Raw genomic sequence first — 144,179 nt, 5'->3', positions numbered from 1 at the left:
GTAAAAAATAAAATAAAACTTAGTATGGATTTCGTCGCTGCTTTCCCGTCATAAGCGTGGATGTTCACTTAGAAAATATAATAAGCACCTGAACACAGCCCACCGACCGGAAAAATAATATTTTTTACGTTGTACCAGATTAAATTCGCAATATCTCAGCAAAAAGAAATACGACTCAGGTGTGGCATTACCCTCTCCCAGAGTATCTCTGCACATTCCGGGACATTTCGGGACATTCCGGGACGCCCCGGCTCTGGAGTCCCGAGCAAATGATAAATTAATTTCGTTGTGACTGTTGGACTTTGAAATATGAAATGTAACGGCGACAGGTGGAGGTTTTTTCGGGATGTGTATTTGCTTTTTTTATTTAGGTAAATTGAAAAAGAAGATTTATGACATGCCGTGTAAAAATAGGGCTACTAACTGTACCAATAAAATACAAATTATGTTTTTCGGGTTCCGTACCTCAAAAGGAAAAAGGAACCCTTATAGTATGTCTGTCTGTCTGTATAGGGTACTTCTCGTGTACCTAGAATCATGAAATTTGGCAGGTAGGTAGGCCTTATAACACACGTAAGTGGAAAAACAGTGTAGTACGGAACCCTCGGTGCGCGAGTCTGACCCGCACTTGGAGCGCGAACTTTTTTTATTATAATATTGGTCTGTCTTTCAATCACGCCGCAACGATCCTTATTTATGGTAACTAAAAAGTCATAATAAACCAAGTAATAAATATGATCAACCCATCGCCGGTTCACTACTGATCACGGATATCATCTCAGAACGAGAAGGGTTTAGGCCATAGTCTACCTCGTTGGCCCAGTACGGATTGGCACACTTTGCACATCTTTGAGAACATTATGGAGAACTCTTAGGCTTACGGGTTTCCTCACGATGTTTTCCTTCACTGTTAAAACAAGTAATATTTAATTGCTTAAACCGCACACAGCTCCAAAAATTTAGAGGTGCTAGGCCAGGATCAAACCTTCGATCCTCTGAATAGGAGGCCGACATCTAAACTACTACGCTATCATCGCTATATAATTAAAAAGTAGTGTTGTATAAATGTTCTGTGTCACAATAAATCACTCGTTATTTTGGCTCGGAAACGGAACAACAAAACCTTATCGAAACGATAACGCCAAAAAATTTAATGCTCGCAAAAAATCCTGACGTCATTTTAACGATATCTACGTGCCTTCCGTCCTAAGCACCTGGTTTTTTTTTTTTTTCAAAAATTCTTCGAATTTAAGTAATATGTGTTATTATATCATTATAACTAACTTATACCTGTGACTTCATCCACGTGGACTGCATAAATAAACCCCTATTTTACTTCCGTAGCGGTTAAATTTTTAACCGACTTCCAAAAAAGGAGGAGGTTCTCAATTCGTCGGAATCTTTTTTGTTTTTCAAAAAAAATTTTAGCGGATAGACATCATAATAGCTATCTGCATGCCAAACTTCAGCCCAAACTGTCCAGTAGTTTGAGCTGTGCGTTGATAGATTAGTCAGCCCGTCAGTCAGTCAGTCAGCTTTTCCTTTCATATAAGTACCTATTTAGATTAAACCCTCTTGATTTATAAAAACCTTAATCCACACGTATAAAGTCGTGGATCGCCTAGCATTTTAATAAAATTCAACATGGATTTCGTCTGTCATCCCCAAAATATGCAGAGCTGCACTTTCATATTTTTCTTATCAATTATTTACTCTTTCATTTTTGTATACGGAACTGGGTAAGCAACTTTTTTGTGACCTCACTACGGAGTGTATTTTTGGCACGAGTTCATTTCTACAGTTGACCTTTCATATTTTCACGTGCACTGTATTCAGTTACAAAATGTTTATACGTTTTTTTTTTTTTTTTAAATTATATAGACTAGCACATGGCTGCAATCAGACCTGCTAGCAAGTGATGATGCAGCCTAAGATGGAGCGCGCTTGCCTAGAAGTTGCCTATTCACTCTTGACTTGAAGGTACCCATATTATAGGTGGAAGGGAAAACTGACGCCGGAAGGGCGTTCCATATCCTAGCGGTTCGAATTAGGAAAGAGGAAGCAAATACGTGTGACTTATTTCCTACTAGAGGATGCCCACGACTTCGTCCGCGTGGATTTAGATTTTTATAGATCCCGTGGGAACTGTTTGGTTTTTCAGGATAAAACGTTGCCTACTTCGATTACAGGGACGCAAGCTACTTCGGTACCAAATTTCATACAAATCGGTTAAGTAGACGGGTCTTTAGGAATTCCGCGGGAACTCTTTGATTTCCCGGGATAAAAAGTAGCCTATGTCCGTTCCCGGGATATAAGCTATCCGTGTACCAAATTTCATCGGAATCGGTTAATTTGTTGGGCCGTGAAAAGGTAGCAGACAGACAGACACACTTTCGCATTTATAATATTAGTATGGATTCAGTAATTCGTATACCTACGAGTACGTGGGTACATGATGCGTTACATAGAGAAGCCTTTTTAAAAAGAAGATTTCAACACATTGAAAAGTTTTTCAGAGACTTTCCGTATAGGTTAAATTTTTCTTTGATCATACTTTTGAATCGTCAAAAAAACTACCACTGGTTCGGAATGCCGTTCCTACCGAGAAGAACCAGCAAGAAACTCGGCAGTTGCTCTTTTCAAGTACATATTCAATTTACAATATTACGCTCTTTTATCGATTACATAATCTTCCATTATATGATTATACGAAGTATATTGCATAATCTTCGATTGAAGTGAAGAAATGAACAGTGACATAGGCTACTTTTTATCCTGGAAAATCGGAGTTCCCACAGAATTTTTTAAAACTTAAATCCACGCGGACGAAGTCGCGGGCATCAGTTAGTTCTATCTATGATTATACTCAGTCAAGGACTTTTTTGAGGCGGAGCGCAGGAGTCGCAAGCTTATAACGGTTCCAAGAAAATTTTGTGTTACAAAAATTAAACATGCCTTCTTATAGTTTTTAACCCCCGACCCAAAAAGCGGGGTGTTATAAGTTTGACGTGTGTATCTGTGTATCTGTCTGTGGCATCGTAGCGCCTAAACGAATGAACCGATTTTAATTTAGTTTTTTTTGTTTGAAAGGTGGCTTGATCGAGAGTGTTCTTAGCTATCTATCATCCAAGAAAATCAGTTCAGCCGTTTGAAAATTATCAGCTTTTTTCTAGTTACTGTAACCTTCACTTGTCGGGGGTGTTATAAATTTTTAATTTACACTTATAGTGACATAACCTGCAATATTTTTAGTGCATGCCATGATTATAATAAAATACTACCACGTATATCAATCAGCAAATTCGTGACCCGTATGGAAAAATCTGATATGAAAATCCAATGATGCATATATAAAATCAGTTATATCTGTCTGTAAAATTCAAAATCAAGTTGTGCAGCTGTTGATTTGATTGAAAATGTAGAAAATATTAAAATATGCAACGCCTATTTGACCTATATTTAGTGCTCAGCCTACGCTCTGTACCTAGGGTTACCTAACACCAAATGATGTAAACAATGCAATACCAAAAATATTATGTATATATCCTTTTTCCAGATTTATAAAATGTTTATAAATAATAAATTAAAGTAAGATTGTAATGAAACTATAGGTAACTAATTATATCAATATTATTATTATTAATTGCAATCCAATGGGATTATCTAAAATACACTAGTCAAAAATAGGTAAGTCCTAGAACCTAAAATTTTTAATAACAATAATATGCGTGTGCATATATACTATTTCCTGAGTGAGACGTGCAATTTTAATGTAAGTAGATTACATTTATTAAACTCAAAAAAATGAAATGCCGAAAAATAAATAAAAAGAGGAAAAATTTGGGATTTTTTGAGTTTAATTTATTGTAATGTGTTTTTCTGGTAAGGGACAACCCTAAGTACGTCATTCATAGTTCCCGCGGCGGTCGTTTGTTGGAGTTATGAAAAATGAGGTTTGTAATATTAACATATCACGGGCTAACGTGTATAATAAAAAGTTAACAAAGAAAATAATGTCGTTTTTCCAGTGCCCATCATAATTGTAGTGTTTCATAGTGTGTCATAATAAACAGATTTTGTTTATCTGAGACTGAATCGTCGTCCCAACACTTTTTCATTTTAATTTAGCTTTTTTTTTGTTTGAAAGGAGCCTTGATCGAGAGTGTTCTTAGCTATTATAATCCAAGAAAATCGGTTCAGCCGTTTGAAAGTTATCAGCTCTTTTCTAGTTACTGTAACCTTCACTTGTCGGCGGTGTTATAAATTTTTAATTTACACTTGTTTCATCTTTCCTTAGATAAGACTGAAAGCAATCTTATCTACCTCAATAAATACATGCATATAGTCAAATACGCAAAACATTTAATTAAAATTTAAATTACAACGCTTTTCTCAGTCAAAACATACACGAAAGTAAACAATTGCCTCGCTAATTACCGACTTGAGAAGTTCAATGTATGTTTGTTGTTATTTTCATGCCAAAGCGTTGAGTTTCAGTATCATTTCAAATAAAGTTAAAGTAAAAAACTTTTTTATCTACTCTCATATCTTAAAATTCCGATTATGAAACCAAAATGTGTCACATATTTGCATACATTATTCACGGCTTATATATACAAAAAATTCATTGAAGCACTGTTTTGTTATAGAGAGAGAGCCCGCAAGGGCCGGACCTTCGTTATTTTATAAAAGCTGAAAGTTTCTCTGCGTATTGTCCCGACACAGGGAGGAACGATCAGCGACTATGAAGTTTGGATCATGGTGGTTTTGGAACAGGTAACAAAGACGTATAAAATCTCATGTCAAAGTAGATAGTCTAATATTTTTATATTTTCTTCAGATTGCTAGATCTAATCTTCATAGTCACTGATCGTTCCTTCCTGTGTAGGGGACAATACGAAGAGAAACTTTCAGCTTTTATAAAATAACGAAGGTCTGGCTCTCACAGGCTCTATCTCTATTACAAAAGTCCTAGCCATTAGAAAGACATAAAAAAGTCTGCCAAATCGGTCGAGTTGTTCTCAAGTGATAACCTTTTAAACATGCGACAATTTATTTTTATTTTTATGGTTAGTAGGTACTTACTTCTTCATTTTCTTTTCTAACAAAACATAGTTTCTTTGGAGAAACAGTAATCCATGTTTTTTTTGTGACAAAGTCTCGTATCTTTTTCCCCCAAACAATAAAACATTTCTTTTTCGAAGTAAAATAGAACGCAGTAATAACAACAGAACACTAACTATTGTACATAGCCTAGTGTAACGAAACTATTTTTGTAATGGGTCGACCAATTACTGCGGCTTAGGCCACATTAACTCGAAGGCTCTTGCGACAATTATTTCGAAGGTTTTCTTACACAAAATATTATAATATAACATAGCTACTGCCCTACCTACTAGTTCACTTGATTTCATTAATGGATGTGATCCAATGTCAAAACGTTATTAGTCGGTAATATAAAATGTTTTGAAAGTGAAATATTTCGAAAGTGCAGGTCGAAATGGAGATGGGCAGGGCATGTCTGTAGGACTACGGATGGCCGATGGACTCGTTAGCTGCTGGAATTGAGGCCACGTACTGGAAAGAGTAACGTTAGAAGACAACCATCCCGTTGGTCCGACGACATTACCACGCTTTCGGGAAAAACTTGGAGGAGGCTCGCCCAACACCGAGAAGAATGGCATGCAAGTGAGAAGGCCTATGTCCAACAATGGATTAATAAGGGAAGCAAAGAAGAAGACGAAGAAGAATATAAAATCTAAAAGAGAAAAGTTTCTGCATTCTGAAACTGGATGCACATTGGCAACTACTTATCGTCTGTGCTAGTGGTGAAAGCATAAAACTCACATGAAATGGTAACTTTTAGTTAAGTTTTAGTTATATAAAGCTAATTTCAGATTGGTTAGGTTTTACCAATTTAGTATGTGTTTATTTCAGTCTGGCCCACTAACACACCTCAAATATAAATGGCACAGAAAATTCAGTCTGACACCTCTGAAAAGCCTATTCTGAATAATTCTGTGAAGTCCAGTGACGCACTAACATAATTTCCTGCTAGGTTATTCAGTCAGAGGTGACAAAATTTGTTGGCAGCCAGAATTGAATTGACGACCGGCCGACCCTGAGAGCCGCTTCACTAACGCGATTATAAGGATTTGCTTGTGGTCTGTGGTATAGGTGCCAGCGGGTGTATGATGTTGTATAAACGCATATAATTCCGAAAAGTTAGACGTGCGCACCCGGGATTGATCCCCGACTTTCCAAATAGGAAGCGGACGTTTTACAGCTCGTTCACACAGGCTGCGTAAGCGTGGCTTAGCGTAGACGTAGCGCGTACAATTGCATTGTAATGTATGGAACTGTATGAGACATGGCATACCGCTTGCGTGGCGTGAACGTTCGCGTAGACGTAATGCGTTCAGTTATGTCTACGCATTCACTACACACGTCTACGCACTAGTGCGTCACTACGCATGTGTCACGTGTACGTGCTGCATACGCAATTGGTGTGAATCGGCCTTTAACCACGCTATCGTGGATGCCTTAAGGTCATAGCCCACTTATACTGACACCATTGCAACACAGATCCTGCACAACACCACATGTACAGCTAGCAGTGTGCTGTCTGCTATTTTGTGTTGTTAATGTAAAGTGCATCTCTAGAACACGATATTAAGTCCATATTTGGATGCTCATACTTTGGTTGGATGGGAGCGGAGTCATGTAAATCGGCTACGACTTTTATACACAAAGACGTATTCTGTATTGCGTTCTTCTACCAGACAAACCCCGTAGACAAACAAGATTTCCCTTGGTACTTGAAACTGGTGACTTAAATACCTAAATATATTTTCTAAATCACCTTAGTTCTAGTCTGGTGATCAGACATGAGACAATTTAGAAATTATATTTTACTCCTGAGAATTCACGGGATGAAACTTTATGTTTATAATCCACAAAGTAATAATCTAATGGATCAAATCGGTTTGACCAATTTCTTGTGCCAAATAAAGGCCCTCCTTGTGGCACAGGGCTAAAAGACAAGTCTCTAAGTTAATAAACTTGATCTCTTGGGAAAGCCTGGCTTAACCGATGTCAATTCGATTAGATTGGGGCTTTAAAATACTTACTCGTACATTAAAATTGGTTGGAAGACATCAATACATATAACTGTTGTAAGCAAGTACCTACCGAATCACACTTAATATTATAAAGGAGAAAGTTTGTATGTGTGTGTGTGTGTGTGTGTGTGTGTGCGTGTGTGTGTGTATGTTTGTTACTCCTTCACGCAAAAACTACTGGATGGATTGGGCTGAAATTTGGAATGGAGATAGATTATACCCTTCCCATTCCCACGGGGATTTTAAAAAACCTACATGCACGCGAACGAAGTCGCGGGTATCAGCTAGTTGTAAATAAGAACCGAATGGGTCGATTTTGGACATCTGTGCAGTTTTTGGTTAAAAATTAACAAATACGTATTTTACGATTTTTGTAAATTGCAACCCCAGAAGGGGTTTGGGAGGGGATGAAAGTTTATATGAAAGTCGGTCTTTTTCAAGTTATCTGAATGAAAATTGACGTTTGGGCTTTCGGTCGAAAATAAAACAGTAAATACGTAATTTCAGGATTTTGAAAGTTCCAAATATCCTTACCGATTATTAAAAATTCCACTCAAGCAAAGCCAGGGTGGGTCAGTTAGTTTCATAATATAATAAACAGCGAGAATAAGAAAGAAGGTCCCTCGATGCTAAGCAGTTGGGTAACCTAATAAGAAATAAGAAAATCTTCATTTCACACTTAAAAATAATATTGCATAGGTTTAAACGAAATGCAGTATATTGCAGTTTTACTTACATAGGTACCTACCTACTTCAAAATACTTTGAAAATACTTTACTAAATTCAACGTATGTTTAGCAAAATCGAAGATCTATTACTGCAATGCAGTGAGCTATAAAAAGGAAAGCTCAAACTCAGATTACGCCGACAAAAGAATCGCTTGAAAATTCATTTCACAGGCATTCTGTGAAAAGGTTATACTAGGTATTTTCCCACATGATACATCAATGGGTTATACCGTATGTGAAAGATTGGCAAATATTTGTATGCACCTACCTATAGCACTATTCCATACAGAGTATTTTTACTACTTGGAATCGTTGGATAAGTTTTAGAATGCATGTAACGGGAAAAATATTCACATAGGTAGGTATTTATTTAGTTCATTTTTAACCCCCGACCCAAAAAGAGGCGTGTTATAAGTTTGATGTTTGTATCTGTGAATCTGTCTGTGGCATCGCAGCTCCTAAAGTAATGAACCGATTTTAATTTAGTTTTTTTTTTTGTTTGAAAGGTGACCCGATCGAGAGTGTTCATTAGCTATAATCCAAGAAAATTGGTTCGGCCGTTCTAAAGTTATCAGCTCTTTTCTAGTTACTGTAACCTTCACTTGTCGGGGGTGTTATAAATTTTTAATTTACACTTGTAGCACATATTAGGGAAGATACCTACTTATATCACATTATTATATCGATAGCTATCTATATTCCTAATTATTATAACTGCGAAAGTGTGATTGTTTGTTGGTTTGTGATTTTTCGCATGGATATAATATCTAGTTAAATATTTGAAAGTGACAAACTTTCATCCCGTAAAATCAAACAGGCCCCATGGGATTTTCAAAAATCTAAATCAATGTAGACGAAGTAGTGGGCATCATCTAGTGTTCAATGATATAATCTTCTATCACAATCACCATAATCATCGTGATCAATCCATCGGCGGTCTACTACTGAGCACAGGTCTCTTCTCGGAATGACCCTTCCATCATAAAGTACCGGTACCGCTCAGTACGGTACCTCTGGGCATGGGCAGCGGTAATCACGGTGACCCGCCTGCTCATTTGCTCGCTATTTCTATTTAAAAAAATATAGTTGGCTAAATAATAATAATCAGTAACTACCTACAAAGTTTTCATAATGGAAACAGAAGAATCACATTTTATTCCATTAAATATGTTTTTCTATGAACTAGGTAAGTACAGGAAGAGATTCGTTTCATTGTAATCCTAATATCCCAATCCTAATTTAATATTATAAAAGTGAAAGTTTGGATGTTTGTTACTCAATCAAGCAAAAACTACTGGACGAAATTGGTTGTTTGTAATGGAGATAGATTATACCCTGGATTAACACATAGGCTACTTTTTATCCCGGGAAATCAAAGAGTTTCCGTGGGATTTGAAAAACGTAAATCCACGCGGACGAAATCGCGGGCATCAGCTAGTGAATTTATATTTGCAAAGTTGTTATCCCTCTATAAGCAGAATTACGAATAATAAATATTTTAAGGGGAAATCTTCTAGTAGATGTTATTGCAAAGCTGGTACGCCAACATTTGAATAACAATTAAATATTTCGATTCGATTGCAAATTCCGACGCCAGCGATTATAATATGAGAAAATTGAGGCGAAAGCTTGTTAAGCGCCTGTTTGAAGATGGGGAGTGGTGGTACTGTAACCTGACTGCCCATATATTATTATTTTTTCAAAATGTAATAAGCACAGGTTGGGACTTCGTCTGTGATGGCGTTTGCTGGCGCGCGTGCTGTGCTTGTTTGGAGTGTTTTTTTTTGTTAAGAGTGGCTGGTTTTTGTGTTAGTTGGTGTTTTTTGGTGGTGGAACTGACTTGGAAGCGCTCTAAAGGGGCGCCGCGCGTATGTCGGCGGGCGCCGGCGCAGACGGAGTCCATACTTGTATAAATTCAATAACTTGAAAATATCACAAACTTGACATTGGCTAATCAGAGTAAAGCCAGATTTAAAGAAAAAAAAAAGCACAGGTTGCTAGGTCTCACAACACAAGTAAAGGAATAAATCCGAAAACCGTGAATTTGAGGTTACATCACAAAAAAAACAAAATGTGTTACAATTTTTAAAGTAAGATAACTATACCAATTGGGGTATATGAAAGGGCTTTACTTATACATTCTAAAACAGATAGTAATTTATTTTTAAGCAAAATAGTTTTTGATTTATCGTGCAAAATGTTGGAAAAAATACCCGAGTACGGAACCCTCAGCCCTCAGTGCGCGAGTCTGACTCGCACTTGGCCGGTTTTTAGTATTGTAGCACACGCTGGGTATCCGTTAGTACGTTATAATAATAGAAATAAACGTAGCACGCTATAATTCGCACCGCACCTCAATATTCCAACACGATACACCGAAACGGAAAGTGAATGTTTATTTAACAATTTCGAATGCAAATTCGCCTTTGAAGCAACTGAATAATCATATTTTTGGTGTAAGTAATAACACTCAGCAATCTAGTTAATCTAAACAACCTGAAGCTATGTTTAATGGGCAAAGCGGTAAATACAGCTTGGCAGAACAACGGATCAACTGAGGAACAAATAAGCTATAGTGAAGGGGAAGTTTTTAATAAGGGATTTGTTGGAAATAAGCCAACTTTGTACGCCAACCAAACGCAAGCATATACGTATTATTAGAAACTAAACCTGACTGAGGGAATTTTTTCTGACGTTCCTTCTGATTTTCTCCTTCCAAAAGCTTACCGTTTGTTGGAGATAAATTAAATTAATTGTATTTTAAGCTATGTACAGTAAGTAAAAGTAAAAATTTGATTAAGTAAGTTAAGTAAAATTTGTTTTAACCCCCGACCCTAAAAGAAGTTTGACGTATGTATCTGTGTATCTATCTGTGGCATCGCAGCTCCTAAACGAATGAACCGATTTTAATTTAGTTTTTTGTTTGAAAGGTGGCTTGATCGAGAGTGTTCTTAGCTATAATCCAAGAAAATCGGTTCAACCGTTTGAAAGTTATCAGCTCTTTTCTAGTTACTGTAACCTTCAATTGTCGGGGGGTTTAACTTTTAAAAAATACACGTTTTTTTTTTGATTTGTTTATGGTATCTTATCATTAATCATCAGTACTATCACTTGTATTCATTTTTGCGAGCGTTCTGTTTACGCCCTGTATTATATGGAAAAAAAATAAACAAGTTGTTATGAACACGGAGACATATCTCTGTATATTGTATCCCTTTGATCGTTAAAACAACAACAAAGTAAAAATATTGTCTATTCTAAATCACAGGAGAGTTAGCGTCGAGAAAGCAAAAAGTAAATCCCTTGGTTCATACCAGTGTATGGTGATAGAGGTCGAGGGAGCGGAAAACTATTTTTTATTCACTATAGGTACAAGTTAGCCCTTGACTACAATCTCTCATGGAAGCGGGCTAACCTGGAAAGGCGCGGCAGTTTGAGGGGTCTCTCCGTCACTCGCTCCATACAAACGTAGTTCCAATTTCATTTGAATATTAGGCAACCAAAGTCCATGAAATGCAGACATATTCTAGAAACTAATATCTGTGTCTGTGGTGTTTTAGATTTTTCTAAAAATATGTAGTTTTAAAATTACAGGGACTCAAAGATTTGTATATAAATTTTTAAGACCGCGTAACTTTGAAACCGAATATTTTAACAGAAATCTGGAAAACCACAGACATAGATATTAGTTTCTGGAATATGTCTGCAAAATTTCATGGACTTTGGTTGCTTAATATTCAAATGAAATTGGAACTACGTTTGTATGAAGCGAGTGACGGAGAGACTCCTCTTAAACCCATACCACTTTGGCTTCTACACAGCATCGTACCGGAACGCTGAATCGCTTGGCGGTACGGCTTTGCTGGTAGGACGGTAACTAGCCACGGCCGAAGCCTCCCACCAGACTAGACTAGACTAGAGGAAATTCAGAAATTATAAAATTCCAAATTTCCCCGGCCAGGAATCGAACCCGGGATCACCCACTGATAAGACTACAGCGCTCACACTACGCCAGGGAGGTCGTCCAGCTATTCGACATAATATACTAATTTTTTTTTATTGAAAATTTTAAAATAAAACCTTTTCTAATTTCTGTATAAATCATAATGAAATGCAAATCATTCAATTAACTTCCAATTAATGTTGGTTTAAATTCAATGTGATGGAGTCCTTTTATTCCTTTGTTGAATTTAGGATTGCAGTTGTTTTCCATGTCTCCCTATATTTGACTGCTGCTTTGACATGGTTCCACGAGAGTCCCACTCTTTTAATGTTTGCTAATCAATTTAATATTAGTAATAATATATGGCGAGAATCAAGTTGCTTCAAAACAGGTTGCATCGCAGGTCTAGCATGTATTAATAGAGGTCAGTGGTTAAATTTTTATGTTACAAAACGCTCCTGCATCCGCTTCAGCTTCTATTTAACAAACTCCGCGTTTTAGTTTCACCACCGAGAGACCTCAAGGATTTATTACAACAAATAGCTGGATAGCTTCTTTTTATCTCGGCTTCTAAGAGTGCTTTGAATAACCAAGTTAGGGTCCTGCTTAAAAAGCCATTTTCCTATAATTTTATTCCTTGATTGTAGGCTCAAAATTCCAAGCTATCTTTAGTCAAACCCTCCAGGGTGATTATAATAAAAGAAAAACGTTCTGACTGCATCTAAAACCTTGATTTGTATGTATCCCTTATAACGTAGACGTCTACTAAGAAAGAAATTTAAGAAATTCCAATATTACCTAATATCTATAATACTCCAATCAATAATAATTAATATTCCAATTAATATTCCAATATTAATAATATTCAATATCCATGCGGATAAAGTCGCAGGTAAACTAAGCTGTTACACATAATATTTACGAAAATAGGGATGAAATTTGTTCAATCCAATAAACTTTAAATACACGCTTAGAATAACAACCCGGAATAAACATTTTAAGTAAATAATACTGGAAAAGAGGATCAAAGCAATTAGAGTATGTTGTAGAAATATACTTACAGGAGTAAATGATGTTTGAAAAAGATATACAATTGAAGGCTGTAGCTAGAAGTGCTAAATTGCAGTGCATTTGGTAAACTCATCTATTTATTTACAAAAGAAGTTATGTATTCTCTAGTTATTACTGTCCTGTCTTGTATTGTAATCCCATTTGTATTCTAAAATGTAAAATTATATTAGCTGTAACGCTGTTGATTACAAATAAATGAATAAAATAAAATAAAAAATTACAAAAGAAGAAGAAAATCTTTTAGATCTTTTAGATTAAAGTTTTTATAGAAATATAAAATAAAAATCGTTTAAGTAGAAGAATATTTCGTGACAAAACATTCATAACAATTACTATTTTTTAGAAATGCATAAAATAAACTAGTCATTTAAAGAGTTTTTAAAATACCCGACTGCGATTTGCACTGCACCTGTTTCATATATCTAATTTTTCGTGTTCATAAAATAAAGAATAATTAAAGATTTTTTTTTGTAAATTGCGCCATGTTTATTTTTTAAAATAATAGCCAGTGTCACTCGGGCCATCTTAGACTGCATCATCACTTACCACCAAGTGAGATTGCTCTCAAGGGCTAACTTTTATCCCAATAAAGAAAATCTATTTATTACTTAAGGGGTTACTTCTATGCTTATGATATCTTTGGACGTCGAACAAATTGATCTTCGATTCCGATCGTCTCTTTGTAGTACGCCTTCTTCAGTTTATTTCTGAGCAAATTAGTCCTTGATGAAAAACCTCAGAGTTCTTGATGAAAAAAAAGTTGGATATACAAGATGTGACTAGAACGCTAGCAAAAAGGTGTTTAAAATCTTTCGTCAAAGTATAACGTGTAATTTTTTTTATGTTTTATTCTTAACTAAAGGATGCCCGCGACTTCGTTTGCGTGGATGTAGGTTTTAAAGATTCCGTGGGAAATGTTTGATTTTCCCGGATAAAAGTTGCTTTATCAATTACAGGGACGCAAGTTACCTCTACCAAACTTTATACAAATCGGTTAAGCAGATCGGTTTTTAGCTAACTCTGTACCAAATTTCGTCAGAATAGGCTAAATTGTTGGACCGTGAAAAGGTAGCAGACAGACAGACACTTTCGCATTTATAATATTAGTATGGATAGTATTAGAAATCATGTCGTGCATTATTAGACACTTAATATCGTCGCAACCTCTTGCCAGACACCTATAAACTTCAACAGATTAGTAAAGTTAAAGGTTTTCTAGCAGAAACCCTAAAAATCAGAGAGTCAATATAAATATAAGTTAAAAAAACTAGATTTATCTCAACTAAAATAGAAATCATTTATTGGATTCAATAAAACTACAACAGCTCTCCTAAAACTATTGAATGCCCGATTTAACGCCACAATTTCAATTTCATTCGCTACAGATTTCACACTTCACACCCCTCGATTGGAACAATAAACTTTGCTTGAATGGAACACAAATAAATTCACGGTATTGACCTTTATCTAAGTATATAAGGTTCACGACCTTTACTTTCTTTTACTTTGGAATCAGAGGCTCAGAAGTGAGGTTGACGTTTCTTTTCGCGCCTATAAAGACATAGATATAAGTATAATGTGCGGCGGCAACGTATTTCTATGTAAAAATAATTCAGGAAGTACCCTAAATATTTTGACTAGAGGTTTGGGACAGCGAGGGACGAAATCGACGTATTTCAGGTATCAATAAATCTGAAACCATAAAAGCTAGATAATTTGATACTTGGTATGTTTATTGCTAATGACTATCGCCCCTACGACAAATTCAAATTCAAATTCAAAATGTTTTTATTCAATTAAACTTTTACAAGTGCTTTTGAATCGTCAAAAAAATCTACCACTGGTTCGGAGTGCCGACAGTTAATATGGCCTGCCATATAACTTATGCTAACATAGACACAGTAAGAAAAAAATATTTGGATTAACAGAGGTTTCAGGAAGCGACATTTTATTGTCATAAACATCAGAAACTAAGCACGAACTTACTTCATAACAGGAAAAAATGTTTATCATTTTGTTTTATAGGAAAACTTAATACTACAAGAAATAAACTTAGAACAGTAAAGTAGAGAAGAGAAGTAAACCTTATTAAAAGTTTCGCTGTTAGGATTGATAAGATGAAGTGCTTACATTGGAAAAACCTTTGAAAGAAAGATATAAAACTTACATGGAAATCCCCTTGTGAGAACACGGCTTAAGAACTATGTATGGGTGTATGAATATATTTATGTAAGTACGTATGTGTGTATGTATGAATGGCACCGTTTTTAAACCAGTAGGGTGAATAAAATAAAGTTCAAACTTAATTTTGTTTTGGTATGCGAATAAAATGTACAAGTGTAAATTAAAAATTTATAACACCCCCGACAAGTGAAGGTTACAGTAACTAGAAGAAAGCTGATAACTTTCAAACGGCTGAACCGATTTTCTTGGATGATAGCTAAGAACACTCTCGATCAAGCCACCTTTCAAACAAAAAAAAACTAAATTAAAATCGGTTCATTCGTTTAGGCGCTACGATGCCACAGACAGATACACAGATACACACGTCAAACTTATAACCCCCCTCTTTTTGGGTCGGGGGTTAAAAATCCCAGTAAACACTCAAATCATATCTAGACAACTGCATCTATTGAACGATAATAATTCATTTCCAAGCCTGCATTCCCTAAGGGCCTTTTCACATATATACGTTTGCCTTCTAAACAGTTCACATGATAGGTGTTATTTTGCGGAAGTACATGATATTTAAGGAACCAAAAGCTTAATTTGCTATAATCCGCTGAAACAGACAAATTTGTATGGTGCAACATGCAGCATGTGATATGCACCGCCCGCCCTCTCACTGCTAAACATACAGGAAAAGCCAGCCACCAAACAAGCAATACGTACCACCACCACGTAGCATCACACAAATCCCAAAACCACTCGACGCACGTTTCACCCCGACACTGGACCATCCTCAGAAGATGTAGACCTTATAGTGGAATTTAAAGATGGTTCCCGCGTTGAAACCGTGTTTGTAAGTAGTTGATGAGGACGGGCACCACACGGGCGCGCACAGTCGCCGTGTGAAAGCTGTCATAATAGAAACTCATAGATTACTATTTTACACTATGCATATAAATTATGTTTATTTACTTTATTTTATTAGTACACCCCTTCCACTTTCTTTAATTTTTATTATCTCCTCACCCTAAGGTTGCCTGGAAGAGATCGCTATTTTAGCGATAAGGCCGCCTTCTGTACATAAATCTATAATGTTATTTATATATTACTATGGCTTGTTGGTGTACAATAAAGAATATTTTACTTTACTTTACTTTACTATGCGCATGGGAAAAGGGCCTAACAATCCCCTTGATTGAACTGCAGATAAGAATGTACTTTTATCTTCTATCATCTTTCAAACGAAAATAAACTCTAGAACATATTTTCTATTGCGGGAACTAAGTCTACATCTAGGGCATCTAGACATAGCCTTTGAATCTATTTGCACGATACGTCGTCTGGGAATATACATGTGGGCTGAGGCTGTGGAACTAAGTGCATTTTTAGATTTGTCTAAAGAATTAAACTAGAATATTCCATGTGTTATACGATATTTTAGATCTAAGTTTATTGTTAGGCCTTGTGGAGATGAAAATAAATACCTACGCTTAATATATTATATACTAGCTGACGCTCGTGACTTCGTCCGCATGGATTTAGGTTTTTCAAAATCCCGTGGGAACTCTTTGATGTTCTGGGATAAAAAGTAGCCTATATGCTAATCCAGGATATTATCTATCTCCATTCTAAATTTCAGCCAAATCCGTCCAGTGATTTTTGCCTGAAGGAGTAACAAACATGTACACACACATACAAACTTTCACCTTTATAATATTAGTGTGAAGTACTAGCTGATGCCCGCGACTTCGCCCGCGTGGATTTAGGTTCTTCGAAATCCCGTGGGAACTATTTGATTTTCCGGGATAAAAAGTAGCCTATGTGCTAATCCAGGATATTATCTATCTCCATTCCAAATTTCAGCCAAATCCGTCTGGTAGTTTTTGCGTGAAGGAGTAACAAACATACACACACACACACACACACACACACACACACATACAAACTTTCGGCTTTATAATATTAGTGTGATGAAGTATGATGTGGTTAGAAAAAAGAGTGAAAGAGGTTGTTACGTACAAAAAAGTTATTGAAACAGAAACACAAAATCTTTTGATTCCAACAAATTTTTACAATGCACATACAAAGCAGCGCAGCCGCAGCGCTGTTGCAGCGATGCCTGCGCGCGGCACTTCGTGGCAAAGAATGCACACTAATAATCTCACTCAAAGTAATCAAGTATCAAATCACGAGGCACTCAATGGTAGATTAAAAAGTGTATATTAGGTATCTACTATCTACAAAATCTCAAAGTCTTTGCGCCAAGTTAAAGTATTTGAACAAGGACGAGGATGAAGCAATGAAAAGCAATATAAATGCTAATTCACTGCAAAAAAGACGTTACTTTATGTTGAACGAACTTTATCTTGTTTCTATCTTAGACTGCAATGATTTAGATACGTTTTTAACTCCCGACCCAAGAAGAGGGGTGTTATAAGTTTGACATGTGTATCTGTGTTTCTGTGTATCTGTGTAATTGAAAGGTGGCTTGATCGAGAGCGTTCTTAGCTATAATCCAAAAAAATCGGTTCAGCCGTTTGAAAGTTATCAGCTCTTTTCTAGTTACTGTAACCTTCACTTGTCGGGGGTGTTATAAATTTTTAATTTACACTTGTGAATATTTAAAAGTAGCGAGGAAAAAGCGCTAGCGCAAAGCCATGCTCTGGGGATCGCCTTAATACCTAAGATGTAAATAAGACATCACTCCAAAAAGTTCGAATTAAACTTGACTGCGTCTTCCGAGCTGAGATTGCACCATCCAAGTTTTCATACAACTATTAAACAGCTTTCTTAGCTTTCCTGGTTGTTGGAATTAGTTCCATACTTTATTACCTTACTTTAAATTTAAAGCAACGGTCGAATAGAGAAACGTCTTCAGGGGCCCGTATGCAAAATTTTGTGACTATTGCAAGATTTTCATTTGAAAACTATAAATTCATAACTTTAATGTTTCAATTTATATGCTTTTCTAAATTCCTCGGTTCTGTTAAACGGATGGACCTTTAAGAATCCCGTGGGAACCATTCGATTTTCCAGGATAAAAAATAGCATATTATGTCCGCCCCCGGAATGTATAATAATTTTGTACCAAATTTTATCAAAATCGATTAAACTGTTGGGCCATGAACAGCTAGCAGACAGACAGACAAATACAGTTTCGCATTTATAATATTAAGTATGGATTTAGAGATAGGACATTGTAGGAAGAAATTTTAGCATAAGCTATACTAAAGTTATTATAATAGGTACCATGCAACAAAAAGCCACAAGTAGATAAAAAGGGAAGGTAAAATGCCACAACATATAAACATTCTGGCTTAAATTCATTACAGGGGTGCTGTGGAGCGTGTAATTAGATGTAGCGTCTGCAAAAAAAGCTTTTAAAACACATTTACTAATTTAAGCCTCGTAGGTATATTTTTAAAATGGTCTCTTAAGAAAAATTTGGCTTATTTTTTTAATAACTAGCTCATGATCCAGATTTGTATGGGTCATCTTACACCATTTTTAGAATTCCGTACCTTAAAAGGAAAAAAGGAACCCTTATAGGATCACTTCGTAGTCTGTTTGTCAAGAAACCTATCCGTTCAACTGATTTTGACGTTTGGTACAGAGGTTTGAATCCTGGAACTTATGCCATTTTGGTTCAGGAAAATCAAAAATTCCCACGGGATTTTAAAAAACTTTATTCCACGTGGAAGAAGTTTGGCCATCGGACATCTACCATAATGTATATAGGCTACTTTTTAGGCTGGAAAATCGAAGAGTTCCTTTGAGATTAAAAAAACATCATCAGACATCAACATCAACAGAGCATCATCTGGTCATTACTTATAATCATCATAGTAGTAACAATATGATAGTAATTACTTACAGTCAAAATTAATATTTTGTACTAATGTACAATATTCATGAATACAAATATTTAATTGTACCTACCATAGAAAATTAATTTGCAGCGAGTACTCTCAATGTCATCATAACGAACACCGCATATCATATTATGTACGCGCCATATCACTCATGACTTAGTTCAAGAAAATCATAGTAAAGTTCCAACATATAAGTTGGTAAGGTTGGCAAAAAAATGCAATTTAAATATATTTTATTTATTTATTTATTTTCAACACTTACATCTAGCATTATAGGTGTTCCTAATTCGTTAGTCATAACAAATAGACCACATTGCAATTCTTGTGAGTTCACTCGGAGTGCAACAAAACAGGTCGATCCAAAGGAGAAGAACAGATTGAGGAGGAGATATTATTTATTTTGCTAAAATTTGCTGTGTACACATAAAGTGTTGGGTGTTCGAATTGTGACATTATATCATTATCGTCATCGTCAGTCGACAGACGTCCGTTGCTGGACAATGGACTTAGTTCTAATTGTAGGGGCTTCCACATGCCATTCACCTGGCTTAATAAACTGATTTTTATACTTATCTTATCTTATCAAACTGAGTGACAGCCTAACCTATCAACGCACGGTTCAAACTACGGGATAGCTATTATGACGTAGACATCCACTAGGAAAGGATTTTGAAAATTCAACCCCTAATATAATAGGAGTTTCAAATTTGTGCAGTCCACGCGGACAAAGTCGAGATTATAGAATAGTTTTAATATTGATAATTAGTAAATCGTAAGATGGCACCGTTTTAACTTATTATGTAACTTTTTACTAAATTTGGATACATTTTTTTTAAATCGTGAGCATTTTATTTATAACAAGGGTGATAAAAAGCCGCCGAGTTCGTCCCTCGTTTAGTACCAACCGGGGGATACGTGGAGGGAGGCAGAAGGTAGTTCCTCCGACGATTTAGATAATTAATTTGATCGAATACCAAAAACATACTTGACAAATTTAAAGAAATACTTGTAATTTTTTTTGCGGACGCTACCTCCTCGTCACATTACATACCACAACCGCATAAAATGTACGCGACACATCGCGGTTCCTCTCTACCTTATCAAGTTACTTTATTGATCAATATCATTTACATAACATACTATGTATTCACTATGAACATGTATATTTCAACTATTTTTTTCTCTCTCGTCTGGCTTTACAAAGATTAGCCAATGTCAAGTTTGTAGTTATTTACAAGTTAGGGAAACTATATAAGTATGGACTTCGTCTGTGTCGGCGCTCGCCGACCACGCGCGGCACCCCTTTAGTGCGCTTTCCAGTCAGTTCCACTCTAGTTTGTTACTCCTTCACACAAAAACTACTAAACGGATTTGGCTGTTTGGAATGGAGATAGATAATATCCTGGATTAGCACATAGGCTACTTTTTACCCCGGAAAATCAAAGAGTTCCCACGGGATTTTGAAAAACCTAAATCCACGCGGGCGAAGTCGCGGGCATCGGCTAGTAAAACATTAAAAAAAAAATTATACACAGAGAATACCTAACACATACCTACCCCTTCGTCAACGGAAACGGAGGGGTTATTTGGGGCTTGCACCCTGTGCTTGATCCTCGACAGAATGGCGATTGCGCGGGTCCTACCACTTACTAGTACTAGTACCGCTACCGCGCTCAAGTAAGGGTATCTGGATGGAGAATTAAATCAAAATATCGATAAAAATACGAAATTAATTTCATGCTCCTTGAGATTTACTACACTATATCGTAACAATATAATATCGTACCTGCGCTGATCATATTACCTGTCAAGGAATTTGCAATTCAAAATATACAATGTTCCTGTTCAGAATTGAAAATAATGTAGACATAAGACCTTTCAAAACAATCCATCACCTTGTTTGGGTTACCAAACACGGTCTTTCCTCATCCACCCGCTTCCTGTCACCTTCTTTAGGTCATCGGACCAACGAGCTGGAGGTCATTTCACACAACAGCTAAGTGGTCTTCATGCCAGAATACGTCTGCTCCATCAGCCGTAGGTCCTACCACATACATGGTCCACTGCCAGTTCAGCTTGCAAATCCATAAGTACCTAGTAGTAATATTGTTTAATTTGCAAACATTTTGATGTAGGTATTGATTGATGAATATCAGATTTTAAACCTCTAAACATAATGTACAGTGTACATATCTAATAATATTATACACTTTAAACCATCTAAACCTACTACTTTAAGTAAAAGTATACAGAAAAAAATGTATTTCTCCAGAGAATAATGATCATAGTAATAGATGTAGGTACAGTCAGCAACAAAGCCAGGTTTCCACTTTACACCCGCCAGTACTTAAGCGACTATGGGTGAGTGTAAACCTAGCTTTGTTGCTGACTGTACCTAATTAACAATCCTTTACTTAATATCTACTAGATTTAGATAACACAGCGCGAGTATTCAACTGAGTAGGATCAAATTATCATGATTGTGACTAAAAAATCATTGTTTTAAGCAATTGATGACTTTTTGCCATAAATATTGACCCTGAAACACTTTAGAAGCTGCGACATAATAGTGGCAAGTCTGTTCTCCACAATAGCCCTGGGGTTGTCTTTAATTTGCATCTAAATAACCATAACCTGATCTTCAGACCTTACACAAACATAACTCAAGGTAAAGATAGATGATAATAAACAAGGGCGCTTGAACCTTAAAATTTGCTTAAAACATTTTGTTAATAAAAATATGAACGAAATTAATTTTATTATGATAGTAAAACACTGCTACCACAGTCTGCTGTTACTAAAGGTACGCTTCTTGGATGAGTATTTAATTCATCCCAGAAATGCAAGCTGTCTCTGTATCAACCATCAGAATCGACTTAACAGGGCTTTCTCCGTCACTTACTCCATACAATCGTAGTCCCAATTTCATTTGAATATTAAGCGACCAAAGTCCATGAAATTTTGCAGACATATTCTAGAAACTAATATCTGTGCCTGTGGTGTTTTAGATTTTTCTAAAAATATGTAGTTTTAAAATTACAGGGGCTCAAAAATTTGTATGGGAATTTTTAAGACCGCGCAACTTTGAAACCGAATATATCAACGGAAATCTGGAAAACCACAGGCATAGATCCCGGAACGTTTCTATAAAATTCCATTGAATATGATTGGTTACTATTCAAATGAGAGACGAACTACGTTTGTATAGAGCGAGTGACGGAGAGACCCCTCTTAACGGGTGGGACGAAAAAATCAACAGACATACAAACTAGAGACAGACATACTTTCGCATTTATAATCTAATACTTCTATTGTATGAATTTTAAGTAAAACACTTTTCATAAGTGCATTTTCATTTAAATTGCATTTTCCCTTCCAATATAGCAAAGTGATCTCCTTATTTCCTTGCTTGAAATTCTCGCTCTTAATTTAATAATACTCTAACATTGCTTGCTACGTCGTAGCATCTCGTAGTTACCTGAGTGCTACGTGAATATCTACGAAAGTGCTACGAAACTTAATCTCAGTTTCACTTTACGTGACTATCACCTGATAGTTAAAGAGCTAGTAGGTTTATGAGAAAGAACTCCTCAATCATAAGAACACTAGTGTAAATTAAAAATTTATAACACCACTGACAAATGAAGGTTACAGTAACTAGAAAAGAGCTGATAACTTTCAAACAGCTGAACCGATTTTCTTGGATTATAACTAAGAACACTCTTAATCAAGCCACCTTTCAAACAAAAAAAAAACTAAATTAAAATCGGCTCATTAGTTTAGGAGCTACGGTGCCACAGACAGATACACAGATACATACGTCAAACTTATAATACCCCTCTTTTTGGATCGGGGGTTGTAAATATATCTTCTAAACCATACACCAGCTCTTAAGCTATGAATACTGAGTTTTGTAAAGCAACTCAATGGACTTAAAGGAGCTTTTGACGTCATTTAGCTGTAATTTTGCTATTGATATAATGCATATTCCAGTTAGTGGCATTTCAAAGGATAATCTTCCTTACACCAGCATTAAACAAGAAGTCCGTCTTTGCATGTATTATGTAAAATTTCATTTCTTTTTGTTTTATCTGTTTTGTGTGCAATAATGACTTTCTATCTCTCGGTCTATCCACTTACGTTACACTGAAAACATCTTGTTACTTGATAAAAACCGGCCAAGTGCGAGCCAAAAAAAAACAAAAAGACTCGCGCACTGAGGGTTCCGTACTCGGGTAATTTTCCAACATTTTGCACGATAATTCAAAAACTATTATACATAAAAATAAATAAAAATCTGTTTTAGAATGTATACGTAAAGCCCTTGATACCCCACTTGGTATAGTTATCTTACTTTCAAAATCGAAACACATTTTAATTTTTTTTTAATGATGTAACCACAAATACGCGATTTTCAGATTTATTCCTGTACTTTTGCTATAAGGTCAAATTTCATGATTCTAGGTCAACGGGAAGTACCCTATAGGTTTCTTGACAGACACGACGACGAATGGACGGACGGACGGAAAGACATACAACAAAGTGATCCTATAAGGGTTCCGTTATTCCTTTTGAGGAACCCTAAAAAGTGCTATGGAAAAAGTAAACTCACAAACTAAAACTGTTGAGGTCATAATTACATCATAATCCTATACCTGAAGACGGTTCTTTCTTTCCAAAAAGTAACGCACGCAGTTTTCTAAACTCTGTTGTACATTTCCTGTTATTAAACCCTTGTTCCTTTGATAAGGATCGAAGCATTTTTACCTTTAGGCTATCATAACTTTTGACGTGACAACGTCTTATAATTCGATAGAGCCGGCTGCACGCACGAAAAAACATGACTCATGCGGCGTTACCTCGCTCTGAGGCGTTCCATGTAAGGCTTGAAGTGCAAGCGAGAGCGCGGAACGAGCGACAAAGAAGCACAATCGGCCTTTGTTGTCACGTTCAACTATCGTCAGTAAACCGACTTTACAGACAACCAATTGTTTTCTTTACCTCTTTAGTACCATAACATAATTATTTACTGCAATTTCCTTACAAGGCAAAGTATTTTCAGGTAGACTGCATCTTCACTTCACATACCGCAAAGTGATTCTCTTATAACATTACCTATACTAATTGAGTAACCGTAGCGTGTCGTAGCTCTACGGCATAGAATTTCGTAGCATAAATATCCGCAGGGCCACCAACGTTGTTCTAAAAGCGACAAATTACAGCTTCTATTTATAAAAGCGAATCTCGTCATATTCAAGAGGAACCCTTAAAAAATTAATTTACAATTTTGAGTACACTCCCTTCTAAAGTAACCTATTTAACGTATCTTAGCTTTACATATATTTTGGTTTCTGCATTAAATGACTGTTACAGATAGACAAACAAATACTGAGGTATATCCATGCTCTATTTTTTTTCACATTTGAAATTCACAAATTTTAAAACTACATACTTTTAGAAAAATCTAAAACACCACAGGCACAGATATTAGTTTCTAGAATATATGTCTGCAAAATTTCATGGACTTTGGTTGCTTAGTATTCAAATGAAATTGGAACTACGATTGTACGGAGTAAGTGACGGAGAGAGCCCTGCTTCCTTCTATTAGCTTTTGAGAGTCTTCAAAGCTATTTAATTGGTGTTTACTCTCTTTGATCAAATAAACTTTTACTCTTACCATGCTATTTCTAGCAAGGGTATATATTCTGAACCATTATTAAACTTGAAGCCTTCTAAAAGCCGTTTGAAATAAGTCATGACTAGCCATTGCACTGACCTCTATTAATATGAGTAAGTACGCTAGACTTGCGATTGTGATCCGTTTTTGAAGCAACATGATTTTTGCCATTTTGAAGTCCTCCTTTTTTTTAAGTCGGTTAAAAATGTAGGACCATAATAACGAATCACTTGACACCTCATTAATCAAAATCGGCCCAGTAGTTTATTCGCTACCGTGGAACACACACATACCTACCTAGTGTGTGTACCTACCTACTAAGTGATACCTACTTTTCAAAGAGTAAATCGAGTTTCTACTAGCCCATTTGGTCAAATAGAATGAATGTAACAGATATACCACCTCCCCATTGATGCCTGGCCGTGTCGCTTCTTGCTTAGCATGATGGAGTCCGTAATGGGCTAATGCTTTTAGTGTAAAGTTGGAAAATAATGTAGAAATTTTATATTTTTCAATTTAATATACTACTTAAATTGTTTTCATTTTTGTTTTGTCTGTCCTTTTTGATTTTCGGTTTTCTAATAAAGGTAACAAAGTTTTTCTGTAGCGATTTTACAGAACCTATACGTACTGGAAGGGAGTTTCATATTCCTATTTCCTAGTGTGTCTAAATAGAAACAAGACAGTAAATCGCTTCGTACGTGTTCGTGGAATTTCGACTACGTTGGCTATTCGGCAGTTTGTAACCCCCGACCCAGAAAGAGGGATCTTATAAGTTTGACGTGTGTATCTGTGTATCTGTCTGTGGCATCGTAGCTCCTAAACTAATGAACCAATTTTAATTTAGTTTTTTTTGTTTGAAAGGTGGCTTGTTCGAGAGTGTTCTTAGCTATAATCTAAGAAAATCGGTTCAGCCGTTTGAAAGTTATCAGCTCTTTTCTAGTTACTGTAACCTTCACTTGTCGGGGGTGTTATAAATTTTTAATTTACACTTGTGCTCGGTCATGACTCAAGACCTTTGTGTCCCTCAAAAGATACTTTGTTAAAAGTGGATTCGTATAATAAATATTATGTAAATTTTCAATTTCAGTGACAAAGGCCCGCTAACAAGCAACAGCGGGCGTTTGTTTTAAATTCAGCGCTTATAATTTCGGAGGCCGTTGGTATTAAAAGTGGCAAATTCATGTGTCTCTTGACTCGGTGAATTAATCTTTTAATTTTGGTAAGTTCTTCTTATAATTCCTACTAAACGGATTTGTATTAATTATAATTATAACATTGTATTGTAGCTTTCGCACACAAATATGACTCCATAAAGAACATACCGAATTCAGAATAATTGTAGTAGAGTTAAGGGAGCGTGAAATCGCGCAAATGGGCAGTGACCCATCAGTGTATGAAAATGTAAAAGTGGACTTATTTACATAGCGTTACAGTTGAATTTTCGTTGCTTTATATGCGCGAGACATATTCTTGCGAATTGCTTGTACGAGTGAATTGGTCAAGTTCTACGATATTCTTCCCAGTATAAAAAAATATATAATTATTAACCAAATACATACAATTTTACCTACATACATTACAATTACATACATACGAAAATATACAATTTTTTTGTGTCTAGATAATTCTGTATCGTGGGTACCTAATTCACATAAAATATAACAGTTACCATTTCTATGAAGAGAACTTGAATTCTGTGGTCTTATACATAATGAAACATCAATCAATACCACTTGCGATAGAAGCAGTATGGTTCAAAATTCATGAGGCCTCGGAGTGTCGTTCAAAGACCAATCAATATCCATTATAAATTACATAGTAGGAAGGCAGAGGAGAGAATGGCACTACTGCTTGAAATAACGCAAAATGTCTTACTTGAAAATAGCTACAAAGAAAATTAAAATACACAGACTGATAAAAAATTATCAGACTACACTATGACTACACAATTTTACAGATAATCTGACAAACCACAGATACCTAGATTTGTTTTTAAAACGTGTTTACAAAATTTAATTGAGTTTGATTGGCAGATATTCAAATGAAAACCAAACTACGCTCTATACTTAGTAAGAGTTGGGGAGCGCGCTAGGTATTTCCTTAAAAAATCAGTCAAGTGCAAGTCTCACTCGCACGCAAAGGGTTCCGTACCCTCAAATAAGAAATTTTTATAATTTTTTGTTGTCATGTAACCGTAACCGTAAGTCATTGCTGCCAAATTTCATTATTCCAAGTCGACGGGATGTACCCTACAGCTTTTGAATCCCTCAAGTGGACATACAGACAGACAGGCAAAAAAGTGATCCTAAAAGGGTTAATACTTTTTCTCTGGAGATAGGGAATCCTACAAACCATCTAAGATACTCATCTCACCTATCCTTATATTTCTTCAAACGGAATCAATAATTTCCTCAAGAAAACCTATAAAGATAGCTCAAACGAAAATATAACGATCCATATTTTCCGCATCCGCAAAGTTGGCGGCAAAGGGAAATGGAAGCCGCAATGCATCCGGGAGTTGAAAGAAACATTCACTTCTTAGAGGCTTGGTTTTACTTCCTCTTTTTAATAACTTGGTCCTTTACGAAGTTCTAACTCAGGTGAGGTTCATATAAAGCTATACTATGCCCGCGATTTCGACCGCGAACACTTAGATTTTTTAAAAATCACGTGGGATTTGACTTTCCACGTGTCTGTGTGTGTGTCTCTTCGTTTGTCTGTTTTCACAACTTAACCGATTTTGATGAAATGTGGTAAGAGATAACTTACATTCCGAAGACGGATATTAACTACTTTTTATCCCGGAAAATCGAAGCTTTCTCTCGGGGTTTATATAAAACTAAATCCACACGGACCAGGGCGCGAGTATCATATAGTTTATTTATAAACTAACTAATTTCCGCGACTTTGTTCGCGTCGACTACATACATTTCCAACTCCTATTTTACCCCCTAGGTGTTGAAATTTCAAAATCCTGTCTTAGCGAATGCTTACGTCACATTAGCTATCTGCATGCCCAGTCCGATCCGTCCACTTGTTTGACCCGTACGTTGATAGATCTGTCAGTCAGTCAGTTTTTCCTCTTATATAAGTAATCAGAAAAGTAAAAAAATACAATCAAAATGTGATCAACAAAACCATGGATAGGTACTACTTGTTAGAATAACAGCGTGAATAGAATCCAAAAGGTTAAGTATTAGGTCGATACCTCTGGCTTTGCTCATAGAAAAATCATATGATCTAAGAAACATCAAACGTACGTTTCTTTACGACACGGGGACGGTTCGATTACGACAAAAATTTATTTATTTGGAAAACTTTATTGCACACACAAACATATATACAGAAAAAATACATACAGAAGAAATTATACCAGATGGTGCAAAGGTGGTCTAATTGCTATAGCAATCTCTTACAGGCGACCTTTGGTATACGGATTTAGTGACCAGAGCATGGGATGGTTATCTGGCAATCCACGTTCCACACACATAGATCTACTCACTAGACAGTAATTTCTAGAACGTGTCTTCAAAATTTCATTGAGTCTATTCGCTTATTCCGTTTATCCACCCCTAAAACAGCCTCCCCCAGGGATACTCGGATATATGTGTCCATCTATCAACCCCTAGTCAGAGTTCACGACATAGTTAGGGTACTTGGAACAACCCTGTGATAACTAGAAGCCGATTTTCAGTGACGTTCTGTGGGCTATAACACATTTCACTCTGCCCGGACGTACAAAGTACCTACTTGTATTTTTTTTTAGTCCAGGGTGGACGGACGGACACACATTTCCAAGTTTACACCCTAGGGTGGCTGTTTTAGAGTGGGTAAACGGAATAAGAACTAGCAGACAGACACACTTTCGCATTAATTATAATATTAGTGTTAATATAACATAAATTAATCTATACTAATATTATAAAGAGGTACATTTTGTAAGTTTGTTTGTATGGGGTAATCTCTGGAACTATTGAACCGATTTTAAAATTCTTTCACTAGTAGAAAGCTACAGTATTCCTGAGTGACATAGGCCTTGTTTTCAAGCACGTGTGCGAAGCCAAGGTAGCTAGTATGACATAAATACATAAATAGTATGAGGACTAATATTTTGACAGTTGAAGATATCGTATCGCTCCTGCCCCTCATGAAAAGCAGACCGGCTTATTCTGTCGAGTAATTTTTCATCCTACATAACACAGGTTGACCAACAATTTATTCAATCATAATGTACCTTATTCTAGGGGGTTAGAGTTCATTTCAATTTAATTAGAGATCAGGTTAAGATGGCTGTGGGCATAGGTGATCAATGTTTGAGAAGCTCTCACTTACGGCTTATATGAAGATTGACAGTGTTAAGGGTGATTTACACAACGCCTAACGTGGTATTTGCAAAGTGTGAAATAGGGAAATAGGTATGTTTTCGTCCTTCTTTTTACTACCTAGCTGTTAAGTAGTAGTTTAATAAATATATTTTTTATAAGTAGGTATATATATATATGTTAGCTTAGAGTGCACTGTTGCATTAGGGGTTATTGTAAGGACAGTTTACATTATGAACAAATAAACAAATAGACTAACAAAATTATTTACAAAATATTATGTTACTTACCTATACCTACGTCTAAAAGCCTCCAAAAGCTACACTTAGCTTTAGCCGACTACAACTAAGTGCGGTCGGAAGAGTAACCTATATTATATTCATCCCTAAAATTATGTATAACTGATTACATATAGCCAAAAAGCATTTGACTGCTATTTGGCCAAATATTTGTATATTATTTGTAGATTGGGCCAAGAAAGGAATCTGATTGCCCCTACACCGCGCAGTCTTGTCTGTCCTACCCCTAGAATGTTTTTGCAGAGCGTGCAGGCAGAACTTTGGGTAGGAACTCTTAAATGAGCGCGAGGGGAGAGCGAAGAGGGGAGGTGGCGAATAAATTAAGCCTCCGACATCTATAGCAAAACGAAGATCAAGTAGGTGAAGCTGAATGAAGGGATGACGATGTGAGTCTTCTAGCGTAGCTCATTTTAGTCTAATGCAACCAATACACCTAAGTTTAACTATCTGCTAAGCCGGTCATAGTTAGTTATAGTTGGCTAAAAATTTGTGTAACTAGGTGTTCCTAAGGGATTTTTAAAAAACCTTAATCCACGAGAACGAAGTCACGGGCATCATCTAGTACATAAAATTGAAATCGTGCAGAGCAGCCTTAACACTACGTGCTGCATATGGGCACTTCAGATTTCCCACCTAAGAGGCTCGGAGGCTGATGCGCAGAACCTCACTAGATCGCCTATCAGAAGTAGGTTATCATGTAACTGTTGACTAGGCAGTTCTTAACAACCATGTAAGCTTATTAGATAAATTGGAGAGGCCATATAGAGGCAACCCTCCACCTCCCATGGACCCACCAACCTTTCGGTTGTATGCGCCCAATCACGGTAGGGTAGTTAGTTATTTACCCGGTAGCTACTTGCTTTTAGCGAGTTTTTTTAATTCCATTAGATTCGATTGAATTAGATTGATTATCCGGTGGTAGATGCTTTTGACGATTCAAAAGAACTTGTAAAAGTCTAATTGGATAAAAATATTTTGAACCAGCCGATGCCCGCGACTTCGCCCGCGTGGATTTAGGTTTTTCGAAATCCTGTGGGAACTCTTTGATTTTCCGGGATAAAAAGTAGCCTATGTGCTAATCCAAGATATTATCTATCTGCATTCCAAATTTCAGCCAAATCCGTCCAGTAGTTTTTGCGTGAAGGAGTAACAAACATACACACACACACACACACACACACACACACACACACACACATACAAACTTTCGCCTTTATAATATTAGTGTGATGTGATGTGATTTGAATTTGAATTTGAATTAGCCCTTGTTCGCACCACAGTCACGCAGCACGACATAAATCCCAAAACCACTCGACGCACGTTTCGACCCGACGCCGGAGCATCTTCAGGAGATGTAGACCTTACAATGTCTAATTGCAAAGAAATTGAAAGAATTGGTGGTGTGTATTGCTTGCTTGGTGGCTGGCTTTTTCTGCACAGTTAACAGTGGGAGGGCGGGCGGTGCATATCGCATGCTGCATGTTGCACTATATTTGTCTGGTTTAGCGGATTATTGCAAATTAAGCTTTGGATTCCTTGTATAGGTATGTAGACGCAAACCAATTTATTATGAATCCATTTCCCTAAAGGTCGGCAAGCACGCAGCTGCTCTATATTTTCTTATAAACTAGGTATCCCTAAAACTTTACGAGTTAAGTTGAGAATTATGCGCCTTCCACACCGCTTTGATAAATCACGTAATATTCTAAGCTATTCTCAAGGGCACTGTTATAACACCGAATGGCTTTCGTATAGCTTTCTTGATGTATTGTGTATCTTCTTTATAATATAACTTGCAAGTTTTCGTTTTTAACCCCCGACCCAAAAAGAGGGGTGTTATAAGTTTGACGTGTGTATCTGTGTATCTGTGTATCTGTCTGTGGCATCGTAGCGCCTAAACGAATGGACCGATTTTAATTTACTTTTTTTTGTTTGAAAGGTGGCTCCGATCGAGAGTGTTCTTAGCTATAATCCAAAAAAATTGGTTCAGCCGTTTAAGAGTTATCAGCTCTTTTCTAGTTTTCTTGTAGAAAAGAAGGTTAGATAACCGTTAGGTTCTTAATATTATGTCAATTGACAAATTTATGTCAAGCTGTCAAGATGCCTTCACTTATCGGGAGTGTTATAAATTTTTAATTTACACTTGTATAACCAGAATATTGTAATTTTCATGCAGACTGTGGAACCAATTCGTCGCAGATTCCTACTTGATTATAACATGGGGTTATTCAAGGGTTTGACCAACAAATTCTTGAAAGGTCGGCAACGCTTAAGCGGTTTTTCTGGTGCTGCAATGCTGCTTCATGGGCGGTGGTAATCACTTAACATCAGGTGACCAGCCTGCTCATTTGCTTGCTATTTTTAATTAAAAAAGAGGGCTGGTGCGCTGCACTTTAAGCTCCATAATCTCTTACCATCACATAATATGGTGAAATCCAATTCCTTTAGAAATAGTTCGGCAATCGCAATTCCAGCGTACTTGTATTACTAAAGGTCAGTGCCTACCACCGTCTAAAAGCCTATTTCCGTCGTAGAGTCCGGTTTTCGATCGAAACGTGTTACGAATTTATAAGTTTAGACCGAGGGTATAAAATTAGTCAAGACTCGAGACTAAATAATGGATCTAAATATATTTCCACTCGTCTACAAAATAAGATACAAGTTCTCTAAGGTATTAAATACACGAGGAATCAGAGGCGTAGCGTGGACTAAATATAGATGTAGGCGAAGTCGTATATACAAGGCCCCTTTTGTTTGGTTCCCAAGATCTATTACTTATTGTGTTCTTTTTCATGTTTTGAAATAAAAAAGACAGAATAAAAAAACTGTAAAAACAAAAAAAAAAAGAATTTAAAAAATAGTCAGGAATCTCTACAAAAAAAAATCAAAAACCCAGTAAAAAAAAAAACTATGAATTAGACCACTAGTTTAAGGTTATTTGTTGATAATTTTGTCCAAATATTCAATAAACGCCGAGCGGTCACTTAGCCCTGAGACACATTGTTTATCGATCTATCTATCTATCTATCCAATTTAGATCTATCCTACCAAAAATGCCTTGGCCCGACATATATTATCTAATAATAAAAAAAATGCGTGGTGGGAGAGTATTGAAAGCATAAAGAAGGTTTCATTTAGTTACTTGCGTGATTTAATTATTTACAAAATTGTAATCGGTTAAACGGATGGGCCGTTGGGAGTATTTATTCATCCAAGGCCGTTGGATGATCTGATGTAAGAAAACTAGCAGACAGACAGATAGACACATTTTCACTAATACGAGAATAGATAGGTGGGTAAATAGGTTTCCATGACAAAAGTAATATTTCCTCAACAGCCTATTTCCTGAACAGAATTTGTATACTGAACGAAACCGTGTATCGAGTGTATCAAATTGGATGCCACTGCCAAGGAGATGTTATTCTTATTACTAGAACGTGGACGGTTCCACAGAATGGAGTCAATGAGCTGATTGGTGACAACTGGCAAGAGTCACAAAAAGTGCTTTTTGTCATTGGCGCTGTATGGACATCACTTTTTTAGGGTTCCGTACCTCAAAAGGAAAAATGGAACCCTTAGAGGATCACTTTGTTGTCGGTCTGTCTGTCTGTCCTCGTGACTGTCAAGAAACCTATAGGGTACTTCCCGTTGACCTAGAATCATGAAATTCGGTAGGTAGGTCTTATAGCACAAGTACAGGAATAAATCTGAAAACCGCGAATTTGTGGTCACATCATTAAAAAAAAATTAAAACATGTTTCAATTTTCAAAGTAAGATAACTATACCAAGTGGGGAATCATATGAAAGGGCTTTACCTGTACATTTTAAAACAGATTTTTATTTATTTTTATGCATAATAGTTTTTGATTTATCGGGCAAAATGTTGGAAAAAATACCCGAGTACGGAACCCTCGGTGCGCGAGTCTGACTCGCACTTGACCAGTTTTTTGAATTTTGGTGACAACTGGCAAGAGCCCCAAAACGTGCTTTTTCTCATTTAATAAAATTGGCGCTGTATGTACATAACTTTTTTTTGGCAGGGCACATAGTTCCAAAATCCGATAGACATTGGGGTCCCAAGGTGCTGGAATTGGCGACCTGGCACCGGAAAGCTCAGCGTTGGAGGACCCCCCACTAGGTCGACGGACGACATCAGGCGAGTTGCAGGGAGCTGCTGGATTCAGGCGTTGTAAGACTGTGGCATGTGAAAGTCTCTACACGAGACCTATGCCCAGCAAGGACATCTATTGATTGTAGGTGATGACGATGATCATCATTAACCTTTTTATACGGTGCTATTTTGTATGTATTCGTCATTAAAGTTTTTGACCACGAATTCGTTCGTGTAGAAGACTTTTTAATCACTAGAAGATGCCCGCGGCTTCGCCCGCGTGGATTTCGGTTTTTTAGAATCCCGTAGGAACTCTTCGATTTTTCGGGATAAAAAGTAGCCTATGTGCTAATCCAGGATATTACCTATCTCCATTCCAAATTTCAGCCAAATCCATTCAGTAGTTACTGCATGAAAGAGTAACAAACATACACACACACACACACACACAAACTTTCGCCTTTATAATATTAGTGTGATGATATGGGAACTCTCTATTGGCCTAAGATAAAAAGTACTGTAGTTATATATCTCTGTGTTAAATAGTTTTGACAACTGTTTTGATGTCTAAAGGCGGAAAGAAATTATTATCGGACGCGGCTGGCGGACGTGGCCAACCTCTGCGATTTACAGGTATCTGGACATTAAAATGTACACCGAACTTTGCAAACTATCGGACGTAACGGACGTAATCTCGAGCGCTCGGACGTCCGATAGATATCTCACAAGCCACGTCTCAAACGACTGTTTACACATATCTATCACAGCTGTCAGCCTTGGCTTACGGACACGTCCGATAGTTCGTTTTTGCCGTCATGCTCGCCCGCTACTCCACAGTTATCATCTCTCAGGGCACTAACAACACACTCGATACTAGATACCTATTATCCGACAGCACTTTCAAGACTGAATAATGGATTCAATATGTTAGGATGTTCCCCACGAATCATGACACTATATTTTTTTTACTAAAGGTTGAAAAGGATTTATTTGCAAAATCGCCTATTTTTTGTACCAAGAAAGAAACAACGTTATTTAAAATAAGTGTTAGGTATCCTACATAATAATATTACAATAATGTGAGAATTCGTATGTTTGTCATTTCTTCACGCCACAATGACTATAAACTATGCTATAAACTGATTTGGTTGAAAGAAATGGAAATAGCTTAGGACCCTGAATTAACTTTTATCCCGGAAAATCAAAGACTCCCGCGAGAATTTAAATATCTATATCAACTCGGACAAAGTCACGGGCATCACTAGTTGTTTGCGGATTGCTCACACACGTCTTGTGCACTGTAATATCTCCAGCGCAGTTTTTATTTCAGCGCGCTTTGACCGAAATTCGTTCGGAGGGCATTTAGTATAATTATTTTAAAGACCTCCCTGGCGCTATGGTCTGATAAGTGAGAGGTCCCGGATTCGATTCCTGGCAGGAATAATTTGGGAATTTATGATTTCTACATTGTCTCTGGTCTGATCTGTCGGTAGGCTACGGCTGTGGCTAGTTACAACCGACAAAGCCATGCCTCCAAGCGATATAGCGTTCTATTACGATGCCATGCAGAAAAGATGAGGGGTACCTATCGGTTTGATAAAACTTCCATACCCCTTTCAAGTTAGCCCGCTTTCAACTTAGACTGCATCATAATTTACCACCAGGTGAGATTGCTGTCAAGGACTAACTTGTAATAAGTACGAAAAAAAACCGGCCAAGTGCGAGTCAGACTCGCGCATTGAGGGTTCTGTTCCATTCGTGGTTTTCAGATTTATTCCTGAACTTGTGCTAGAAGACCTCTTGGATAGTTGTGCTATAAGACCTACCTACCTGCCAAATTTCATGAGTCTAAGTCAACGGGAAGTACCCTATAGGTTTCTTGACAGACACGACGGACAGACAGACAGACAGACACCAAAGTGATCCTATAAGGGTATCGTTTTTCTTTTTGAGGTACGGAACCCTAAAAAATAGATGATTTGCTCCAGCTTTATTCAACTAAACAACAGTGAAGCTAAAATAAGACTACTTTTTGAAAATACCATGCTAATAAAAGCTCTCTATCTAGCCAGCATGAAGTTCGAAAGTTCAGTGCAACAGCCAACATGTCGCAATATTTCCTCTAAAAGCCTATTTCCGTAGTTCCGGTGCATCCGGCATCTGAGCGGAACCGTACATCGAGTTTGCAAGTTTAAAAATTACTAACGAAGCAGTAAGTATGATTGATTTAATATAGACTCTAAGGTCCGGTATGCGTATTCACCAAAAGGGAGATGGGTGGAGAATGGAGATGAACCTATATTATACCAAATACCAAAATTTCGAGTTTGTAACCCATTTCGTCTACGAGCTAGAGACATTTGACGGACAGACAGACAGACAGACAAACAGACAGACAGACAGACAGAACCCTAAAAATAAAGCTCGCGTGATTTTTTCACCACAGCTATCACCGCTTTTTCCAAATTATTATTACAATTTTGGAAAGACGAGTCAATTGAATGGTTACTATAAAAATTTTAAAATTAAAACGGCTTTTAATTAGGTTGGTACTTACTATCATAAAATAGCAAATAGGTAGGTACATGAAAGATTTATGGTTTTGAATGTGCAATCGATTTTTTTTTTTATTATATAGACTAGCGCTTTGCTGCAATCAGACCTGCTAGCAAGTGATGATGCAGCAGATGGAGCGCGCTTGCCTAGAAGATGCCTATTCACTCTTGACTTGACTTTTAACTTTTTTTTAACTTTAATAAATTTCAAAGAGGTTGTGTGAGTTATAAACTGTGTGGGAACACAATACTTACGCTAGGAATTTATTGCTATTTTATTTATATACTTAAGTATTTTAGGAAAGGCGAATATTTTAAACTAACTAAGTATATAGAAGTATCCTACTAGTGTGTACCGAAATCTGACTAAGCTGTTTTTTTTTTGGTAATTAAAAATTAGTGTTGTATATGTAGGTAGATAAAGAGATTTAAATAATGTTGACCTAAATAAATTCCACTCCACCAAACTGCTTTAAACAAAAGTCTAAAATTACATGGTTGACCTCGCCGCCCGCCGTCCCTTTAAGTTTCCCCTAATCTATTATATCTGTTAAGTCTATTGTAATATAAAGTTTACTGGCGCTCTACAAAAATGTTGTGGACGCTAGTTATTGATATACATATCGGTCATGTAATAGTATGTAAGTAGTATATAAAATGTTAAATATGTATATTGTTAGCGTCCCTTAAAAAATAAATAAATAAAAGGAGTAATAAGAGACTTGGAAACAATCTCAACTTTTGCTGTGTTTAAAGTTATTTATTATCTAGATTCTAGAGCTTTCATTCATTAAGCTAAGTAAAACATTATGAGAATGTAAGTATAAGTTCACATTTTTAACCCCCGACCCAAAAAGAGGGGTGTTATAAGTTTGATGTGTGTATCTGTGTATCTGTCTGTAGCATCGTAGCTCCTAAAGTAATGAACCGATTTTAATTTAGTTTTTTTTTGTTTGAAAGGTGATTGAGAGTGTTCTTAGCTATAATTCAAGAAAATCGGTTCAGCCGTTTGAAAGTTATCAGCTCTTTTCTAGTTACTGTAACTTTCACTTGTCGGGGATGTTATAAATTTTTAATTTACACTTGTACATCAAGACATTCCATCTGTAAAAGATTATACAGATAAAGTTTCCAGGCCCTGGGAATTATACACCTTTGTACAATTTTCATGTATTTTCTACTTTCCAGTCAGAGCTTTTTACGATACAGTACACATTTATATTTCGGATTTCGGTTGTCAACGCCAATTTTCCCTTTCCACAGCCCCAGGGTTGTGAGATGTGAATGACATTATCTATCTGTACAAGATAGGTGACCCGACCCGAATAATATTATCTGTCAACCCTAGATGTCAACTGGTACTTTTATCTGCTCAAAGTTCGGTTCCAATTTCACCGGTAACCAGGCTATAGGTACGAAGGTTATAAGGTATGTTTTATATTATGTAAAGTAAAACCTTAATAAAGATCTTAACCGATAAGGAGTTTAATTAAAATTGCCATACCCCTTCCAACTTCACCCGCTTCCATCATAGATTGAATCATCACTTACCATCAGGTGAGATCACAATCAAGGGCTAACTTTACAAGTTAAAAAAAATGTGTTTCAATTTTCAAAATAAGATAACTATACCAAGTGGGGTATCATATGAAAGGGCTTTACCTGTACATCCTAAAACAGATTTTTATTTATTTTTATGCATAATAGTTTTTGATTTATCGTGCAAAATATTGGAAAAAATACCCGAGTACGGAACCCTCAGTGCGCGAGTCTGACTCGCACTTGGCCGGTTTTTTTTCCCCCAAATTGTGATCATGTTTTTGATCAACAAATTCCTAAAAGACCGGCAATAGATTAGCAGTTCAGTATGGTGTTTCAAATAATCATGGGCGGCCGCGGCGGTAATCACTTAACATCAGATAGTATAATAATATTTTATATGTTGTATATAGGTACAAGGAACCAAAAGCACATACTTTGTCTGGTTTAGCTGATTATAACAATTAAACTTTTGGTTCCTTCTATGTATTTTATAAACGTTGTTATGGCAGCCAGTTTATCTTTAGAGTAGATTAAAGCGAAAGGAAAACTGTAGACCCTTTTATCCCGGTTAGTTTACTTTCCTCAGTTCTTGGAACTTTAATTATAAACTATATAAAATTAACTAAACTTGTGTACTTGGACACCGTTTTCTTGTTTGTTGTTTGATCTTGAGTCTCGGAGGAATTTGTGGAGTTATTTAATTATCGCTTAGTTGGGAACTTAGCTAAGTGCACGTCTACGAGCCTCGCTGTGGTGATGTTCCATTAAGTATAGGTACATAGACTAAGAATTTGATCATCATCATTCATCATCATCATGATTAAAACCCATCACCGGCTCACTACAGAGCACTGGTCTCCTCTAGGAATGAGAAGGGTTATTGGCCATAGTCTACTACGGCCAAAAACCCTTCTCATTCTAGGTAGGTACCTGCCAAATTTCATGATTCTGGGTCAATGGGAAAGTACCCTATAGGTTTTCTTGACAGACACGACAGACAGAAGGACAGACGGACAGACACACAGACAACAAAGTAATCCTATAAGGATTCCTTTTCCTTTGAGGATGGGACCCTAAAAAAGTAATACAGATTATTAAAATTTTCAATGTATTTCATATTTTTAACTTCACACCTACACACAACACGAAAATTATCAAAGTAACGTATAGCGTGACAGAAAGGTATTCAAGCCCAAAATACCCACTTAGGTAAATTGGGTACTTACACCCTCGCGCACCGTGCTCAAACGGCAATGGATTGGAAAATTATTTCAGAGTTTTTGACAATAATATGTTCATCCATACTTAATATTATAAAAGCGAAAGTGTGTCTGTCTGTCTCTCTCTCTCTCTCTCTCTCTCTGTCTGTCTGTCTGTCTGTCTCTCTCTCTCTGTCTGTCTGTCTGGCCGTCCGTCCGTCCGTCGTGTCAAAAAAACCTATAGGGTACTTCCCGTTGACCTAGAATCTTGGAATTTGGCAGGTAGGTAGGTCTTATAGCACAAGTAAAGGAATAAATCTGAAAACCCTGAATTTGTGGTTTCATCATTAAAAAATTTTTTAAATGTGTATCGATTTTCAAAGTAAGATTACTAAACTATACCAAGTAGCACATGGGGTCATATGAAACGGCTTTACCTGTACATTCTAAAACGGATTTTTATTTATTTTTATTAACCCCCGACCCAAAAAGAGGGGTGTTATAAGTTTGACGTGTGTATCTGTGTATCTGTCTGTGGCATCGTAGCGCCTAAACGAATGAACCGATTTTAATTTAGTTTTTTTTGTTTGAAAGGTGGCTTGATCGAGAGTGTTCTTAGCTATAATCTAAAAAAATTGGTTCAGCCGTTTAAGAGTTATCAGCTCTTTTCTAGTTTTCTTGTAGAAAAGAAGGTTAGATATCCGTTAGGTTCATAATATTATGTCAATTGACAAATGTCAAGCTGTCAAGATGGACGTTGCCTAAATACATAATTATTTATTTGAAAATGATGTTTTGGAAAACTCAGATACTTTGGATCGTCGGGGGTGTTATAAATTTTTAATTTACACTTGTGCATAATGGTTTTTGATTCATCGTGCAAAATGTCGGAAAATATACCCGAACCGGCCAAGTGCGAATCTCACTCGCACTTGGCCGGTTTTTTTCGTATAAAATATAGCCTGTATTACCCGGACCTTTACAACGAATCAATTGCCACCTCATTCATCAAAATCGGCCTATTAGTTTAGGTACTACGGTGGAACACACAGAATCTGGATACAAACATGCATACATACATACATACATAGACTGCTAAAATCATAACCCTTCCTTTTGGCTTTGTCCCAGTCGGGTAAAAATGAGCATGTCACTGACGCAACTTTGAAATTTTTACCTATTTTTACCTATCCTAAACTACCCCAACGCGCCTTCAAAACAGGACGTATTTTTAACCCCCGACCCAAAAAGAGGGGTGTTATAAGTTTGACGTGTGTATCTGTAGGTATATCTGTGTATTTGTGTATCTGTCTATGGCATCGTAGCTTCTAAACGAATGAACCGATTTTAATTTAGTTTTATGTTTCAAAGGTGGTTTAATCGGGTGTGTTCTTAGGTATAATCGAAGAAAATCGGTTCAGCCGTTTGAAAGTTATCAGCTCTTTTCTAGTTTTCTTATAGAGGTTTTTTATGTCGGGGGTTTATTAAATTTTTATTTGCAAGGTTCTACTTACCTTTAGTTACTATCCTATATTCCAAATGCTTTTTTTTTCTCTCGTCTGGCTTTACAAAGATTAGCCAATGTCAAGTTTGTAGTAATTTGTAACAAGTTAATTAAACTATAGTATGTATGGACCCCGTCTATGCCGGCGCTCGTCGACATACGCACGCACGGCCACCCCTTAGAGCGCTTTCCAGTCAGTTTTAACAAAAAAAACACACCAAAAAGGCAGAGCACGCCTGCCAGCTAACACCAACACTGACGAAGTCCCATTCCAAATGCTACTCTGTAGACATGGAAATATACATTAACTGTTGTATTCTACCTGTACCGCAGCCAGGTAAAAAAGGTACCGTGATGAGACGCGAATAAGCTTTGATGAGGTCTATTTTTATAAATAATCACGCCGTTTCTGTACAAGAGCCTCGTAACGCGTTTCAATGGGACGGAAAATTGTTCCGAAGGCCTTAGCGATATGTAGATATGGCACGTTATTTTGGAGGTAAATAAAAACAAACAATGTGATATTTTCTGACTCTTTGGCATGGCCTTGCGTCAGATGATTTCCTTTATTGCCAAAAAGAAAGAAAGGAAACATGTAGGTATATAGTACAAGGGTAAATTAAAAATTTATAACACCCCCTACAAGTGAAGGTTACAGTAACTAGGAAAGAGCTGATAACTTTCAAACGGCTGAACCGATTTTCTTGGATTATAGCGAAAAACACTCTCCATCAAGCCACCTTTCAAACAAAAAACTAAATTAAAATCGGTTCATTAGTATAGGAGCTACGATGCCACAGACAGATACACAGCTACACACATCTACTAACTTATGACACCCCTCTTTTTAGGTTGGGGGTTAAAAAAGAAAAGTCCCGAATCCCCTGGTGGTTTTCTTTATTAATGTAGACAAGGAATAAGGCTGGATTTGATGAATTCCCACGGGATAGGAAATAGAGAGATTTATATTTTTGCCGAGTGAAGACGCAGGCGGTCGCTAGTTCTTGATAAACTCAAACTAAACTTTATTTACTTTTGCGTATAGCGGAATTAACATTACGACGTTAGTGTCATGAGGTTACGCATACGTCCACGCTTTACGCAAGCGGTGTGCCATATTTCATACAGTTCCATACATTACAACGCAATGGTACGCGCTACGGTACGCTTACGCAGCCTGTGTGAACGAGATGTAAACGTCTACGTTTACACATAAAATTGATACTGAAATTAATGTCCTGACACTAATTTCGTACCACTAACGTCATAATGTAAATTCCCCGGCGCGCGGTCCGCCCGAGCGCGCACAAGCTTGCCGGGCGTCCTGTCAGTATGCTAATATTTTTTTTTAATTATTTTCACACTGACCTTTATTACATAATATACGCTGGACTTGCGGTTGCCGACTTGTGTTTGAAGCAATTCTACGATGTATGGCTAGATCATACGGCACATGATCGTAGAGTCTCTACTCTAAGTAATTGGAGCAAAAGCTTTGATTGAGTTTGTATAAAGCTTTGATGAATCCTGTCACAATGGTAGGTATTTTGATTTCCCTTTTCGGTATTATTCGAGCTAAATAATATTATCTCTGTCAAGATGTTTCCCAAAGCCGGATTAAGTAAATACCCCTGAAAATCAAGATTTTCGTGATTATTCTCGTCTTAAGGCCGTATTCACACACATTACTATGAGGTCTCACAGTGCGCTCGAACGCATAGTGTAGGTTCCACCAATCAAATTATTGTAAATTGACGTGACACAGTCATCTGATTGGTGGAACCTACACTGTGCGTTCGAGCGCACTGTGAGACCGCATAGTAACGTTTGTGAATACGGGTGTTAGTATGTTACTCGTTTGACAATCTCCGTGGCGCAGTGATGATATGGTCTTATAAATGGAAGGTCGCGGGTTCGATTCCCGGCAGGAACAATTTGAGAATTTATAAATTCTAAATTGTTTCTGGTCTGGCCCGGTGGGAGGCTTCTGCCGTGGCTAGTTACCAGTTACCACCCTACCGTCAAAGCCATGCCAGAACATAGATAAGGGGATTAATAAAACTGCCATTCCCCTTTCAAGTTAACCCGCATCCCATTTGCTTAACCGATTGTGACGAAATTCGGTACAGAGTTAGCTTGTATTTGCATCCCGGACAAGGGCCAAGGACATAGACTACTTTTGTCCCGGAAAATCAAAGAGTTCCAATGGGATTTTTAAAAATTGCGAAGTCGTGTGCAAACACACTTTCACATTTAAATATAACAAGCCGATGCCCGCGACTTCGCCCGCGTGGATTGAGGTTTTTCGAAATCCCATGGAAACTCTTTGATTTTTCGGGATAAAAAGTAGCCTATGTGCATTAACACAGGATCTATCTCCATTCCAAATTCCAGCCAAATTCGTCTAGTAGTTTTTACGTGAAGGAGTAACAAACATACACACACACACACACATACATACACAATTTCGCCTTTATATTTATAGATATAATATGGGTATTGACATAAGCAGACCAAGAAACAAAACTGACCCACGTGAAATATACTCGTAGATATACATATAATTCTGTTGCTATATTTTTATCGGAAAATTGTTCTTGTACATCGAAAAACTATTCAATCGTAGACATCGCGACTCGCAAGGAATAAAAATTTAATAAGAGTTCCAGACAAAGCATCCCATAACAAAAGCCTACCTGCTTTACAGGGGTTCTGTGAGAGAAAAGATTGGATTTAGATTTAACAGTAGATGTCTATCAATGCTGCATGTGCCAACATAATATCACCACTCATATTAAAAATGTAAAAAAGTATTTGTTTTATATTTAGATCCCGTTATCTTAATACTCACATCCATACTAATATTATAAATGCGAAAGTGTGTCTGTCTGTTTGTCTGTGTGCTACCTTTTCACGGCCCAACTGTTTAACCGATTCTGACGAAATTTGGTACAGCTTACATCCCGGAGACGGACATACTAGGCTACTTTTTATCCCGCAAAATCAAAGAGTTCCCACGGGATTTCTAAAGACCCATCCGCTTAACCGATTTGTATGAAATTTGGTACCGATGTAGCTTACGTCCCTGTAATTGACATAGGCATTTTATCCCAGAAAATCAAACAGTTCCCACAGGATCTTTAAAAACCTAAATCCACGCGGACAAAGTCGCGGGCATCCTCTAGTACTTAATAATTTTTTGTTTTCAGCTGCCGATATTTCGGCTCAGTTGCATGAGTCGTAGTCACGACGGGACTGCAGTGCTGCGAGAGATAAGGTCGAGGTGTCATGGGCAGTACCGATCTACTCGCTTTGATATTCTTTTCGCTGGAACTTCACGAGCTGTCCAGCAAAATACACTCACAACTCACTTATTTTGGATGTACGATGCTGTCTTGCATAATTCTATCACTGGATGCCACATAATATTCGCTAGCTTAAAGCCTTCCTCTCGGTTGAAATTCTGGTGTATGCGAATCTCAATTACTTTGTCTAATATTTATTATGCATTCTTCAAATTTGTTTTTCCTATATTTATATTTAAAATAATTATTCTCATATAAGTGAACATTGTTCTTCTGAGAAATAAACTCTTTAAACCTAAACCTATTCTGTGTCTAAGCCACAAAAATTTACGACTGTCTTGTCTTAAATCTGCTCGTATAAAGAGACGAATATCAAATCTGTAAATCCTTCAAAGCACCCGCTATAATATCGCTCTATTTCACATTTTCCGATCTAATGAATCGAAGTAAATGTCTTTAGGCTTCAATTTGAATTATCTGAACCCCTTGTTTCTTCGTCAATCAGTTCGCAACGGAGCATCGGATTGACGTGATTTTTTTCCATGGGTAATGGGTATAGCTGTTAAGAGGGGTCTCTCCGTCACTCGCTCCATACAAACCTAGTTCGTCTTTCATTTGAATACTAACCAATCATACTCAATGGAATTTTGTAGAAACGTTCCGGGAACTAATATCTATGCGTGCGGTTTTCCAGATTTCCGTTAAAATATTCGGTTTTTAAAGTTACGGGGTCTTAAAAATTCACATACAAATCTTTGAGCCCCTGTAATTAGAGAAAAGAACTACATATTTTTTGAAAAATCTAAAACACCACAGGTACAGATATTAGTTTCTAGAATATGTCTGCAAAATTTCATGGACTTTGGTAGCTTAATACCTATTCAAAAGAAATTGGGACTACGATTGTATGGAGTAAGTGATGGAGAGAGCCCTGTTAAAGACCTGGAAAGTGACATACGCTACTCTTTATGCCGGAAAATCAAAGAGTTCCTATGGGATTTTTAAAAACCTGAATAGGCTAGTCATAAAATATAAAGTTACACTAAAGCGGTAGGTATTACTCTGATATTATAAAGGCGACAGTTTGTGTGTATGTGTGTGTGTGTGTCATATGTTTGTTACTCCTTCACACAAAAACTACTGGACGGATTTGACTGAAATTCAGAATGGAGATAAGTAATATCTTGGAGTAGCACATAGACTACTTTTTATCCCGGAAAATCAAAGAGTTCCCACGGGATTTCAAAAACCTAAATCCACGTGGACGAAGTCGCAGGCATCCGCTAGTATAGGTACTATTTATTATACTAGGTAAAATGTGGTAGAAGGTAGGAGGTATTTGTAGTGATACACCTATACAAACAAATCTTAATTATACTGAATTAATAGCGGTCTGACCGTGTCACGTAGACTACTTCCGAATTTAGACCTTAGGGTTCTTGTGCACCGCAACCAACTCGCTTTCGAGTTTTTTTAGAAACGATCTGAACCACTCGCAGCTACCAAAACTTACTACCTAATAGGTACTGTTTGACGGAATTTTTGATAATCTCTACACGGCTTTACACTCTCTGACTTTTTAGGAATTTGGTCCACTCTTGAGCACTCTCTGGTTAGATATATACCTAAGAAAACATGGCGATACCTGTAAAATATATGAAAAGTTAATTAAAAGTCGGTAAGTAGTAATTACATATTATTAAAGTCGTTTAACATGAGTTTAACTTTAATTAAACTATTTGGAAATTGAAATAATATGTAGGTATTCGTACAGTTGCAGAAAAGCCGAAAAAAATAAAATAAAGTGTGGTGAAATCTCGTTACTCTTGCTCTTCATTATGTTATCAAAAAACCAACCTATATTTTATTCCATATATGTTTACAAGAATCTGGGCCAATATTATGTCGGATCGAATTTTTGAGTCGGATAGGCCGTAGTGTCTAAACGCCCTTATGGCCCCTTATGGGATAGCACACGTAACCCTAATTAAGTTTTCTCTGACTAAACATAATTTAAAATAATTAAAGTAAATAACTTATTCCATGTTTAATTAATAAAAGCAGGATGATAAATGTAAAAAAATCATATCTCCTAATTTACCTTTTCATGGCTTAACCACAGAACTGATTTTGAAAAAAATTGGCACGAATGCTTGTATCCTAGAGGATATTTTTTTTATTACTAGTAAGTAAATCGAATAGTTCTTACGGAAACCTAAATCTACGCGGATGAAGTCGCGGGCATCAGCTAGTACTTTGACAATACCAAATATTAGGTACAATGTAAGTGCTAGTCTTTCACAAAAGCCTTCCTGAGTCCCCATTCCTCAACTAAAGTATTTTATAAATAAGAAAAGTACCCTACAGTAAAGAATTGAGACAAAGAAAAAACTCTTTCACTTGAGAACATCTATTCACGTTAAAAAACCTAGACTTTAAAAGCACTTCTGGGACAATAAGCGACATGATAAAACACCCAACCTTGTTCCAATATACATAGTCGGTCTAAGGGATGATTTATGCTAGACCGTGCCGGGCCCGAGCCGTGCCACGTCCGAGACGCACGGATCGGAAAACGCATAAGGTCACATTAGACCGTGCCGTGTGTGAGTCTTCCGAGCCTCGTCCGTGTTACGTATCTTCATACAAAATTTCAACCCGTGGATCGTCTACGCGTCGAACGTGCACTGAACGTGGCACGGCTCAGTCTCGGCACGGTCTAGCATAAATCATCCCTTACTCTACTATATATTTCTACCTATACCTTTCTCTATCACTCAGCGGATATATTATTGTAGCAGCTCCCATATCCCTAGATGTAGCTTGAGTTTAGAACAATGTGACATCATCAGCCTCCACGGTCATCATTATGAGAAGAAATAGAAGGATATTAATTAGGAATGTACGATACTGAGACGATTGACTATTAGAACTTTTTAGTTTTTTCCTAGATAAGTAACGAACTAACTGAAATCTTTGTTTTAACCAATACTGGCAACTATCTAAGTAATAATAAGTGTTTTGTTACTAACCCCCGAAACAAAAGAGGGGTGTTATAAGTTCGACGTGTGTATCTGTGTATCTGTGTGTTTGTGTATCTGTCTGTGACATCGTAGCTCTTAAACGAATGAACCGATTTTAATTTAGTTTTTTGTGTTTGAAAGGTGGCTTGATCGAGAGTGTTTTTTTTTAGCTATAATTCTAGAAAATGGGTTCAGCCGTTCGAAAGTTATTCTTTTCTTATTAGACCGGTTATTACTATCCGATCAATACAAATTAATCCAACCAAATTCTAATAAAAATGTGTCGGGGGTTTTTTAAATTTTTATTTGTATATTTTAGTTATCACGTAGTTACAATAGTTGAGATAAAATGTTCGAATGTGGCACCAGCTAACTAAACGCCCAGTTAGCCGTATTCATGCTGCACTTTGAAAATGGAACAACAAGTTGTACAAATGAAGTTGTGGTGTAATTGCTCACTATGAATAAAAATGTACGGAACCTGAACGACGCGTAACGAACTAGATCTGCAATGTGATTCTCTAGTGTAAAATAATATTTACATCGGTTGCACTTAGGATGTTTTCTTCGATGTAGCACATTTATTCTTAAAATTCTTTATTTATTTGCATTCATGTTTTACATCATAATAGAAAATAATTATAATATTACAACATGAAGCCCCGTCAGGGCGCTGCAAAGTGATTACATATAAATAAAATGTCACGTATATAAAAATTAAAAAATTAAAATTAAAAAAATTAAAATTAAAAATTAAAAATTAAAAAATTAAACTTAAAATTAAAATTTTAAAATTAAAAAATGTTATGGCATTTGCTATTCTAATAGCCTTTCCGACATTAGCACTTCACATGCGAGTGTGGCGAATGTAGGAAACGCATTTTTGACATTTATGTATGAAATTTGCTATTTTAATTGGTCGCCTTCGACTACATCGTACGCCCTTGCCTTCGATTTTATCTGTCAAACTGAAAAGCGTCTCCTTAGTTGTAGCTTTTTCCTACGATGCACCGATTGATGCATGAGTAAAATTTTGTTGTTAACATAAAAATACTTAAAAAGGTGAAAATGTGAGTTTTTTTCTGTTATTTACCGTAGTAAGTATAATTTGATGGTAAAAAAATATCAAGAAGAGAAGCGCGTAAAACGTTGCGGTGTGCCTGTGGCGACGATAGCCTAGTGATAATTGTTCTGAGTTATATGCATCAAGCAATTAAATATTGATTGCTTTAATGGTGAAGGAAAACATGATGAGGAAACCTGCATGTCTGAGAGTTCTCGATTATATTATGTTCTCAAAGGTGTGTGAAGTCTGCCAATCCGCACTGGGCCAGCGTAGCAACTCAATTCTGAGAGGAGATCCGTTCTCAGTAGTGGGCCGGCGATCATAATAATGAAAATGCGGTGCGCCTATCCTTTCGTGGCGCGACTGAATGGCATCTAAAACAATTTATTCACAGCTAAACGGATAGACATTTAGAACGTGTGCTTTACATACACTTTGCAGGTAAATAAGGTCCCTTATAAATAAATTTCCTTAAATCGACAAAGATTGATTGTATTGTGAATAATTTATACTCCCGAATTCGAGCGTACGGGTACGATTTGCTATTTTATATTAGGTAGGTAAAGGGGTATACGTGAGGTGAAAATGGGATAAGTATTTGAGAATTTTTGGACCTCTTTTCGAGAAAATAGTTTAATATTTGATAACAGCTAACTAACTACCCTTAAAACATAACAGTTAACTGGAATAATAATTGAAAAAACAAAAACTTTTACAAGTGCTTTTTGTTATGTGAATCTATCACTAGTTCGGAAATCGGAATGGCCGCTGTTACGTGATAAACCAGCAAGAAACACGGCGGTTGCTCTTTTCAAAACTTCAATTTACAATATGTTTTATGCCAGGTAGATAGTAGGTAATATTAACTTTCGCTAGATGGCGCTACCAAGTCATTAAGTACTTTGCAGTCCTACGCATTGCTAGAGCGAATCAAACCTGTGCCTTTACTGTGCTATTACCATACCTAATTACAAGTGTAAATTAAAAATTTATAACACCCCCGACAAGTGAAGGTTACAGTAACCAGAAAAGAGCTAATAACTTTCAAACGGCTGAACCGATTTTCTTGGATTATAGCCAAGAACACTCTCGATCAAGCCGCCTTTCAAACAAAAAAAAAAACTAAATTAAAATTGGTTCATTAGTTTGGGAGCTACGATGCCACAGACAGATACACAGATACACACGTCAAACTTATAACACCCCTCTTTTTGGGTCGGGGGTTAATTACCTGCCTATCGTCGCGGTCCGTTGGCCAATATGAAGAAGTCCATCCTACAGGTACCTACTGAACAGTGCTACCTCCTAGTGAAGTCTAGAAATTTCTAGGAAATTTGGCAACCTAGACACGTAGTCTCGATATTTGAATCGTTTTTCGTAACATCGATTCGTTATATCTATTCAAGGTGGAATGTCTTTTATCGCCTAGTTTTATAACTCTCTTGGGCATGTTTCGATAGGATTAGGTAGGGATTTGAGTAGGTTGTTTTACCTATAAACGAATATCTTGGAGACGACTAAAACATTATTCAAACAATGTATTTATGTAGAGTAGGTACACAATTACTACGTAGTATTTTTAACCGACCGACTTCAAAATGGAGGAGGTTCTCAATTCGGCGTCCCCGATTACTTGAAGACGCCTGGACCGATTTGTAAATGTTTTCTTTAATTTGAAAGGATTATACTTCCCAGGTGGATCCATATTTTGGTGAAGATCTGATGAATATCTTCGGAGATGGAGAGCAGAACTCCTCAATAAATAAGAGTCAATTGCACGCGATCAGTGTAATAGCCTAGTAAACAGTAGGTTTTTAACTAGGCATAGCATATTTTATTACAGTAGAGCCACTAAAAATTATGAAATAAAAAAAATTCCAAAGAACTCTGGACCTCCTAAAGAGGGGGCCGAAATCTTAACTAATAGAATAGAATCTAATAGAATTTCATCACAATCATCTCAAAATCACTCCTAGGCACATTACGCTCGTAGCTAAAGGGAGTAAACAGCGATAGGTTCCGGACCCAATGGGGCTTATCCCTTGTTTGAACGACTACTGAATGTCAATTGAGTCGTTATATATGCCTCTTATTCCATCGACATTCTTAGATGCCAACAAACTATACTCTATCTGCGAAAAGAGTTACTATAGCGCTCTCTCTGTGTAATCTTATACATATGATAGAGACAAAAAATATATCAGTGGGCGTTAACCATTTTTATGTCACCATCCAATCATAAAATGTTTTCAATAACATTCGAAATTCAATTCGAAAACGTTTCAAAATATTTTTATTCAATTAAACTTTTACAAGTGCTTTTGAATCGTCAAAATAATCTACCACTGGTTCGGAATGCTGTTCCTACCGAGAAGCACCAGCAAGAAACTCGGCGGTTGCTCTTTTCAAGTATTCAATTTTCAATAATATGCCATATTGGTACTATACAAGTATTGCTGGAGCGAGTCAAATCCAAGCTTTTTTGTCATTTACATAATCATAATTTTTCAGGAGCATACTTTTAATAGATTTTTTAAACTTGTGTTTCTAAATACATTCGAAATTCAATTAGAAAATATAGTAACTACATATTTCGATTTCTGAAATCTATCTACGATGTCGAGATATGCGTACTCTTACTAAGTCCGGTCAAAAGTTATCTAAAGTACGCGACAGGCTGAGATGGCAATCAGGGTATGAGGCTCGCCGCTCACCCGCAGCGGGTGTGCTGGGCGTCCCCATCCCGGTTGCCATCTCAATCTGTCGCGCACTATACCTCCCTGGGACAGGTATTGAAAAATAACACAAAAGTTCAATCAAATTAGTATTTATTCCAATATTTTAAAGTCAATACAAAGAAATACAATATAAATATTAGTTACAAGGAAAAAAATAATTACAAAAGACTAAACCTAATGGCACTAACAATTAAAATGCAAAATTAAAAATACTTATATTGGACGGATTAATTTTTTTCTACACTTACATAACATTATCTGAAAAAAAAAACAAATAAACATTCCTGAATATTAGATAAATGCAAAAAATCGGAAAAAGAAATACAAGGACACAAAAAAAGTGAGGTAATGACAGAAATACTTAATATAAAAATGGTACTAATATGTCTGTACAGAAATCTCTAACCCACACTGAATGACAGATCTAAAATTAACGCTATCCTTTTCCGCGTCATACATTATGAAAAGGATAGAACTACGTCTTTTAGAAGTATCGGTTTAGTTTAGAGATATGAGGACATCCGAATAAACGTCAATGTGGCTAATTATCTTGTACAAATCTCTAAACTAAATTGACAGGTTTAAATCTATTGCCATCCCTTTCCGCGGGGGAGCATTATGAAAGAGATAGCAATATTTTTACAACAAAAATTAGCCACAATGTTTAATGATGTATTTTAATTTGAACTTGTTGGATTTTAGAAGTTTTAATAAGAGTGTTAGTTAGTGAAACGTTTTTAATTACCCAAATATATTAATCTTAAAAGTAGTTAGGTATACATATTATTAACTTAATGGAAAAACTATAAAGAAAATACTGACAGTTTTATGTACGAAACACTATTCGAAAATCGACTATTAACTACATTTCAAGTTCATTATTATACTTAATGAGATTCTAATAAATACATTAAGTTGTGCTATTTTATTATACAGGGTTTTTAACTCAAAGAAAAACACCATTTATTAATATTACCACAGAATTTTTCAAAGTTTTAGAGTTTAGGTGATAATCACAGATATGAACATATTTTACAGGTACGCTAGATAAGGAGAGCTATACAAAAGCGTCTGATTAAGGTGGATGCGACGGGTCTGCCCGCGAAATTCAAATTTAATTTGGTTTTTCACAATTTGTAAACTAATACGACAAAGTAGGCTTATGGCACTTTAATTGCGCCAATGCAAATGGTAGTATCATCCTTACAGGTTTATATAAAAATCTTTACTTGAAAGGGTCCAGTTTAAGAAATTAGCTCTAGTATCGACAGTAACTCACAAATTAGTCGATACTAGAGCTAATTTCTTAAACTGGACCTTATCAAGTAAAGATTTTTATATAAACACGTGGAAATGATACTGCCATTGTCGCAACTAGAATGCCATAAGCCTACTTTGTCGTATTAGTTAAGAAATTGCGAAAATCCAAATAAAATTTGAATTTCGCGGGCAGACCCGTCGCTTGCCCCTTAAAAACGTGTCGGCATTATAGTCGTCAATAGCAAGTCCAGCGTATTAGTAGAGGTTAGTGGTGAAAATAGTTTGGTGACCAGTAAAACTCCCTTCATAATATAAGATTTCATATAAAATACATACAACAGTCCTGTATAATAAAATCAAATGGACGGATTTTAAAGACACATTATTTTCTAGAGATTCAAACAACCATTAACAGCTAACATTCAGCCTTATTATATTTAAACAAAACTTAAGTACTAGAAGACATGTACGTGTATCGTTTGAGCCTTTATCAAATCTACCTATTCAAAGCAGTCGAATCAGCCTATACCCTATCCACGGAGAGAAGTTAGTATAGGGCTCTCTCTGTTACGCAAACCCATACACATGACAAAGAGAAAAACTCAGCGGCCGTTAACCCTTTTTGTGACTATCCAATATGTGTCTGTAATCACAAACGAAACTATCCACGGAAACAAGTTAACAGGGCTGTCTCCGTCACTCACTTCATACAATCGTAGTTCCAATTTCATTTATATACTAAGCAACCAAAGTCCATGAAATTTTGCAGACATATTCTAGAAACTAATATCTGTGTCTGTGGTGTTTTAGATTTTTCTAAAAATATGTAGTTTTAAAATTACAGGGGCTCAAAGATTTGTATGTAAATTTTTAAGACCGCGTAACTTTGAAACCGAATATTTTAACAGAAATCTGGAAAACCGCAGTCATATATATTAGTTTCTAGAATATGTCTGCAAAATTTCATGGACTTTGGTTGCTTAATATTCAAATGAAATTGGAACTACGTTTTTATGAAGCGAGTGACGGAGAGAGCCCTCTTAATAAAAAAACATTATACACGTAGTTTGCCGCATACTCTTAATGTTTTGCCAGATACAATTTTTTTTATTTAGGTTATCCTGGCATTGCCGAAGTTGTGCATTGGTTTTTTTTAAACTATATAGGCTTGCGCTTGACATGCATTGTTTGATTATGCAGTCTAAGGTGGAGCGCGCCTGCCTAGAAGGTGCCTATTCCCCTACATGTCAGAAATACTCTAACACCCGTATTCACAATCGTTACTATGAGGTCTCATAGTGCGCTCGAACGCACAGAGTGGGTTCCACCAATCAGATGACTGTGTCACGTCAATTTACAATGATCTGATTGGTGGAACCTACACTATGCGTTCAAGCGCACTGTGAGACCCCATAGTAATGATTGTGAATACGGCCGTAAACATCCCCTGGCCACGGGTCGTGTGAATAAAGTCATAAGTGATAATGTCAGATCATGGTCTGGCACTCCCGGGCATTGCTCGTTACCGCTAAAATACTTGACAGTAGCTTCAATACAACATAATAGCCCCGTTGACTTTCTCCTCAAGCGCGGGCGCGATGGTGTCCGCGTCGCGACCGTCCGTCATCGCTATGAGGACACACACGTTGTTTATAAAGGCTGCTATACACGCTGTCACCACCAACCTGAAAAGCAATAAAGTATGATTTTAGTACACTGGGAGACATTGAAACCTCCAGCATGGTGGACCGCTGACCTGAAGAAGGAGGCGGGGAGCGGGTGGATGAGGAAGGCGGAGGGCTGTGTTTGGTGATGTGCTCTTGGAAAGGCCTATGACCAGCAATGGACGCATACAGGCTGATGGAATGGAATGGGAGTTTCCTGACGTTCCTTCTGGCTTTCTTCTTCGGCGACATTCATGCATTTTAAATGTTGTATAGAATCAGGCGTTACTTTGCGGAAGTCCATGATATAATACAGGAAACCAAAGCTTACTTTGCTAAAATCCGCTCAAACAGATAAACCTTGAAAGAAGAAAAGAAGATTTGCCTGTTTCAGTGGATTATAGCAAATTAAGCTTTTGGTTCCTTGACAATCATGCAAAAAAGGAAAAGACGACTGCCTAACTGATCTATCAACGCACAACTCAAACTGCTAGACGGATCGGGCTGTTTGGCATACAGATAGCAATTATAACGTAAACATCCACTAAAAACGATTTTTGAAAATTCAACTCCTAAGGTGGTAAAATAAGGGTTTGAAATTTGTGTAGTCCACACGGAATAAGTCGCGGAGATAAGCTAGTGCATTATAAAAAGCAATGACGACGTTGGAGCGCGTTTAGTTAGAAGATACCTATACATATATATCCACTATCGCCTTGCAGGTAGGTGGCTAGATACACTGAGGCTGGAAGAGCAGGTTCAAAGATATTTTTTACCAGGAGCTTATTGCAAAAGAATAAAGAAGCGTTTTTACCAGAAAGACAGCCCAAGATCAGCAGTGGAGTCTGACGACCAGGTATTGGCTAAGTCTTCATCGGACATGACGTTGTGTTGCAGTCGAAGGAAGAACTCCGTCAGCCACACTGACATTGCGCCCATTGTGAATAGTACTGGAAAAAATAAACGCACAGATAAATAAAACGGTAGATAAATAAATGGTTTTGATTTGTTCACAAAATGTTGTTTGTGCTTGCAAAAGTGAGTAAATACAAGTGTAAATTAAAAATTTATAACACCCCTGACAAGTGAAAGTTACAGTGACTAGAAAAGAGCTGGTAACTTACAAACGGCTGAACCGCTTTCTTGGATTATAGCTAAGAACACTCTCGATCGAGCCACCTTTCAAAAATAAAACTAAATTAAAATCGGTTCATTCGTTTAAGAGCTACGATGCCACAGACATATAAACAGATACAACACGTCAAACTTATAACATCCCTCTTTTTGGGTCGGGGGTTAAAAAATGAGATAAATCAATAAAGTTGCTTCAAGTTGCAATTTTTTTTTACAGTCGTACTCCTCATTGCTGAAGGTTGTGACTCCTTGCCATTACTCCTATTATGGTAGGAGTTCTCTTCGGATAATAATGCGGTGGGTTCCCATATGCTTTCGCATACAACTTGACAGAGTACATACGAGTTTTTAATTCTTAGGTTAATTTACAGTTATTATCAGATATTAGTGATGATAACTGGGACCGACGGCTTATCGTACTCTCCGAGACATGGAAGAAACAAAGAGGCCAAATTAGGACCTTCAAAGTCGGTCACCCATCCAGTTACCGACTTGAGTCAACGTTGCTTAAAAATCACAATCGATGGATATGCGTTGTCACAGCTAGGCCACACGTCCCACGTTTGGACTATAGAAAGCTAAATATACTTACTAGTAACACAGTTGCATATGAGCAAGGGTTTCGGCGAGCATCGGTTCCGGGCGGCCGAGCCGAGCGCGGCCAGCACGCACGCGCCGCCGGACGCTGCCAACGCCACTGCCAACTGAGCAGCCGTACCACACCATGACCATCTTCGGGCAGGGTGCGTACCAGCTTTTACTGGAATTAAAAGAAATACAGGAATTAGCTTACTGCAGTACCTAAGGGCAAAAGCGCTTCGATCGACCGACGCGGAGGACTTGAATGCCGGAAATCTTATGGCGCGCATGCTGTCGAGCGAAGACGCCTGGCTAAGATATAGCCAAATGCTGAGGGCTACCATGATGCGAAGGGAGGACAAAGAAAAAGAAGAAAAGAAGAAGATAGAGATTCAGGAGGTCAGCATGATGTAATGCCACGCAGTTCCGTGCTCACCTTGGCAGACATGGGGAGGTTATTTTAGTCCGTGCAAGTCGGACACACCCTGCCAGCAGACAGATGTCCGTAGGGATTTTTTCCTCCCCCGAAGAAAAAAAAAAAAAAAGCTTACTGCAGTGGCAGTTGCAGGGTGGACACTAAGGACGGGTCTCCTTTTAGAATAACAAGGGTTTAGGACATTGATAGTTAACCACGCTGACCAAGTGCAGATAGGCAGACTTCACACACCTTTGAAAATTATGGCAAACTCTCAGGCATGCAGACTTCCTGACTTCTCACGATATTTTCCTTCGCCGTCGGCCGTTCTTCTCTCTGGGCTGGTTTCTGCACTTATACGTGTCCGTCTGTTGTGTGTTCCTTCACCGTTAAAAGAAGTTCCAAAATGTTCCGTGTTCGACATGTCGAAAAAAGCCTTTGAGTTTTTAAAAGGCACTGGATGACTAGTATTTTTTCTAGGAAATATTTTTCGTAGGCAAGATGGCAACTTATTGGGATGACGTATAGTTATTACTTAATAAGGCAAGGGCAATTTTACATAACTAGCCTTTATCGGTCGATGAGGTCTGAGGCCTCTGACTAATAAGATTTCTTTATAAGATAAATTAATACTTACTACTTAAATCATAATGCCTCCATCCATATCCAAAATTTAGCTCCTTATGGCCTTCGAACAGCCCAAAACTTATTCGACCTTCGGATTCTGTGGGATTAGATAGCCTCCTCGCCCTTGCATCAACCCAATGGGTAGTTCCCAACGACGCCACAATCAGCGCGATACATAAACACGACCCGAAGAAAGTCGCGAATATCATCGACCGTTTGAACAAATTGAGCTTCATTTTTCTTTTCACCACTTTCGATCTAATACCAGCTGTCACCGATAGATGGCGTTACGTCACATTTCACACGCGCTAGAGTTTTTGTCGCGTTTTCTAGTCGCATTTACGTGGAATCCATTGTTGCTTTCCATAACAGTGTTTTCTTTCCCATGGTTAACAAAGAAAATCTGAAACAAGAAGAAAACGATGTTGTTTACGATTGCCATAAATGCCAAGGTGTATCATTACATATTATGATTAGTACGTAGTATTTGTTAAAAAAACATGTAAGACTTGGAATGCAACCAGTATTCTTAGCACCATTCTACGTGCTAAGTGCACCATACAAGATCAACCCATTTCCGCCTCACTACTGAGTACGGGTCTCTTCTTAGAATGAGAAGGGTTTAGGCCATAGTCTGCCACGCTGGCCCAATGCGGATTGGCAGACTTCACACACCTTTGAGAACATGGAGAACTCTCAGGCATGCAGGTTTCCTCACGATGTTTTTCTTCACCGTTAAACCAAGTGATATTTAATTGCTTAGAACGCACATAACTGAAAAGTGGTGCGTGCCCGGGATCGAACCCCCGACCTCCGATTAGGAGGCGGACGTTCTAACCACTAGGCTATCACAGCTAAGTGCACCATACTATGTGTATATTATAATTCTTTAAGTTTTATAGTAACAAAAACAAAAAAAAAATTGTTTGTCCAGTTCGATACAATTGTACATACGTTATCAAAAAAAATGTACGTCTTTTCACACTCTCCACAGCTACCTATTTGCACTTTTATGATTGCCTAGTATTACTCTACTACAAGGTCTACAATCTACATGGACTCTAACGTCTAAGTAGTAAAGTCATGGACTCTAGGAGCTAAACTATAGGTAGGACCTACCTAGGTGTTAGATATTGATGCGATCTTAGGGTGAGATCTATAGAGCGCGCTCTGCCTTTGCTTAGACTTAAGACAGAGTTAAAACGAGACAGAGCTATATCTCTCACATAAATCTGTCTCGTTTTAACTCAATCTTAAGTCAGAGCAAAGTCAAAGTGCGCTTTATAGATTTCAGCCTTAGATGTAAGAAGATAATTGGTAGACTGGAAAGGAACCAAGATAAGGGAGTATATTTCATACAAAACCAAAGCGCTGCCCCATCACATTCTCGTGTGAATAGAGCATAAGTTGTCACTTCCTTAAAGAGTATTTAACCCACTTTTATTTACCAAAACAAATAGACATTCGTTTAAGGAAACTTGTATTTAAACGTCAGGAAATAGAAACGAGATAAACCAGCTGCCCATGTAGGGCTTACGCAAGTTTTTCTGATGTAAGTAGTACAGGTCTTTGACATCTTATTAAACGTGTTTTTAACCCCCGACCCAAAAAGAGGGGTGTTATAAGTTTGACGTGTGTATCTGTGTATCTGTGTGTCTGTGTATCTGTGTATCTGTGTATCTGTGTATCTGTGTATCTGTCTGTGGCATCGTAGCGCCTAAACAAGTGAACCGATTCTAATTTACTTTTTTTTGTTTGAAAGGTGGCTTGATCGAGAGTGTTCTTAGCTATAATCTAAAAAAATCGGTTCAGCCGTTTAAGAGTTATCAGCTCTTTTCTAGTTTTCTTGTAGAAAAGAAGGTTAGATAACCGTTAGGTTCATAATATTATGTCAATAGACAAATGTCAAGCTGTCAAGATGGACGTTGCCTAAATACATAATTATTTATTTGAAAATGATGTTTTGGAAAACTCAAATACTTTGGATCGTCGGGGGTGTTATAAATTTTTAATTTACACTTGTTATTGCCATAAATATATGCCATGGGATTAGGAAGTACCTACCTACTTAGTCCTATGTGCTAATATTGATTTCAAAATTTTTTGTGCTAAGTAGAGGCTTATTTTTAACCCCCGACCCAAAAAGAGGGGTGCAGTTATAAGTTTGATGTGTGTATCTGTGTATCTGTCTGTGGCATCGTAGCTCCTAAATGAATGAACCGATTTTAATTTAGTTTCTTTTTGTTTGAAAGGTGGCTTGATCGAGAGTGTTTTTAGCTATAATTCAAGAAAATCGGTTCAGCCGTTTGAAAGTTATCAGCTCTTTTCTAGTTACTGTAACCTTCACTTGTCGGGGGTGTTATAAATTTTTAATTTACACTTGTTGACTGTTTTTTTTACGCTTCTTCACTGTTAACTAAAAATACACGTTTGCCGCAAGAATATCCTAAATCCACCAAACTTCTGCATGACATATTTACCTTGACAAATTCAAACACTATCTTCATCAATGATCCGTTGACATAACAATTAACAAAAGGCATGACCTCCAAGAAATTCATGCGCGACTCGATAAAATGGGAAAAAAACCCGGCCAAGTGCGAGTCAGACTCGCGCACTGAGGGTTCCGTGCTCGGGTATTTTTTCCAACATTTTGCACGATAAATCAAAAACTATTATACATAAAAAAAATAAAAATCTGTTTTAGAATGTACAGGTAAAGCCCTTTCGGGTATCATACGATAGTTGGTCTAGTTATCTTACTTTGAAAATTAAAACACATTTTAATTTTTTTTTTAATGATGTGTACCCACAAATTCGCGGTTTTCAGATTTATTCCTTTACGTGTGAAATACCTACCTATCTGCCAAATTTCATGATTCTAGGTCAACGGGATTACCCTATAGGTTTTCTTGACAGACACGACGGACGAAGTGATCCTATAAGAGTTCCGTTTTTCTTTTTGAGGTACGGAACCCTAAAAAAATAGTTGTCATTCATAGTCGTTAAAATCCGTGACATAGTTCGCGCGGTAGACCATCCTGGACTAGAAATAAAATAATTCGAATTTCGATGAAACCAAACTAGAATCTATAATTTTTTATTCATTAGCACACAGACTATGAAAGCAAGATTTTGCTCGATTGCATAATTTAGCAATTCTACCATGCATTATGCATACCTAATGTAAATGAATAGTCCCAAAGATATATACATACATATGTAGTTTGCCAAGGTCAAGCTCTCAATCAAATAGCATTTTAACTGACTTCTAACCTTCACTCTTGTAACAGTTTCCTTGATGTTCTTACTTAATCATCACCTGCACAAGTCATCCTTTCAGTGCAGTTTATTTTTTCCTTCCTGTTTTTATTAAAATAAAAATAGTTAGCAAACGATCATGCGGGACACCTGATGTTAAGTGATTACGACGGCATATTGTAATCTAATGGAAACACCGCAGCGTAGCAGAGCAGGGAGTTGATCCCACAGTTTTCATGTGTGTAGGTATGTTTGAGTCAATCTTTCATTTCAATACTCAACCACTAATTTATCTTTTTAGACTCCTGATCAATGAGGCTGAACTGTGACATTCGTAACTATTAAATATTTTCGATTTCATCGTCTAAGTAGGTACCTAGTTGATGACTGAAATAAAATCTAGGATTTTGATCGGTCTTATTATTTGTCTTTTATTATAAGTAAACCAATAGCCTTAATATTGATACAAATAGGTCTCAAAGATATCAATTGCAAGGTTGCATTTGAAAGCGCAAGTATTAAATAATAGCTGATGCCCGCGACTTCGTTCACGTGGATATAGGTTTTTGAAAATCCCGTGGGAACTCAAGTAGCCTATGTGTTAATTCAGGATATAACCTATCTCCATTCCAAATTTCAGCCTAATACGTCCAGTAGTTAATGCGTGAAAGAGTAGGTAACAAACATACACACATACACACAAACTTTATTAGTGTGATTATTATCATTATCATAAAGTTTATACATGATCGTTTTGCGCTTGGCTGCGATGTCATCGGATGTTCATTTTAAAACCTACTTGATGTTCAATGTACCTAAGTAGAACTTTTTATGCCATTAGCAAGTAAGAATTTCTCGGCGCCTTGTAGAGTCTCGACATAACTTCATGGAAAAGGTAAACGGGTAGGAAGTGAATTCCACAAATGCAATAGCTAAATACCATGCATTTAAACTATGTGAATGAGATACAGAGAACGCGTGATATTTTTTGCGCAAGAACTTGCATTAAAATGGAAATGTATGCATTGTCATTAGCAGTAACGAAATGGATTCCTGTATCGGTCGACAGTTTTAGTCCACGACTTTAATTTCAAATTATATTAAAAAAAAATGCAGGAAATTCTGAGGTATTCTGTTCTCTTCTATTAGGCTCTTCAATTTTGTCTTGAGTGAGTTTCGGTTCTTGCGGTTACTGGGAAACGCTCATTGAGCGAAAAAAACGCTCACAACGCGTTGTGACTTGTGACAATCGCAGAAACACCACGAACGTAACATACATAATTTTTAGGGTTTCGTACCTCAAAAGGAAAAACGGAACCCTTATAGGATCACTTTGTTGCCTGTCTGTCTGTCTGTCCGTCGTGTCTGTCAAGAAACCTATAGGGTACTTCCCGTTGACCTATACAGGGAGGCCCTACTAAAATACAAATTACTCCTTTCTACAAACTTAGCTTTTAGCATGATTTTTATGTTTCTTTTTTGCCATTACTGTGCGACGCCAGTCGGGGTATTTCGAGGAAATACCTATTTGAAGTCCAATGATTACTTACTTGACTAGTTTGAATATTGCGTGAATTCTTTAATTAGCCTTGTAAAAGTTCACAAAATGTCCCCCACGTAACGGTCAGTTTACGGCGCGTTACGCCCGGCCTCACACACCGACCGTCATGTGTGAGGTATGATGTATGCATAATTACACGCTTTTGAGTTTTGGTAAGTTCATAGTCGTTGTTCAAGGCAGCGGTTAATAAAGTAGATACAATTGAACTAGCATCATAGGCCCAGAATCCCAGGAGCGAAGATGGATGGGGATGTGTTTAACAGACCAATCACGTTACTGATAGATGACGCAAAAAAAAATGGCACGTCATTTAACGATAATCTGATTGGTATATATCTCTTACACATCGATGCCCCATCTCCACACTGTTGTATACAGAGTCTTAAACGATGGACGTCCAGTCTAGTCCTCTACTGACATAGCTCTGTTGAAGAGATTCCCACGTTTTACAACACACGGGCCATTGCCATTTGTGTCTAAAGGCCGAGCACAAAATTAAAAAAAAAAAACATGTGTGTCTCATGCTACGTCTAGAACTATACCACAGGTTTGGAAAGCAGATTATTCTAAGGTCCGTAATTCACTTGTGCTCGCTTGCCCACCTGGCGAGGGGTCTACCTATGCTTTATCTTCCATATAGTCGCCATTCCAGAACCTTACAGTCCAACGTCCATCGCTCCTCCGTGCTGTGCCCCGCCTATTGCCACATCAGCTTCACTAATCATTAAGTTATGTCGGTGATTCATATTATTCTATACATCTTTTAATTTTTGATCACCGCAGCGGGTTGATCTCATCTAACACTGAATGATAGCCACTGAACTCATTTTTTAATCCATTGAAGGTTTTCTACGAAAAATATTTAAATGTAACGCAGTAAAGCAGCAATGTAGAACCAACCAAACTCGATGGCTTCATTCAGCATTAGACACTGAGTTAGATCACGTTGAGATATTCCGATGATGGGTTAGTATCTGCATAATCCACTGAGTGATTTTGAGCTTTCTTATCTGACCAAATACTTAGTTTAATATACTTCTAAGATTGCCAACCTCTGATTGAAGATAGCAATAGTTAATAGAATTCGCGCAGTAATCACTGCTATAGAGAGAAGAGACATGACAAGCATACGCATTACGCATAATTTATATTTAAGTACTTAGATACTAGCTGACGCCCGCGACTTCGTCCGCGTGGATTTAGATTTTTTAAAATCGCGTTGGAACTCTTTGATTTTTCGGGATAAAAAGTAGCGTATGTGTTAATCCGGGGTATAAACTATCTCCGTTCCGAATTTCAGCCAAATCCGTTCAGTAGTTTTTGCGTGAAAGAGTAACAAACATACACACAAACTTTCGCCTTTATAATATTAGTGTGAAGTGTGATTTCATACACATTTGTGCAGTGTGCACTCATATATTCACATCAGCGAATTCTAATTAAATGATTCACACTACATCATACCTACTGGCATTCGTTTCGAAGAATGTAAAGGCGTCTAACCGCTCAGAAAATTAAAGAGTCATCACAACACATATTATAAATGCGAAAATATTTGTTTGCTGGTTTATCCTTCAACCACGTTGCAATAGAGCAACCGATCGTTGTAATTTTTTAACCCCCGACCCAAAAAGAGGGGTGTTATAACTTTGACGTGTGTATCTGTGTATCTGTCTGTGGCATCGTAGCTCCTAAACTAATGAACCGATTTTAATTTAGTTTTTTTTGTTTGAAAGGTGGCTTCATCGAGAGTGTTCTTAGCTATAATCCAAGAAAATCGGTTCAGACGTTTGAAAGTTATCAGCCCTTTTCTAGTTACTGTAACATTCACTTGTCGGGGGTGTTATAAATTTTTAATTTACACTTGTATGGAGTGACAGTAAAGAGTAGGGTTAGAGTAGAGTGACACAGGCTACTTTCATCTCGGAAAATCAAAGAGTTTCCACGAGATTTTTAAAAACCTGAATCCACGCAGACGAAGTCGGCATTAATTAGTTAGTTATAAAGTTTCTTGCAGACGCCTTCGGTAATTACAAAATTATTGGATTGGCAGTAATTTGTTATCAACAGATGAAATTGACGATTCAATAGTGCACGTACCTGGCCTGAATAGAATAGTTAGGTATTTCAGTTTTATTGCAACGTCACATTGTTGTTTGCGGAATGTCGAGATCTTATTTAAATAAGTAATCTCATTTATTTACGCTAGCTTTAGACTGTAGAGCGTAATATCCGGACAAACACACATTTAGATTACAAACACATTACCCGCTATATCGCAATCGAGTACATAATGTTTACAAAATACGAACTAATACGTAGCATCCCAGTACCCACGTAACAACCATGGAACGTGCACGGTTGAGCGCACACTACCACATGACACGTAGATACCTACTTAGTTACAAACATATTCACGTATGTGTGAAGGTCAGATATGTATTCAGAAATGTTTGATGTACTGGAAAATGTGGAAAACTGTACACCAAGACTTTAAAGAATATGTTAAAAAACGTTATGAACTTATGATGACATTTTAATTTGTGCTAAAGACGAACAAACCCATGATGAAACTTTATGTAAAGTTCTGGAAAGAGCTAAACAGTTTAATTTGAAGTTTAATCCAAATAAAATACAGTTAAAATGTCTAGAAGTAAAATATCTAGGATACATTATGTCTGAAAATGGTATGAGACCAGATCCAGAATTAATTGATACAATTCAATCGATAAAAGAGCCTAACAAGTGTAAATAAAAAAATTATAACACCCCCGACAAGTGAAGGTTACAGTAAGAACTAGAAAAGAGCTGATAACTTTCAAACGGCTGAACCGATTTTCTTGGATTATAGCTAAGAACACTCTCGATCAAGCCACTTTTCAAACAAAAAAAAAAAACGAAATTAAAATCGGTTCATTAGTTTAGGAGCTACGATGCCACAGACAGATACACAGATACACACGTCAAACTTATAACACCCCTCTTTTTGGGTCGGGGGTTAAAAATAAAGTTGAATTACAGCGTATATTAGGCATGGTCGAGTTTTTGCCAATTTATTCCCAATATATCAGAAATAACTTCTTTTTTAAGAAAACTGATATATGATCCGTACTACTGAGAAGTTATTTGTTTAGACTTTCTCTAGCCCACGGATTTGACCGCATACTTACGAGTACTTAGTTATTATTAATGGCAAAGAGGTAAGGCATCTGAGAGATCTAGTATACTCTTTACTGTCACTCCATACAAGTGTAAATAAAAAAATTATAACACCCCCGACAAGTGAAGGTTACAGTAAGAACTAGAAAAGAGCTGATAACTTTCAAACGGCTGAACCGATTTTCTTGGATTATAGCTAAGAACACTCTCGATCAAGCCACTTTTCAAACAAAAAAAAAAAAAACGAAATTAAAATCGGTTCATTAGTTTAGGAGCTACGATGCCACAGACAGATACACAGATACACACGTCAAACTTATAACACCCCTCTTTTTGGGTCGGGGGTTAAAAATAAAGTTGAATTACAGCGTATATTAGGCATGGTCGAGTTTTTGCCAATTTATTCCCAATATATCAGAAATAACTTCTTTTTTAAGAAAACTGATATATGATCCGTACTACTGAGAAGTTATTTGTTTAGACTTTCTCTAGCCCACGGATTTGACCGCATACTTACGAGTACTTAGTTATTATTAATGGCAAAGAGGTAAGGCATCTGAGAGATCTAGTATACTTAGGTCGAGATTCGAGTGTAATAACTCCTACATAATGTACAGTACTACCATACTGGTGACGCAGTGAGAGCAAAACTGAAAGTGTTGTGGGAAATCAGAGAAATTTTGAAAGATCAGAGAAGCAGTTTTAACTAACTTAACCTGTAACCATGAAAATTTGTGGGCATTATTAGACGATAGGTTCTGCATCAATCATGAAAGGTGAAAGATAGGCCCTAATTAACCCCTAAGGGTGGAAAGTTAAAACTAATGTTTCTACAAAATAACGCTACATGGGACCAAGGTTTTAAATTTTTTTTCGTTTTTAGTTTGGTCTTTTGGTGGTTATTTTATTACAAATATCCGTTTTTGAAAATTCAAAATTTTTTGGCGATAACTCAAAAACGACATCTGCAGTAATAGGAAGGAGGTTTTTAACCGACTTCCAAAAAAGAAGGAGGTTCTCAATTCGTCGGAATCTTTTTTTTTTAATGCATGTTTTAGAAATAGGATGGCAGTACGGCGATGGTACTGTTATGCCGTTTGCGATATGTTAAACTAAAACAACGTAGAAAAATATATGCAAAATAGTACAATAGGAAACCATCAATAAAGATTCTGTAAACTGTTAAAAATTATATGTGCCAACAAAAGCAAACGCAACACCAGGTTAATGCTAACAATAACCGTTAACTCGCATCGTAAAACATTATGGCTTGGAGAAGCATTACATTCAGTTATTACTGGCAATATTCACCTAAACGTTCTTACGGACATTTACCGGGTAATTGCGCAATATAATCGCAATCATAATACTACCAAATGATGCGATCAATTCGATAATCACAATCTTTGAGAGACTGATTCTGAACAAAATTGGTTGGTAAACTACTTTGTACTAGTAAGTAAACAAGTGTAAATTAAAAATTTGACAAGTGAAGGTTACAGTAACTAGAAAAGAGCTGATAACTTTCAAACGATTATAGCTAAGAACACTCTCGATCAAGCCATCTTTCAAACAAAAAAAAAACCTAAATTAAAATCGGCTCATTAGTTTAGGAGCTACGGTGTCACAGACAGATACACACGTCAAACTTATAACACCCCTCCCTTTGGGTCGGGGGTTAAAAAAAGAAATACCACAAGGCAACAATGTATTACCTAAGTAAGTTGTTACTTGTTACTTACATTCAGAGTCTATAAATCACTACGTTTTACTACGTACAAGTACACGGCCACGGCCATTGATTTAGTGATTTACTTCATATGTAGGTAACGGAGCTAAGCAGAAACAAACGAACGGTGTAAAATTGAACAGTACCGATAATTGCTAACTGTTACCTAACCGTAAACCTATGGATCATAATTGTAATTGATGGCAGAATGCGGTGATCATGGAAGATGTCTACCTATACCTAAAAAACCATTTATTTATTCATGGTCCTGAGGTCATGGGACGTTTTAGAGTTTGTTGTGGGCTTCTCCTTAGATCTAACTCTTAGTGGGGTGATCTAACTCAATGATTAACACTGAATGACAGCGACCAAGCTCATTTGACATAAGTTGGTTCTACATTGCTACTTCACTGAGTGATATTAAAAACATTTTTTGTAGAAAACTTTAAGGGACGAAAAATAAATGTATAATGGGCTCGGTGACTATCACTCAGCGTATCACCCAGCTGGACACTTTTGGGTCTTTAGAACCCAACGAATTACAACCAACTGAAGAACTACAATAATTTTTTTATGAACGATTCGCTTATTTTTGGTCAACGCAAAGGTATCTATACAACCTTCTTCTTATTTTGTGTAATGGCTTATAGTGCCACACCAGCACAATGCACTTCGCCAATGTCACGTAGAATGTGAGAGCCACAGATGGAGGGGACAGTTTAAAAATGGCGATACAAGATTCAAGATTACATTTTGCAATAAAAGGATTTTAGTCATCTTCAAATGCATTGCATAAAGGTTGAATATGACTTAAGTCGTTTGAATCGTCGTCTAAAGAAGCCTCTATCTTGATTATGAAGTCCAATATAAGTAAGTGTACCTACAGCTTATTAAGACAGCTCAAAAAACGGTGCGGGTTTTGCTTAGATTAAAGGTGTTTAGGGTTGTAGGTGGGTGACAGCAACTTTGAATTCCTTGATGTTTAGGTCAACTGTTACTTTCCCACCCTTTTCCAACCACCCACACCCTCACCCACAAGTGACTATTACCTACTTATATTTATTATTCAACAATTTCTATGTCATCATAACCAAAAGTAGCTATCATATTATTATTTATCTATCAATGACATTCATCTTTTACAATCACAATTTTGTAATAGTTGTTCAGAGTTCAGACATCTCGAAACAAACTGGTTTGATTTAAATATTGCAAATGACTAAGTAGATTTTTTTAATACTCGATAGAATTGTCTCATCCATTAGTATACCTATAGTTCACGACAGGTTGAGACGGCAATCGGGGTATGAGGCGGGGGGGACGCCCTGCACACCCACACATGCTGGCTGTGCGGGTGTTTGGGGCGTCCCCACCCTGATTACCATGTCGACCTGCCGCGTGCTATGCCAATGTCAAAGCCATGAGTTGGCATTGACTGACATTTTAACACTTCAGAACATGTTCTTTTTCCATAACCCTACAGGTTCTGAAAACTGAAACGCAGACATATATAGAAAGCAAAAACCCTTTTCTGAATAAAACAGTCCTATTTGTAGACATCCCTCCAGAGTCGAGACCAATGGCGAAAGATGTTCTTCTTTTTCTTCATAAGAAAAACGTTTCCTGGGGAAACTAATAGGACTTCGGAAAGAAAATAACTATGCAATCATTTACGGATAGTCGTAAATTCCCACAAGACTTAATTAATTTTCAATTAGAAATGGCTCAGAACCTTCTGATACGAGAGTCTCTTGAGAATCCGAAATCGAATCGGACGACAACGTTAAACTAGACATAGCAATTAATTATATGTAAAACAGTTGCAAAGTCCCATTAGATTTTACAGAAAAGGCTAAGGACTCGACTTAAGGTCTTCTGGGAAATTGAACAGGACTGCGGGAAAGTGAAATCATACAAGCACATCTGTTACCAATAAATATGCACAAGGCATGCCAATGGCTCCAGCCATTGTATTCTGTCGTACATCGCGCAAAAAATATAAATCGCAAAGTCACATAAGATTTAAGAGAAAGGGCTCAGAATCTTCCTACACGAGAATCGCTTGGGAATCCAAGCTGAAACCCCGGACGATAAATTATATCATTAGACATTGGTTAGATGGTCAGTTGATGGGTAGTTGGTATTTAAATACTCGCAAAGTGCCATTAGACTTTACAGAAAAGGCTAAGGATCGACTTAAAGTTTCCTGGGAAGTTGAACAAGAGTGCGGGAAAGTGAAGTTATGTACAAGCATCGTTACCAATTAATATGCATAAGGCATGCCATGCCTCCAGCCATTGTATTCTATCGTACATCGCGCAAAAGAAATCATAATATAAATTGCGACGGGCGAAAATTGGACTTTCGAATCTAATAGAAGCGTGGCGATCACTACAATTGCCCGAAACGCCAAAACGTCGAAATTAACTTCGAGTTTTCTCCTCACGTAATTTCCATGAGATTGCTGAGGTCAGAGTGGTTAAGAGGGGTCTCTCCGTCACTCGGTCCATACAAACGTAGTTCGTCTCTCATTGGAATACTAACCAATCATACTCAATGGAATTTTGCAGAAACGTTCCAGGAACTAATATCTATGCCTGTGGTTTTCCAGATTTCCGTTAAAATATTCGGTTTCAAAGTTACGCGATCTTAAAAATTCACATACAAATCTTTGAGCCACTGTAATTTTAAAACTACATATATTTTTAGAAAAATCTAAAACACCACAGGCACAGACATTAGTTTCTAAAATATGTCTGCAAAATTTTATGGACTTTGGTTGCTTAATATTCAAATGAAATCGGGACTACGATTGTATGGAGTAGGTAAGTGACGGAGAGAGCCCTGTTAACGAGGTGATTTAGTAATTTTCACTTCTAACTGCGGCAGTTGCATTTGTAGCTATTTGAAAAATGTTTTAGTATTACGTCATGTTTAGCTAATATGCCGTAGTTTTATAGACTACTAATATTATAAATGCGAAAGTGTGTCTGTCTGTCTGTCTCCTACCTTTTCACGGCCCAACAGCTTAACCGATTCTGACGAAATTTGGCACAGAGTTAGCTTATATCCCGGGGACGGAGAGATAGGCAACTTATTATTCCGGAAAACCAAAGAGTTCCCACGGGATTTCTAAAGACTCATCTGCTCAAACGATTTGTACGAAATTTGGTACCGAGGTAGCTTGAGTCCATGTTATTGACATAGGCAACTTTTTGTCCCGGAAAACCAAACAGTTCCCACGCGATCTTCAAGAACCTACATCCACGCGGACGAAGTCGCGGGCATCCTTTAGTTCCCTATAAGTAAATGTTTGGGATCGCTAATAATCTTCCTGTGATATTTGCGAAAACTTTGACAAGGGATCAACTATTTATCAAGAAAGATATACAAATAGAATATGTAGATATAATCAATGGCAGATTCAACCAATCAATCGATTAAGTACTTAGGTCTATGGAAAGTAGGTAAATGCTTTACTGGCTTCAAAACCTTTCTATGTGTTAGAAAATATTTGGAACGAAATGTTACAAATGTGGTCACGGCTTAAAGAATCCAAGATGTTTAACAACCAGTTTATAAATAAAGACACTTTCGAGGAGCGTGAAGAAACAAGTTATGCACGGCGATAAGCCGAGGCGAACCATTGTTATGGTGACTTTGGGTCAGTATTCTACTTAGCAATTTTATAAGACGCTATAGAAATTTTCCTATGGCTTATAGCGTTTCTAACACAAACAATTTTGAAGTTACAGAGATTGAAACTGATTTCTTCTCAAATAATCAGCCTACTGATTCGCTAACTCAATGTCTCTTACACTAAAATATAGCCTAGATACACTAGATAGTCATAGAGCTCATTTGACATTTATTTTTAATCCATTGAAGGTTTTCTACGAAAAATTAGTTTGGTAGTCACACAGTGAAGCAGCAATAGAGACCCAACCAATGTCTTAACGAATCATCTGGCAGGTCAGGAATAATTATTATTATAATTGTCTCCCCTACAGATAACTATACCAGGGTATCATATGAAAGGGCTTTACCTGTACATTCCACAACTCAAAATTTAAAAAAACCCCCATACAAAAACCTCCATAAGAAAATTAGAAAAGAGCTGATAACTTTCAAACGGCTGAACCGATTTTCTTTAATTATAGCTAAGAACACTCTCGATCAAGCAACCTTTCAAACACAAAAAACTAAATTATAATCGGTGCATTCGTTTAGGAGCTACGATGCCACAGACAGATACACAGATACACACGTCAAACTTATACCACCCCTCTTTTTGGGTCGGGGATTAAAAACAGATTTTTATTTATTTTTATGCATAATAGTTTTTGATTTATCGTGCAAATTGTCGGAAAAAAATACCCGAGTACGAAACCCTCGGTGCGCGAGTCCGACTCGCACTTGACCGGTTTTTAACTACATGAAACGATAGTTGTTAATGAATCATACAACTATACTTCCGTGATATAATGAGGGAACTTTGTCCAAAACTACTGAACTGATATAACTAACAATGCAGCGTAGAACAAAGACTGTAAGGCTATTATGAAACTGAATTCAATGAAACACGAGTTTTGGATAATAAAAACCGATGGTTTGATCTTGAATGGTGTAATGGTATTGAAATAGTGTTTGTAAGAATTTCGTATAACGTTTTGGCAATCGAGACTAATCTTTCATGCAAGTGTTTGTACATATCAGTTCCTAGAATAAGTTTGTAAGTCTTTGTAACTTTGTCATCATCATCACTGACTTTATTTATTAACAGATTTTATTTATTTTTACGTATAATAGTTTTAATTTATCGTGCAAAATGTCGGAAAAATTACCCGAGTACGGAACCCTCGGTGCGCGAGTCTGACTCGCACTTGGCCGGTTTTTTACAATACAGGTAACTATTATACTAATTGTGTTCACCAGCGCACTGCGATTTACTTGATGTCTCCTGCCCATTACAATAAAATTGGGGTTCCTCATTCCAGCAGTTGAGGACCCTAATGTTCATTAGTCTTTCAAGCTATGTGCCCAGCCTATTCCCACTTCAGCTTGTTCAGACTAGTTGTCTAGTAGCCAGGGTTTTCTGTGTATCTTATTACGTCTGCATCCGATTTGATCTACATAGTATAAAAAAGTCGCGGATTTTAATGCTGTTTTCATCAATAGTTAGTTAGCATCACAAACAAAGAGCTCTGACCTTGAATTAGCACAATTGAAGATTTAACAATAATTTATTTGATGGTACAAAGTGAGCCATGACAGTGGCAATATCAATGCTGCCACGCGATTTTTTCATCAGTCATTCTGGCATCTATTCATTACTAGCCGATTGCCCGCGACTTCGTTCGCGTGGACGTAGTTTTCTAAAAATCACGTGGGAACTCTTTAATTTTCCGGGATAAAAAGTAGGCTATGTGCTAATCCAGAGTATAATCTATCTCCGTTCTTTTCAGCCCAATCCGTCCAGTAGTTTTAGCGTGAAGGAGTAACAAACATACACACACACACACACATACTTTCGCCTTTATAATATTAGTGTGAAGTGTGATTTATATTTTATCGGAACATAAAATTGTTGGTATGCTAGTCAATGGTCAGGTGAATATTAGGTATAGGTACATACATAGTTGTTATGGTTATGGATCTCAGAACATAATGAGTACAATCAAGCAATTAATTTGAGATGATAATTTTAAACATGTTTTATTTAAAACTCGCTCAAGAGCAATTTCACTCATCACTTTCTAAGATTAGGTGACTAATTTTAATAAACAAACACTGCTTAAATATATAAGTAATTAGTTACATGAACTAGCAAATGCCATCCTCAGTTTAATATTATAATATAAGCCTCAATAGCTCAACGGTTATAGGAGCGGACTGAAATCCGAAAGGTAGGTGGTTCAAACCCCACCCGTTGCACTATTGTCGTACCCACTCCTAGCACAAGCTTAACGCTTAGTTGGAGGGGAAAGGGGAATGTTAGTCACGATTAAAAATGGCTAATATTCATTTAAAAAAAAAAAAAATATTAAGTGAGTAGGTAAATCTACAACTTAATAAGTCACCAAATAAGTAAAAGTCGCTCAGCGCTCTATTGGGTATCTTTTTGGATATTTATTCTTGGTTGGGTATCTCTTCGCTTAGCAAGCTGAAGTGGCAGTGGGTAGATCATGTCTGTCGCAAGACCGACGGTGGATGGGGCATAGGTGTTCTGGAGTAGAGAGCACATACCAGTTAAGGCAGTTAAGTTGACTGCTTTAACTGGTATGTTAAGGCAGTCAACCTAACTGCTTTAGGAAGACCTCAAGCCCACTGACATGTAGAAGGCGGCAGAAAGTGGGTGGATGAGGATGGTGGAGGATTGTTTGGTAGCATTTTTCAGATTCTTCAAAAGGCCTATCGTCAGTGAAGTTCTAACAGCCCGTAAGTCATTTTTGAGAGGTTTTAACATTCGCCATTCGATGAAGATAGTTCACCAGCTTTCATTTGAGCAATCAGACTCATATTAATGTCTTTTATTTCATAATAACTTCATTAAATTTTTTTTTTTTCAAATTATAACATCAAGGGTTATTAATGAGTATTTTATGGTTTTATTACTGTCCTGTACAGTAGACTTTTTTGACTTACACAGTGTTAGAACTTCACTGATGCTATGTCCCAAAAAGAACCCTTACAGGTTTGATGCATTACATTGGATTGAATTGGAACTTAAATGAATGTAAACAAAGTTGTGGGCAAAATCTAGTAAGTAAATTATAGTTCTTTTAATACCTACTACATAATTATTTTCCTAATTGGTCTATATTTGTACCATAATGTTATCTTTTTAATGGGCAGTTGCGAGTAGAGACTTGTGAGAGAGTGCACCAATGGAGCAATAAAGACATTGTCTCGCTTTGAGAGATTTACACACGAGATTTTTCTATTTTGTAAATAAAGCTGCATTTAAATGATTGAATTGTGAATAATCATCAAGTAGCTAACACATAATATTATTATGAAAGGGGATCACGTGCGCATTCTCAATCGGCTTTATTTTATATGCTGTGTAGATTTGTCTTAAATCATCAAAAATATATGAAAAAATAGAAAAAATACCTACCATTCTCCCCCTTATTAAAATCTAAAATATTTATACGATTGACAGAGGTTTAGGTATGGTTAGGTACTTAAATATTATTATAGAAAAATAAAATGATCCAATTTTGTCAAAATCAGCGTAAGTTCCTTGCAAACAAACTTATTTAATACAGTACCAAATAACAGGTTTTTTCTTAAGGTAATCCAATAATTTTAGCAAACAACTAAGTAATTATATAAATCTTTTAAGTACGGAACCTGCGGTACGCAAGTTTCTCTCACTTCAATGATACGCGGCACTACAACCTAACTTTTGTTTGAGTTGAGATTGATGTAAAATCCATTTATTTACAAAACAAGTGGCAAAAAGTAGATAACCTTCCTACTCACCTGTTAATTTAAGCTCCGATTTAAGTTAAAAGTGAGGTGACACGGCCTTGTTTTAAACTTCGAACAGGATGTAGAAAACTTATTTTCTTTTCATTCACTCCACTGTCTTCAATTTACATCGATTAATTGAAAAACATGAACGGTTTCGGTTTTGTAATTAAATATTTTTCATGTAAAATACTAACACAATTTCGCTCAATTTATTAAATTCACAAATCACAACTTTCGTGGCGAACACAACGCAACGCACGCGATCACAGACATCACAGAAAAAAAAAACACAATTCATCTGTCACTGTCAGTGACGTTTCCCTGCCAGTGTGACCATAGTGAAAATACAGAATTTGCCATAAGTACATCGGCTGAAAATCTACCGGAATCTGTCAACCTTGTTTAGAAGTAAAACCTAATTCAAATCAGTTCAGTACTAATTCTATTCTACAGTTAGTATTTATTGGGATAGAAAAATATTTTGTGAAACACCATGGCTTATAATCTATTTCAATGTTTTTAATAATAAATAATATTATACATCCTTTAACATCATCATTGATACAATCATTGTTTGTATTACTAATGCTTCTTCAGTGGTCTGGCTCCAAAGATTTTAGAACCCACTCGAACAGTTGTAGCTCCTAATTCAATCTAAAACCAAAACACTGAATTTTAGTAATTTTTTCAAAGCTGTGAATTAAAAAATAGGTTGCAATGAATTTATTACAGCATTAAGTATTTAATTTATATTAAAGGAAGAAGCAACTTACAGCATGTTCAAAATCTGTTGACATTCCCATAGATAATTCGACATTATTTATATCCAAGTTTAGCTTCTCGCAAACTTCCTGTCTACACTTGGCGAGTGATAGAAAGTCAGGATTTGGGCCGAGAGATGTGTCATAATCATACTGGCCAATCGTCATCAAACCTTGGAAGTTGAGGTTGGGACACTGTTTAATCACATATTCCACAAGGTTTGTGGCTTGTGAAGGCTCGATTCCATTTTTAGCTGTCCAGAAATAAAAGAAATATTACATGAATGAGAAGTTATCCAATAATTAGGGATAGTTTAATATTGGCACTTAAAAGTATAAAATAAAACATCAAAGCAACAAATAAAATAATAATTTTCCCATAATTTCAGGAGATCTCATTTTATGAGCACACTAAGTAATAAAAAGCCATAAATTCAGAGCCATCAATAAAAATATCTCTATAGTATACACTATACTATACTCACTCAATAAGTTAATACTCATCATCAGCTCAAGTCATTTGAGCTGGAATCTTGAAAAGAATAATGGGGAAAAAAGGAACTCTTTTTAGGGTCCTGTGACCTGTGTTAATAATAATACATAAACCATAATAGGTAGAGTTGAAATTTTCACAGAATATTATGAATTTCTATTGCTGCTATAATAAATAATAAAGAATTCAAAGATTGCCATAAAAATTAAAAAAAAAAGTTATTTCTTATATCCTACCCTTTGTGTGGAGTCTGACTACACTTAACCGTTTTTTTTAACATCTGGCATTTTAAACTTACTGTAGCTCTTGGAGGTAATAGTAACTACTAACTAGGCAAATAAATCTATGCAAAGAAGAAACTAATAAGTAGGTACCTTCTTCCCCACTAGTATTGACCTGCACCATGACATTCAACTTTTCATCCTCCTTCCTAAATTTCACCCATTGCTTATTTAGATTATAAGCCAATTTCTCTGATTCCACTGTTTCCACAACATACAACCCTGGTGCACCAAGACACTTATTAACTTTATTACTTTGCAAGTGTCCAATAAAGTGCCATTTTATTTCTTTACACTTCTCCAAAATCTGTGGATCATGTGCTTTTTCAACCAATTCGTTTACATAATTCTCTCCAAAGTGCCGCTGTCCAGCTTCGTATGCTTGTATTATTAATGGCACAGGTTTGATTTTTGATACAGCTACTAATTTTGGTGAGATTTGCGGGAGATCCTAGAAAATAGTTGATGCTTGTTTAAATAATATTACTTATTTTACATGTTAATAGACGTAATAAAAATGTTCATATTATCATTGCTTGGTTATAGTAAACAGTGTAAGTAATTACAGATTTAGTTACCTAATTAATTGCTGTATTTTAGTAAAACTCGTAAGTAGGTAGTTACTTAATAGTAATTCTTATTTGTGCTTGAAGATCTTACAGTCTTATACAGGGTATTCTCCCGAAAAGGGAATACCTGGAGGTTACCAAAAACGGTTCAACTAATTTAGGTAACTTACCTTACTTCTTCTGGCTACAGCGCCTTCGATTTGTGCTAGAACTGTTTTTAATCCGTACATAACGTCCACTTCGTCAGTTTTATCATCGGACATTGTGATTCGTGCCTATTTATTTTTAATCTTTGTGCTATTTATTTTTGTTGAACTGAGATAAACTTGATCACAACAAAATTACGTCTGACATTGACATAGTTATCAGATAACAGCTGGGCGATTACGAAAAAGTTGTGCTCACAGACCAATAACATAATATGGTTGTTCTTATAGTATTCTTGATGCGGCAATAGATTTTCCCCAATAGCGAAAGAGTATCAGCCAATAAAGCCAATCAGCAGAGGTGTTTGCGATCCCTAGTTCACACTGGATTTTATTACCGCTGGGTTCACACCACTAGTTAATAGTTAATCTGTGGTTCACATATCACACTTTAGGCTAAGCGTTAGCTTTACAAAAATTAATGCTATTATAAATTAATTTTCATGCGGCATTAATTTTTGCTTTGTACTCTTTTTTTACTGTTATTGTTTTTGCTAACAAATACAATCATAATGAAAACGACATTACATAAGTTGTAATCTAAACGCCACTTAACGCAAGTTAAATGTTGCCACATTATTTATTTTCCCTGCAGTTCGATTGCAAAAGTTGTACTGTTGTAAACTTGTTGTACTTTATAATTAAAAAAGGATCTAGTAAGTAATTTTCAACAAAAAAAATTTTCATTTTATTTATTAATTACAGCAATTCATTCAAAATATTCAAAGCTTATTTACAAAAAATATATATTTTTCACCTAAAATATTAAAATTCGCCTTATTTCGGGGACTTTGTAATTTTACTGGTATCACAAAACGGAACCGTCAATTTGACGTCACGTCAACAAATGTTTGAGTGATTGATTTTCCAAATTGTTTATTGCGATTTTCCGCAGTGGAAATTCCGATTGTTTGCTTACTAATCTTCGTAAATATGAGCATACCGACTTTTCCGTACCTTGGCTGAAAATAAGCAGCCATGAACGTGTTGGAGAAGGCTGAGAAAGCGTTAGAGTACTTGAGAAACAGTGAAGGGTTAGCTAAGTGAGTGATTACGTTTAGAAGGTGGTCGGTGGTGGTGTTTTTATGGTTCTTTTTGCGAGTAAAGTGTTTTTGCAGAGGTCATGAGCTCCAAGCTGCGGCTGGGACGTTGGGTCGGTGTTTGGGAGCGCTGGGCAGCCGGCAAAACTGTGCAAGACATTATGCAAATTTACTACACTCTGCCATACCAACTTTATTGACTTTGGCCAGCAATGAAAGTGTAAGTAATTTTGTAACTGTACGATATAAAGGCGGCTGCACATGTGCAGTTATAGCTGATGACCGCTTTAACCGTTCAGCAAGCTAATGATAAATAATTTTATTAGGTGTAAAGTTGTCAGTTTAACTGTTCAACGTTGTTACGGTTTTAACATTAACAATTTGACGGTTTAGTTCTAACTTAGTTCTTAGTTCTGTTCTATGGACGTACTCATTATCATGTTCCATTGGTGGAAAGTATGGGATAAAATGGCACACCTTGGAATTTGTTGTTTGGAATAATTTTTTAATATTACTTGGTGCTGCAAATTAGTTCTACTTGCTGCAATATTACACTAGCCTACCATACCTAATATAATATTATATACTTATATATAGTATAGGAAACCTTTTCGGATGTGGCAGTGATTTGCTCGGTGGTTTAGACCTTTTAGAGTTAGGTTTTTCACTAAATCATAGTCACTTTCACTAGGTCATAATTTTATTGTCGGTTTGTGGTAACAAGGTCCTATAAAGCGTACATAGTTCAGCCTCTTACACATTCCAGCAAGAATCTACTTGTTTATCTATTAAATCAGTTAAGGAAAAATTGTTTGTATTATTTCAGGCTGAGGTGCGCTTGCTCGGAGATGAGGCACTGAACAGAGCTGTTGCAGGAGGCTTTGCCTTCCACTCCTACAAAACTAATATAATTCTGCAGAACCAGATTGATGTTAACAAAAATGCCAGGTTAATCATTTTTTATTTTATTTGATTAGCATTAGTAGGGTTGCTATTTTTGAGGGAATAAAATAAATAATTGAATCTGAATTGAAGTGGTGCATAGAAATAAAGCTTTGTTGCAACACCTTACCCAACTGTGAAAAGCCTAATAGGAGGGTTATGTGTTTGAGCTGTATGTATATAGATCCATTCCTAGGTCAGCTCGTAACTACTCAAGCGGCTCAACTGATTTTAATAAATGATACCTATGTCATTAGATTCGTCTTTATGGTGCAAAGGTCACTGGGCAATATTCTTAAAAATCATAATGGCAAATTTATTAGCCTTGTCCATCTGGCCTTGAGGCTCTCTGACCTTGAATCGCGTCGACCTTGAGCTCCTCTGACCTTGAGTCTCTTCTACCTTGAGACTCTCTGACCTTGAGACCCTTCGACTCTACACCAAGGTCAGAGGGACTCGCACTTGACCGGTTTATTTATTTATTTAGATGGATCAGGGCTGCGCTGTCTCGCATTTGTATTGGAGACTGCTGGCTTCGACCGGGGGTTGGCAAAATCCGTTCCCAGGCACAAACATTGTTTCCAAAGCTCAGTCAAATTGTACGACATATGAATGAAATTGAACTTATTGTGGAAGCATTAGATCACAATTTGCCTCGACTGCTGACAGCTTTGGCTGAGTATACAACTGATGAAGAGATATCCGGTATGTATTTCTAATTGACAATTATTTGAGTGCTAGATGCCCACCACTTTATTTTTCACTTTGTTTGTCAAAATTCCTGTAGGGATTCATTGATTTTCCGGGATAAAATAGAATAGAATAGATTTTTATTCAAATAATCTTTTACAAGTGCTTTTGAATCGCCAAAATAATCTACCACTAGTTCGGAATGTAAACAATGTAAAAGTACTACTTTTACGTAAATAATGTAAAAACGTAAAAGTAGCCTATGTCACTCTCCAGGTCTCTAACTATATCTATGAAAATCACGTTGCTCCGTTGCGACGCGATTGAAGGACAAACCAATTCATATTTATAATGTGGGTTGTAAAGTATGGATAGATTTTGACGTGACAACGTCTTATAATTCGATAGAGCCGGCTGCACGCAGGAAAAAACATGACTCATGCGGCGTTACCTCGCTCTGAGGCGTTCCATGTAAGGCTTGAAGTGCAAGCGAGAGCGCGGAACGAGCGACAAAGAAGCACAATCGGCCTTTGTTGTCACGTTCAACTATCGTCAGTAAACCGACTTTACAGACAACCAAATTTTTAACCATCTTCACTCAAAAGGAGAATTTAATTTAATTTTTGTGATCTTACTCTATTTTATTTATCTGTATCGTTATTTGCAGACTTATCAAAAGCTCTCTTAGGGCACGTGGAATGTGCAGAACCAGCAGTGAGAAGGGGTATCGCGAATTGTGTGGCACATTTATGTTCCCACAGGGAACCTTTACTGACTAATGTTTTAGCTAGAGTTTATGGTAAGTTGAATACTTCTATTTTCTTCTTTAATATACTACAAAGACTGTGACTGAATGGCGTGGCCCAGTTGGGAAACGAAAGAGAGGTAGACCTGTCGAAAGCTGGGAAAACGAAATCAAAGAAACAGGAGGCATAAATTGGAAAAAAAAGGCCCTAGACAGGAAGACCTGGAGAAATCTGGAGGAGGCCTTTACTCAATGAGAGGTCCTTAATATTAAAATGAAAATTATTTTTTTGTCAACCAATTCTTTGTTTAGAAATTTATTAAGGATAAATATAAGGCTTTTTTATTTTTATTTTATTTTATTTATACTACTAATAAAGACCTTCCTGATGCATTAATAAGCTTTTTGGGTTCCGTACCTCAAAAGGAAAAACAGAACCCTTATAGGATCACTTTGTTGTCTGTCTGTCTGTTGTGTCTGTCAAGAAACCTATAGGGTACTTCCCGTTGGCCTAGAATTTTGATAGGTATTTGGTAGGTAGGTAGGTCTTATAGCACAAGTAGAGGAATAAATCTGAAAACAGCGAATTTGTGGTTACATCATTAAAAAAAAATTTAAATGTGTTTCAATTTTCAAAAAAGATTACTATGCCAAGTGGGGTATCATATGAAAGGGCTTTACCTGTACATCCTAAAACAGTTTTTTATTTATTTTTATATATTATAATAGTTTTTGATTTATCGTGCAAAATGTTGGGAAAATACCCAAATACGGAACCCTCAGTGCGCGAGTCTGACTGGCACTTGGCCGTTTTTATATAAAAAAAACTAATTGCCTATAACAAATTTTTCATCAGAGAAGCTATGGCCGTCAGCGCAAGAGGACAATGCGGTAATCGGATGGTTTTGCGTTATCAAAGCCATATTCCAGATCAACAATATATCAAAGTTCAAAGAAAACGATCTTTTCAGCGCGCAGGATTATTTGGAGGTAAATCATAAGTCAAAGTCAGAGTCAATTTGGAGGTAAATTTAAAGTCAAAGTCAAAACATTTATTCAAGTAGTAACTATTTTGGTGGGTAGATAATTAATCACGTAAATATGTACTGATTTACGGCCAAAATAATCTATCTGTAATCTGTCAATAGGTTACCTAGCAAGAATGTTATTCGTCGAAAGAAACCATACATTTTTGACAATCAATAACAATGTTGCTAAGTAACTTATCGAAAAATTATAGATTGGATTGAATATTGATTTTGGCCTTATATAATCCAAAATGATCGATTTGTTATCAATCAATCAATGGATCGACTAATGGTTAGTATGGATGGCATATAGTTTGAAGAACTGATAGACCAAAGGTGCTCGAATAGCGACCTCACACTGGAAATGATCTCCGTCTGTTTGTGTTGACCCTAATAATGAATAAAAATGTCTAAACCACGCCGGTCTTTCTCGGAAATTTCAGCTGCTTGATTAGCTTTTGAGTCAAATAAAAAAATGAATGCTGTACGATGTATTATGTTAATTTTTTCCAGCTCTATCAACTCTGTATTCACTATATAGAACAAACGACAACAGAGCACAACGTACAAAACACGGTGATGGAATGTCTATCCGTGTTGCTATCACAAGCGAAAGATGAATATAAGAGAGCATTGTTAGAAAAAACCCCAAGGACTGTTTGCCTTGATGAAAGACGGAGTGAGAAAGGGCATCGTAGGAATATAAGTAAGTATATCCATAGTAATATTATAAATGCGAAAGTGTGTCTGTCTGTCTGCTAGCTTTTACATGGTCCAACAGTTTAGCCGATTTTGATGAAATTTGGTACAGAGTTAGTTTAATGAAATTTGGTACAGAGTTAGTTTAACAGGGAAATGGACATAGGCTACTTTTTATCCCCTAAATCCTTATTACCTAAATCTACACGAACGAAGTCGTAGGCATCACTTAGTGACAGGATAAAGCAAGGTCTCTGAGGGTGAGATCTATAGAGCGCGCTCTGCCTTTGCTTAGACTTAAGACAGAGTTAAAACGAGACAGAGCTATATCTCTCACATAAATCTGTCTCGTTTTAACTCAATCTTAAGTCAGAGCAAAGTCAAAGTGCGCTTTATAGGTTTCAGCCTTAGTCTACTTAGATGAATTTTCACTTCAGACAGACAGACTTGTACATAAGAAATTGCATTCCCGCACATTATTAAAGCAAGTCATTTTTCAATTCAAGTCAGTTTCATTTCATTTCACAAGTCAAAAAGAGGAGTGTCATAAGTTTGACGTGTGTATCTGTCTATCTGTCTGTGGCATCGTAGCTCCTAAACTAATGAACCGATTTTAATTTAATTTTTTTTTTGTATGAAAGATGGCTTGATCGAGAGTGTTCTTAGCTAGCTTAGCGATTTACTTAGATAATCCAAGAAAATCGGTTCAGCCGTTTGAAAGTTATCAGCTCTTTTCTAGTTACTGCAAGCTTCACTTGTCGGGGCTGTTAATTAACACTTGTATATGCTTTTTTTTAGTGAAAAAAGTAAAGGTTTTCCATAACACTTCTTTCTGTTTATTTTTCACTTTTAGGTTATACAAGTGCTGTATCATCACGGACAGTAGCCAGTGTTCCCCTTGACGTTAAAGATACGGAAATAACATTTAGCGGCGCTTTACAGCTGGGGAGCTTACTTCAGTTGAACTCGGAGTGTGGTAGCACTGATGAATTGACTATACAGGTAAAAAAAGGTCTTTCTTTCACAACAGTTCATTGACGATCGCCCTGGTGCAGTGGTGAAAGCTATGGTCTTATTAGTGGGAGGTCCCGGGTTCGATTCCCGGCAGTGTGCAATTTTATAATTCCTAAATTTTGGCCTGGTCTAGTGGGTGGCTTCGGCCGTGACTAGCCATCCTATCGGCAAAGCCATGCCGCCAAGCGATTAAGATGCCTTGTAGAAACCAAAGGGGTATGGGTTTAATAAAAACTGCCACACACCTTCCAGGTTAGCATGCTTCATCTTAAACTGTATCATCACTTAACACCAGTTGAAATTGCAGTTTAGGGCTATAACGTGTATCTGAATTAAAAAAAATAGCCCAGTAGTTTATTTTACTTTTTACCTCATATTTTCTCGAATTTCAATCTTATTTAAGATTTCCCAAATTTAAAAAAAATATTATATAGATAACTAGCTGATGCCCGCGACTTCGTTCGCGTGAATATAAGTTTTTTTTAAATCCCGTGGAAACTCTGATTTTCCGGGATAAAAAGTAGCCTATGTGCTAATCCAGCTGCTAAAATTTATTTCCATTCCAAATTTCAGTCAAATCCGTCCAGTAATTTTTGCGTGAAGGAGTAACAAACATACACACATACATACACACAAATTTTCACCTAAATAATATTATTGTGATAATAAAGGTCATCTTTCTACTTTTTCTAAAGACCCCAGATTCACCAGAAAGCGATTCTGAAGTCCACATGACGGATGCCGATCAAATGTCCAGGGAATTGTCGGAGAAGTTGCAGGAATACGAAGACGATGGCACGGACGATGATGGGGTAGTCACGTGCGAGGGCGGACTGAAGGTAAAAATATCTCTTGTTCATATTAAACGCAAAACTGACTGACTGACTGACATTCTTCATTTATTTGCATAGATTGAGGAGTACAATAGATAGATAGATAGATAGATAGATAGATAGATAGATAGATAGATAGAAACACTTTATTGCACACAAAAACACATGTAAAAAATCATAACACAGAATGAAGAAAACAGAAAAATCAATTGTGCGCAAAGGCGGCCTTATTGCTATGTATAGATGTTATGCTTATGGGTGAGTAACTACAATCTGCCACAGAGTGGCATGCAAAATAACTTCTTATTCTTATTTTACAAAATTAAAATTTTTCAATTAACAAAATAAAAGTACCTGATTAACCCAGTCATATCAACATACAGTTCGAACCATTGGACCTATAATTCACCAAGGTTGAGATGGCGATTGGGGTATGAGGTGAGTCTTGTTAAAAAAAACTATATCAGATCAACCAATCTCTAATCATGGTTTGGAATAGTGGAAAAAGCCTCAAAAACTTTTTTTTTTTAAATATTCTCATAGGCATAGAATTAACTTATTTTATGTATATTTACAGATAAATATTGGAACCTCAGCAGATGACGATGTGCGGCTCAAGTATTGCGCGAGATTGCTGGTTTCTAAGTTTCTTTTGACCGGTAATAAAGGAGGAATCATCTCAGATAGGTTAGTATTTCAGCTAGGTTATATTAAAAATATCCTATTAATATATTGATGCACAGATACCTAGATAGATGTAAAAAAAATCTAGGAATTTCGTCACAAACCATATTGAGAATGCTGTGCTGAAATATATCTCTGATCTGATAAGTAAAGCCTATTATAACATCAATAACTAGCGACCGGCCCCGGCTTCGCAAGGGTAGCTTATTATAATTTACAGAGGGATCTCTAATTTTTTGAAAATAAAATATAGCCTATGTTACTCAGGCATAATGCAGCTTTCTATTGGTGAAAAAATTTTCAAAATTGATTATGTAGTTCAAGAGATAACCCCCTACAAACAAACTTACAAACTTTACTTCTTTATAATATTATTAGTATAGACAACTCTAACGTTTGATGCAGCAGCGTCTCCCTACCAACCCGAAAACTGCTGTGCCCCAATGGGTTTCAATATTGAAATCACACTAATCACTAATATTATAAAGGCGAACGTTTGTGTGTATGTGTGTGTGTGTATGTTCGTTACTCCTTCACGCAAAAATTACTGGACGGATTTGGCTGAAATTTGGAATGTAGATAGATAATATCCTGGATTAGCACATAGGCTACTTTTTATCCCGGAAAATCAAAGGGTTCCCACGGGATTTCGAAAAACCTAAATCCACGCGGGCGAAGTCGCGGGCATCGGCTAGTGATAATATAATACTTAATTGTAATTTGTTGATGTCTGGAATTCATCCCAGAAAGAAGCCACTCTTCCTCATTATAGCGTAAACTTTGTAATAACAGCCAATATAGAGATGGTCCATTTTTATTTTTTTTCCTTTTTTAGGAGTGTCAGGGTGTCAGTGAAGTCTTCAGCTTTATCGTGTATATCTGTCATAATGCAGTTATATCCTCAAGCAGCTACTTTGTATGTGGACAAGGATGCTGATTTGAAATTCCAAAATTATTCAGGTATGTGTGACAAAAAAAAACTGATAGACTTATTTCAATTGACACCTTTCATAATATCTTCTTTATTCATGTATAACCCCGATATTAAGTCAAAAAATCAAACCAAAAATACTATTGATAGGAGCAATGACTTATCAGGCTATCAACAAAACAATATTAGTTAGGAGGGCTACCGCCTTGGTTTGGCAAAGTGACGATCGTATGTGGCTCTGATTGGCTGATACTCTCTCACTATTGGATGAAATAAATTGTCGCAGGACGAATACCATAAATTCTGCCAATCACAACAATTGAGATTGTTGCAAGCCTGATACACTAAACTTTAATATTATTTCAGGATCATCAGAAGGCACCGATTCAAACCCCGATCACATAAACGAATTCATAATCGAAAGAAACGTTTGCTACCAAGACTCCATAACAGAGTCTCTCAGCCAAGAACTGTTAAATCGTAGCACAGACAGCCAGTCACAGCCATTCAACAAAAAGGATAGCAAATCTTTAGAGAAATCCACTGACAGTGAACAAAAAAATTCGAGTTCCAAAGATATACAAAGCAATATTTTAGATAGCAAAGCTTTCACCAAAGACTTAGTAGCTAGCGGATTAAGTGCAGATAGTACAAACCCTAATATGACGAATAGTAACTTCACATCAAACTCTAATATGACGGGCAGTATAGACCATAATTCGACTGGGTATCCAATGTCTAGTAGTGGGGATATTCTTTCATCTAGCATAGATTTAGATATGAAATTTGATCATTTTGGTGAATCAACAATCAATTTGGATACCAATGCAGACAATATGGACTCATCTAAAGACGAGAAAATTACTCGGAAAGAGTTAAAACGTATGGAAGAAGTTGTTTATGATAGTAAAGATGTTCCAGATGATACGAAAGTTCAAACTGTGGAATGTAATGAAGATAAAAATGATGATTTTGAATACCAGCATATGTCGGATCTATTTGTATTGTTAGAGGGTCACAACGACCCTCAGATTAGGGGGTTGGTTCGGGTTTGTATTGGCAATTATTTGGTTGCTGCGTTAGATTTGGCACATGGTGATTATAATCGATGGAGGAATTATAGTTTGTTACCAAAGGAAGTTAGTGTTCATTTTAGTATTGAGAAGTTAATGGAGATTGTGTTGAAGGTAAGAATCCTTCTTCGAACTTCGTCTGTGGTGGCGTTTGCTGGCGCGCGTGTTGTGACTTTTCGGAGTGTTTTTTTGTTAGAAGTGGCCGGTTTTTGTGTTCTGCTGGTGTTTATTGGTGGTGGAACTGACTGGGAAGCGCTCTAAAGGGGCGCCGCGTGTTTGTCGGCGGGCGCCGCCACAGACGAAGTCCATACTTATACATATAGTTTCCCTAACTTGTAAATAACTACAAACTTGACATTGACTAATCAGTGTAAAGCCAGACGAGAGAAGAAAAAAAAAAGAGTCCTTCTTCTTTCTTTCTGGGCTGGTTTTCGCACTTAAACGTTTCCTTCTGTTGTGCGTAGTAAGAGTAAGAGAAGTAAGAGTCCTTTAAGCCCTCTCTACACTCGTGCCGCGAAAGTTCAAGAACGTCCCGAAACAAGATTTTTGGATGGATTCGCGGCTTCATCATTCGATGTCCATTTTGTTGTCTGGACGACTGCGAAAAGTTTTGAAACTTTGCGAATGTTGAAGAACATAATTTATTTAACGCGCAGATACGAGCGTTCAAATCGCGGGCAAAATTCACTGCCGCGAGTGAAGTGCGGGTTTAAAGCCTTAGGCCTCATTTACAAGAGAGCTTTTTTAACGCCTGTTAAAAAAGCTTTTAAATAAAACAAATTTATTCCCGAGTATCTGTTCACACGTAATTTCGTACTATTTGGACGTTTTTTTAACGGACGTTTAAAAGGTCTCGTGTGAATGAGGCCTTAAGTCGTTTTTACATGAGAAATTTTGTTTTCAATTCCGATTTGCAGTTTTGGCTTTTGCGTTGTGTGAATACCGCCAATAAACCACCAAAGCAATTAGGATATGCTTATTTTTGTTTTCATGTATTTATAATATATTTTTTAACTTAAGCTGTACTAATTCCTTCACAGGGTTTATCAGACGAGATTCACTCATCAGTTAATCACACGTTAACATCACTGATAACACTGTCAGTCGCACTGTGCAACAGTGTCCACTGGTGGCTTATGAATGACGCGTTAAACTCACTGATCAGTGTGATGAACAATAGCTACTGGCTGGTTAGGGTGAATCTAGCCAGACTGTACGAGTCTTTGCCGTATTCGAAGTAAGTAATTTCAGAGCATATTTTTCGTGTGTATCTGTTTGTGGCATCGTTGCTTCTAAACTAATGAACCGATTTTAATTTAGTTTTTTTTGTTTGAAAAGTTGCTTGTTCGAGTGTTCTTAGCTATAATCCGAGAAAATCGGTTCAGCCGTTTGAAAGTTATCAGCTCTTTTCTAGTTACTGTAACCTTCACTTGTCGGGGGTGTTATAAATTTTTAATTTATACTTGTTACCTTTATGATAAAGAAAGCTACTAGTCTGTATATGCACAGAGAAATCTGAGATATTACAGACCAACTTAAATTCTTAATGCAATTTTCACTAACAAGTAATTTTGTTTATATTAAAATTTAAGGTTTTGGCCTGATAAAGTTACTACTTTATGAATTCTATACTTTATATGGTTGAGATTCATCAATCAAATAACCGTCAGTATTATAAGTTGATATAATATAATAAGGATCATCTTCTTCCAGACTTTTCACATTACATCCAGAATATTACGCCCAAAGTAAATTGATAATGGATGCGTTGCTACATTTATTAGGAGACCAGGATCAAAAGGTTCGAACGGCGGCCGCTCAAGCAATTTCAAGGTACGTATCCTAATAGCAGTTTAAAGTTCCCTTAAAAGTTCAGGATTTAAAAAAAAAAACTGATTGGTACCTCAATTGGTAATCCTTCGCAGTATCTTATTTATAAATATGGGAATATATTCCAAAAATAACTCAATGAAAAAACACATGATTCACAACATATTTTTGTATTATTTAAGAAACAAAGATTTCTTAGATTTAATATTAAAATATGTAGGTGATTCATATTATTTGATCCGAAGGTGTTGATTTAATTTACCTATTACAAAATAAAATGGTTTAACAAACAACAATGGTTTATTACAAATGGCAAATTTATTCAGATTCACCATTGTTCAGATTCGATTCGAGCAACTTTGAGTTTGTGTTTGTAAATGTATGGCTTATCTTATGAGTTAGCGAGTTTATTATAAAGATTTTCAGGATTACAATATTTCAAAACTATCCGCCCCAACGAGCAAAATGATGTGTGCAACTTACCCCTAGAGTTAGTGAGACTTATCTTAAGAGTAAGTGTTAAGAGTGCCTTGTAATAAAGATTTTCATTATTACAATATTTTAGCATTGTACCAAATATCTATCCACCCCGACGCACTACGCCGATTTCAATGATGACAAACTTATCAAAGGAACACACACAAAAGTTCACGTTCGATTCGCACAACTTATCATTAGAGTTAGTGAGAGAGATCTATTTCTACAACGATCTGCCTGACCAATTGAAGAATGGGTCGATATTGGAATGTAAGGACAGTCTTATGACGATAGTCGGTGATTTAGTTGGGAGACTAATGGCTTCAAATTGCAAGTTTTATTCGGTAAGTAATTTTTGGGGTTAAACTTCTTTAGGCGCGATATGAGAATTACTGTCTTTTTCCAAAATGGCCGCCAAATAGAACAGCTGTTTTGATGCCGCCATCTTAACTTATGTTTATTAATCGGTAGTAATTTTTGAAGTAATTTATATGCTAGTTGATAGTGATTCTGATCTTTTCCAAAATGGCCGCCAAAACAGCAAAAACAGAACAGTTGTTCTGCTTGGTGATCATGTTACCATCTTAACGAGAATTCCAATTCCGATATCACGTTTATTTTATTGAATATTGTACTGCAGCGGGCTCTGGCAAGTCCCATTGTAGAATCCACGCATTATAGAGTCTGGTCTGTAAATTTATTTGTGCAACGTCACGTAAGTCAAGCTCAAATCAGACAAATTGAGAGAAGTAAACCGTATGATTTTTTTTAGCAAGGTCTCCTAGAGGCACTAAGACTGATATGCCGTCGCTGGTCGCCATGGAAGCACATACAAGCATACACCGAGCAGGGCATTTTGAGCTATTGCCTGGATAACCTGGACTATTGCAACGGTGTTGTTAGCGTACGGACCATGCTTCTGGATATATGCCGATTGGTTTATCCAGGTATGTGTTGTGTATTAGAGATATTTCTCCTAGGAAGCGTGGATCATTGACCATTGATGAGTTGGTGCTCATTTAGTGCTCATGCAATAATTGGGTTCAATTTTAGGGTCCCGTACCCGCAGGTTTCCAAAGGGGCCTATTAATAAGCCTCCGCTGTCCGTTCGTCCGTCTGTCTGTCTGTCTGTCATTTTCACAGAATGTGTATTTCTATTGTTGCTATAACAGCAAACAACACTATACTTATAGCTTATCACAAGATAATATGTAGTAAAATAAAGATTTTTCATTAAATTAAAGTGGAAATCCACAACATAATGCGCCACAGAACAACCAATCGAGACATCTTCGAGCGGGACACCCAAGAGTTGAAAGAAAAATGGCAACACTTGGAAAATCAGAAGGTTGCCAACCTAGCGGAGAAATTCTTGCAAGTGACGTTGAAAATGTTGAATGTCTTGGTGCATTTGATAGAGGATGTTAACCCCAATGTGCACTTAAATAGGAGTGGTATTGCTTTGCCGGGAAGTCCTGTTCGAAGGAAAACGCAAGGTAAGCCGTACCTTTAAAAATTATGTTTTATCTATATTTATATTTAGAATTATTCTCATATAAGTGAACATTGTTCTTCTGAGAAATAAACCTAACCTAAGCCAAATCTTATTACTGAGTTACTTTACGCCACTTTCATGATAAAATAGGGAAAGTAAGCGAAAATGAGAAATAAAGTAGATAATTTTGAAATGGTTTTATATGTTTTTCTTTTCTTTGGTTGAGTAAGCAGTGCCTTTTTGTTTGCATGAGTCGAGCAGAGTCGAACCCGACAAAGTAATGAAATATAAATTAATTATACAAACTATAACCGAAAACCTATAATTTATTTCAAAATCTTTATTCCACACAAAAGCCTAAAAATAGAACTTCACTACATGCAAAGGCGGTTAATAGCGATCTCTCCCAAACTACCTTTGGAGAAAGGATATTTATTTAAAGCTCACAGATTCAAAAATACTTTCAGATCAGACTCAGTAGATCAGACAAGTGTAAATTTTTAATTTACACTTGTCTATTACTTAATATCTCCTATCTCCCTAGAAAAGAGTTGATAACTTTCAAACGGTTGAACCGATTTTCTTGGATTATAGCTAAGAACACTCGATCAAGCCACCTTTCAAACAAAAAAACTAAATTAAAATCGGTTCATTAGTTTAGGAGCTACGATGCCACAGACAGATACACGGATACACACGTCAAACTTATAACACACCTCTTTTTGGGTCGGGGGTTAATAATTGGACTGTTCTTAGAATAGATTGAGTTGGCCAGTAAAAGGAAGTGTTATGTTAAGTTTAAATGCAAAAATAATAATCATTTGGTAACTATTTTAACACACAATTTTGCACGCATATGTACAGTTCAAAATCAAAACGATATTTGTCCAGATTCGGTTCAAAGAAAAGGCAGCATTACTTCAGAGTCTGACGACAAAGGCTCTCTACGTAAACGAACGCCCATACCCGCAACCAGTCTGAAAGCTAACTTTGCGGGACATTTCTTCAATGAACCCTTTTATATGAAGCTATATGAAAATTTGCGGGCCACATATTCGAATCACAAAGTAAGTATTCAGTATATAGCAAATAAGTTTTTTTATTGTGTGACTAGCTGATGCCCGCAGCTTCGCCCGCGTGGATTGGTCAGATCCCCTGCAGCATCAGGATTGAGGAGTTGGACTCCAAATTTTTTATGAAACAATGTCGCAAAGTTCCTCTATCGATTAAAAAAGAAATGACGCAAATCGGTTCAGAAATCTCGGAGATTTCGGTGTACATAGGTAGAAAAACACAACTCCCTTTTTGAAAGTCGGTTAAAAAAGTAGCCTATTTTACTCCCTGGTCAATTCTCTACTTGTCTGTGAAAACCCCGTCAAAATCGGTCCAGCCGTTCCGAAGATTAGCCTTTTCAAACAGACAGACAGACAGACAGACAGACAGACAGACAGACAGACAGACAGACAGACAGACAGACAGACAGACAGACAGACAGACAGACAGACAGACAAAAATTTTAAAAACGCGTGATTCAGTGTTGGTATCGTTCAAATAACCATATGAGCTTAATATGAGGTAGTTATTTCGAAATTACAGACAGACACTCCAATTTTATTTATTAGTAAGTATAGATAGGCTTGCGCTAGATGACAAACATGCCTGAAAAACAGAGCAATTATGAAATCTAGGTTGGATCGCGCTTACCTAGAAGATGCTTATTCACTCTTTCTTAGCTTGAAGGTATACAAGTTATACTTGGCAGGAAACACGCCTGTACGCCTGACGTACATTCTACACCTTAGCGGTTCGTAAAAAGTAAATTTATACTTTTTAAGAGGGTTTTTGTTTAAAATTTTTGATTAATTTTACAGTGATAAGATAAAATGTTTTATCATGCCATAATTTCAAATAAAATTTTGTTTCAGTAATCGAAACAAGATCAGAATATTCGGATTTCAGACTAACTTATTCTCGTACCAGTTTACTGACACTTAAACTTTATTTCAGATAAATCTGGACCCAAAAACGAGCATTTTCCACGAATTCCTCTCAACAACGCTCAACTGTTTGGCCATCCAACTCGAATTGGCTACCGAAAGAGAATTCGGGCCTGTCACAGAAGAGATTCTTTTCTACCTCAAAGTTATGATGCCTCTATCTCCCGACCTAACTGTTTATTGCGTTACCCAACTTCTAAAATGCCTTTTCGGGACCAATATGATTAACCAATACACCGATTTCATGAGCATAGCTGATAAGAAACCAGATTTCGACCCTTCAAGTTTCTTCCAAGATGTCATGCTAGTGAATTCTTTAAAAAACATTGAGGATGATAAAAGTAGCATTAGTTCGAGTTCCAGTCAAAAATTGTCTTTGGATTCGAAAAATCCACGGATGATGGACGAGAGACATTTGCTGATGGCGATGGAGAATTTTTCGAAAAATCGTACGGATAGGAAGTGGAGTACCAATAAGAAGGAATTGGAGCGGTATATACGGCTGTTTGAACCTGTTGTTATACAATCTTTGAAGGTAAGTATTTTCAAACGGACTGCACAAAAAATATGTTAAATTCTGCCAAGATGTCTTCTTTAAATTGGTTTTAAGGAAGACATCTTGACAGAATTTATTCAGATTTCCTATAACATTGCATGCATTTTTTTTAAAGGAGTTTTTAACTTAGTAATTTAGTTTTTAATCATACGCCGCTGTCCTCCAGAGGCTCCATTAAGCTCATTTGATGTTGTCTGTCCAACTAGCCAACCACTGAGGGTCTGTCTTTGCTGCGTTTTACGATGCGAGGTTGCCACAGCATTTTGGGACCCCAACGTTTATCGGTTCTTCGAACTATGTATTTCAGTTTCTTTTAAGAGCAGGCGGGTCACCTGATGTTAAGTGATTACCACCGCAGATGGGAGTCGTATCTTCTCTTATGAAAGGTCTAAAACTTTTTCAAAGCTTTTTTTTTATTATTTTAGAGCTACACAATGCAAAATGACATACCGCTTCAGTGTTCAGTATTACGCCTTCTCAACCAGTTGCTCGCCCTACGAGTGAACTATTGTATGTTGGACAGCGACCAAGTGTTCATAGGCTTCCTTATGCGGCAATTGGAATTAATAGAGCAGCACGAGATACCGTGAGTAATGTTACATCATATATATTTTTTCGTCTCACTAGTTTGGAAATATTTGTTTATTGTTTGAAATCCACACGCAAAAGTCTATTTTATCCGTTAGTGTGGAAAAGTTATTCGAAATTTGAACATGACACGGTGTACCTAATTTTTTTTATCATGACGTCATAACTGCAGTCAAGTCTTAATATACAATTCTCCATAATGTAGGTAGGCTTAATGCTTTCGGTATGATTGAATGCTGGTAAATTTTACATTTCAATTGTTTTTGTTGCATCTTATCCTTTTGAAGTGGTTTACAAAAGCATAAAAGCTCTGCTTACCTATAGAAACTTAATGCTTATACTAAATAATTATGACCTGTCAGTAAATAGGTTCGTACATAAATACCTTCCCTGGCTGCAAGCCATGTGCATGCCACTTTTGAATCTCTCTCTATGCTCAGGATTCTATTTTTGAACCACTCGCTTCGTTAGTGGTTCAACCTTAGAATCTGTATTTGATACAAGTACTCGCGTCAATTATGAACTTTACGGCTTTTCATAGCAAATAACTATTTCAGTTCCTGTTTGATTGCAGTTAATATCTATACTGATTGTTAGTGGTTTTATTTCAGAAACTGTTGCGACCTTGTCAATAGTATCCTGCTGTTTTTGGTACAGCTCTCTTCTTCCAAACATCATACGAAGACAATTATTGAGATCCCAAAGGTCGGTACTGTTTTAAATAATAAAGGTATTTTATAACTCCTCTAAGGTTGACATATATAGAACGCATTTTGGCTTTGCTTAGACTTAAGACACTGTTAAAACGAGACAGCGCTATTATACTGCTGACATAAAACTGTCTCCTTTTAACAGAAACTTAAGTCTGAGCAAAGTGTGTTTCCTACCAATTACAATCCGGGTATCTTTAAAACAAGAGTGAATAGGCACCTTCTAGGTAAACGCGTCCCATCTTAGACCACATCATCACTTCCCATCAGGTGTGATTGTGGTCAAGCGCTTGCCTATAGTGAATAAAAAAATATAAAAAAAAGTCAAAGTACGCTCTTTAGATCTCAGCCTAAGTTAAATGAGTTTTAACTAAGTTTTATAAATTCACTTAAATGTGCATGTTGTAGGTACGCATTAAAAACCTCTATTAGTCCCACGGTTTATGGGTTGGAATTGGAAAAAAAACTGAAAATCATGCAAACATTATGTCAGGTCTATTTTTGTATTGATTACAGCTCATCCAATTATGTGACGGTTTGATGGCATCAGGGGCACAAGACGAATGTATCGCTGGCTTAGAGCCTGTCGCTGTGAAAGTTTTCAGTAATATGGGAGGTAAGGTGAAGATTGTATATACAAGTAAACTTGTGTAGCTAACACATACACAGACGCACGCACGGACGCAGGCATGCAAGCACTTACGTACGCACATACACACGCACGCACGCACTCACACACATTTTCTTCTATGTTGTAAAAGCGCAAACAACATATTTTTTGTGTTTCAAATAATATCCAGTCAAATCAACTTATTAAATGAATACTTTTATATTTAGATACCAATTAGAAAGTGTATTTTGGAGACAAACACACATTTTCTTATACGTTATAAATAATAAAAGATGATCAAACGAACTTCTTGAAGTGAAGTTCAATCATATAATCATTCTAAGATATAATCATTATTTGCAAAATGTTCTGCTGAAAGTGAAAATTTGTTTATTTATTTAAAGGTGGCAGTGTTCTGGGCCGAGCCCAACAACAAGAAATGCAGGCCACTAGAGAAGTTCTTTTCTACATGCTACAGAAAACTATGCATCAGCCTAAAGTACGTAAAATTATGGATCAACAAGAGGATGCCCGCGACTTCGTCCGCGTGGATTTAGGTTTTTAAAGTTCCCGTGGGAACTGTTTTATTTTCCGGGATAAAAAGTTGCCTATGTCAATTACAGGGACGCAAGCTACGTCGGTACCAAATTCCATACAAATCGATTGAGCGGATGGGTTTTTGGGAATCCCGTGGGAACTCTTTGATTTTCTGGGATAAAAAATGTCTCTGCCCGTCCCCGGGATATAAGCTAACGCTGTACCAAATTTCGTCAAAATCGGTTAAACTGTTGGGCCGTGAAAAGGTAGCAGACAGAGACAGACACACTTTCGCATTTATAATATTAGTATGGATAACTGTACAATAGTACAATATTAATAGATTATACTTAAAATGCAAGAATGTCAGAATAATCACACAATAGTTCACAAATAGATAAAAACCCCATATAAGTTAAAAATTCTATCAATAATAAATTATGGAAATAATTTTTTCTCCATTTAGGTTTTAGAGTTAGTATCATGCGTACTATCTCTTTCTCAAGAGCACCCGGAAAGCTACTATCGCTGGTCAGAGTTAGCGAGTGATACTTTGTTAAACTTACTCAGTGAGAGAAGTATAGAATGTGACTCCATACAAGCGGTTGAATCGCTAGAAAGATTACTACAATCTCTATATAGAGATGTCTTGCTAGAACAGACGAGAGTCGAAATACTTTTGAAGATATTGTTTAAAGCACCACCTGATCAGGTAAGTCTTCATACTAAGCAATACTTTGTAAACTTACTCAGCAGGAGAAGTATATAATGCGACTCCATTCAAATGGTTGTGTCACTAAAGAGATTACTCCAGTATAGAGACGTGTCGTTAGGACAGACAAGGGTCGAAATACTTTGAAGATATTGTTCAAAACACTGCATGATCGGGTAAGTTTAATGTAGCGACCTTTGTAAACTTGCTCAGCAGGAGAAGTAAAGACGAAAAAAATGACTCAATAGCTAAAAAATCTGAAGACAAACCTGGAAATTTTCCAAAACATTTTTAAATATCATTTAAGCCGTATTGGGATTTTCTGATCCTAAAGCAAGGTGACGACCTTTGCTTGCATACATTGTGGCTAATTCTTTTGTAAGTGTACATCAATCAATAATCTCTAAACTGAAACTTGGGCGCGTTTTGAACCCTAGTTTTTAAGTAACGTAATTAATTATCACCACTGTATCGTACAAGTTTAACAATTTCGACCATCAAAAGGAGTACGTACAATTGTTCCTACTTTGAATAAATGATTTCGACTTTGACTTTGACTTTGAAATGACATACCATATAAAATTTATTGCTATCCATTCCACAATGCGCCGTGAGGACAATAATTATAGGACTACATATTCATAAACCTGTCGATTTAGTTCAGGAATTAGCTACAATAGGATATTATTGACAAATACTTTACAGTTAAAACAGGTAAACACATTCAAACATTTTATTACAGGATACCACACCCAGAAAGCTAAAACTCCGTTATTTGACAATCGTAATGGTACTCCTGCGTAAAGTACTCGTATTAATCCCAGAAACCGAGGTTCTATTATCGATTAACTACCTCAAATCTACGTGCATTGCCCCACAATCGATATTCTTCAACGTCAAACCAAACGTAGATCCTTTGAACGTTCAAAATGTCAACGAGAACTGCGCGAATCTCTCACCAGATGTCATCCTAGTCAGATTTTTATTCAAGACATTGACGTATGTTATTATGGAGATGGATGATTTTCAAGCGAATGTCGATACTATTGACGATGAAGATAAGGACCAGAATCGCTTGCTGTATGCAGTTTGTGTTAATATTATTGTCCAGGCGAAGCATATGCTGCATTTGACTAGTAAGTTTTTATTGATTTTTTAGGGTTCCGTACCTCAAAAAAAACGGGTCCCTTATCACTTTGTTGTCTGTCTGTCTGTTAGTCCGTCCACCTAACGTATCTGTGAAGAAAATCTATAGGGTATTTCCCGTTGACCTAGGATCATGAAAGGCAGGTAGGTAGCACAGGTATAGCACAAGTAAAGAAAAAAATTCGAAAACCGTGAATTTGTGATTAAATCGCAAAAAAATTTATTATTATATTCAAAGTAAGATAACTATACCAAGTGGGGTATCATATTATGCAAGAGCTTTACCTGTACATGCTAAAACAGATTTTATTTATTTTTATGCATAATAGTTTTTTGATTTATCGTGCAAAACGTTGGATAAATACCCGAGTACGTAACCTAACCGGTGTGCGAGTCTGACTCGCACTTGGACGGTTTTTTAATCACACTAATATTATAAAGGCGAAAGTTTGTATGTGTGTGTGTGTGTGTTTGTTACTCCTTCACGCAAAAACTACTGGACGGATTGGGCTGAAATTTAGAATGGAGATAGATTATACTCTGGATTAGCACATAGGCTAATTTTTATCCCGGAAAATCAAAGAGTTCCCACGGGATTTTTAAAAGACTACATCCACGCGAACGAAGTCGCGGGCATCAGCTAGTAATTCATGAAAGAAATCCAGTAAGGGTAATGTTTGATTAATACTCCTTTTTCGTCTCTTTTACAGATGGCTGCCTCTTTCCCCTAACAGCCAAAATGGCTCAAACAATCTTGCACAATGAGCAAAGTGGACTCAACACTGGGTTATACAGTCCTGAAGAGAATATACCCCTGGACACCCTGAATCTAATCTGTTTGAGGGTTGCTCATAGATTACCTACGTTAACCGTACATTGGTCGCATTTGCTGATCAGGTATGTCTAATTTTTAATTATTTAGTACTAGCCTGTGAGTTGTTCCTTTTTTTACTATATAGGTTTGCGCTTGACTGCAATTATACTAAATAAGATGATGCAGCCTTCACTTTTGGAAGTCGCCTGCCCAGAAGTTACCTATTCACCGCGTGGATTTCTCAGTAAAAAAACACGTGAGAATTATTTGATTTTCCAGGACAAAGTAGTCTATGTTCGTTGTCGTTAGTTCGTCGTCTAAATTGGTTAGATAAATGAATGTGCAGTGAAAAGGTAACAGACAGACAGACACACTTTCGATTTTTATAATATGATTCACTTTAATTATTACAGGCAATAGCCTGTGATTTCGTTAAATTTAGGTTTTTAGTAGTAAAGACTAAGACGTAGTATACTAATTACTAAGTTATACTTATAAGTGACACAAGTTGTCCTACATATCTAACTAATCTCTAATATTATAAATCTGAAATTGTATCTGTTTGTCTGTTACCCTTACCTGTTACCTGTATTTGATGAAATTCACGGTTTCCGGACGAAAAGTACCGTACAGGTTTTTATTCCCTTGACGGGTCTTGAGTTTTGACGGACAGACAGACAACGAAGTGATCCTATAAAGATTACTTTCTTCTCTGGAGAGACAGAATCCTAAAAACAGTAAAACCTTTGTTTTAGGTTAAACTTCCTTTCGCACAAATACTGGCACAAACTGATAGGATTCGCCCGTAACCTGCCATTGAGTGCAGACAGTGGAGACACTACACTTTTGAGGGTAGACCTCTTACAGACTGCGTGTGTTATGGCGTACTGCGAGTATTTTGTGAGTATACTGTACCGTGCCCTTTATTTACTTTCTTATCGATTGCTTTATTTTATTATTATTATTTTATTTTAAAACAAATGTACATTTTAAATATTACAATTGTTCGAAGACTATTCTGGTTTATCATAAACCAGCCCGCCGATTGTGTAAGAAAAACGTATCATGGTCAAACGTATCATTTGATTGGTTCATTCGCTGTTTACCTTTTTGCACAGCCAATCAAAGGGCAGAATTTCTTGACGATAACAATAACCATGAATACGTTTTTCTTACACAACGGGGGACTGGTCGGGTTTATCCGTGCACCAGCATTCCTTGTATTCGCTCTTTATTTTATACTAGCTGATGCCCGCAGCTTCGCCCGCATGGATTGGTCAGATCCCCTGCAGCATCAGGATTGAGGAGTTGGAATCCAATTTTTTTATAAAACAATGTCGCAAAGTTCCTCTATCGATTAAAAAAGAAACGACGCAAATCGGTTTAGAAATCTCGGAGTTTTCGGTGTACATAGGTAGAAAAACACAACTACCTTTTTGAAAGTCGGTTAAAAAAGTAGCCTATTTTACACCCTGATCAATCCTCTACTTGTCTGTGAAAATCCCGTCAAAATCGGTTCAGCCGTTCCAAAGATTAGCCTTTTCAAACAGACAGACAGACAAAAATTTTAAAAACGTGTGATTCAGTGTTGGTATCGTTCAAATAACCATATGAGCTTAATATGAGGTAGTTATTTCGAAATTACAGACAGACACTCCAATTTTATTTATTAGTATAGAAGTATAGATACATTTACTACATTTACACTAACATTGTTTGTGACTAATAACCCTAAGATCCCTAAGTCTAATCTTTGTTAGATTTTGCTGCATTTTTGAACAAAAATCATGTTATCCTTTATTTTTGGATATCCAAATAGGTTATTATTTTCACAATTATTTAAAAGCTAGGAAAAGTGTAAAAAAAAGCGAAAAGGCTAGAGAAAGAGAGTATAAAAAATGATTGCGATAACATAGTCAAACAGTACTATAAGAGTTTTTTCAGGTCTGTACGTCTCAGTCATTTTTCTTCCACAGGTAGACAACGGTCTATCAGAGGCGGTGCACCTAACATGGCTGCTAGTGAACAGAGTCCACGTTCTAGTTTCGCAGTTTAGCGAGGAAATCATCAGGAATCTTATAGATAGAGTTCAGCAGGCCGCGGGGGCTTCGGGGCTATTGCTACAAGCCATCGCTGCGAGGTGTCAGAGCTGTTTGAAGGTACAACTTTAGTATGACGACTCCTTAGAGAAAGAATATTAGTGTAAGATTTTTGACGCCTTAATTGGTGTTTTAGATACTTCTAGAATAATATTTCGTTAATCATTTACAATTAATCGTCTATCAAATCCAAGTAATGAAAAAAAGTTGTATTTTAAATTATACAATGAACCAAAAGCTTAATTTGCTATAATCCGCTAAACCAGACAAATCTATATGGTGCAACATGCAGCATGCGATATGCACTGCCCGCCCTTCACCGCTAAACATGCAGGCAAAACCAGCCACCAAGCAAGCAATACGCACCACCAGCACGCAGCACCACACAAATTCCCAAAACCAATAACCAGGTAACATCTGAGGATGCTCCGGTGTCGGGGCGAAACGTGCGTCGAGTGGTTTTAGGATTTGTGTGGTGCCGTGTAGTGGTGGTGCGTATTGCTTGCTTGGTCGCTGGCATTTACTGCACGTTTAGCAGTGGGAGGGTGGGCGGTGCATATCGCATGCTGCATGTTGCACCACATACATTTGTCTGCTTTCGCGGATTATATCAAATTAAGCTTTTGGTTCCTTGTATATCATGGAATTCCACAAAGTAACGCCTCCTGCTATACAGTATTTTTTATGTCACATTATTTAATGTTTCGTTTTAGGATGAATTTGCTCTAAATACATACAAAATTCTTTCTCTATGCCACGAGAGTCAGTCGGGTGCGTTGGTGTTTTTAATTTGTCGTATCATCGGAAAATTGGAACCGGCCATCGCCACAAGGTATGTTCCATTATTATTTTGCATATAATCTCTTCTATAGGATTTGTTTATTAACTCCCGACCCAAAAAGAGGGGTGTTATAAGTTTGACGTGTGTATCTGTGTACCCGTGTATCTGGTATCTGTCTGTGGCATCGTAGCTCCTAAACGAATGAACCGATTTTAATTTAGTTTTTTTGTTTGAAAGGTGGCTTGATCGAGAGTGTTCTGAGCTATAATCAAAGAAAATCGGTTCAGCCATTTGAAAGTTATCAGCTCTTTTCTAGTTTTTTTACAGAGGTTTTTGTGTCGGGGGTTATTAAATTTTGAAATCCAAAAACCAAGTTTTTCGTTACATCAATTTTTGGTTTCGTTATAGATTCGCGAAATTAGCCATTGACAGATGTCGAATGCTAAAGGATATGTCCTCCGAAGTTGTAAACAGTCAGCTGTCTAAAGAGGACGTTCAAGTGGCCTTGGAATTATTGCAACGGGATAAGGTTCATATTCGGTAAGTATTTTTCATATATTCAAAATGTAGTTTATGCTTTTTTGGTATCCAAGCAAAGAAATATTTTAATTAATTTTCTTTAGTTCCGTCCATAATTTTAATATTTTTTTCTGATGCAGTATCCAAGCTGCTTCATTATTTTTATTTTTTTTTATTTTTTAAACCATCTTTCATAAACATAGACATCTTTCAGATACAAAAACTTTCATTTTTGTTATCACTAATACAATACTCGGCAGGAAAAATTACACGTCGAATTTTAGAAAGAGATAATCGGCAGCTTTGATTTCGTAGAGCGTTGTCTCTGTCATTGAGATTGACAAGTCAGTGAAAACGTCACATAGGTACGATAGTGACAGAAACAGCTATACTCTGTGCAGTCGTAGTTGCCGATCTCTTACTAACGTTTGATATGTATCTTTTTACCCAACTACGGCAAAGCCAAAAGGAAGGGTTGTGATTTTAGCAGTCTATGTATGTATGTATGTTTGTATCAGATTCTGTGTATTCCACCGTAGCGCCTAAATAACTGGGCCGATTTTGATGAATGAGGTGTCAATAAACTTGTTATTATGGTCCGGGTAACATAGGCTACATTTTGTACGAAGAAAGTTGACCTGTTGTTAAATCAAAAAAGAGTTACTCCAAAAATGTTTTGCTCTTATAAAGTTTAGGTGTTTCAATATTTTTCTGAATATGTACGATGTATGAGTTTCATTCTATTGATGCAGATTATTAAATCTCAGTTTTTTTTTTAGATATTCGAACTTGGTTGTGGAGTTAAACGCATTAGCATCAACTATATTTGACCTGTCTCCTCTGGACCTGTCGCAAGAGAGAGCGATCAACACACATTATATTGTCACTACTGATGTCGATAGTAATTGGTTACTTAATCAGATCAAAAGCAGGTAAATTAAATTAATGTTGTACAAAAGGCATTCCGAACCAATGGTAGATGCTTTTGACAAGTACTTGTAAAAGTAATTGAATAAAAAAAAAATTACGCACTAGATTGGCCATTCCAAACAAGAATTTTTTGATGCAAGTTGCATCCTTTGCTTATAACATGATGGCCAGTGCCATGTTTTATTTGACAGGCGTGTAGAATTGTTGGGAATAGCCGTTCCAACATTTAATTCAAGGGTGCTTATTAAAATAGTATTTTAATACTCAATTTTAGTACTCATTTATTTAGTATGATAATATAAATAGCTTTTGATTTGTATTGATCTATTAAAATGCAGAGATCTTATTGGTGGTTTTCACTCATATTCTTTGCTTTGCACCCTCATACATCCCTGAAGGAAAAGTTGCCTAAATGTTATGATAGTTAAGTTAAATTGTAAAGTATATTCTTATCGACAGATGCTGTCAAGCAGATTGTACTATGCCAAAAGTATCAAAACATACCGATCTCGCTCATTTACTATCAAGCGTATCTTTTGAGGATCTTACAACTATAATGAATTGCTCGGAGTTCTACAGAAAAATCTTAAGCGCTTGCTTTAGAGTCGCATGCGAAAGCTTCACGAGAGATCTGTTCAATATTGTATCTGTATACGAACTAAGGGAGACAGAAATAGAGGCGATAAGAGAACAGAGAGAGATGGCAAAAGCCCAAGACGAGATGACGTCATCTTTTGATAGCAATAAGCTGAACGTAGTGAATTCATTATACGTTTTCAAAAAGAGTGACAATAAAGAATCGAAATCACAGTTTTTCATTCCAATAATGGAAAATGACGTCAGAGAAAAGTTCGGAAACCTAAAAATTTCGGATGAAGATTCCGACATCATGGTACCAGAATTACCAAAGTTGTATCTAGCTGCCGTTGCAACTTTAGACAAGTCTCTGGCAGATGTCCTAAGATTATTTCCCAAACAGAATAGACCGTTAAGTCAATCGGAAAATTTTAGCTTGAACGTGGAACAAACTATTGATAGATACACCAGAAGATGCCACCAAGTTTTCCAAGATAAATTGTTCTACCAAGAATTTGTAACCATTCAAACGATTTTGACCGGTTTTCTAGATGCTGTTGACAAAGTTTTGACGGTTATAGACGAAACTGACTGTGATTTGGTAGATAAATGTGTGGAAAATATAATTCCGAACACATTAGCACGAAACATTGCTGTATTTTCTGTAGTGTCCTTGCAATACTTGTCGTTTTTGATCAAAAATAAGAAAATTGTTGAAACTCCCGTACATGCTGACGTTTCTTTTCGAGTGACAAATGCGTCCACAGATAATGTATGCGTGGATCACATAATGGTGGTCACCATAGATAATGTTGCGAAGGCGTTGAGTTTCAATGAAATCTGGTCGGAATTGAATGTTGAGAGTAACTTTAATAGAACACAGTCGGCTATTAGCTGTCTGTACGCGATTGTAAAGTATCTGGTGAAGGTAATATGCTTTCATTTTTTATCATAGACTAGCTACTTTATTACAACATGGGGTTATTCAAGGGGCGGACCAACAAATTCCTGAAAGGCCCCCAACGCATCGGCGGTACCTCTGGTGCTGCAAATGTTCATGGGCGGCGGTAATCACTTTACATCAGGTGACTGCCTGCTCGTTAATCGTCGTTTTATAAAAAAAATACTTCCACGACTACATCCACAAAGATTACCTTGTTACCAATGGGACTAACTTATATGCAGGCGACAAAAAATAGCTAGTCTATCCATGTTCACGATGCCAAGCTATCTCTATCTTTTATCAAGACTTTTACCTCATTTGTAACATGCTTCAGCAGTTTGTTTTCAATTCAGCTAAAGAGTTATGTTTATGTTGTTAGGAGAAAAATGAAAATGATTATTTTGCTTACTGTTTTTAGGATACAAAACCCTTGATACTAAAATCTCACTTGAAAGTCCAAGATTCTGGTCCACTTCCGGATATAATAATAACGGGCAATAAACTGGCGACACTAGTTGAATATTGGGAGGAGAACTTCTATACGACAGAGAATAGGAATATCCTCGGTAAACGACATAGGAAATCTATTGAAAGTCTTCTTATCAGTTTAGCTAGGTAAGTTATTATGATAGTATTTTGAACTTTAAAGCTAAAATCTATCTAAATCACTTAATTTTGCTCAAACTTAAGAGAGAGTCAAAGCGAGACAGCCTTGTATCTTTGTATCTCTACACAAATCTGTCTCGTTTTATCTCCATTTTAAGGCCGATTCACACCAAGTGACACGTGCGTAGTGACGCGCGTAAACCCCTAACACCCGGTTACGCATACGTCCACGATTTACGCAAGTTTCATACAGTTCGATAGATTATAACGCGATAATACGCGCTACGTCTACACTTACGCAACGCTTACGCAGACTATGTGAACGAGCTATTAAGTCTGAGCTCAGTCTATAGATCTCAACGTACATAGTTCAAAAAATTAATAGACGTTGGGGTCTCTAGAATAGGCTGCTAGAATGCGACCCCGCCCCGCAAAGCGCAGCGCTGGCACTCCATCACGAACAGACGACATCAAACGAGTTGCATGGAGCCGCTGGATTTAGGCAGCGCGAGACTGTAGCCTATGGAAGTCCCTACAAGAGTCCCAATGTCCAGCTGTGGACATCTATCCCGCTGAATGACTGAACTTTCTTATGAGACTTATAGCTGTTAGCCACCATGTCTCGGATCCATTTACTTATAGAATTATCTATCCATACTAATATTTATAAATGCGAAAGTGTGTCTGTCTGTATGTCTGTTTTCTACGTTTTCACGGCTCAACCGCTGAACCGATTTTAGTGAAATTTTTTTATCCCCGGAAATTAACTTCGGCAACTTTTTATACCGGAAAAGCAAAGAGTTCCCAGGGGATTTTTAAATAAACCTAAATCCACGCGGACGAAGTCGCGGGCATCATCTAGTATATAATAAAAATATCAAAATAAAAATGTGTAGAATGTAGATGGATTTTTTCAATGGATTTTAAGTTATGTTGTTTTGCAGGTTGGAATTAGTGTCAAACGTTGCTCTAATACCCTCAATAGCGTGGTCGTGCGTAGAAGTGAGAGTCAAGAAGGATCAATTGGAGAAAATCGATTTGCCTCTCCAACCCTTGCAGGACATGGACGTTTTGGAAGCATTCCTATTTAGGTATGATTTTACATACCTACTTTTTTAGGTATCCTGAGAATGATGAAATATATGGTCAGATTTCTTACAAACTTAAGATGCCAGAAAATTAATAGCAAGTATCAAGGATCGTAAATAAATTGTCCAATAGTTTTGTATTGCAAAAATTATATTATTAAATTGTTGTAATTTGTTTTCGTAATAGACTTTTTAGTAACCATTATCTTAGTAATGCATATTGAGTGATCACTTATCACTGGAGTTTCTTGCAGATTCTTCTCGGTAGAAACGGTATTCTGAATTAAGAGGATAGATTCAAATGCACTTCTATTTATATTTTCTATAGCTGAATTTTGTTAGCGACGTTATGATTTCAATCAAATGGCACTCTTTTTCTATTGGGTGAAATACGCGGTTAATTTACTTACAAATTCGGTGTTAAGACCTGAGGAAGCAAAAATATGGCAATCATGTAGATTCATAATGCATTCATTTTTCTCTGATTGTTTATATACATTTTTTTGTTTATAGAGTAAATCTTATAGGATGGTCGTCAAAGAAGCAATTCGAAGAGATCTGGGTGGGGATATTGGGAGCTTTGCAAGGGAACGGCACTCATTGGGCGGTGAATGGGATCACCCAGCTGTTGCTCAGTGTAGCGCCTTCCATACGAGGGAGGATGCTGCATGTACCGAGGAAATATCAACCTTTGACTGAAGGGTATGTTATACATTTTTGTTTATGGAGTAAACCTTATAGAATGGCCGTCGGTATTTAGGATAAGTTTTATAAAAAACCAGCTGTTGCCTGCGACTACGTCCACATCTACGATATTCTAAAAAATCTTTCATACAAACCTTGTCCTTCCTGAAAATATATAGGTACATAGATATGGCATAGCTTACTGCCCAGGTCTAGCTTAAGGGCCCTGATTTCGAAGGACAGATATAGGGCTTCAAAGTTGAGTCTGTAATTTTTTTCACTAAAACTAGGTGCAGGAGATTGGTCACTACAAAATAAATAAACTGGTTTTTGTAAATATGATATATTAAATCTCAATATTATGAAAAACTTTTTTTTTTTAAATATGTACTATTCAACTATGTGAAAGTTTTTCCTATGATGGTAAATTTGGCGCTTGAAATTTCATATTTTTTGGTTTTAGTGTAAGTTGGTTCTGCTCTATATTTATTTGTAACTTCACTATCGTAACAATGATAACGTTCGTTAGATAGTGCGTTTCGTCGTTACCATTTTAAAAATCATCCCCAGTGGAAAGTGTTAAGATACATGCATTTCTTCTTTCCTGACGCCAAAAATTTCAAAAATATTTTTGTTTTCATTCTCAGCATGCAACGTCTTCGCAACATTCTTATTGGCACATCAGCGTACAGTCTCTTCGAAGATATTAACCTAGAACGAATACCGCTAATAAACGAGGGGCATCGAGGATTCCACTATGGACAATTTAGTACGGAGTTCTTGAAGTATGCTGCAGGTAAGTTGTGACTGAATTTGATGAGTAAAATGTACGTTCTTTTCAATAAGAGATCTTCTGAAACTATAGCCGTAACATAACTGATAACTATGTATATTGTGGTACATCAATCAATACGTCTGGGTTTTTAAAAATATGAATAGCGAGAAAACGAATAGGCACGCGTAGTGATTATGCCCGCCCTTGAAAATTTGCAGTATCATAAGAAACACCAATGCTTTTTTGCTGCTCCTTAGATTACCTAATATTGACTTGTTTGACGTACTGCCTTGACCGGAACTAACTGTTGATGATTGTTAAAGGATGTAAGAGATCCTATAAAATCTTCCCTGACTAATTTCAAGTTGGACTTACAGAGTAAAAAGTAAATTAAAAAAGGAGAACCATTATAACAGGATTTTGGGAGACTTCGTCCGTGTTGGTGTTAGCTGGCGGGCGTGCTCTGCCTTTTTGGAGTGTTTTTTTTTTTGTTAAAACTGACTGGAAAGCGCTCCAAGGGGGTGCCGTGCGTGTGTCGGCGAGCGCTGGCACAGACGGGGTCCATACTTGTATAGTTTAACTAACTTGTTACAAATAACTACAAACTTGACATTGGCTAATCTTCGTAAAGCCAGACGAAAGAGAAAAAAAAAGGATTTTGGGAAATCACAAGAGATAGGGAAATATAGTAGTTTTTGTTTCCATCGAACTGGTGTTTTATTAAATTACCTTAAAAATAAAGTCGCGTTCTGAATCCTAGCCAATGATATATCTGGATTTTAAAAGAGACAAGCTTTGTTTGATTGTTCACAGATATATCGGATGAGGCTTCATACAGAGTTCGTAAAGAAGTTAAACGCAAGAAAAAGAATCAAGAGATTGACGTGAACAGCTGTCTACAGTTGCTTATGGATGTGACTACTGACATGTTAGATTCTAAGGTATTGTATAGATATTTTCCTCCATCACCTGTCACTGTTTTACTTATGCATTTATTTAACGTTCTATCCTTGTTGTGTCAGTTTGGCTAGTGTGTCAAAGACTACAACAGGAGAAAAAGATTTGAATCGAGGCCACCCAAAAAGACAGTATGTATGTATGTCGTATGTATATACTTTGTTGCACCACAAAACACAAATGACAGGTTTGTAACCTAAAAATACCTAATCCTAAAAAAACTGTAAAAGGAAACTTATAGGTACAAAAAGGTGGTCCTATCGCTAAATAGCGATCTCTTCTAGATAACCATAACCTTAACGCTAGAGAGAAAACGAACAAACTGCAGTGTTCAGTGTGTGTCGATTTGGATATTACTCTTTTAGATTTCTATTTTTCTTACGTTCTTGCTATATCAGCATATAGTGGAGTAAATAAAGCCGTAAAATAGCCAATCTTAGGAAGTCCTCAGAAACAGCTCCGATTTTGATGATTTTTTTTTTAAATTCTTGTTTTTTATACATTATTTAAAATCAGAAACGTTTTGAAGCGGGGAAATAATTTTTAGTATTTTTTTATCCATATGTGCGATATTTATCCACGAAGTCCAGAAAAACGCTACCTTCTCTTTGAGAAGTTGTAGAGGAGGTCAAATGCTACAAATGACCTCAAAACACTTATGGGCAAAAACCGCCCGTTTTTGAGTTATTGATCGTTTTCAGAAAAATACGTATTTGTTTCTTTTAAAATTCATTAGAAAAAAAGTGAGGCATATTTCCGACTTTTTATTTAATTTCTAAGAACTAGACATCTCAATTAATAATTGTGAATACTAAAATAAAAATAATCTTTGTAGGTTCCCCGGTTAGGGATCCAAGACTGTACCAGTTTCATAATTTTTATTGGGTTACTTTGCCAAAAATGCAATTTTTTTTTTAAGTTACAGAAATTTTTGGCTTGCAAATTATTTGCAAAGCTTCTAGAGATTCTCAGCTATCTAATGATGTACAAAACATTAAAATAAGTTGAATATTAGCTAAAAAAACGATAAAACAATAGCACAGGGAAGAAATTTCTTAATGCTTAAATTTTAAACAAATCGTTTTTTCTTTGTTTAGAGGTAGTGTCTACTTAGAAAGAGGTAACAGTTTACTGTGAATATGTGATCTGGTTAAGTCTGATCATAAAATTGGCCACGGGATAGCTCAATTAATCGATAGGAACGATTTATTTAAGATTTAAGCGTTAAGAAATTTCTCCCTTGTGCTATTGTTTTATAATTTTTTTAGCTGATTTTCAACTTATTTTAAAGTTTTGTACATCATTAGATAGCTGAGAATCTGTAGAAGCTTTGTAAATAATTTGCAAGCCAAAAATTTCTGTAACTTAAAAAAAAATAGCATTTTTGGCAAAGTAACCCAATAGAAATTATGAAACTGGTACAGTCTTGGATCCCTAACCGGGGAACCTACAAAGATTATTTTTATTTTAGTATTCACAATTATTAATTGAGATGTCTAGTACTTAGAAATTAAATAAAAAGTCGGTAATATGCCTTACTTTTTTTTTTAAAGAAACAAATACGTATTTTTCTGAAAACGATCAATAACTCAAAAACGGGCGGTTTTTGCCCATAAGTGTTTAAAGGTCATTTGTAGCATTTGACCTCCTCTACAACTTCTCAAAGAGAAAGTAGCGTTTTTCTGGACTTTGTGTATAAATATCGCACATATGGATAAAAAAATACTAAAAATTATTTCCCCGCTTCAAAACGTTTCTGATTTTAAATAATGTATAAAAAACAAGAATTTAAAAAAAAAATCATCAAAATCGGAGCTGTTTCTGAGGACTTCCGACGAAAATGCTTCGTTTACTCCACTAATATGTTAATCAAATGTGCCGCTATACTATACTATCCACTCGTACGCAGTGGTCGCGCGTTGCAGCCCTATTGTCGTCGTCGTCACCACCACCACAATGGGCGTTGCTGGCTGTCCTTGTTACACTTATGCAATTTTAAATATTCTGTCCCTGTCTCATCTGTTCAACTAGTACTCTAGATCTCGTTTCTGATATTCCTTTCTATATGAATGGATGTTTATTTACAGTCACCCACCGGCATAGCAGGCCGAGTAGCGTTAATCAAATGCGCCGCAGCGACCTCTGTAGGTGCTATACTATCCACTCACACGCAGTGGTTGCGCGTTGCAGCCCTATTTTCATCGTCACCACCACCACAATGGGCGTCAGCGGGTGTCCTTGTTTCACTTATGCGTTTTTAAATATTCTGTCCCTGTCTTACCCGTTTAGCAAGTACTCCAGATCTCGTTTCTGATATTCCTTTTTATATGAATGGATGTTTATTTACAGTCACCCACCGGCATAGCAGGCCGAGTAGCGTTAATCAAATGCGCCGCAGCGACCTCTGTAGGTGCTATACTATCCACTCACACGCAGTGGTCGCGCGTTGCAGCCCTATTGTCTTCGTCACCACCACCACAATGGGCGTTAGCGGCCGCATCAGCCTTACATTCGTTGGCCGCATGTCTACCTGTTTTGCATCACGCTCATCAGGTGAGATGGAAAAGTCTAGAAATTATTATGGTAAGTGAGAAGTAGTGGTAATATGATTGCTATGGAATGGAAAACAATATGGATATGGAATGTCATGGATATGAAAATAATATGGATGTGGAATTAATTGGCTTTTAAATAAAACAGCTATGGGTTTCAATAAAAATAAAAATAACGATGATTATAAGAATAGTGGAAAGTGGCTAATAACCTGAAATGACAGGTCTGAACGTATTTCTATCTCTTTCATAATACTCCGTGCGGAAAAGGATAGCACTAGATTTAGACATGTTGATTTTCTATTATAATCAAGAACGAGGAAAGTGGGGAAACTCATATATTTTTAACGTGATGACGGCAAGCAGTTACATACGGGTGCCGTCCAAGTCAAATATATAAGCTTGCCATTTCTGTTTAATCCGTGGTCAAAATCTTGGCTATAACAAAATCTTTTCCTACAGGAGCTAACGACAGTCCACGAAAAGCTACTAAAGTCCCTAGGATCGAGTTTTCCTCCACTCAGACAAGCAGCACTACGTGGCTGGTTGTTACAACTCGCGCAGTACGCACGCGTCACGCAACCCGAGGCCATAACTCAGTTACGGCAAACTACTGTGTCACACTTGACTTATAACTTCAAGTAAGTTTATCATAACTGGATTCAGTACATTTTTAACCGGCTTCAAAAAAGGAGGAGGTTCTCAATTCGTCGGAATCTTTTTTTTTAATAAGTGGCAATGCGCAGGTCATGTCTGTCAAAGAACTGACCGCCGATGAGGCAGACGTGTTCTGGAGTTAAGACCGCGTACCGGTAAGCACAGTGTGGGCGACCTCCAGCCCGCTGGACCGATGACCTGAAGAAGGTGGCGAGGAGCGGGTGGATGAGGAAAGTGGAGGGCCGTGTTTGGTGGTGCGCTCTTGGAAAGGCCTATTTCCAGCAGTGGACGCATACAGGCTGATGAAATGGAATGGAATTTTTAATAAGCCACACCGATGTACCTGCGCAGAAATCTTATTTTTGGATGGTGCGAAAATGTCTCGGCCAATCATAGCGCGCGTCCGTCCGCTATTGGTTTTTGCCTACGTGCCATGTTTTGTATATGCAAATTATAGCGAAACATCAGGAGTCAATATTGTTCTTGTGTTTGGAATCTTAACGTCAAGCAATAAGGTCTATATTTCATTGGTGTACATTCCGTTACAACAGGAGTCTCTTTTGTCCTTGTATTTGAAATCTTAACTTTGACCAATAAGGACTTGGTTTTCGTAGGCGTTAGGTTGTGCTTTTCTGCGCAAACTAATTTCGCCGATGCGACTTTATCACATCACGGGTGAAAGTTTGTGTGTATGAATGTGCGTATGTGTGTATGTTTGTTACTCTTTCACGTAAAAACTACTGAACGGATTTGCCTGAAATTCTAAATGGAGATAGATTATACCCTGGATTAACACAAAGACTTTTTATCCCGGAAAATCAAAGAGTTCCTGCGGAATTTTGAAAAACTTAAATCTACGCGCACGAAGTCGTGGGTGTCAGCTAGTTATACCATATTACTCGTTAATCTGAAGACGTTAGTTTACTTTTTCTTTCAGACTTTCCTTGCACGAGCAAAGTTTATATTGGGCGGTTTTGTTCACTTTGGTTGAACTTGGACACCCAGACCTGATGAACATCGCCGTAGATTTTGTGCTGGCCAACCCCAGGCATTATTGTGCCGATTTAGTTGTGAAGGTAATTTTGATTGATTTTTATTTCCCTTAAAAAGTTTATTACTTGATTTTTGGTTTAATGACATATTGTATTGTCGTTGTTTCGTAGTTTATCTGCTCTAAACTAGTCTAACAAATAAATTATTATTATTTTGATAAGTAAATCTGAGGTTTTCTAAAATCTTACATTTTAGGGTATAACGTCGGTTTTACGTCAACAAGTATTACCAAAAGATCTGAAGAATATTATAATCGAGAAGTTACTGGATATAGAGAATATGAAGAAGTATTCTGAGAATCATGCTGTGCAGATTTTGATGGTGCATCTGTTTTCAGGTAAGGAAATTTATTTGAAACATCTTAAATGGTTGCCAATCTAAAGATAGTGAGGTCAGTTTAGAAAGAGATTCAAAATGTCTGAATAGGCTCAGTTCTGGCCCAAAAGGCTATAGCCACAGAATATTTCATAGAACCTTCCAAATAGTCCGCAAAGATTTTTAATTACAAAAAAGTAAAAAGATAGTTAAAAATAACAATTGGCGACTCTTACAAAGATGCAATAAAGTGCAATTTTCATCGTACAGTGCTGGGGCCTAAAATTTAATAAACGCCTCTCTCTCTAAAATTAACTCATTTTGTATGGCTCACCTTTTCCAGCGTTCTTGTGTGTCCGCATTTTAGTAATCATGAATCAATGACCGTACCCTCGTACAAGATAAACCTAGCACTAATACGTAGAACATTGCAAGTTAGTGATTTAATAAATTAATTTTTTCGTGAACACACTTTATTTTTGTGATGTAACCATTTTTTTTTTATGATGTAAGCACAAATTCACGGCTTTTGGATTTTATCCTTTTTGTTATGCTATGAGACCAGCTAGCTATAACTGCCAAATTTCATGATTCTAGGTCAACGGGAAAAACCCTATAGGTTTTCTTGACAGACACGACGGACAGACGGACAACAAAGCGATCCTATAAAAAGGGTTCCTTTTTCCTTATGAGGTACGGAACCCAAAAAATCAAGTTTTGGTGTATCTGTATTGACGCAAATTTTTTTTTTACAGCCGACAACAGATTAATAAGTCCAAAACTAGAATCGGACGTTTCAAACATGGACCCAGATGTTCTGATGAACTCTATGGAAAGGATAACTCTTCTATACAAAATACTACGTCAATGCAGACAGAAGGAAAACAAAATTATCATAGCATCAGCGTTAAAATACTTCTTGAGGGAGACATTACCCCCCGCAGCGACGTTGAGTAGAGTCGTTATAGAGTATTTGGAGTGTTGTAAGGAGACGGAGAGGAAAAGGATGGCGATATTGAGCGAAAGGGACAGGTGGATTGATTGTTCGGTGCTGAATGCTGAAATTGTTTTTGAGGTAAGTTAATTGGTCAAATTACCTCAAGGAAGCAAGGCATTGTTTTTGCTGTTAGTTAATTTGTCAAATAAATTGTCGAATTACCTCAAGCTAGGAAAAAATTGTTTTGACTGGGATCTTTAAGCAAGGTCGTATACGTAAATAAGCGATTAATTTCAAGTCAACGAAGGATAAATCCTGTCGTAGAGGCGATGGCCGTTGGAGCTGGAAAGTCCTTGAGTGGAGATCGCGTTTAAGCAAGCGTAGTCTGGGACGCCCTCCAGCACGATGGACCGACGATATAAAGCGCTAGCGGGAAGTGGCTGAATGAGGAAGGCTGAGGACCGGGTGTGGTGGCGCTCTATAGGGAAGGCCTATGTCCAACAGTGGACGTCCACAGGCTGATGATGATGATGAAAGATAAAACATAGAAGCATACTGTACGCTCTATTATAGCTTAACAACTACAGTGGTGGACGGTGCATATATCATACTCAACCGCACGCGTCTTCGATTGTAATTTCATGTCTGTTACTTCGACCAATCACGGCAGCTGCCGTGACGCATGAAGCACAATACAAAGCATTCGTAAGTCTGTTGCGATTAACGTTAATTTAATTGGTTAAAGTTAACTTTTTAATTCACGCCTGACAATAATTGTTAGAAAAGCGTTTTTTATGTTTTGTACGATGTTTTTTTTTATCGCTGGGGAATGCATTTACGCATCCCTCCCCGGAAGCCAGTCAGCCAGCCGTAGACCAACCAACCAGCCAGCCAGCCAGCTGGGGGAGGGTATGTGGAACTCACCGGCCGAGAGGCGACCGGAATACCCACTAAACCCCAGCGGCGCCCTTGCGCGTCGCGTGGTGACTGGGTCACGGGAACACTGAAGCAATCAACCGCGACCCAGCCAGCGACATCCCCCGAGGCGGATCCTCCTTCGGGGACCCACTCGCGAGGTCCCCTATGTACGATGTGCGTTAACTCTGTACTTTTTCTTTCAAGGTATTCGAAACGTCAGTCACGCAAGACCAGCTGCCAGTACTCAGCGGATGGATATTCGAGGCACTCTGCCATTTGTTATCCGGCATATCCTCCAAACTACTACCATATTGCCTTTTAACATTACTCGTTTCAGCCAGCTCAAACCAGTTTATAAGATCGATAAACCCTTTATCATTCCACATTTTTAGAGTAGGTCTCCACAAAAGTCGAGAGAATTACGAAAATTCCCAAAATTGGGGAGTTTTTACCGATTTTGTTGAAAAAACTACGGGAAATATGTCCTTTTCCGATCGTAGATTGCTGTGTATCGTGGCATTACATTCTAATTTTAGTGCGAACCAATTGGAAAGACTGAAGGAACTTTCTGAAGGGAATGATTGTCTTGATGATTTGATGCAATGTTTGATGGTTGTTTAGGTTAGTAAGAGTTTAGAAAGGCTGTTTAAAAGATTTGTTCCGCATTGAAGTCTAGTAAGACTGAAGGAACTTGGTGAAATAAATGAGGGGATTTCTTGACATGATGCTATATGGCAGTTTAGGTTTTCAAAGAATTTCTAAAGGTTGTTTAAGACATAACAAGGCTTCATAAATTATGTTGCCTCAGTACTTTAATAATATAATGTGTTCGATATTGAAACATAGATAGATAGATTGAAGAAACTTTATGAAGGGAACGAGTTATTTGTACGAAGTTCAACATACTAAGTTTTTTATATTATGGAAGGCTTCGTATATTGATTAGAATTTCAATACGATTATAATGCGTAAAAATTTGTCTCAAATGTCATGTCAAAAGTACGGGTTTAACAGGGCTCTCTCCGTTACTTACTCTATACAATCGTAGTGTACTCCGTACAATACCCAATTTCATTTGAATATTAAGCAACCAAAGTCCATGAAAGTTTGCAGACATATTCTAGAAACTAATATCTGTGCCTGTGGTGTTTTAGATTTTTCTAAAAATATGTAGTTTTAAAATTACAGGGGCTCAAAGATTTGTATGTAAATTTTTAAGACCGCGTAACTTTGAAATCGAATATTTTAACGGAAATCTGGAAAACCATAGGCATAGAAGTAGTGTTGAATTGGGGATCCTGTATCAAAATCCATGGGGATTTTGGATCACTCTCGCTAACGCTCGTTCGCTACGCTCACCGTGATACAAAATCCCCATGAATTTTGATACAGGATCCCCAATGTAGGCTACTGTCCACAACAACACATTAAATAAATGGAGTATTCCTAAATCCAAGCAACAATTAATCACTATCAACAGTGAGACAAAATCCTCAATGACTAGTTATTGCGGATCCTATATCATACGCCCGCACCGCACAGTGGATGATATAATACGATGAGTTCGACGAGACTGCGGCATTCATAAGAAATGCGAACGAGCCCATATGCATGATAATTTTACGTCTAAAAGTTTGCTCTCGCATAGTTAACCATTTGATTTGTTGCGCTCAAATTATTTTTGTATATTGATCGTGTTTCTGCTTGATCCGGCATTGCTGTATTCATTAGTATGAATTTCGATCGATTGATTCGAGGCTTGCGCATACTTATAATAGGTTGGATAAAGGTAGACTCTTTAAATGTTTATAGCTCATCAGAAATATATTCGTATTACATTAACGATTGCTTTTCCACATATCGGACATAACATTTTATCCAACGATAAAGCACATTTAGTACACGTTATAGCATGACCACATGGTATATAACACGCAGCTACTTCTTCTACAAGACAAATTTTGCAGCAAAGTGTTTCTTTAATATTTTCAACACATAATATGTTTCTGTCTGCAAAAGAACTTATTATATTGTTATTTACAAATTGTTCAGATACTTTTGATGCACCACAAACATCTTTGCTATCACTTTGTAGGTATGTTTCACCCTTCACAAGTAAAACATAGGGACAGGACGGAAACCAGCGTGCGTGCTCCGACCATGGATGATCTTCGATGCCCCAGTCTTTGAGCCTGCCATCACAAAAGTAACAAATCACGCGATCACTATCTCCTGTATAAAAAAAACCAGCATCAGCCATTTCTTGAGGTTTTTGATTTAAATCTTGAGGCCAGGTATCAAAACTTCGCAATCTTGCGATTTGAGTTGCATAGCGAGGATATTTAGGATATATTAACTCCATTCTGATCTACAAACAATGAATTTTGGATAAAGATTTATTAGTAAAAATATATTATAGCAGATTTCTAGTAAGGTGTGCAAGCTTATCATACATTATTATTTATCGAAAATTAATTCTTTAATGATGAATTTAGACACATTTCCCGCTATTTAAATATATTTCGATTGTTATAAATACTTTGATAAATAGAGATTAATGGACGAAAAAAATACGTACAATGCGTACTAATATAATAAATTCACTGATGCCCCCACGACTTCATCTGCATGGATTTAGGTTTTTAAATCCTGCGGGAACTCTATGATTTTCCGAGATAAAAAGTTGTCTATATCTCTCCAGTTCTTTTACTATACCCACGAAAAATCATGTCGATTCGTTGCTCCGTTGCGACGTGATTGAAGGACGAACCAATAAACAAACAAACAGACACACTTTAGCATTTATAATAAGTATGATTAGTGATGCAAAAAGGCGTCTGTCTAAACTAAAGACTAACGGCTGAATCTTGCCGAAATTTGATACACAGACAATTCACATCTTGGAGACGGATCCAGGATATTTTTTGACGTCGAAAATTAAAGGATTTCCACTCAAGTTTTAAATCAAATTCGCAAGGAAGAAGATTGAAGCATCAAATAGGAGCAAATATTATTAGACCTTTCACAAATTTTATACCTACCTATGGAAAGTAGTAAAATGTATAACCTTTTAACATTTTAACTATCGCGAGTCCGACGCATACCATTCCTTTTACGGTTAGATCTCAATTCACTGCGTAACTATAAACAACAGCGTCTTCCATGCTTCAAAATCGAACACCTATAGCTGATGCGGCAATAATTTATACGTAAGACAGTGTTCATACGAATGTATAAATCTAGTCTGATTACTTTCGCAAATATAAGTTTTATGTTGTGATGATTTAGTGTTTAAAGTTACATGCGCAAATGTTTAAATCTAATTTATTTCAATCCATTTCGTTTATTATGAAAGAGGTTTTAGAATTCGAGCGTATAAATAGGTCGATCCTAAGCGTCACCATTCCTTTCTTTCCGAGTTTTGGATACGACGACAACAACAGTCGAAATAAAGTATGTAAGTATTTTTATTTTATATGTTTATTTTTGAATTAAGCAACTAGGTACCTATTGAATTTTTATTTGGAGTTTTCATGTTGATAGTTACTTAAATTGTTTTTCAGGGCCTCTTCATCTTTCATCAATCCATTTGACGAAGACGAAGACCCCATCGCTTTGGTGCAGCCCCCATCAACATCGAAGTCTCTTAAGAAGAAACGTGAGGTGAAGCGGAAGAAGACGATCAAGAAAAAGGAGGTGACTTCTTCTGCTCCGAAGAATCCGTTCGAATCGAGCGGATCGGAATCTGAACCCGAAACGTCTCCAAATACACCTACGAGTCCATCTGTTAAGCGGAGGAGGTTTATTACCGAATCTGAGGTGAGTTGTCTTATTTATATTTTATTGGATTAAAGCTTTTAAAAGACTTCCCAATAAGAATGTTGTTAGGCAATTGGTCTGTATATAAATTTATGAATATAGTTTGTTAAAGTTATTATTTTGTTAGGGATCATATCCGAAGGGTACCAGTGGGATCCTATTACTAAGCTACCGCTGTCCGCCCGGACGTCTGTCTGTCAGCGGGCTTTATCTCATGAACCATAATAGGTAGAGAGTTGAAATTATCGCAGATGATACTAAATTGAATATTTTTCAATTTCAGGATGAATCTACTAGCAAGCCAGTGCGCGCTGCGAAATTGAGAAGTTTTCTCAGTCGGCGCGTTGCGTCGGGGTATACATCCCAATCAGACCCATCGAAGAAAGGCAGCTACTACTTCGAGCTGCGCGTCTACAACTCTGAAGAAGTGGAGAAACTCGCGAACAATGAGCGTTGGAAGCATGCCATCTGCACACTAAAACTTGCAACTGATTTAAATTCGGTGGTATGGAAGTCCCTCACCAAATTAATTGATGATAGTAAGGCTGAACTAAAAAATATTCAGCCCATTTTATACCCTGCAAATGAAAATAATTTCTAAGATAAATTTTGTAAATTAAATTTTGTAAATCTTAGAAATTATTTTCATAAATAAATTCAAAAAATATTTCATCTGCAACATATTGTATATAATAAGTATGACAATTAAATTACTATCTTTATGTTTGTACCTGTAAATATTTTTTAACGTGTTTTTTTTACAGAAATTACAAAGCCTAAACCATACAAAGCCTAGACCATACAAAGCCTAGATCATACAAAGCCTAGACCATACAAAACCTAGACCATACAAAGCCTAGACCATATGAAACTAGAAATATAAAAACTAGAACCATATGAAACTAGAACCATATAAAATTAAATTAACGTGTTTTTTTTACAGAAATTACAAAGCCTAAACCATACAAAGCCTAGACCATACAAAGCCTAGATCATACAAAGCCTAGACCATACAAAGCCTAGACCATATGAAACTAGAAACATAAAAACTAGAACCATATGAAACTAGAACCATATAAAATTAAATAAAAATGTCTAAATGTTCATATCGAAAGATTTGAAGTTGGGATATTAATAACGTGATACTTACAGCCCTTATACTCTTACTAAGTCTGCACATTGTCTGAAAATAACTAGATTACTTTATTTTAATACAGTCATCTCATAACTATCCAAAATTTAAAATCTAGAACTGAGAAACTAGAACCATACAAACTAGATACTTGACATGTTTGAATGTTGATATCGAAACATCGCATTACTTCCATTCTATTAATAACTGTTTACTGTTTATTAGCCAATAGCTTGATTTATTATTTAGCTGTATTTCCTTACCGATTTTTTATACGCAGAATATTAAAACCAGAACTGAGAAACTAGATACTAAATAGATAAACAAGATAAGCAATTCTATGAAATTGAAAATGTTTTTCTGCAAAGAGTGTAACCTTTATGTTAAAACATCTATATCGTCACATAACAGAACAAATACTCATAAATCTAATAGTTTATTTCAATCTAGATATGAGAATGTGCAAATTATAAAAACGGCTTTTAGAAACAGAATAATCAGTTACAAAGTAAATCCGACCTCTACAACTTTAGTTCCAGAGAGTTTTTTTTCACAAATATTTAAAACCACACGCGAGATCATAAATATATCTCTAAAGAAACACACTGCCATTAAAGTAAATTTCGAGTTATTTGTTTCGTATATTTTACCAAAAAATTTTGAAAAGTCTATTAAATCTTTCAGTACTAAATATGGTATTATAGTCCAAAGTACTGATATTGATAATTTTTTATTACAATGTGCTCAAAAGTTAACTTGCAAATGCGCAGAATTCGAACAGTCAGAATCTGGTTGGACAATTGATTCTATCAGTCATTTGGAGATAAATATTAATAAATATAATCCTCTGAAAGGTGGATCATATTTGGCATTACCATCACATATAAGAAATACAAAATCATGTCTAAATATTCATAATTTCGATGATTGTTGCTTTTTATGGTGCATTGCTGCTAAAATGTATCCTACAAAACTTAATTCCAATAGAGTTTCATCATATCCTCATTATTCATTGCTTTTTGACATAAGAAATATGACATTTCCTCCGGGAATTGAAGATATTAAAACCTTTGAGAAGAACAATCCAACTATTAGTGTAAATGTTTATGGGTTAGAAGCCAATAATACAGTTACAGGTCCTTTGTATGTGACTTTAGCTCGAAACCTTACCCATGTTAATTTATTATATATTACTAAAAATGACAAAGCCCATTACTGTTTGATTAAAGACTTTGGCCGACTTGTGCGAAGGCAATTAACAAAACACAAGTCTAAAATATTTTTATGTGATGAATGTTTTTTATATTTCGCAAATGAACAAAAACTACACAATCACGATTGTGCTAAAAGACAAACTGTACTTCCAGAAGATGGTAGTAAGTTGCATTTTTCAAACTATGAGAGAACTCAAAGAATTCCTATCGTGATATATGGCGATTTTGAGAGCTTGCTTTGTAAATATTCAAACGAAAATAAATCTCTTTATACTGAAGATATACAAACACATGAACCATCTTGTTTCGCTTATTACATATGTTGCCATTCTAAACCTGAGCTTAATGACTTTGTAAGCTATCGCGGACCAAACTGTGGTAAAAAATTTGTTGAAAGCATTACGCGAGATGTAAAAAGATTGCACGGTATTTTAAATACAAATAATCCAATGTTTCCTCTTACTACCGAAGAGTTGACTTCATATAATGAAGCAAAAATTTGCTGCATCTGTAAAACAATGTTTAAAAAATATGATATAATAGTAAAGGATCATGACCATTTTACAGGTAAATACCGAGGCCCTGCTCACAACACTTGTAACATAAATGCAAAAAAATGTACGTTTATACCGATCATTTTTCATAACTTGAGTGGTTATGATTGCCACTTATTTATTAAAGAATTATCAGAAATTACCGGAAAAACGAGCTTGATACCAAAATCTAAAGAAAAATATATATCATTCACAAAATTTTTACCTATTGATAAAACAAATGCTGCTCAACTGAAGTTTATCGATTCATTTAATTTTTTGAGTTCGGGTTTGGATAAACTGGCAAAGAGTCTTCATCCGAATGATTTTCAGCATATGCGTGTATTTATTAAGGATGAACACTTATTAAATTTGGCCTGTAAAAAGGGTGTCTATTGTTATGATTATATGGATGCATGGGAGAAATATAATGAAACAAAGTTACCAAAACATTCGATTTTTTTTAATAAACTCACAGGTGAAAATATTTCCATTGAGGATTACGAACACGCTTTAAAAATATGGAAAACTTTTGGTATAAAAAACTTAGGAGAGTATACAGATTTATACTTACAATGCGATGTCTTATTACTATGCGACGTTTTTGAAAAGTTCAGAAATATGAGTTTAGACTATTATAATTTAGACCCCTGCTATTATGTATCATCTCCATCTTTAAGTTGGGACGCAATGTTGTTATATACTAAAGTTGAGCTTGATTTGATTTCTGATGTGGATATGTATCAGATGTTAGAAAAAGGTATTCGAGGTGGTTTAGCCCAGTGTTCATTGAGATATGCTGAAGCAAACAATAAATATTTACCATCCTACAATAAAAATGAGTCAAGTACGTACTTAATTTATTTAGACTGTGTCAACCTTTACGGTTTTGCTATGATGCAAAAAATGCCAATGCGTGACTTTAAATTTTTAAATGAAAATGAAATTAAAAATTTTGATGTAAGGAACATTTCTAAAAAAAGTCAGTGTGGATATATTCTCGAGGTAGATTTATGTTATCCGGATAATATTCATGATGCTCATTCAGACCTACCATTTGCTGCGGAAAAATATTCTCCTGCTCAAAATCAAAGCAAAAAATTGGTGGCAAATTTATATAATAAACATCGTTTTGTTATTCATTATATGCACTTGCAAGAATGCTTAAAGAATGGTTTATTGCTTTTAAAAATATACAGAGTGCTATCTTTTTATCAGGACAACTTTTTAGAGCCTTATATTTTTTTAAACACAAGTCTCAGACAAAATGCCAAGTCTGATTTTGAGAAAGACTTTTTTAAAAAGCAGAATAATTCTATTTTTGGAAAAACGATAGAAAACAAAAGGAAGCAGGTTGACGTAAAACTAGTAAACGTTTGGAGAGATACTACAAATAATACTAATAAATTGAATGGAGCGGAAAAATATATTAGTGCACCACATTTTCACAGTTTATCAATTTTTTCTGAAAACTTAGTAGCTATTCAATTGAAAAAAACAAAAATTGTCTTAGATCGACCAATATATATTGGATTCACGATTCTTGAACTGTCGAAAACGCATTTGTATCATTTTCATTATTCGGTCATAAAAAGAATCTATGGAAATAATGTTCAGTTATGTTATACGGATACTGATAGTTTACTATATCTTGTAAAAACTGATGATTTTTATGAAGATATGAAAGATAACATTCATTATTTTGATACTAGCAATTTTGAAGATGATAATATTTTTAATATGCCGAAAGCTAATATGAAAATACCTGGATATTTTAAAGACGAAATGGGAGGAGAAATCATTTCTAAATTTGTTGGTTTACGCGCAAAATTATATTGTTTACTTTCTGAGAAAAAAACTATCAGTAAAGCAAAGGGTATCACGAAGCCTGTGACAAAAAAATTAAACTTTGAGAAATATAAGAAAGCCTTATTTTGCAATGAAAATATAAGAGATGATATGTTTGTCATACGATCAAAAAATCATCAGGTTTTTACTCAGAAAATTAATAAATTAGTATTAAATAGTGATGATAATAAAAGGCAAATAATGGAAAATGATTTTAAAACTTTGCCTTGGGGGCATTACAGCACGATTCTTTAGTAAAAATATTATGCTAAGTACCTATGTATTTTACAAATTTTTATGTGTCTAATTTTAATATTAGTTTTAATGGTAATTTAGCATTTAATAAATTTGATTAAGTTTACCACAGTGTTTTATTTCAAATAAAATCACAACATATTTTATATTCCCTTTATTAATTCAACCAATTATTTACATTACTTCATAAACTTAGTACTTAACATAAGATTAACGTATTATAAAAACTTACTACTTAATGGAAAATATTCGGACTACAACTTACTTGCATGATATGAAAATATAAAATATACTTTATACTTTAATTAGAACTCATTTATGCTTTTTATTTTTACAATCGCAAAATAACAATAAAATAATATTAAATTTAACTATTCAGGCACACTTAGCTTTTGTATAATCCTATTAATTAAATCTTCTGTAGCATCCATCATATTGTCATAATTATCACTCACTATGTACTGTACACTCAAATTAGTCTTTGCACTGTTCTCCTGTTCTTTACTATCAATTTCAAGTATTTCAATTTTTATAATGTGGCTTCCCTTTGCTTTATTTTTCCGTATAACAAAAGATGAATCTGGAGCTGGTGAAATCACATGATCTATTTTTGGAAGCTTCTTTTTTAAAGACAATTTATTTTTCTTTTTTATGGTTTTCAAACTGGTGTTATTTTCAAGTGTTTCATTATTTTTTTGCTCACGTAAAGCTTTCAATCTATTCTCTTCTTCTCTTTCTAAAATAGCATCCAAGTCTTGAGCTCCATAAAATGGATTATTCATACTTGTGTTTCTTTCGTCATCCGTGAAATAAAAGTCCGACATGATGCTGTAACAAAATACAAAATTTTATAAATATAACAATAAAACAACATTTATAAAAATATCAATAAACAAATTCTAAAATAGAAAAGAATACAGTCAAAATATTATATAAGTAATTTTTTTCACTAACCAGAAGCGAGTGAGTTCCTTGCGTGAGAAGATCTGGGAATGAAAATTGTTTAGTAACAAATCTATGGAGTCAAGTTTTCAAAACAATTGTATATACTTGTATGACATTCGTCCGCATTATGCAATCTCTAGCGACATGTTAGAACCTGTTTAGTATTAAGTTCTTACGAATTTCAATTTCATACTATTATCACAAGGTTTAAATTAAAATGTATACCTACATTTTAATATAATCATCGACAAATAATAGTGCGCTAGACAAGTGCGAAGTGAAACACGAATGTGATACCTACAAGCAATACCTTAAAATTTAAATCAACTAGCAATAATATGAAGTTATTTAATAAGTTGCATTTTTAAAATTATCATCAATCAGTAATATGAAGTTGATAAAACAGGCTGAATCATTAAAAATAAATTATATAGATGTTGAAACACCACCACTATGCTTTAGCCGACATAGTAAACTTCTACCAAACATAATTCGATGCATAATTTGCGGACCCTCCAACTGTGGGAAAACAAATATTATGATAAACTTATTATTGCACGAAAATGGACTTAAATTCCAAAATGTTTATATTTACTCAAAGTCCACTTTTCAATCTAAATATTGTTTCCTACAAAAAGTTTTTCAAAATACTCCAGATGTTAAATTTATTATGTTCAAAAATAGTGAAGAAGTTATTTCGCCAACTGAAGCCTTAAGAAATTCTATTTTCATTTTTGACGACGTGACTTGTGAAAATCAAGTTAATATTCGAAATTATTTTTCGATGGGCAGACACAAACAAATTGATTGCTTTTACTTGACCCAAACATATTCAAAAATTCCTAAGCAATTAATACGTGACAATGTTAACTTTTTAATTATTTTCAAGCAAGATGATATAAACTTAAAACATATATATAAGGAACATGTTAATTCTGATATGAGCTGGCATGTCTTTAAACAATTGTGTGCAAGTATTTGGAAAGATCCGTTTATGTTTTTATCAATCAACAAAGATTGCGAACTAAATAACGGTCGGTACAGAAAAACATTTGACATATTCGTGAAATTCGACTAACAATTTTACAATTATATACCACATACGAGACACAAATTTAGTCAGTCAAATGAGAGCACTGGTAAGAATACCTACCCATATTTAATTTAAAAATGGAAGCCGTTGTAAAGAAACAATTAATTAAATCAATTGAAACCATCAAAAAGAAAGCAAAACAAATGCGTGAAGAAGAAGATGATTTAGAACTAAAAAGGCGCAAACTTTTTAAATCCATAACGGATCCATTAGAATCCATAGTATTGCAAAAAAAAGAAAATAAAAACAATAGTCACCATGATTTACCAGATACATGTTCACCTTCAACTTCTGATAAAATTAAAAACATAGAAAATGATGATAAAAATTATGTAACACCAAAACCAATAACTTCTACCCAAAATTTTGAAGAAATCGAAGAATTCTATACTCCATCTCCAACGCCTGAAAAAAGCAATGAAATCTATAATTTGAATGTACCTTTTGGTGTACGTAATGAAAATAGTAATTTAATGATTGGAAATACAAAAGTAACATTTTCAGATGGTGATGCTCATAGCAAAAATATGATGGCTAAAATAGGAAATAGATCCTATGAAGTAACCCCAGGTTTGGCAGAATTATTATTTCAGAGTAAACCAGATGTAAAGATTGTATCTGATCAAGATAAATTAGTATATAAAGATATTTTATGCAATACTAGTGCACATAGGAGAGATTATAACCCTACGAATCAGATTAAAGGCGATAAAGGGACAAAATATACTAAAATTGTGAAACCTCTCTTTACTGATAGTGAATTAAAAGAAAAAAAACAAGGTGGTTTTATGCCAACTCTTAAAACTTTGAAAAAAAATACAGATTTCATATACTGGGATGATCCGAATGAGTTAGTAGATAGATTGAAAATTTTAATTGCTTCAAAAGATGCTGGCAACACTAGTCATGACAATGAGATTATATCAATAATTGAAGAACTTAAAGAAGCTGGTATAATAAAATAAGTATATAAAAATAAAACCTGGTTACATTTTTGCTTAGTTCTATAAACACTGTTGAACATGAATGTCAACAAGTTTGGTCATCATGTACACAAGAAACTGAAAATGGATAGCTCTGCCTTAGAAAATATCTTTGATGCTCAACATAAAATCATCAAACATGTTGGTACACCCATTGACCCAAACGACTGTGCTACTAAACTATATGTTGACAAATTCTTAGATGGGCTCTATATACGATTAAAAACAGTAGAGGAAACATTGTTGCAGTTAAAATCAGAAATAAATAGTCTAAAAAGGAATATAGAAGGTGTAAGTCGTAAATTCAAAAAATGAGCAAAGATAGTGTAGTAAATGAAATACATAAAAATGTTAGGAAAAATTTTCCTCGAAGACATGTTATACTTAAAGACATTGATGATGTATGGCAGGCCGATTTAGTTGATATGCAATCATTCTCAAAAGATAATTCACAATATAAATATATTTTAACAGTCATCGATGCTTTTTCAAAGTATGCATGGGCATATCCGCTTAAACTTAAAAATAAAGAAACTGTGACTGAAGCATTTAGTAAGTTACTAGAAAAAGGTCGTGTTCCCAAAAATCTACAAACTGATTTAGGAACAGAATTTTATAATAGTTGTTTCAAAAAATTATTACAAAAATACGGTATAAATCATTATTCCACTTATTCCACTAAAAAGGCGTCAATAGTAGAAAGATTTATAAGAACGTTGAAAACTAAAATGTACAAGCAATTTAGCTTGCAAGGGAATTACAAATGGAATGATGGAACCCTCGAGCACATCATGAAAAAATATAACTCCACATTTCACAGAACAATTGGTACAGCTCCAGATAAAGTTAATGAAAAGAATAAACAAAATATACTAAAAAGATACAGAATACTACAATTATCAGCACCATCGCAGAAACGTTCAAAATTCAAAATTGGAGATTATGTAAGAATAAGCAAATACAAAGGAACTTTTGACAAAGGATATACTCCCAACTGGTCAACTGAAATTTTTAATATAGCTCAAGTTCAAAACACTCATCCAATTACTTACCTTCTAAAAGATGCAAGACAGCGACCTATTTTAGGATCATTCTATACTGAAGAATTACAAAAAACAAAACATCCTGATATATATCTTATTGAAAAGGTTTTAAAAACAAAAGGAAATAAATTATATGTCAAATGGTTAGGTCTGCCGCCTAGTGAAAACAGTTGGATAGATAAACTAAATCTTTTATAAACACATTTTATGTTAACAACTTTCAGTCTCTTATTATCTACGATACTGAGCAGAGTTCTCTTTTATTAAAAATGGAGAAACAACCATCCAAGCGTAAAATGACTTTGAGAAGAAAATCTAACAATTTGAAAACAAGTAATTCTGGTGCTGGTTTTAAGAAAAGCTTTAAGGATATTGTATCTCGCGCGAAAAAACATATCCATAAATTGAAACCTAAATGCAAAAAAGCTGCAATCGAATTAGCTCTTGCTGCTGCTAAGGAATTAGCAGCGACATCTTCAGTTAATGTACCGCGTATAATACCCATACCAAAGACAGGTGGGGTTTTGCCACTAGTCCCCATATTTGCAGGATTGTCTGCCGCGGGCAGCTTAGCGGGTGGTACTGCTAGTATAGTGAAAGCAGTCAATGCTATTAATTTAATGAAAAAAAAATTTCAAGAACTAAAGAGACATAACGAGAAGATGGAAACATTGTGTATCGGAAAAGGATTATTTATAAAGCCCTATGGTAATGGTTTGGGAATATACACAGCAAAGGAAAAAAACTGATTCGGCGGCTACCTAATCGTGCTCTAAGTAACTTGGATATTCTAAAAATTTCAAAAAATATTCCTTATTTCAGAGGTGTATTTATGAGAAATGAACTTCCAAAATATCCTTTTAAAAAAGAGTGTGGTATCATCAACTTAGATAGCTCTCAAAATCCTGGAACTCATTGGGTAGCCTATGCAAAAATAAATAATTACATTGAATACTTTGATAGTTATGGTAATTTGAAACCGCCTAAAGAATTTGTAAAATATGTGGGAGCGAATATTAATTATAATTATGACAATTATCAAGGATCTAATTCTTATAACTGTGGCCATCTATGTATCAAATTTCTTATTAATTTTTGGAATAAAAATTGAAAATAAATAGATGATACAAAAATATGTAAGCTCATTTAACCATCATGTCTATTACACTCACGATCGTGGGTGAAAAATCTATTCTAGAATCATTTTACGCCCCTCCTCTTATTTTGGAAGACGAATATGAGTGTGGCTTAGTATATTTTTCTGCATTTAATTCAATTCCAAATGTAGACTATAATAATAATGTGTTTGAATATGGAGAAGAGAAAAAAAGAATTCTTATTCAACCAGGTGCTTACGATTTACAAGATTTGTATGAATACCTAAAAGAAAGAGTTGAAAATTGTGAATTACAAATAAAATCTAACATCAATACAATGACATGCTCTTTGTACTGTACTGAAACTATAAACTTTAATTCAGAAAATAGTATTGGACCTATGCTAGGTTTTTCTAACGAAAAACTAAAAGCAAATAAATGGCATGAATCTACAGAATCCGTTAACATTCTACCACTGTCTGTCATAAGGATCGAATGTGATCTTGTACAGAGTTCGTACACTAACGGTTCTCCTTCACATATTATTTATGAGTTTGTGCCAAACATTCCTCCAGGTCATAGATTTATAGAATCTCCAAGTAATGTGATATATTTTCCGGTCAAAAGAAAGATAATTTCATCAATAACAATAAAAATTTTGGATTTGGAAGGCAATAATATAAATTTTAAGGGCGAAACTATTGTTTTGTGTCTTCATTTGAAAAAGTCAAAATGATCGTATTTAACAAAAGTAATTATTATAAAGAGTATAACCCAACTATTAAGAAAGTTATTACCAAGGAAAGTGTAAAACAAAGAAGACGTGTTAGAGTATATAAAAAAATTCATCAGAGTAATAAACAATTTCTTAAAGCCCTCGGCTTCAAAGTATGAGCCTCCTTCAGATCAACGAATTACCTGAATTCGATAACTCTATCGAGAGTTATGAGGTTCATACATATAATCCATACAATAACAGTTTCAATGAAAATGATGAAATTCGGATACCTATTCACCAGCAAGATATTTACGTGTTACCATCAGCCAGTTCCATTTACATTGAAGGAAAAGTTTCGGTGACTCATAAAGATCAAGCTGGCAAAGTTCAAAAGAAAAGTGTTGACTTCAGTAATAATGCAATTGCATTTCTTTTTCAAGATATCCGATACGAAATGAATGGTGTTGAAATCGATCGTATTAGAAATGCTGGAATAACTACAACCATAAAATCTTTCATTTCAATGAATAGCGGTGACAGTAAAGCGGCTGCTGCTTGGGGTTGGAATATAGACGGATTTAAAAATCAAAATGGAAATTTTAATGCTTTGATACCCTTAAATAAGATTTTAGGTTTTGCTGAAGACTACAATAAAATAATAATAAACTGTAAACATGAACTCATACTTAACAGAGGTAGTACTAACATAAATAGTGTTGTCATGGGTAGCGATGATATTGTAGACATTGATATACAGAGAATCCAATGGCGAGTACCACATATTAAAGTATCAGATCAGCAAAGATTAATACTTTTAAGGAAATTAGAAAAAGATAATCCCGTACAAATAGCATTTAGAAATTGGGATTTGTATGAATATCCATTATTGCCAAAAACTACCAAACATTCATGGGCGTTAAAGACTGCTTCTCAATTAGAAAAACCTCGATATGTTATATTTGGTTTGCAAACTAATAGAAAAAATGTTAAAAACAGAGACAGCACAATATTCGATCATTGTACATTAACCAATGTCACATTATTCCTGAATTCCCACTATTATCCGTATGATGCTTTAAATCTCAAGTTTGAGGAAAATAAATACAGTATATTATACGACATGTACACCAAGTTTCGTCAGTCGTTTTACAACCTTCCTATTGATCCACTGCTTGATCTTCATACATTTAAAGAAATAGCGCCTTTATTTGTCATAGATTGTTCCAGACAAAATGAAAATTTAAAAACTGGTCCAGTTGATGTTCGTCTGGAAATAGAAACGTCTCAGGAAATTCCAAGCAATACCAGCGCTTACTGTTTAATCATAAACGATCGTCTTGTGGAGTATAGGCCGCTGAGTAACATTGTTCGAAAACTATCATGAAAATTATTGTGGACGTTCAAGGTTTTAAAAATGATCAAAATTACTTTCTGCCTAAAGAGATTGCTATAGTGTATAGTGATCGAGTTCAAGTTTTGTTAATAAAACCACCATATCCCTATGAATGGCTAACAGACACAGAAAAGAAACAAGTTAAATGGATTGAAAAGAATAGAAAAATATTATGGAGCGAGGGAATCGTGCCTTACGAGACCTATAAATACCATCTAATAGATATTTTAAAAAATAATGATATTTATTGTAAAGGCCTTGAAAAGCAGTTATGGTTAAAAGATATATTAAGTAATCCTAACGTACATAATTTAGAAGATAAAGGATGTCCTCGTTTATTAACATTGTATGAGTTGTATAATTCACATTCTGACATATATAGTTGTGTTTATCATCCGACCATCTGTGCGCTGAAAAATGTAACTTGTTTAAAAAAGTGGTGTATGAATAATAAAGTTTTAGATGATTAAATATGCTTGTTTAATTTCCATATACCTGCTTCTTTTATTTAATTTACTGATTATACTCGTATTGAAAACACAATATTTGGTGTAGGTTGTTATAGCCAAATAGTTGTTTTTCATGTTGTAAAAATATTACATTTGAAGAGTAATTTTAAAATTCAAGGTTTCTTAGTACCTATCTAGTTTTATCAACATATTTGCTCGTGCAAATAGAATGAATATTTCGTTCTTAAACCATGTGAATAGTTTGTTCAAAATACGGATAGTTGATTAATTTTTGCTTGGATTTAGCTACACTCCATTTATTTAATGTGTTGTTGAGGACAGTAGTTTAGAATTGGGGAATTCTGTATCAAAATTGGTGGCGATTTTGGATCACGGCGAGCGAAGCGAGCGAGCGTAGCGAGAGTGATCCAAAATCCCCACCAATTTTGATACAGAATCCCCAATTCAACACTACTCATAGATATTAGTTCCCGGAACGTTTTTACAAAATTCCATTGAGTATGATTGGTTAGTATTCCAATGAGAGACGAACTACGTTTGTATGGAGCGAGTGACGGAGAGACCCCTCTTAATCCTTATTTCAAAGGTTAACCATACTTTTGACATGACAGTTGACCCATAGAATTAAAATGGCGCGTCGTTCACGAAGCGGAGAAACCATTTTGTACGGACTATAATAGCAATGTTTCCAAAGAAGTTTCTGTATAGCGTGGCCATTTTGAACCGCATTATTGTATTAAATTATAATAAATCAGATTTTTAAAATACTTAAATGTTGTAGTACAAAATAAATGTAACTTAATGTGGCCTTCGCCCTTTTTCAGCTGTAAAAGTTGCTTTTAAAAGTGTTGGTGGTAGGAGTCATAAATTTTTACTAGATTATATTTTATTTAGTAGCTAAGTAATAAAAATTTCAAAGAGATCTTGATTTTTGACATAAAATTAATCATAAACAGGTTGTTTTTAATATGAAACTGTATGTGTATGGAACGAAGGGGAGAAGTGTATGGCGAGTGAAGCAAGAATGAAAACTCTGTAACCAAACGAAACAAACTGTCGAGTAGGTGAAGCTCAATGAAGGGGCGATGGAGCGAGCCTTCTGACGTATCCAATTTAAAAAGCTTGACACCTTTGGTTCCCCTGTAGAATAGCAAATTACTAAAATACCGCGCGCTTTTTAGAATTATTAAAGTTTTACACATTTCTTTAGGTAAATGTATATTCTATACATATTCCTGTGAACCTAAAGAAATGTGTAGGACTGATAATTACGGCAACAAGTGATAGGGCACCTACCGTTAAGGCCGATTCACACCAATTGCGTACACGTGACACTTAGTGACGCGCGTAAACCCCTAACACACAGGGCTACGCATACGTCCATGCTTTACGCAAGCGGTGTGCCATGTTTCATACAGTTCCATACATTACAACGTAATGGTACGCGCTACGTTTACGCTTACGCAGCCTGTGTGAACGGGCTATTAACGCCATCGCATACACGTCCTTTACAAATGAGAACATAACATAATTAGTTGATTATATAAAAAAGTAAATGGTACTCCAAAATTAATCAAGAAAAATACCAATAATGCAACATTTGCAAATTACATTTATTACATTTAGTTTGTTGATCTAAGCAATACTTGCTACTAATAAATATATGGGTGTTATATTTTAAGTCATTTTTATATACTTAATTATAATTTTTATAACAAACCGTGAGCTTAGTTAACCTAGTGATCTCCCAAATAATTTTCTTAGAAAATCTTACTAGATTTAGTCAATTAGACAAAATATTAAGCTTAATATAATACCTAAGTACTACACCTGTGCCCTAACCGCTATTTAAAAATATGTAAAATAATGAGCATTTTAAGGTGATATTTCCACTGAAGCGAAGCGTAGTGCAGGCGTTAAACAGACCGATCATAGGTCGTCACACGTCTGGTGTGCATTCCGCTCTTCTCCGCTTCATACGAAACGCAACCTTATCCTGAAATTACTACTAATAAATGAAAATTAATTAATAACCAGATTTAAGCTTCATATGAAATACTCCACTATTTTTTTAACCGAAACTATCATTCTGTATAATCTATTTTTTCTAAGCTGAGGTGCCTACCTATTTGTATGAGAAACTCGTAAGCGACGCGGTTTACCTGGTGTTAAAAAGCCGAACGCGTCGAACGAAACGAATTTTAGAATCCTGTGTATGAAATCTCATGAACCCTTATGAACGTCATATGCGCCGTGCATAGCGCGTCGCTTACGTGCTTCTGCGAGAAGTGACTTGTTTATATTTTAAGTTAATGAAAAAAACAATCTTCTTGCAATGTAAAGTCCGCGACAGGTCTAGATGGCAATCGAAGACGCCCCGCACACCCGCAGAGCCATTATTAACCCGTTGCGGGATAGCGCGGGTGACGTGCGGGTGTGCGGGGCGTCCCCTCGCCTCATACCCCTACTTGACCTGTCGCGTACTGTAGGTACCTAGGTACCTGGAGCTATATTTTATATATCAGACGATTGATGTACGAGTGAGTTTTTTTAAATAAAATCTTGACGATTGTAATCAATACTACGGGAACAGTATGTAAAAGTTGTATATTTTATGGAATTATCTAGAATTATATTTATATTGAAGCTTCCGCAATAAATATTAGATAATATTAACACACTTTTATTTTACCTACCTACTGTGTTTCTTATTGCCTTGATATGAAAATGTCTATAAATATTAAAATTGCGAAATTATGTTTGTCTGTCTGTCTGTTAATCTTTGACAAAATTTGGTTTAGAGATAGTTAGCATCCCGGGGATAGACATAGACTACAATTAGTCCCGGAAAATCAGAAGGTTCCCATAGAATTTTGAAAAAAAAAAAAACTAAATCGAACGATTCGCGGGTGTCATCTATTTGGTTATTAGGACAGCATGACGAGACACATAAGATTATTATGTCAATACTACCGGTAAGCCAAGATGCCGGCAAGAAACTCAGCAGTTGCTCTTTTTTTAAACACCTTTCATCCCGGAAAGTTAGAGTTCCCACTGGATTCTTATAAAACCTAAATCCACCTGGACATCAGATTTATCATATTATAATGAAAATCAGATAATTGCTACCTGAGCGTCATCGGGCGCTTATACAATGATTGCTGTATGAATGTATCGGCTTATACCACCGGTCATTTCCGCATCCCTGCGTTTTGTTTGACCCTTGATTGAGACCGCTAACAGCATTTGCAAAATCTAACCGAATACGTGGTGGAACATACATTGAGTTCACAGATCACTGTCCTACTAGTTATTGAGTTCCACCATTCACAAGTTGTTTGTATTAACGTGTGAACGGTTCTATATTCAGCATGTACCACTGCGTATTTCGTAAAATGACGTGTGAACGGGATCTCATATAGGATTTGCAAGTTGTAAACGCACGTTTTATGCAGGATATATCTTACCGAATACGTAGTGGGACTACATTGAGTTCCACCATTCACAAGTTGTGAACGGTTCTGGTTCTATATTCAGCATGCACCACTGCGTATTTCGTAAAATGACGTGTGAACGGGATCTCAGATAGCATTTGCGTTTGTAAGGCACGTTTTATGCAGGGTAAATCTTACCGAATACGTAGTGGGACATACATTAAAAAAAAAAGAATATTAGTCATTTTAATCATGACTAACATTCCCCTTTTCCCCTTCAACTAAGCGTTAAGCTTGTGCTAGGAGTGGGTACGACAATAGTGCAACGGGTGGGGTTTGAACCTCCGACCTTTCGGTTTTCAGTCCGCTCCTTAACTGTTGAGCTATTGAGGCTCGTTACATTGAGTTTCACCGTTCACACGTTGTTTGTACTGCATAAAACGTACAAAGTTGCATGAATAGTTCTACCTATTTAAGTACTCAATGTATGTACCACTATGTACTCGGTAAGATTTCTGCAAAAAAAAAAAACGTGCAGTGTTTATGCCTCGTGAATGTTCTTTTTCAACTTCCATGACGCGGAAAATTGAATGTCTGTAAGCATTCGCAAACGATCCATTCTGTAAATTCCAATATCGTGCAAAAGATGAATCAGCACGATTAAGTAGGTACCTACCTACATCGTCCAATTAGTTTATCATTTGATAATCCACATTATCTTTGATAAAATATTAGATCGCTGTAAACGGGGGAATATAATATCAGTGTCCATAATTCAATATGGCGGTAACACGTCGTAATTATATTTTTGGTGCGTTTATTTCTAGCGTTTTGTGCGTTATTTTGACTATTGTGGCCATTTCTAGTGACAGTTGGGTTAGTATGATTTTTTAACTATAGTTTATAGCAAAATATTGTGTTGAAGGTAGGTATGTAAGTATCTAGTTGTAGGTAAGTAAGTATTAATCACACTAATATTATAAAGGCGAAAGTTTGTGTGTAGGTATGTGTGTATGTTTGTTACTCCTTCACGTAAAAACCACTGAACGGATTGGGCTGAAATTCAAAATGGAGATAGATAATATCCTGGACTAGCACATAGGCTGCTTTTTATCCCGCGAAAATCAAAGAGTTACCACGAGATTTCGAAAAGCTAAATCCACGCGGACGAAGTCGCGGGCGTCAGCTAGTATTAAATAGGTTTAGCTGATGCCTGCGACTTCGTTTGTTTTGAGTTTTGACTAATTGTAGGTCCTACCTACCTAGCCATTTCTAGTGACAATAGGGTTAGTAAGATTTTTAACCCCCGACCCAAAAAGAGGGGTGTTATAAGTTTGACGTGTGTATCTGTGTATCTGTCTGTGGCATCGTAGCGCCTAAACGAATGCACTGATTTTAATTTAGTTTTTTTTTGTTTGAAAGGTGTCTTGATCGAGAGTGTTCTTAGCTATCATCCAAGAAAATCGGTTCTGCCGTTTGAAAGTTATCAGCTTTTTTCTAGCACTTGTTAACTGTAGTATTCATTAAAATGTAAATTCATTAAACCTTAGTTGGTAATAGGTACCTAATAATTACTTACTTGGCCTACTACTTATCAAAAATTATTTTAATATTATTAAGTAACTACCTAGATATCTACTTATTTACTTCCTACTAAGTTGATGATTCTCGGGGCTTCGCTTACGTGGATTTAGGTTTTAAAAAGCCCGTGGGAAATTCTTGATTTTCCTGGATAAAAAGTAGTCTATGTCTGTTCCCGAACATAAGAAAGGCGCTATTTCTGTAGGTATTAAATTTTGTTAAAATTGCTTAAACGGATGAGCCTTTAAAAATCCTCTGGGAACTACTTGATTTTCCTGGATAAAAGTAATGTGTCCGTCTTCGGGATACAAGCCACGCTTACAACGCGGTTAAACAGATGGGTTATGAAAAGCTAACAGACAGACACTAGCATTTATAATATTAGTTCCTATAGGAGGATTAATACCTACCTATTACTAAGTGGTCATGTATGGATTTTTAATAGAGCTAGCTAAGTTAGGTCACGTAATTGATATCTACCTAGGTATGTACGTAGGTACCTCAGTCTTCCTCTGCCCAGTAAAACTTGGTCAAAGGTCATTCTATTTTTGTTATGCAGTGGGCAATTCGTTCAAACCTTGTTCAAACTGTACCTATGTCCATTGTCTATTTCAAACTCTAAACAAAAGACACCCACCCGCGTCCCGCACACACGTATTTTATAGATGCGGATCGCTCAATACGCATTCTGAAAATAGCGGATATTATCAACTCTGGGCACGTAACGCAAACAGCCAAATACAAAACTAACGAATGCCTCCGAAGCAATCAACACTGATGTTGGAATGTGAAATGAAATCGAAATGAGTTATTCTAGACTAGAGGATGCCCGCGGCTTCACCCGCGCTGATTTCGGTTTTTTTAAATCCCGTAGGAACTCTTTGATTTTCCGGGATAAAAAGTTGCCTGGCAACTTGTCCATGTCTATGCCAAATTTAATCAAAATCGGTTCAGCGGCTGGGGCGTGGAAACGTATCAAACAGATAGATAGACGGACAGACACACTTTCGCATTTATAATATTAGTATGGATAGGTAGTAGGTATATTTGTGCAGTCTTCTCATCAAAAATTCCACAGTGTTTGAAGATCAGTGTGTGGCCAGAGATGATAATATTATGGATCCGAGAAATGGTTGCTATGAGTCTCATAAGAAAGCTCAGAATCACTTAACTGGTGCTATAGAGAGCTACGAGTATGCGTGGAGTTTCTCTACGTGATTAAATCAGAAATGAAGAGATCCGTAGGAGAGCCAGGGAAATCGTCAAAGCCTCAAAATGAGCTTGTTTCAGATAGTTTCAACTGCGTCCGCCGCGAATCAAGAGCAAGACAGCACCGTTCGGTATGGCATGTTTAGAGGAGAGTTCGCTTTGTATATCTTCGCTACTCCCTCTTACAATACTTTATACAGTAAGCTACATGGTTATATTATATTGTGCTGTACACTATTTATGGGAAGACACTGCCTCCTGAAACACAGTTTTCACTTCATCAGGAGGCAGGGCCTCACACCAAAGTCTGTAAATAATGTTCTGTTCAGATAATAAAAAAAAAAAAAAAAAAAAAAAAAAAATTATAGGTAATACTAGTTGTGCCCGCGATTATTAGTGACATATTATTACGACGACACGAATATTTTTTCAGTGACATGTATACCAGATTTGAACGCATGCGCAGTCAGTTGTAAGACAGAAGCTCTGGCGAGAGAAGAAGAGGTGAGTAGCTTTTCGTAAGTGGAAAAGTAGGTAGGTTACCTATTGCAATAACAATGTGATAATATGTAGTGTGGTGCCTAAGCGGTGGTCATAGAGTAGTGGTTATGTTGGGCGGACTTAGTCGGTGGGTCCAAAGTTCAATCCCAGGCACGCACCTTCGTAAGGTAACCTGTAGGTAGGTATATCTTGAGAATTCTCCGTAATATTCTCAAAGGTATGTGAAGTCTGCCAATCTGCTCTTGCTTCTCATTCTGAGAAGAAACCCGTGCTTAGTAGTGAGCCGGCGATACTGGTTAATGAATAGATAGTGAGACGACGCTCTTGATGTGTGTGGACGAGTCAGCTTTAAGGTGCCCACGCACTTGAACTGCACTGCAGCGGAACTGCACGTCGCGTCAGCGCCCCGCACGATTTTCTCTCCAGCCGCGACGCGCGTACGTCACTGCCGCGCGGCGCGGCTGGAGAGAATATCGTGCGGGGCAGTGCAGTTCAAGTGCGTGGGCACCTTTACGGTCGTAGCACCTAACTCCTACATGCCCGAATCGAGCCGAAATAATTAAAAAACCGGCCAAGTGCGAGTAGGACTCGCGCACCGAGGGTTCCGTACTCCGGTATTTTTCCGCCATTTTGGACGATAAATCAAAAACTAGCTTAAAAATAAACAAAAATCTGTTTTAGAATGTACAAGTAAAGCCCTTTCATATGATACCCCACTTGGTATAGTTATCTTACTTTGAAAATTCAAACACATTTTAATTTTTTTCTGTGATGTAACCACAAATTCACGGTTTTCAGATTTATTCCTTTACTTGTGCTATAAGACCTACCTACCTGCCAAATTTCATGATTCTAGGTCAACGGGAAGTACCCTATAGGTATTCTTGACAGACACGACGGACGGATGGACAGACAGACAGACAGACAGACAGACAACAAAGTGATCCTATAAGGGTTCCGTTTTCCTTTTGAGGTACGAAACCTTAAAAAAATTGTTCTGCTGACTTCTACAGGTCGGGTCGTATCAATAAAATAGCCCGTCCTCTTCGTCATCCCTTAGGATTCCTTTGTCTAGATGTCCCTCAACCGACTGTATGAAGTAACTCTGTAGACCGTGATACTATGTTGCAGGTCCGGGCTTTAGCTTCAGGCTACAGGACCAACCAAGCTTGTATTGCAGTTACGACGGTTGACACAACGAACCCATGTAAGTAAAAAATTATTATTATTTATCTAGGTACCTAAGTCTGTAGGTACACCAGTGTGTAACCAGATTGGTAGCAAAAACGAAGACAGGTGATAGTACTGATAAGATACCACAAAAAATCACGAAAAAATATAGTAAAAATCCTGTATTTTTTTAAAGTTCACATATTAAAAACTAAAAGTTTTATATATTAAAAACTAGAGGATGCCCGCGACTTCGTCCGCGTGGATTTAGGTTTTTAAAGATCCTGTGGGAACTGTTTGATTTTCCGGGATAAAAAGTAGCCTATGTCCGTCCCCGGGATATAAGCTAACCCTGTACCAATTTTTGTCAGAATCGGTTAAACTGTTGGGCCGTGAAAAGGTAGCAGACAGACAGACAGACACACTTTCGCATTTATAATATTAAGTATGGATGTGGATAAAACATCTGACTGACGCTAGAGGTCAACAAAGGTTCCGTAAATAAAACACTCGAAGTCAATGCCGGGTCGTCGGAGGGGCATTGACCCAAATTGTGCACGCTATACAATGCGGGTTTGAAAAATACTAAATCACTAAAACTACAATATAAGGCAAACGATTATTGGCATTGGATTGTGTTGAGGTAGTATAATAATAACGCTAAGTTTTTGCTTGCGTTCTGGTTATCAGACTTCACACTAATCACACTAATATTATTAAGGCGCAATTTTGTGTGTATGTGTGTGTATGTTTGTTACTCCTTCACTCAAAAACTACTAGACGGATTTGGCTGAAATTTGGAATGGAGGTAGATATCATCCTTTATTAGCACATAGGCTACTGTTTATCCCGGAAAGTCAATGACTTTCCACGGAATTTCGGAAAACCTGAATCCACGTGAACGAAGTCGCGGGCATCAGCTAGTCCTGTATAAAAGAGCTCTAAAGCTATTAATTGTTATTATTTTATTTGCAGTAGAAGTGCCACCAGTGATATCGTTCGGCGTATACGTGGCCACTCTCTTGCTACTGTTCCTGAAGCTACTGTTGGCCGTGTTGGCGGCTTCGTTGGCCATACTCAACGCCACGAGGAATCCTACTGAACCTGTTTTTGGATTACCTGGTGAGAAGAAATTATTGCTACCTGCCTAGTTCCTATCTATAGACAAGAAGCTGTTTCAGACCTATCGAAAGCTAGGCTTCACATTTCAGCCGTTTGGCTTGTAGGGACTTCCACACGAGGCGGTCTTGAGCGGCATGGATCCAATGACTCCCTGCAACTCTTTTGATGTCTTCGGTCCATACTATAGTAGAGATCTACCAGTCTAACACCTTTGGATTCCTTAGTGTCTAGGTATCTGCTGTTCGAACTATGTGTCCCGCTAAATGCCACTTCAACTTCGGAACCTGCTGTTTATGGTTACTTTGGTTCTTCTGCGAATCTTCTTATCTAGAGACACTCCCGGCTTACTGAGTGTTTAGCTTTACGATTTTAGCTCTCCTGAAACTGTTGTGTTATTAAAGCGAAACTATCGAAGCTTCTGTAAAATTGAGGCATGAGCCTAATATACGAGTAAATAGCTGAATAAAATTATTTCCCGACTTTGAAATACGGACCTACTAGAGAATATAATATTATTATTCCGGCGGTAGAAACTTGAAGTAACGTATAAACAAATTGTACATAAATGTCTACATGGTATATTGAATTTATTTATTTACGATATTTTTTGAAGAAGACAAAACAATTTTTTTTAAAATCAAGAGGTATCTATAGATAGATCATTGATTTGAGACGTTTTCTCTTTATTTTCCAGGTTGTCTGTGGACTAATGTAGCGACTACCATAGTGGGCCTAACTGTGATGCTGATGTTCGGAATATACTGGGCAACTTCTACTCTACAGGACCACCTGGCATTTTCCTTTATAGCATTGGGGGGTTTGACCCCATCGCCTGGCCTGGGTTACTCTTATTGGTAAGGGTAGAAATGTTCACTTTAATTTTCAGGCAAAATCAATTTTAATATAATTTTTTGACTGACTGAAGCTTGTTTTTTGAATCTAAGGTATTGCATTAGTCTGTTCGTCTGTTTCCGTGTTCGTCCGAATTACTAAATCTCTCAATCAAATCTCAACTATATCAATACTCAAACAATCAATACTCAATCTCAATCGACATGGTTTGGCGGTAAGGATGGTTAATTTATTAGCCATGGTCAAAGTCTTCCATCAGACATAACCAGACAGAAATTATTAATCAAATTGACCCTACCGGGAATTGAACCCGGGATCTTCCACTGATAAGACCACAGTCCCAGCTCACGAAGAGTTTCAGTTAGAAAACGAATAAAACATAAAGCTTCATTACACTGACAGGCATCAAATGTTACCTACTTTTTTGACGCTAGATAGGCTATGAAACAACTAAGTTTCTTTGATTTCACTTCACTCCTAGCCATGGATTTATCATTTAGGAAGTACCTTCCTGCTTCTTAGGTTAGGCACTAGTACTTCCTATTTCCTATTCCTATTAGACTAATATTTGACAGAGTCGATTTTAGGATCAATCTAAGAGTTTCCTCACTTTTGTTCACTCTGCCACAGTGCTCGCCCCTATGCCTAAGTTATCAAAAAAAAAAAAAAAATTAGGCACCCTAATAATTTTTTTTATTTGCAGGTTACTCATAGGTGCAATTTTATGTTCAGCGATGAATGTGGTGCTAATAGAGTTGAGAAAGTACTTGCTCGAACGAGACCCGCCACCACCTACCATCAAATTGGAAAACCACTCCGATGGCTCTATATTTCTCTACTAAATTTTTTATTTTATTTATTTATTTATTTATTTTGACCACTTAAAACTATCATTACAGGCTAACCTAATGCGATAGCTAAGTTATAATTTAATTAGAAAATGGCGTCGATTGTACTGCTTTATCTAAACATAATTTACATGAATTCTTTTTATCATAGTTGTAAAATGAGTAGCCCAATATGAAGTTGCAACATGGTGGTTGTGAGGATTAAATACACACTTTAGTCTGGCTGAGATCTGTTTTTGATGTTCAAGATTCTTATAAGGTTTGCCAGAACCATTGATACATAAAGTCAAAGTCAAAGTCATTTATTCAAGTTGGGTACTCTTGTACACTTTCTGATTGTCAAACAATGATGTAGTAGTTATATTAATTACCGTACGTACAATACAATTAAGTACCTATTATTATTTAAAAGAAAACCATCTTCCAAAGTTTTAACAACATTCTTTGTATGGCAGCATTAGTATATTTGTATTATTTTGTATATTAATATTTATTTATACCTAAGGTATTATTAGGCTAATTTATTTCTAAGGTACTTACCTAATTTTAATAAACAAATTAATAAAATATATGGTATTTTTTGTTAACCTACCTGCTACGTATCGAGGCATGCAAAATGAAAATCCCAACACTGAACTATTGTAGAACTTTTCGCTTGTTCAAATCAGAACTAAAAAAAATTGAGCTTTGGTTTTACTAAGGACTACGGAAACAAACGTAAGTACAGTCAGCAAATACAACAAAATATTTTTATTGATTAATTTATCCGTTTTTTTTCTTCATCTGACCTTCATACACTATGTTCATTAAACTTTTAAAAACTCAATAATGTTTTAAATTTCCAGCTTCAGTTTAAATTAACAACTTATAATATAATTGATACTCTTGGGGCCGTGGAGTCTTAGTGCTAAAAATTTTTTACGAGACATTTCACCGCGTTTAATAGCCTCATCGGGTGACAGAAGGGCTGGCTCATTTTTTGCGCAACGAATCAGCCTGGCTGTCCAGCGTGGAAATGCAGCCAGTATTCTTGGCACCATTCCACGCGGGCGTGATTTGTATAGTAATTAGATAAAGCTAGCTTTAAGTTTTATTGTAATATTTTCTTAATAAAAGAATGAAATTTAAAAAAATGATATTATTTTCTAAAATTTTTATGTTATAGCTAATTAGATTTTATCAATGAAGCCGTATTGCCATACAACTCGTCGATAAAATAAAATGAAATCAAAAGAAATTTAAAATTAGAAAGGGTCCATTTGTACTCATCATTGTAATGTTACGGGCATGGTTATAGTCCAAAGCCGAAATACCACTCCGATACGCCTAGGCAATCTTCCAGAAAGCCCAGGTTGCTTAGGCTAGTTCATGTTAATCAAGAAATTATTTTTAGGTAATATTTGTTAATATTATCTTGTTTTTATTTTATTATCCTTCGGAGCTATATAATTTTTCCAAATTTATTATGTACCAATATTATGCGATCGGTCATGTATATTACATTGTGTTACCTGCATGAGTTGTGTGTGCCCGTAAGTGGTGTGTCACACTGAATAAGACTATTATACTACTAGCTGATGCCCGCAGCTTCGCCCGCGTGGATTGGTCAGATCCCCTGCAGCATCAGGATTGAGGAGTTGGACTCCAAATTTTTTATGAAACAATGTCGCAAAGTTCCTCTATCGATTAAAAAAGAAATGACGCAAATCGGTTCAGAAATCTCGGAGATTTCGGTGTACATAGGTAGAAAAACACAACTCCCTTTTTGAAAGTCGGTTAAAAAAGTAGCCTATGTTACGCCCTGGTCAATCCTCTACTTGCCTGTGAAAGTCCCGTCAAAATCGGTTCAGCCGTTCCAAAGATTAGCCTTTTCAAACAGACAGACAGACAGACAGACAGACAGACAGACAGACAGACAGACAGATAGACAGACAGACAGACAGACAGACAGACAGATAGACAAAAATTTTAAAAACGTGTGATTCAGTTATGGTATCGTTCAAATAACCGTATGAGCTTAATATGAGGTAGTTATTTCGAAATTACAGACAGACACTCCAATTTTATTTATTAGTATAGATTGTATTTTTAAGTGTTTTGTGAACATGCTGTGGGCGTACCTTATAATAATAAATAAATAAATAAATAAATAAACTAAATTCCTAATCCAAACCTGAATTAGAAAAATTGAGTTTTGGCATTGGGTTAGGAAGCTAGGCACCTCTAGATTGGCCTGCAAACTCGTTAGGCAGAAACCGAAGTTTTGGCCTCGTTTTAAGCGCTCTGGGAATTTCTGAGAATTAACTAGTAATTGCGAAGTGCCTGCATTTCTGTTTTCATTATGATATGTCTTATAATATACATGTATTTATATAATGCTAGAGGATTCCCGCGACTTCGTCCGCGTGGATGTAGGTTTTTGATGATCCCGTGGGAACTGTTTGGTTTTCCGGGATAAAAACTTGTCTTTGTCAATAACATGGACGCAAGCTACCTCGCTACCAAATTTCGTCAGAATCGGTTAAACTGTTGGGCCCAGAAAAGTCGCAGACAGACAGACAGACAGACAGACACACTTTTGCATTTATAATATTAGTATGGATAAACTGAATACTACTCTTAACGTCGAACCTGGAGCATAGGTGTCGAATTCATTTTATTTTAGTCCTTGGAATCGGCATTAGCTATTTTTTGGACTTATAATATTGTGGTAAGTACTTCGCGTTTGCTTTTCTACAAGGTCACCAAGTTCACGAATGACATTAGGTACTTTTTATTTATGTCATGTTAGTTTTATGCTATCTGTACATGGCTACCAATCGTTTCATTGCTTTAAATGCGGACGCTTTAATGTTGTTGCTACGTCGTAATCCCTCGCAATAATACTTCATATTATTTGTAACAGCAATCCACAGAAAGCTATTAAAAAGTTAATTTAGTTTCAACGAAGTACGAACTCGTAGCAATGCAAGTTATAGAAACTCTATACGAATAAATAAAATTGAAGTGTGTGATTTCGAAAGTGTAGCTAGGTTATTTACGAGTAGGTACATGCTATCAACGCCTATTTCTATTATTTTTTTTTTGTTTGACTGGCCGAACTAATCTCTCGATGCTTGAGAATTTGAACCGTTTTGGATACTTTTCATCCTAGCTAGAGAAACAAAGGATTTTACGGGATTTTCAAAACCCTAAATCCATGCAGACGAAATTGTTTCAAACGGGTCTAAAAGTAAAATACTCGTCAAGCTATTTAAAATAACCAAGTAACTATGTATTGCAGAAACAATCTCTGAATTGTACCTACTTTTCATTAGCTGGAGGTTTAGACAATCGCGTTTTTAACCCCCGACCCAAAAAGAGGGGTGTTATAAGTTTGACGTGTGTATCTGTGTGTCTGTGTATCTGTGTATCTGTCTGTGGCATCGTAGCTCCTAAACTAATAAACCGATTTTAATTTACCTTTTTTTGTTTGAAAGGTGGCTTGGCTTGATCGAGAGTGTTCTTAGCTATAATCCAAGAAAATCGGTTCAGCCGTTTGAAAGTTATCAGCTCTTTTCTAGTTACTGTAACCTTCATTTGTCGGGGGTGTTATAAATTTTTAATTTACACTTGTACTTAGTTTAGTTAGGATCCACGCTATCGAAAAAAACTAAGGTTAAATCTTAAGTTTCTAGAATCTAGACCCAGTAGCTTAGCACATTGATTTGTCAGGCAGTCACTTTATTCTTTTACTATTATTAAAATAAATTGAGAGGTTTTTTCTATCGCTACGTCGCGTTGCGTGTAGCCTTTTCATTACTTAAGATATTAATCTGACTTTCGATGTAATCCTTTCTAATTTGGTAGAGCAATAATTGTAAGCTCCGACAAAGCCATTTATTCAAATTAAAATCAAAAATAGTTACAGGTAGGTAATCTAAATAGTATTTGGTAGGTATGCGCTGATAC

General features: G+C 36.3%; 4 protein-coding genes and 2 long non-coding RNA genes across 10 annotated transcripts in view; 3 read left to right on the top strand and 3 right to left on the bottom strand.

Moving 5' to 3' along the window:
- LOC123877690 overlaps positions 1 to 2,302 on the bottom strand; it is a 6,431-nt gene extending 4,129 nt beyond the window's left edge. Inside the window, exons 1-2 of the long non-coding RNA XR_006798647.1 lie at positions 2,077 to 2,302; positions 1,361 to 1,363 (exon numbers count right to left, since the gene is read on the bottom strand). This is a non-coding gene — a long non-coding RNA (uncharacterized LOC123877690). The remainder of the gene's footprint in view (positions 1 to 1,360; positions 1,364 to 2,076) is intronic.
- Positions 2,303 to 21,881: 19,579 nt separating this feature from the next.
- LOC123877691 lies at positions 21,882 to 26,608 on the top strand. The gene is made up of 3 exons (XR_006798648.1): positions 21,882 to 21,894; positions 25,525 to 25,529; positions 26,542 to 26,608. It is a non-coding gene; the product is annotated as an uncharacterized LOC123877691 (long non-coding RNA).
- Positions 26,609 to 52,865: 26,257 nt separating this feature from the next.
- LOC123877683 lies at positions 52,866 to 73,265 on the bottom strand. Its single transcript, XM_045924537.1, has 5 exons — positions 73,127 to 73,265; positions 55,939 to 56,331; positions 54,900 to 55,067; positions 53,988 to 54,123; positions 52,866 to 53,194 (listed from the first exon to the last, which is right to left on the bottom strand). The coding sequence occupies exons 2-5, from the start codon at positions 56,162 to 56,164 to the stop codon at positions 53,059 to 53,061; spliced, it is 666 nt and encodes a 221-aa protein (XP_045780493.1). The 5' UTR covers positions 56,165 to 56,331; positions 73,127 to 73,265; the 3' UTR covers positions 52,866 to 53,058.
- Positions 73,266 to 73,296: 31 nt separating this feature from the next.
- Positions 73,297 to 75,587, bottom strand: LOC123877682 (pyridoxal phosphate homeostasis protein). Its single transcript, XM_045924536.1, has 4 exons — positions 75,392 to 75,587; positions 74,746 to 75,103; positions 73,891 to 74,132; positions 73,297 to 73,771 (listed from the first exon to the last, which is right to left on the bottom strand). Exons 1-4 carry the CDS (start codon positions 75,482 to 75,484, stop codon positions 73,700 to 73,702), a joined length of 765 nt encoding a protein of 254 aa, XP_045780492.1. The 5' UTR covers positions 75,485 to 75,587; the 3' UTR covers positions 73,297 to 73,699.
- A 695-nt stretch (positions 75,588 to 76,282) lies between these two features.
- LOC123877670 (huntingtin) lies at positions 76,283 to 122,703 on the top strand. Of its 4 annotated transcripts, XM_045924517.1 has the most exons (43): positions 76,283 to 76,470; positions 76,546 to 76,687; positions 77,294 to 77,415; positions 77,897 to 78,114; positions 78,767 to 78,898; positions 79,701 to 79,834; positions 80,386 to 80,578; positions 81,425 to 81,573; positions 82,281 to 82,424; positions 82,996 to 83,105; positions 83,938 to 84,062; positions 84,400 to 85,220; positions 86,147 to 86,343; positions 86,820 to 86,939; positions 87,502 to 87,757; positions 88,186 to 88,360; positions 88,658 to 88,909; positions 89,800 to 89,975; positions 90,916 to 91,440; positions 91,887 to 92,047; positions 92,661 to 92,754; positions 93,276 to 93,375; positions 93,774 to 93,868; positions 94,373 to 94,618; positions 95,361 to 95,754; positions 96,475 to 96,661; positions 97,334 to 97,478; positions 98,555 to 98,737; positions 99,391 to 99,509; positions 99,867 to 99,998; positions 100,757 to 100,909; positions 101,367 to 102,411; positions 102,845 to 103,041; positions 103,977 to 104,123; positions 104,634 to 104,822; positions 105,452 to 105,600; positions 106,393 to 106,520; positions 108,886 to 109,089; positions 109,551 to 109,729; positions 110,683 to 110,821; positions 110,994 to 111,135; positions 111,869 to 112,188; positions 113,173 to 114,058. In XM_045924517.1, the coding sequence occupies exons 1-43, from the start codon at positions 76,406 to 76,408 to the stop codon at positions 113,587 to 113,589; spliced, it is 9,321 nt and encodes a 3,106-aa protein (XP_045780473.1). In that variant the 5' UTR covers positions 76,283 to 76,405; the 3' UTR covers positions 113,590 to 114,058. The 4 variants fall into 4 exon arrangements, with proteins under 4 accessions (XP_045780473.1, XP_045780470.1, XP_045780472.1 ...); XM_045924514.1 differs by lacking the exons at positions 109,551 to 109,729; positions 110,683 to 110,821; positions 110,994 to 111,135; positions 111,869 to 112,188; positions 113,173 to 114,058 and having other exon boundaries at positions 108,624 to 108,929; XM_045924516.1 differs by lacking the exons at positions 105,452 to 105,600; positions 106,393 to 106,520; positions 108,886 to 109,089; ... (3 more) ...; positions 111,869 to 112,188; positions 113,173 to 114,058 and adding exons at positions 120,672 to 120,681; positions 122,690 to 122,703 and having other exon boundaries at positions 104,648 to 104,826.
- A 10,894-nt stretch (positions 122,704 to 133,597) lies between these two features.
- LOC123877681 lies at positions 133,598 to 140,748 on the top strand. 2 transcript variants are annotated; one of them, XM_045924534.1, is made up of 8 exons: positions 133,598 to 133,821; positions 135,817 to 135,934; positions 136,169 to 136,239; positions 137,368 to 137,443; positions 138,382 to 138,528; positions 139,223 to 139,382; positions 140,084 to 140,222; positions 140,312 to 140,746. In XM_045924534.1, the coding sequence occupies exons 1-7, from the start codon at positions 133,726 to 133,728 to the stop codon at positions 140,220 to 140,222; spliced, it is 807 nt and encodes a 268-aa protein (XP_045780490.1). In that variant the 5' UTR covers positions 133,598 to 133,725; the 3' UTR covers positions 140,312 to 140,746. The 2 variants fall into 2 exon arrangements, with proteins under 2 accessions (XP_045780490.1, XP_045780491.1); XM_045924535.1 differs by having other exon boundaries at positions 133,719 to 133,821; positions 135,821 to 135,934; positions 140,312 to 140,748.
- The last annotated feature ends 3,431 nt before the right edge of the window (positions 140,749 to 144,179 follow it).

This window comes from Maniola jurtina, chromosome 24 (genome assembly GCF_905333055.1).
Source record: "Maniola jurtina chromosome 24, ilManJurt1.1, whole genome shotgun sequence".
Classification (NCBI taxonomy): Eukaryota; Metazoa; Arthropoda; class Insecta; order Lepidoptera; family Nymphalidae; genus Maniola; species Maniola jurtina.
The sequence above is the reverse complement of the archived record's forward strand: the minus strand, read 5'-3'. Positions and strand labels throughout refer to the sequence as shown.

Coding starts and splice junctions, on each gene's coding strand:
- LOC123877683 (XM_045924537.1), bottom strand. CDS start 56,164: ATGAAGCTCAATTTGTTCAAACGGTCGATGATATTCGCGACTTTCTTC. Junction 55,068..55,938: donor GAGGCATTATGATTTAAGTA/GTAAGTATTAAT, acceptor TTTTAATTCCAG/TAAAAGCTGGTACGCACCCT. Junction 53,195..53,987: donor GATCTTGGGCTGTCTTTCTG/GTAAAAACGCTT, acceptor ATTGCTTTTCAG/GTTGGTGGTGACAGCGTGTA.
- LOC123877682 (XM_045924536.1), bottom strand. CDS start 75,484: ATGTCCGATGATAAAACTGACGAAGTGGACGTTATGTACGGATTAAAA. Junction 75,104..75,391: donor CTGTAGCCAGAAGAAGTAAG/GTAAGTTACCTA, acceptor ACTATTTTCTAG/GATCTCCCGCAAATCTCACC. Junction 74,133..74,745: donor CAATACTAGTGGGGAAGAAG/GTACCTACTTAT, acceptor ATTTCTGGACAG/CTAAAAATGGAATCGAGCCT.
- LOC123877670 (XM_045924517.1), top strand. CDS start 76,406: ATGAACGTGTTGGAGAAGGCTGAGAAAGCGTTAGAGTACTTGAGAAAC. Junction 80,579..81,424: donor AGGGCATCGTAGGAATATAA/GTAAGTATATCC, acceptor TTTCACTTTTAG/GTTATACAAGTGCTGTATCA. Junction 109,730..110,682: donor CACTTGACTTATAACTTCAA/GTAAGTTTATCA, acceptor TTTTTCTTTCAG/ACTTTCCTTGCACGAGCAAA.
- LOC123877681 (XM_045924534.1), top strand. CDS start 133,726: ATGGCGGTAACACGTCGTAATTATATTTTTGGTGCGTTTATTTCTAGC. Junction 136,240..137,367: donor CTCTGGCGAGAGAAGAAGAG/GTGAGTAGCTTT, acceptor ACTATGTTGCAG/GTCCGGGCTTTAGCTTCAGG. Junction 137,444..138,381: donor GGTTGACACAACGAACCCAT/GTAAGTAAAAAA, acceptor TTTTATTTGCAG/TAGAAGTGCCACCAGTGATA.